Genomic DNA, 141,442 nt, shown 5'->3' on the forward strand with positions numbered 1-141,442 from the left:
AGCATGTTTATCTAGGGACGCAAACCGATGGCGTTCAGGTACGGCGTGATCAAGCATCTACTGCAGCATTCCAACAGGGAATGGGTTCAAGCTTCCGAACAACCAGAGTTTTCTAACCAGCAGCACCTCTGGGTGGCCCCTGAGCCGTCACGAGGCTCTCTCTAAGGGGCACTGCCAGTTCCAGATTCAGAGGGAGCCGCCTCGGGCTCGGCTTCTCCCTCGAGTCCCCTCCTTGCTGTGCCCCCAAGGAACCTGGGCCCCGGCAGGGTCACGAGTGCAAACCCCAGCCGTGAGGAGCGGCTGCCTTCCTGGCTCGGCTCTGAGCGAGGTGGACAGGGAGCGTCCAGAACCTGAACGTGTCCTTGCGTCCTGGATGGAGCCCCAGTCGAGGTGACTGCTCGCCCCCAGGTCTGCCGGCGTCTAGACCGACCAACGAAGCACCACGTGCCGTGGGCTCCCGAGGCTGCTCTACCTTCTCAAGTCCCCACTGCTTTCTTCCTCTCACCACGCGGCGGAACTCTCCACTCCCTTTGCCGCCACGGCACGTCCCCGGGAACGCAGGGACTCAAGACCCACCAGGGGCCGGTGTGGCCTCCAAAGGAGAGTAGGCACCGCTTCTGGGGACGCCGTGCTGCTGCGGCAGGGACATCACACCAGTGACGGCTCCACTTGGCTAAACTCGCTACACTGGGTCTCCAAGGTGGGGTGTGGGGTAACGTCACCAGACGGCCGGTCCTGCCACGGGCTGGAAGCTTGTGACCCGCTGGGCCCCCACCCCTGGGTCCCTGGTGCTGACCGCAACGACCCAGGCTCCATCTGGGGGTCGCTGGAGTGTCTTCCAGGCTGTGAGCACCGTGTACCCCATCCCCTTGCTCCCGCTTTCCCAGGAGGAGCCTGCAGTGTGGACTGCCTGCTTTCCCAGCCGCTTTCCCAGGAGCAGCCTGCAGTGTGGACTGCCTGCTTTCCCAGCCGCTTTCCCAGGAGGAGCCTGCAGTGTGGACTGCCCGCTTTCCCAGGAGGAGCCTGCAGTGTGGACTGCCCGCTTTCCCAGCTGCTTTCCCAGGAGGAGCCTGCAGCGTGGACTGCCCGCTTTCCCAGCCGCTTTCCCAGGGGGAGCCTGCAGTGTGGACTGCCCGCTTTCCCAGGGCGGATGCCCTGCCTCTCAGCTATGGAACTGCTGAGCGAGCCGTGCTGCCGGGAGACTCAGCCACAGCCCTGTGTCTGGTGTCCCAAGGAGCAAACCTCCCCGAGCCGGGGGCCCCGTGCACGTACCTGCCAGGACCCCTCTGTGCGGACGTGCGATTTTGCTTTTGCTTTTTGAACAACGATGGGTCCTAAGTCATCAGAAGACCCACAGGGAAGCGTCTGCACTGGGTGGTTTGCAAATGAGGCCCTGTGGTACCTGGGGTCCCACGGCAGCTAGCGTGGTCTCCCCCATCCCCCCCACCCCCACCCCCATGAGCCCAGGAGCTGCCGCGTCTCCATCAGGACCGATCTGTAAACACATCCGGGATGTTATCTGGAAGCACAGACGTCCGGATGCGGTTCTGCCTTATAACTGATGTTGTTTATCTAGGATTCCGATAAAACCGGTGTGACTTGTCCTGGGATGGACCCGGTGGCCCAGAGCTCTGTCTCTGGGCGTCTGCCCGGGGCTGCGCGTCTGGCGGCGGCCACAGGCGGGCGCGTGAGGGCACCAGGCGAGCGCCCCTAGTCCTGGATGCTTCCCTCGAGGGTCCTGATGAGGTTCTGATAGGTGCATCTCTCCGCCTGCCACGAGTGACACGCTCTCACGTACTCCCTTCCGTTGGCCACGATCTCTCTCTCTAGTGCAGGGTCGCTGACCAGTCTCTTGGCCAGCTGCACAAACTCCTGCCGAGGGACGGGTGGGAGAGAGACAGGCGTAAGCAAACACACACACGTGCTGGGTGACCATCCGGGGAAAGCTCGCGGAGCCACCAACCATGCCTCCCCCCTCTCTTCCCTGGATTGCCGACAGCTGCTGTTTCCTTCCTCTGCAACGACTCTTAGGTCCGCTCTCCGGTCCCTCGCTCATGAGTGTCGGCTGAGAGGTGACCTGGGTCCTGCTCCAGGATCTGAGCCCCACACGCTGTCCGATGCTACCCCTGCCCCATCGGTTTCCCACTGTGCTGGGCCTTCTTTTCTCTCTCCCGGGCACAGAGCCTGTCTTCAGATGCTCTGCCGTGGGGGGAGAGTGCCAGGCTGCAGAGTCAGAGCTGGGCTCAAATGCTTCTGCAGGACCTAAGTGAGCTGTGTGCCTTTGGCCAAGCCAGTTAGCTCTCTGAGTCTCACACTTACCCTCTCTTCAGGGTTAGTCAGCCCAACCCTGCCCCAGACCCCCCCTGGCGAAGGAGGGAGAGGAGACTGAACGTCCTCGGTTTTCTGGGCTTTTCCTCCGTTAACTGACTGCACTATCTATTGACGTTATCTATTGACAGCCTCAGACAGTCGTCACTAACACAAGTGCGGCCCTGCTGACGGGTTTCGAATATCAGAGCCCTTCAAAACTGGAAAGAATCAGAATGATTACTGTTCGGTTGTTCAACAGTATTCAGAGAGAGGAGGGTCACACGCATACGTGTTAATACTGCGTTTCAGCCAAGAGCCAAGTTTGTGAGCCAGGAGGCCTGCGTTTACCCTCACACCCCACCTCCAGATGGGGACGCTTCCTAACCTCTCTGTGCCTGTGTTTCCTCATCTGTAACTGAGGGACAATGACAGCATCTGCTTCGTGACATGCTTATGGGATTAAACGAGTCAGTACAGAGGGCCCCGGGCACAGCCCGGCACACGCTTGGCCATCACTGTCTCCAGGACTCCGGGAAGCCTGTGCAAACGCCAAGAAGACAGCCAGGACTCGGATTAACATACGATGCTTTGCTGTTTGAAAGGAATGTCCACATACTCTCAAAATTATTGTTAATTAAACGTTGAATGCCCTTTATAGCTAGCAATATAAACAGCGATATTTACGATAGAGTGGAATTATATTTTTATGTGTTATGTATATAGTTTTTAGTAAATGGGTGTTCTTTTATAATAAAAACGTAACATATTTATTCTCACCTTATAGTAGAACAACATTCTTATAAAAATTATTCGAGAGGCTTATGGCTTTGGCATATTATTTTACGACTCTGGTCATATCTTGGATTTATCTAACGCACGGACTTTATGATTTCTACAGAATGTGTGACCGTTTGACAGCAAAATCCTGAATGATGGAGCTTGTACGGATGGAATGTGACAAAGTGCACTGTCTCCTCTCAGCACAGAAGACCAAACAGAACGCAGACTTAAATAAATTAGCACGAGAGACTCAGGTGCGGAATCAGAAACACCGTGGCCATCACATAACAAAACCCTGGGTGAGTGGCCGGAGGTAAAGGGAGAGAAGTATCAGGGAAGAGAAAAGGGGAACCTGACTGGTGGGTGGTCAGACTCCCTCCCGGGGGCTCTGGGACTATTTTCCTCTGGACTAAACCAGCTTCTGCATGACCCCCAAGGCCACACGCGGAGCGCACACCCATGGACCCTGAAGAACGCCGGTGGACAGATGGCGGGGCACCTGCCAGGGCTGACTGCACACAAGGGCGTGGCCACAACCCCCGTCCCCACATACACACTGCTCTGTAGTACGACTCAGCCACTCCTCCCGCACACCGGCTGGGGGTGGGTCCCCAGCTCTTGAATCCCTGCTTGACCGGCGGGGATGTGTCACGGGTGACGTGTCTGACCTCCACGCAAAGCCCCCGGGCATCTCCTGCTCGCATTCGGGCCCTGAGGTCACCGCTTGGAGAAACCCGAGCTGGCCTGCCTGAGGACGACAGCACGTGGACAGAGATGCCCGCCAGGGCCGGGGCGGAGGCGTGCCTCACCAAACACGCCGGGCAGCGAGGCGGTGAGAGTTTCAGCAGAGCTCCTCGGAAACCAGCACAGGTCCCAAGGCATCAGCGGGCCGGCCAGAGCGCCCTGGATTCTGCAGAGCTGTTGGCCGTAGAACTTGCCAGAAAACTGATCAGCTAGCTGACTCTCCCCCCATGGGGCAAATACTGGGGGCGGGGACGTTCATCAGGGGCTTCATGCAGAGTAACGGTCTCCTCTTGACGGTCGTTCAGAATAAGTTAAAAGGTGTGAAGGGGACATACGCTGAGATAGTTAAGAGGAAACAGAAATGTGGGGGCCTGGGGGGCTCAGTCGGTTAAGCGCCCGGCTCTTGGTTTCAGCTTAGGTCATGATCTCGCGGCTCATGAGGTCAAGCCCCGCATCGGGCTCTGCATTGTCAGCGGATTCTCTCTTTGCTGATGGGGATTTTCTCTCTCCCTCTCTCTCTGCACTACCCCTCTCCCCACTCTCTCTCTCAAAAATAAATGAGCTTTAAGAAAGAAAAGAAAAGAGAAGAGAAGAGAAGAGAAGAGAAGAGAAAAGAAAGAAAAGAAAAGGAAAGGAAAAAAAGAAAAGAAAAAAGAAAAGAAAGAAAAAAGGAAAAGAAAAGAAAAGAAAAGAAAAGAAAAAAGAAAAGAAAAGAAAAGAAAAGAAAAGGAAAAGAAAAAACAGAAGCCAGGTATGGGCATCCCACATCCCACATCCCACCATAGAGAGCTCAAAGACAGATCCAGATCCAGACAGGGTTCTAGGCCAGCGTTGGAAACCCGAGCGCCCACCTGAGCCACAGAAAATACAGGCCTGGACTGGAGGTCACATTCTCCATGCTCCTCAAGAGAGGCCTAGATTCCGGAAGTTTACGTAAAAGCTCTTCGCGATAAATACCGACAAGCAATGCAAAACGTGGAGCACATGGCAAAGTAAATGAGACGCAGGTGTGGACCCGAGCCACCCCAGGGCCACAGGTGTGCAAACCAGGGCTCAGGTCACACGTTTTTAAGTTAAAAACAAAACTCAACACGAAAGAGCGTGGTTTCGTTTTCCCAACGATTCAGCGAGCAGTTTGCGTTTTCTGAGTCCCCTTCCTCCCCGAGGAGTCTTCCGTGGCTGGTGGGAAACTCGCCACTGAGTCCGTCTGACCCGCCTTCTCTCCCGGTGGCACCCGGCAAGGTCCAGGGCATGGCGAGCCGGGGCAGTTTTACAGAACTGACATTTAAAGCCCTGTTGGGACCCTTGTCACAACAACGTCCCCCTAATGCCACAGGGCAGGGGGGAAGCCTCCCTGGAAAGCAACGCCCTTGCAGCAGCTTCTTAACTAGATGGTTCTCAAGAGTTCTACCCTCCCACCACCTTCTCTGAGACATGTATCCTTATTCCTCCAAGAGAAGCTAGACCCGACCGTATAAAGGCCGAGCTTTGGGCTATTAAACAACCCCCTCGCTCAGGCCATTTTGTAGGACGGCACCTGGCTCGTGCCCAACCCGTCACCCCACAGACGAGGCCCCCAAAGCCAGCCATGCCCCGGGACGAGGGACAGCGTGCCGGAGGCCTGGGCGCGTGTTCTGACCCCCTGGGCTGCGTGGGACAGGCGGGGAAAGGGCAGCCCATGTGATCCATGTGGTGGGAAAGCTGATCCCCCTCCTCCTTCTCTCCGGCTCCAGAGCAAGTCAAGGAGAGAGCCTCGGGGAGGTGCAAGCCTGCTCCCGCTCTCGTCTCCGCGAGGACGGCTGGAGTCCGGCCCAGAGCCTCCAGCGGGGCTGGGACCGGCCGCAGATCAGCAGCAAACGGCAGCCGGCATCTGTCACGTGCTCTCTGCCGGGCAGCGGCTCATGATCAGAATCCGGGATTTGGGGGATTTAACGATGGCGTTTGTGCCCTTTTCCATTTCCGCGCGCCCTGCGGTGGCTTCAGACGGCGCCCCGTACGCGACAAACCACAATTTCCGAATCAGAATGTCCAAACGGTCACCCTAAGCAGGATAAACAAAGCCACAAATAACTTCGCGTCGGCTCAGATACGACTTCGCTGCCAAGTCGGTTTTGGCATGAAGCTCACGGAAAATTAGATTGTTTTCCAAGCGCTTTTCTGGATTTCGGAATTGCAGAAAGGGACGGGGACTCTGCGCTGTTCTCACGACTCCTCGCACAGACAGGGAGGCAGGAGCACAGAGAGGTCCAGGAACTGTGCCCAGGGTCACACAGTAAGAGGCAAAGTGGCCGAAGCGAGAATTACACTCAGACCCTTCAGCCTCCGGTCTCGGGAAGCAAAGAACCAGAATGGGAGAGAAGGCGTTGGGAGGAGAGGTGGCCGGGGGACGGTTCTGGGGGATGCACGGTGACCACAGCAGGGTCAGGAGCCTCACAGAGTGAGCCAGAAAGAGCAAAGCCCTCAAGAAATGCGTAAGGAAAGCGGCCATGAAGGTAGCCCGGCCGCACTTCGGGGACACGAGATACGAGGCTGGCCGCGGCGGGCTGTGGGAGGCAGGCCCGGGGGTCAGGGCAGAGCCCGGCCAAGGCCGCCTCCGGCCCCCACAAAGCCTCCTGATCAGCGCTGTCCTGCTGAGCCCGGGCGTGGCCGCCTCGGCCCACAAACCCATAGGGGAGGGTGACAGCCACTGCCCTCGTCCACACGGATGTCCGCACACAGCCTCATTCGGGGCGGTCACGCTCTCCTTCCCTCGAACCTCAGCCACCAGCCGTGCCTCCCCGGGGACGGTAGCTGAAGGCCACGCTTTCCGGGACCACCAGCTCCGGGAACGGCCCCAACAAAGCAGGAGGAAGTACTTGGCAAGGAACCCAGGCATCGGGTCAGCATGCCCCGCCCCCCACCTGCTGTGCTGGACTCACGCCTGACCTCTGCTGTGCGGCGCCCCGGGGAGAAAAGGCGCCCTGTCTCTACATCCACGGGAGCGAGACTCCGTCCCGTGGCCGTGGACACAACAACAGCTTACGATGTGTCACCAAACCAAGATGCAACAGAATGGCCCGTCCACGCGGGAAGGGGTGGGCCATGTGCGCACGTGTCCTGGAGAAAGAGGAGGCTGTCTCCAAATGGCCAATTGTGGCCACTTCTTAATTTTTATGCTGTCAACTTTCCTATAAAAAATGTACCATGTAAACAATCACAGCCTAACACCAGGACACGGAGACCGCGGGGACCCCACCAGATCTGTGCCCCCCACGTTCCTGAGTCCCAGGCACCCTACTCGTGAGTTCTCGTGAGTTCATGCTGTTCCCTGCGGCACACTGCACTGCCTCCAGCTCTCCCGCGACGCACGCCCTCACGCACCCCAGCTTCCGCGCGCGGGGCCCTGCCGACCCCCAGTGCCCTTCCCTGCAGGGAACCTCCCTCTTTCCACACCGGCCTTGTCCACCGCAGGCAGGACCTGTGAGCGTGACAGGAGTCCATCCCTGTGAAGCACGGGGCCAGCCTCCCATCAGGGGTGGTGCCCCTCGTGCTGAGGGCCATGAAAGGGACACACTGCCCTATCCTGCCACCACCTGCCTAGACCGTGAGCCCCAGGGGGCCTGGACCCTTTCTCTCCCAGCATTTGTCCCCAGGACTGAGCTCAGCGCCTGCCACACAGGAGGCTCAGTAAAAGTCCTCTGCCTTACACGCCTGGTGCGTGAACCGATTCACGTACCTTGTCGCACAGACACGGGAGAACCCGCCACTCTTGTCCTTCCCACCCAAACTCCTCTTTCTGGCTCATGAGACCCTGCGGCCCGGAGGGCAAGACGCAGCCTCGGGCCTAGGAATGCGCCACCTGGGACACGACCTCGCTGGGAATGTCCATCTCTCCTTCCTGCAGAGACGGGTCCGCCCTCGTCCGGAGCAGACATCAAGCCGGTGGCCTTCACGGCCAGTCTTCCCCTGCATGCTGGGACAGGCCCGTGCTGTGTTTAATGACTTTAAAAACCGAAATATCGAGATTTACAAATTGGTAAAAGACAAGTACAATGTGGGATTTCCAGCCTGTCTTCAAACACGACAACGACCGTGAGTCCAGCCGAGGGCCCGGGGTGGCTGGCACTCACTCCCCCCAGGGGGTGTGGTCTCCACCGCGTGCCCCACACATGAGGGCACCAGCCACCTGGCCCCGAGAGAGCCCCATTCACACCCGCTTCTTTTCTCTTCCCTCTCCCTGCTCCCGGCCACGCGCATATGTCACGCACCTCCTCCCCCGACCTCACTTCTGCTGTCCGGGCTGACCAGGTATGACCGTGGCTCCTGCCACCACCCTGATCGTTTACCTTCTGGGGACAGACATGGGCACCACCAGGGGCTCCGGGAGAAGGCCTGCACACAGAGCTGGCTTGGCTCCGAACCCGATGCCGGGAAGACGTGAGCCCTCATGACTCAGCACGCGGTTGGCCCCCCCCGGCCACGGGCAGGCTGGCTGTCACGGAGCGTGAAGACGGGGCGACGGGTGCACAGGGAAGGGGTCAGGGAGTGAGGGCCCTGATGGGGACCGTCGCCGAGTATGGGCTACGCTCTCGGGGGAAAGGCCACGTCTCTGCCCCTGCTGTTGTGTTAGTTTTAATAAAAGGTTCACAAAATGAGCCAGAGGATACGGATGCCCCCCGAGAACCACTGATGCCCTTCAGACAAAACCTATGCGAAGCGTGTCTTCTGCTTCGAAGGGTGGAAGGGCGGGCCAGCGGGGTATGGAGCCCATGAGCCAGGGGCCTCGTCACGTTTCTGCGTCCCGTCCCCGGGGACCGAGGGCTAGCGCTGAACTAGCCAGGCAGCGGCCGGTCCCACTGGAGCCCCTCGGTTGACGTGACTATAACCAGAGGTGCTGGTTTGTTTAAAACGCATGTTGCTTTGGAAGGAAGCTCCCACTCTGGGCTTGGGCGAGTCTGGTCCCAACCGCAAAGAAGACAAACAACGCCGTGCGTGACAGCCGCGTCTAGCGCGCTTTTTCAAGTCTGTTAAAAAACACAGCCGCCACCCCCCCCACACCATGGGCAATCCAAATCATTTTTTAAAAACATCCTTTGTAAAAACCAACGTAGAGGTGTTGGAATCAAAGGAAGTCCTTGACTTAACTCTGTGAGTGCCGTGGCTCCGTGTCTGAGAGTCGGAATGCCAGTCACCGGCAGAAGTGACCTGACCTATGGCGGGGGGGGGGGGGGGGGGGGCGGTTACTTGCTGATGTTAGAAGGCATCCCCCACCGGAGGGACTCTCGCTGGCAAAGTTACAGCGCTCTGAAATTGAGCTATAGAATAAGTAGACGTGGCCTTTGGGGAGATGGAAGTGAAAGCAGTTGCCAGGGTGCAGACGATGCCGTCGGGCCGAAAAGCTCGGCTGCTGCTGATTTTGACAGACCCAGAAACCGTTGCTTGGAGAACCAGCACGTGCCCACTCCAAAGGCTTCACAGGCTCGTACGGCTGTGGCTTGTGTTGCTGCCCAAAGGGAAGGCCCTGGTGCCGAGGGTAAGCCCCCCGCCCCCTTGGCTGGTGCACCTGCCCTCCGGGCGAGCCAACGCGCCAGTCAGCCGTGACGAGAGGTGACCCATCGTCATAGCCAGGGAAAGGGAGGGCCGCCTCGGATTAAACACCTGCCGCAGGGAAGTCTGAAGAACCGCATTCTCAAACAGGTGAATCGACTGCAATTTTTAAGCACAAATCTGTACATTTCTGAATAGAACATGTGCTTCAATAAAGACGCGGGGAAGTAGAACCTGATTTTTAAAGACTTGAAGAACAGAACTCGGGCCTGAGACTCTTCCTTTACGACCGCCTGACACAAGGCGCTGTCAGTGATAGTGCCTCTCCTTCCGTGGTGACAGGTCCAGGGCTCTCCCGTGGGCGTGAACACGCTCACCCTGCGTGTCCCCCCTCACACCTCCAGGCGGCAGGAGGTGCAATGAGCTGCACGTGTCCAGAGGACAAAACAGGGCTTGGAGACCTGGCCACACGCCTCGCACACGGTCCCTGGGGGTTCAGGTGCAGGCAGACACGAGTACCCTGGAAACCTCAGCAGCTTGCAAACGGGAAACCCCTTCACACGCTTCCCGGACGTCCAGGCACACACATACGCGTGCCCCAGCCGTGCCCGCTCTCAGAGGCACCGTCCTGTCTTACTTCCAAAATACACGTGTGTGCGCGTGCATAGACGCAAGTCCCCCGCTTATCCTATACATTGTTGTGAGGCATTACAGGTGGTCGGATATATGGCGACCTTCTGGAAACCAGCAGGTATTCTAGAAATAGAAGGCCGTGCCCGCTTTGGAAGCGAGACAGCCAAGCATCTCACAGGTGACCTGACTTGCTCGAGGCCACGCCACCTGTTGGAGGCAGAATCAGACTGTTCTGGGCGGGGAAACGCGCTGCACACAGGGCTCCCGCCGAGGGGGAGCAGGCGGGAGGGGGGCGCTGGGCGCTGGAGAAAAGATGGGAACCGCAGAACGAAAATCATTCTGATGAGCCGATCCCGGGGACCCCACCTCCCTTACCTGAGGGTCTGAGAACAACAGCCCTGTGACTTCATGCTTCACCACTGCCGCGTTCCCGGGGATGTTCCTGGCCAGCACGGGAACTTCCAGATCCATCGCCTGAGGATGTGAGAGAGAGAGGAGACAGGTAGGCAGTCGCGTTTGGGAGCTTCTCCGGCGGCCTGAGCCAGTTTGTGGGGGGAATAACTTCTATGGCAACCGGACCTCTGGCAGCTCATAGAAACACCGCTTGCCAGAGCGATGAGCCAATCGAAGCACGCCATTGTCAAAGTACGTGCTGAATTTTAGTTCTGGAAAGCTACGTACCGTGAGGCGCTGTCTGACATGGTTGCCACAGTGTCACAGAGAAACGCGCTCTCTCCAAACGCTCCCTGGACGCCTGGGCAGTGCCAGCCTGCGGTACACATCTTTAATTACCCTCATCACTCCCCCGGCGGGTAATCTGCCCACAGCACAAGCAGTGAGAACGGGAGGACTGAGCACGTCTCCTCGGCACGCACACAAGAGAAAGAAGGGGCGTGACTCATCATCCTGATTATTCACCAAGCAGCTTCTCCACCCCCCAGGGAATGGGGCCCGCACATGGCATCTGCAGCCCAGCAGGAGCTGGCATCGAGACCTCGGGCGGTGCCCGCAAGCACAGCGGGAAGACTTGGCCTCGCCCACCCGGCAAGGAAGCACCTCTCTGGTTCTCTTCCTGCAGTTTTGGGGAGCCTGACCTGCAAGGGTATCGGGAGAGGCCAGTTCTTCCGGGTCCATTCTGGCCTCCGACAGTGAGTATCCGGTGGCTACTATCACCTGGGACTTTCGTGCGGGGGGTGCCGTCCGGCGGGTAAGAGGGACGCCCTTGGCAGCCTGGTGCCCACGGGCAGGACTGGCTTGCGCCAACAGCAGACCGATAATCTGGCTCTCATTCCACAAAAGCACATCGTGGGCACGCTGCCTCTGCCTGCGGCGTCTACTTCTGTGGAATCAAAGTTTGCTCACGAAGGGGTGATACTCCATTCTCAGAAACGTAAGTCTACCCAACCACAGCCGCTTCGTGCCCCGCGGTGGGAAGGTCTGTGACACCAGAGCCTTCGTAAGGCAGGGACGCCAGCAACACCCACAGAACACCAGAGCCCGGCGTCACACATAGTAAACGCTCAATAAATATTGTGGGGCCAATGCCCCAGGAGCATCCGCAGAGTGAATTCTCAGTTGCGTTGTTCACCGTGGCCATCTTGACCACCCGCTGTTGTCTCTGTGGGCGTGCCTTGTTTTCTGGCTCTTCATCACCTACCCCTTCCAGGTCTACTTTGAGCTCAGGATCCAGGCCCTAGAGAATGCAGGAGCTGGAGACACCCTTCCTGTCGGCACTCCTCTGGGGCTACTTTGCTTCCACCATCGGGGAAAGCGGTAGAGGTTGACTTGTGGACGAGAGCCCCTGCTGAAGTGCTCCTCCCCAGCCGCCCGGCTGCGTCCCCAACACAGTGATGGGTCCGTCTTTGTCAGTCTCTCTTGTTGGCGTTTCAAGCACACAGAAGGTCTCCGAGTCAGATTTTCCATTTTCCTTTTGTAGGGCCAAGACCAGGATCTTCAATGGTCATCACACTCGGGAACGAGGCACCTCCATGGCACCAGGGAAAAGTAACCTGAAATGGTCACGTCCCAACACTAGGTCGCAAGTGCTTATGGATTCCTGGTTGGGACCCTTGGGTTCTGACACATTGCAGGCATGGTCTGGCATCCTGGATGATGGCACGGGCTGGGGATCAAGAGGCCTTGGTCTTGAATTAAGATCCCGGTCTTATTATCTTTGTTCCAGGTGAACACAGTGGGTGTCCCCATTGGAGTACAGCCCAGTTGCCTGGAGGGCTGGAGGAAAACCGACCAGGCTCCTGCCCCATACCACCCACCCCACAATGAGGCATTTGTGAAAGTTCCTATTGTTCAATCCAAGAACCACCAACAGAGCAAGTATACTGTCGAGGTCCTGGACGTCTCCCTGGGTCTTGATTGCATCATTTGGGAAGAAGGGACTAAATTCTCCTCTCCACAGTGCATGAAAAATTCAGATGTCATTTTGCGCAAACACCATTATGTGGTTTGTGGCATAAACTGACTGGCACATCAACTACATCAGTTACGAGGTCGTAACATAATTATGGTGACTGAAGCTATGAGTCATATGGCTTGTCTCTCTGCTTGTCATACAGGCAGGTCGCTAGCTCGTTAAACTCACGCAACACACTGTGATTTCGTTTCTAGACATTTGTCAACTAACTGCCGAATCCTCCACACGGATGAGACCTTTGAGATTGTCCTGTTTCACCCACTGCCTCGTGTCAGGGCAGAGTTCAGAAAGAAGGTGAGCCACACGTCAGGGTGCATGGCGAGCCCCGTAGCGTGTTCCTCTGTCCCAGGCAGCCCCCACAGCATTTGCAGACTCGAGCGGTACATTCATCCCCCGACTTGGGTTGAGCACCGGAGTATTTGTGAGGAATCTGTGGCAGATACAGAGATTGAGAGGAGATATCTACAGAGGTAGATGTAGCGCTAAAGAGACAAGGGTAGATTTGTAAAACCGGTGATCAGAGAGTCACAGGACCCGCCGATCCTGAGGGATGCCAGAGTTCATATCCCTGTTTCACGCAAAAATGAGCTTATTATCACCCCTCCTGTTGTGCAGACTCATTCGCATATCAACCCAGCCAGCGCTCATCGAGCACCCACCCTACACGTAAGGCTGCACACCGCTGAGAGTTGTCCACTCATTTGATAAACATTTGTTATCGACCTGCAAATGGCAGGATGCAGGAGGCTTAGGTGACGGGACCAGCTGATTGAGGGGAGGTAACGAGGTGGTATTATACAGTAGAGGAGATTTGCTGGACTCAAAAGGCCTGAAAAGAAGACGACAACAACAACAACAACAAAGGAAGTAGGAGACAGGCAATAACAGAAGTGTAATTAATGAAGTAGAAAACAAAAACAAAGGAACTGATGTGGAGATTCATTGGGGGGAAAAAGCCAATGAAACAAAGAAGTCACCAGCACCCTGATCACCAGAAGAAAGGAGAAAGCAAAATAAGACAGACCGAGGGGGGAAGTAACCACTGAAACAAAGAAGTTTAAAGTTATAGGAGGATATCTATAGAAATCTTTGCAAATAAGTCTGAAAATCTAACTGAAATGGGTAGTTTCCAAGAAAAATGCATCTTACTGAATTAAACGTGGTAGAAGTAGAAAAGCTAAAACAGATCAATTTCTATAAAAGACACAGAGAAGTCATCAAGGAAACCGTCTACAACAAAAGGATCATCTCAGACGGTGTCACAAGGGAATTCGACAAACTCATCAAGCTGCATAATCCTAGGGCTCCAGGAACTGTTCCAGATCACAGAGAGGAAAGAAACGTTCCAAATAGTTGTTATGAAACAAGCTCAACAACAATACCGAAGCATGAGACAGATGGCACAGGAAAGAAAGCCACAGGCCAATCTCACATATAAATCTCTCCCTAAAATTCCTAAAGAAAAGAGTAGCAAACAGAATCCAGAAGCACATAAAAAAATGATGGAAACCAACCATTTCAGTCACTACATTAAATGTGAATGGACTAAACACTGAACTAAAAAGGAAGAAATTGTGAGGCTCAGTTAAAAACAGCAAGACGCAACTATATTCACTGCCTACAAGAGATACACTTTGGATTCAAAGACGCAAAAGTTTGAAAGTCAAAGGATGAGAAAATATACCACGCAAACAGTAACCATAAGAACTGCCCTGGCTGTGTGAACACCAGATGAAATGGACTTTAGGGCAAGACCTGTTACTGGAGACAAAGAGGGACATTTCATAATGATAAAAGGATCGATACATCAGGACAACATAAAAATTATACATGTGCACACACCTAAAGACAAGGCCCCACAACATGTGAAGCAAAAACTGACAGAATTGAAAGGAGAAATGGCAATTTAATAATAATAATGGGACATCTCAATACCCCACTCTCAATAACCGATAGAGTAACCAGACAGACAACCATCAAGGAGACAGACGACCTGAACAGGACTAACCAAATTAACCTGACATTCTCAGCACAAGCCTCCAATGACTACGGAAGACACATTCTTCCCAAGCACACATGGTTTTTTCCCCCCGGAACATACCATATGTTAAGTCAAAACGAATAAGACTCCATACATTCAAAATGACTGAAATCATAAAAAGTATGTTCTCTGATCACATTTTTTGGGAACCAGAGTGTGGCTGTGGGAGAAGGGAATGTAAATATGGAGTGGAGGGGGGGTAAGAAAGACCCTGCATAACAGGATTTAAATTTGAGGCTTAAACTTTTAAAGATAAAAAAAAATAATAATAATTTTCTTAAAGTAAAAGCTCTGAAGCGATTCTGACCGGGTCTGAATCCTGGTTCTTTTACGTATAGCTGACCCTTCAACAACAGGGGTTTGAACCATGAGAGCCCACTTACGTGTGGATTTTTTTTTTAATAAATATGCTACAGGACTGTAAACATATTTTCTCTTCCTTATGATTCTTAATTACATTTTCTTTCCTCTAGCTAACTTTATGGTAAGAATACAGCATACGAAATGTGTGTTCATTGGCTGTTTATGTTATTGGTAAGGCTTCCGGTCAACAGTAGGCTGTCAGTAGTTAAGTTCAGGGGCAGTCAATAGGTATACGTGGATTTGTGATGTGTGGGGGTCAGCGCCGCCCCCCAACATGTTGCTCAAGGGTCAACTGTACTAATTGTCTGATCTTGAGCCAATGTCACGCTCTCTCACCTGTTCGCCTATTTCCTCTGATGTAAAATCGGGATGATAATAAAATCTCCTTTGTTAAGGGTGATGGGAGGTTTCAGTGATGGTACTGAAGAGCTTAGACTCATTTCTGGGCATAGTTATCATTACAAGTAAGATTAAGGTTGCTGATCGTTTCTCTACCCGAATCAGTAAGATTCACACAGCAAAACTACATGTCCCAGAGCTCAAGACTGCATTCCAGACCCCCAAATCCCAAATAAATAACAGGTGCCCTTAGGAACTAGGGAGCTGGAAAGAAAGTAAATTAAATTATATTAAAGTTTGGAATAAAAATTATAGTATACACAAGCAAAAGAATAAACTTGGACCCTTTTCTTAGACCATACATGAAAATTAACTCAAAATGAATCATCAACCCGATGGAAGAGCTAAACTCATAAAACTCCTAGGAGAAAATACAAGAGTAAATCTTTGAGACCTTGGATTAGGCAAGCAATCTTAGATATGACACCAAAAACGCAAGCAACAGTAATAACAACAAACATAGATACATTGGACTTGATAAAAATTTTAAGTTTTTGAACTTCAAAGGAAACCATTAAGAAAATGAAAAGACAATCCATAGAATGGGAGAAAACATTTGTAAAGCATGTATCTGGTAAGGGACTCGTATCCATAATATATAAAGAACTCTTACAACTCAATAATGAGCGAAACAACCCAATTTAAAAATGGGCAAGAGAGGGGCGCCTGAGTGGCTCAGTTGGTTAAGCATCCAATTTAGGTTCAGGTCATGATCTCGAGGTTCATGAGTTCAAGCCCCACATCAGGCTCTGTGCTGACAGTTCAGAGCCTGGAGCCTGCTTCAGATTCTGTGCCTCCCTCTCTCCCTCTGCCCCTCCCCCACTCATGCTCTGTCTCTCTCTCTCTCTCTCTCTCTCTCTCTCTCTCTCTCTCTCTCTCTCTCTCTCAAAAATGAACAAATGTTGAAAAAAATTGTTTTAAAACATGGGCAAGAGATTTGAGAAGGGATTTCTTCAAAGAAGATATAAATAGGACAACAAACACCTGAAAAGATGCTCAATGTCATTCATCTATAGAGAATCACGGGTCAAGTGCACAACGTGCGACCACGTCACACAGCGTGGGACGGCTGTCGCCAACAAGACAGTACACGTTGACGAGGGTGTGCAGCACCTGGATCTTCCCCACGGCCTGATGGTGGGATATGAGATGACGCAGCCACTTTGGAAGACAGACTGGCTCCTCCTCGAAGGGCCAGCAGCTCCACTCCTGGATGTAAACCCAAGACAAGTGGAACCACGTGGTCAAGCAGATACTTCTGTACACAGGTGTCCACAGCAGCAGCATTCATAACGGCCAAAAAGTGCAAACCACCCAAACGTCCATCAGCCGGTGCGTGGATCTGTACACGCGGTGTGTTCCTACCATGGTGCGTTTAGCAGTGAAAAGGAAGGAGGTGCCCGCACATCCTAGAACATGACATCATGTCGGTGATGGAAGCAGGTCTCAAAAGCCCACATGTTGTCGGATCCCTTTATAAGAAATGTCCGGAAGAGGCAAATCTGTGACACCAGAGAGCAGACCAGTGCTTGTCTCAGGCTGGGCTTGGTGTGGGGGCAGGGGATGCTGGGGAAATGGCAAGTGACTGATGATGTGTGCAATGTTTGGGTGGGGGGGAGGCGATGAAAATTTTCTAAAGCTGCTAATGGCTCACAACTTGCGAGTAGACTAAGAGCTACTGAATTTGCACACTTGGAATGAACTGATGCTTTAAATGAGTGAACTAATGTACACGCTCATTATGTGGCTTATAGCTCAATAAAATTGTTGTATTAAAGAAGCATTTAAAAAAGACACAGTGCGAAATACCTCTCACTATATTCGGAGTGGGCCCCACAGTCCAGAACAAAAGCCCAGGATAACAATCTATAAAACGCATGCCCAAATATTGTTTGTCAATAAATTTATTTGCACAGTAAGCGACTACTTTGTTGCTAACTTTTTACTGTTACCGTACTAAATCCGATAAAATGCTGTGTGTATGGCTGGTGATGTCACTGAACACAAATTAATGAGTTTTTCTTTATCTCGGAAACTTCTTCGTTTTCAGTCCGGTGATAAATGTTGTGGCTTTATCTTTCTTTAATGCCTTGTCCTGGCCGTACAAAAACAGCGCTTACTGGAGATTGCCTTGGCCGGGAATCGGTGAGGTCACAGGACAGGCGTGTTCCCCGGTGTCGAGCAGCACACGGGATCTAGGTAGGGTGGCAGCTACACGGCCTGGTGGGGACACTTGCTTTCTGTAGAAGCCCCACCATCCCTCCCGGAAGGAAAGCAGCTTAGAATCAGGCAGGAAGCAGGAATGCGTTTGGTTCTCGGTGCCCCGTTAGTCGTCCTGCTGTGTCCCTCTTCCCCTGGGTCCCGACGGGAGCAGCTCCCCACAATGCCTAGCGTCGAGGTCGGGCACCCCTCCCACCGCAGTGGTGTGCGAGGGCTAACACAGCACGGCAGCAGGGCGGCTTAAGCCATGCAGGATGTGCGGTCGCAATTCCGGAGGCGGGGAGTCTGAGATCAAGGTTCAGGGTCGGTTCCTTCCGAGGGCGTGGGAAGGATCTATCTGGTCCAGGCCTCCCTCCTTAGCTCTGAGATGCCATCTTCTCCCTGTCTCCGTGTGCACCTGTCTGTCCAGATGGCCTCTTCTCACGAGGACACCCGGCGTGGTGGCTTGGGCTCCACCCTAACCACTCATCTTAGCGTGACCACCTCTGTAGAGGCCCCATCTCCAGAAGAGACTGCATTCTGGGGGCTAGGACTCCGACACCCGAGCTCGTGCAGGGACACAGCTCAGCCACTAACCCTCACCACTGACCACCACTCCCTCCCCGACCACTGACTGCTGCCTCACCTCCCACCCTGTCCCAATCATGCAGCCGCCTTTCTTGCCAAGCAGTGATTACTTTCCAAAAACCCTACCTTCATTTATGGATTTCCTCCTTCCTATTTCCAGCTCCTTCTTTCTGCCCCAAACAAAGACATAAATTCTCTGTGCCAAGCATGGAGCTTGCTTGATATTCTCTCTCTCTCTCTCTCTCTCTCTCTCTCTCTCTGCCCCTCTCCCCCCTCGTACTCTATCTCTCTCTTAAAAAAAAACAACAAACATTAGAATACAGCCTTCCTTCCCCCCGGGCATCAGAAACTTTGACCCACAGAGTGGTGTGTGTGTGTGTGTGTGTGTGTGTGTGTGTGTGTGTGTGTTCTGGGTTGGGGAGGAGGCCCTAAGTAGGAAGACTGAAGTAAGAGCATACTTTTTTATATTACTTCAGTTTGATTCCAGGAGACTTCAACTCCATAATGAGTCCAAACTTGAAACCACGAATTTGCCGTAGGAATATTCACCCTACCGCCCACACACCCAGCTAGGGCTTGATTTTTGGAGTTTCTTGGTAAGAGATGTGTTTTAGCAAATGAGATTTTTATTTGCTTCCATGAAAAACAAAACAAAACAGAACAAAGCTAATTCTGAGAGGTCGGAAGATCGCTTCCTTCAAAAGTGATAGGCATTCATTCTGTGATTCACCACTTTGCTTCTCTGAATGGCCACTAATGACGAGGACCCGGACCACTCCCCCAAAATCAGTTTCATTCAAAACCCTCAACCCAACGGTCACTTGGGGTTCTCAGGAGGCGCACAACAGCTACACAGGGGGCGGTCGGATCCGCTCCCAGCTGCCTTGTTAGACGCTGCGTGTGCTGGTTATGAAACCATTCCTGGATTTGACTGCGCTGAATCTTAGGGAACTTGAACGAGAAAATGTGTATTTACATACAAAGAAGCCGATCAGCACCAGCTCAAGGACTGGGGCTGTGACAGTTGCGCTTCTGAAGCTGGGACAGGAGTGGAAGGCGTCTCCCCAAGGCCTGCACTGACCCCGGGCACAAGCCTCGTGGAGACAGACGCTCATCATCCTGCTCGGATGGAGGTCCCGGCTGTGCCTGATGACAAGCGGGTTTCGGTCCGCGCTGTGCGCTCTGGGGGCGCCTGGGGCTGGCATCCAGGCACCCGTGTTCAGCTTCTACCCCTGTTCCTGATGCTGTTTGGGTTTAGCTTCTTTAAACGATCCCATGAGAAAATACTAGGCACCCACATCAGTCGTTCCTTAGTTTAGGGAGGATTATTCCTTTTCCTGCTTTAGTTATGAACCGTGTTCTCTGAGACGCCGAATGGTACCTGTTCGGTAAATTCGACTGGTGTCCGAGGGAAGAAATGGACCTTACGGACCACAAACAATGGCATCGCTCCAGGTAGCCGTCGGAAGGAGAAAGCCACGTAGCGAGAAAGAAAACGAGAAACCCGGTCCACGGTCCTGGAGGCCCGATGGCCACTGTTTCCTTCTCCAAGCAGGGCTTATCCTGCCCTAGACCCTGGGCGTGCCTACCGCGTGCAAGGCGCGTGCTCGGGGCCGTGAGAGCCAGGTATGTGCTGCAACTCGTGACGTGCTGTCAGGGCCACAGGCCAACGCAGGCCGCCCCCCGCTCAGCCCCCTCTGGAAAAGGGCTCCAGAGTGAGATGAAGTGACAGCAAAGGGAAGGGAGGGCCTCTGGGCTGGACGCATGCTGGCCGCCCAAGAAACCGCAGGAAACAGCCGAGATACCCTGGTGAGTCAGCCGGCCACTGCAGAGGCTCAAGCCGGAAGGTTCAAGGGCTTGGATGGAGCCCGTTGTCAGAAGCCACAGCCTGCCGCCCACCCCCCACAACATGTTGGGGCGGGGGGACACAGCATGTGCCCACTCCTGTTTCAGGACCCCCAAGTAGACAGGCTCCATTCCCACCCCCCCACCCCTGGAGAACAGGTGAGTCTCTGTACCTAGGAAGCCGGATGCTGGGTGAGGGGATCCGCTCGGCCCGGCCCCTCCCCCTGCACCTGTAACCCCCCCTCCATGTCCCCGCCCCCACCCTGCCACAGGCCAAAGTCCGACCCGTCCTCATCCCGGGAATTCTGGGATTAGAGAACGTACTGAAAAGGGGGAGAAGAAACCAAGAAACAGAAGGCTTCGTGCCACAATAACCGCCCCCCCCATCCCAGTTCCCCGCCCAGCCTCCTACAAGTCAGCGCCTTCCCATCACAGAGATTTAGCGGCTCAGAGAGGCCACCGAGTTTTGTCTTGTTTTGTAGCTGGCAACCACAAACGGCCAAGAGACAGGAAATGGTGTTAAGTCCCGTGTAGAACTTAAAACCGGCTTCCAAAAATCCCAGGGAATTTTTGCTCCCTGCAGCTGTGAGAAGTGCGGACCTCGACTGACCAGGACGCCCCCTCCGCCCAGGAGAGCAGGGAGGAGGGGCCCTCTGCCGGCTCCTGTGCCGGGACTGGGGCTCGTGCTTACCTCCAGGATGGCCGCAGACATGCCCTCGGAGACTGAGCTGTTCACCACCGCGAAGCAGTTCTTGAGTGCTGCGTGTAGGTCTCCCTGGGGCATCTCTCGGATCAGCCGCACGCCCGCAGCCCTGAAACAGGAGTGGGGACGTGCTTCTGTCCCTGCGAATCGTGTGGGGAGGGGGCAGGAAGGGGGAAGGTGACAGTTTCCACCTGCCACCCTCAGGCCGAGGACAGTGGGACAGAGAGACAGGACCCAAGTCATTGGACTCATACTTGGTCCGGGTTGTTTCTTATGTGAGCAATTGTTGAAGCCTGTGTTTCTGTTTCCCCCAGGTCAGCCGCGCTCTGGGCAGTTCAGGTCTTTTCAGCTCTGGCCAGTGTGACCAGTGACGATTCTAAGTGTTCTTCATCCGCGTCTCCCTGAGCGAGCGAGGCTGGGCATCGCCACTACCGCGGGGATTTATTACGCTACCTGCACGGTGTCCTTCCTGTCGAGTGGGGGGAGGGAGAGCAGCTCGGACCTCCCGGGATCATCGGCACATTACAGGGGGTGACGCTCAGAAGGGCCGGGAACAGAGCCTGGGCACCGTGAGTTGGGGGCGGGGGATGTACCAGCCTCCGGGTTTCCTGTCCTGCGAAACGCTTGTTCCGTTCCACACTTACCTCTTTACTCTGGCTCCCACTTCCCTTGTAAACACTGGGTCCACCTGAAAAGACACCAGGATACATTTTAGGAAGAGCCTCGGTCTCAAGAGAATTTCATGTCACGGCAACAGAGTCGGACTCAACAACTCAGGAAGGAGAAAACCAAGTCAAACGGGTTCCGCTCCTAGGTAATAGCGACGAGGGACAGAGTCGCACTGGAGACGAAGTTCAGAGAAACACACGTGACCTCGTGTCTGCTGTTCAGCCTGTCACACAAAGCCTGGGGGGGCCCCGGGGACAGCCACCGAAGGTGTCGAGCAGAAGTCATCCACAGCCAGTGTGGTCTGGCGGCCACACAGCTGTCCCGTGAAGGTCTGGTGGAGTCACTGAGTGGTGGCTCTTGTCCTAAACCTTCCGGGCAGAATGAGTCGGAATCCTTGGCAGAACTAAGACAAAGGATCCAACAGAATTAACATTGTATTTTATTTCTAAAAAATAGTTTTTAATTTTATTTACTTATTTGAGAGAGCGAGAGAGGGAGAGAGAGGATCCCAAGCAGGCCCCACACTGTCAGCACAGAGCTGGATGTGGGGCTCAATCTCATGCCGGGAGATCACGACCTGAGCCGAAATCAAGAGTCAGACGCTTAACGGACTGAGCCACCCAGACGCCCCAAAGTTTTATTTTTGACACGGCGTCTTCGTGGAAACGCAGTTTTAAAGCCAAGGGCATGTCCATCGGCGGATGTGTTCATACACAAATAGGTCCACCCCCACAGTGGAATGTAACTCAGTCACACGAAGGGGAGAATCACGGACGCCTGTCACAACATGCGTGACCCTTAAAACAAGACATTCGGTGAAATCAGTGGTCACAAAGGGCCTCATACCATGTGACCCCATTTACATGGAACGTCAGGAATGCGGCGAATCCAAAGGGAGAGAAACCAGGTAAGCAGCTGCCAGGGACTGGTGGTGGGGGGTGGAGACAACGGGGGGAGGGGTGCAGACAACGGGGAGTGGCCGCTAATAAGCACGGGGTTTCTAGTGCGGTGAGGAAAATGTTCCAGAATCAGGTAAGGGTGATGGTTGCATAACTATGTGAAGATACTAAACACCACTGCATCACATACTTTCAGATGGTGATTTTGATGGCCTATGAATCACATCTCAAGAAAAGGTGGGGCGGCAAGTGAAACCTTAGTCACACCCTCATGTCCTCGAGCCTGGAGTTTGCTCCCACTCCACGTCTGGAGGCGTTCTGTCCCCAGGGGAAGGGCCTGCACTTTGTCTGTTGTAGTCCTGCTGCGGGACGTGCTGAACTGACGTACCCGTCCTGTGTCGTCCCGGAAGAGAGGCCGCGTGGTTTTCAGCAAACGCATTCCCAGACGGGGAAGGGACGGGAAGAGAGGGGGTGCAGGCCAGCGGGGCTCAGATCCCCCCAGGCCCCTCAGAGCCCCCGGCCGCGCCTGCGTTCGTGCGCCTCTCCCGGCCTCAGTTTCCTCGGCCGTCGAGTGAGCGTCGGAGCAGAGCCTCAGGGTTGCAGGGAGGACCAAAGGCGTCAGTGCGGGGCCATGACCGTTAGGAACAGCAGAAGAAAGGGCTGAATGTCCTAGAAAGAGCTGCGGACGGCACCACGGCACCGGCAAGGCCTGTAAACATCGCCTCACACGCACGGTGCCCGCGACGCTGTCTCACTTCTCAACGCGCAGGACTGACAGGTGCAGAGCCAGGTGCCAGGTGCCCGGTGCCCACAGGTTGGCACCCTGCCCGGCCCTCGGAGCCCAGGCCGTGACACCGCGAGCGCACGTGACCTCTTATCTGTCGAGCTTACTCTCTGAGTGACCAGGAGAACATGAGGGGACCCCCTGGGTGGGGGGCACGGCGTGTGTTCACCCACGTGCAGACACAACCAGCAGACCACCGTTTGCCCTTGGCCCTTCCTCCCCTGGTGTCATCAACAACGAATACGCTTTTAAGATAGTTTGGGGAGCCTGGATGGCTCAGTCGGTTAAACGTCCGACTTCGGCTCAGGTCATGATCTCACAGTTCGGTGGGTTCGAGCCCCGCGTCGGGCTCTGTGCTGACAGCTCGGAGCCTGGAGCCTGCTTCAGGCTCCAGTCTCCCTCTCTCTCTGCCCCTCCCCACCGCTCAAAAAATAAACAAACATGAAAAATAACAAATACTAAGTTTCTGCCAGCGTCACATGAAATTCTGAGCACATCACCAAAGATACAGACAGATGAGGGCATAAACACATTTCACTGATATGGTGCCTGCTGGCTTGGCCCGTTACTCCCCGTGAGCCAGCAGCGAGGGCAGATTCAATTTCTAGTGTCATCCACGCTTTGCCAGCAGGTGTTAGGAATTACAAAACAAGCCGGTTTAATGAATATGACAATATCCCTGTCCTTTATCATGCAAACGGAAGGAAAAAAAAAGTGTTGCTTTCCTGAAACTTTTCATTTCTTTTGGCCAGGAAGCACTGTGTGTGTGTGTGTGTGTGTGTGTGTGTGTGTGCATGTGTGTTGGACGTGTGTGTGTGTGTGTGTGCATGTGTGTTGGACCCCAAATCCTTCAAACAACCGGCATGACTTGAGATTATCCCACAAAGCTAACACAGCAAACGTGGATGCATAAGGAACACTGAGATTATTCCCAGAAAAAAAAAAATCTTTTTAGAGTTTAACGTATTTGCATGGCGAACTTACAGGAACAGCACAGAGGACAGATGTACTTGGGTGTAGACACCTCAGTGAGGAGAGAGTATAAACGGGTGGAATCCACCGTGCGAGTACCATTCGGCAACACCTTTTGGTTGCCATCGACAAGCAGTTTGCTGAGAAACCCCAAACGCTTGCATGATCCAGGAAAACTTAACAGGCTTGTGTATAATTGTTACAAAATCCGGTTGCTGAACTTTCTCGCTGGGGCACTTCGACCTGCCTTCATGCTTTAAATCTCCACTTTTAGATGAAAAATTCGCACACAAATGAAAAAGGAGAAGTTGCCAATGCCTGATTTCTGCCCCTGTTTTTCCACTCATGATCACATAGTTGGGTGCCTTTTGGCCCCCTGGGGGGGGGGCCGAAATCTCTAGTATTCGGGACCACCGATAACAAGAGGAGAGCTTTTGTTTTCAGAACGAGCAGTTTCCCATTTTAGAGGATTCTTAAGCATGTCCTCCGTGTGTGCCGCGTGCTGGCCGTGTGTCCCTTGGCAAAGTCCCTACAGACTTTGCGGGGGTGTCACACAGGCCGGTGTCTTCCCCAAGGACAACCAGACAGGCCTCGCTCACCTCTTGGTAACCAGCAACAGCCTCGCCCTGGACGCTCAGATGTGTTCAGGAGTCCCAAGCAATTTCTGCACAGGATGTTGGGAAGCGAAGTCCCTGCATCACTTCCGGGAAGGACAGTTCTCCCTGAGCGCCCCGTGCGGGCGGGCCCGGAAGGGTGAAGCTTCTTCAGCCCCCGGCAGAGGGCACAAGCTTGCAGGTGCCAGTCATTGGCGGGGCCCTCACCACGGGTCGGCTGGTCAACCCGCAGGCAGTAGATTCTGCAGGAACCATGGTCTAGGGGCCTCCTCACCTCCCCGCTTCCTCCCGCGGTGGAGCTCGGCCAGCCATCCGCTGGGCTGGGGGGTTAGAGACAGACGTGCGGAGGCTGCAAACACACCCCTGTTCCTAGATGGATCTTTGAAGAACAAAAACTCATACTTCTGGACGATGTGTTGTTTGCTGCTGTCAGGAGTCAATATTTATTCGCCACGTACTCTGGGCCCAACGTGGCCAAGTTCTAGGCTACGTTCTACTAAGCTGCTCTTGCCGACAATGCTATTGGTACCCCATTTTACACAAGAGGACAGTGACGCTCATAGAGCTTCTGTGATTTAACCAGGACCACTGAGCTGCACAGGTGCTGGGCCAGGAGACTGAATTCTCAAAACTGTCCTCCACTGCCTCTCTGGTATCTACTCATGGATTTGATCAAATAGTTCAGAAAAAGCCAACGTGGATTACCTATTTATTTCCCCACGATTTACCACCTGTAGCTTTCTATTTCTAACCCCCCCACCCCCACCCCCACCCCGGGATTATTGCCATTCTCACTACCAGGAATGCCACCCCTCCATCCCCAACACCTATTCAGCCCCACGGCAAAGGCACAAGCCACTTCCCTGGGAGAACTTCCCCGATCATCTACACCGGAAGCAGTGTCTCCTCCCCAACCTTCCTTCCAGCTGCTACCAAATGCAGGCCTGCCTGGTCTGGTACATGTCCGTCTTGTCCCCATATGCACATCCATTTCCCTCCGAGGCCAGGCCCGGGTTCTTTCATACAGCTCTCTGCTTGATGATATTTGCTAAATGCACGGCTTCCCTACCCTTTCCGTCTCTCTTTTCTGATTCTCTCTGTTGAAGTGATTTTAAATAATTGAATTGCATCACAACCCTAACGTCTCTTCATGAAAAAGGAAACAGCCTAATGAAAACCTTCTTTTGGCTTTACATATTGATTTTCAAATTCGTATTTTACTTACGATAACTTTTAGTTAGAGATCCCCCGTTTTAAATTTTATTAGCATGCTCTGCCCTCATGATTAGCTATTAGAGAAAAGTCATTCATCGGGGAAAATTTTGGAAATCTGCTGGAATACCTAGCGTGTTAACTAAAATGTAGCTGAAGGTGTGAACAATAACTTTCAAGTTGGAAATACAAACTGGATGAAAGTTTTCTGGATTTATCTTCCACATCAGTTCATTTTCAAATCTCCTAGTGAAGCCAAGTGGAACAAAATGCAAGATAAAGAAACAAAGAAGGGTAGATTTTTTTTCCAGGTAATGAAAGCACATGTTATGAAATTTTAAAAAGCAAAAGCATTTCAGGCATCAAAGAAAATTCTCATTTCCTCCTTCTCCGCTTATTTATTTCTGAGCAAAATATATTGTTTCAACTCCCAGGCTTAAGGAAAATAATCTTTGATATAAGAAGTAACCGTGGGAAGTCATTAAACTGCTGTGCTCAAGCCCAGTGTTCATACCACACTCGTTATCAAAGAGCCCAGGAAATGTACCCACTCAAGAGCTTGCCACACGCTTTGCAAAAATGGTTGAACTGAGAGATCAAGGAAGCTTTACTAGAAAACCAAGGCCAGACTCAAACCATCCTGCTGCTAAGGCAGGATCCTAGTGTGTCCACACCGAAAGGAGACACTGGCATGGGGAAGTCTTTTTTCCCTCAACGTCGAACGATGCTGCCTGTGAACCAGGCACCGTACTAGAGCTCGACCGTCTGGTCCCCACAGCAGATGGTGAGGCAGGCAGCACTTTCTGGGTCATACCCACCTCACAGATGGGGAATCTGAGGCACCGAGCGCACCGATCATGAGCTGACTCCGGAGTCTGTGAATGTAGCCGCCGTACTACACGGCCATGCAGAACTTCCCTGTCCGTGACACAGATGATGCCCTTTGGTCCAAGGGCGTTAACTCACCCGCCAGTGGTTAGCAGCAAATGTGTGATTCTGTAGATTCCGTATGGGACTGAGAGCCAGCTTTCTAGAATGTGCTTGCTAACAACTGCCACAAACATAAACATATGCGTGGCATCTACAGGATAAAACGTACACAACATCACTGATTTTTTTTCCAGCGACCTAAGAACACGCACGCCATTTTCTAAACAGATGCTAGAGTCGATAAATGCTAATCGAAAGGCAGAGCCACGATATTCGGAAGAGCGGTGTGGCACCTGCCCTCTGGGCTGGGCCGCGGGAAGCGGCAGGAGCCCGTGTGAATGCCCGGCAGGCCCTGGCTCTCCTTTGCTGACACGCCCCCAGCCCCTAATTATCTGTGGGCTTCTGTCTGCATTGAACTACGTGCTCCATGAGGGCGGGGGGCACGTCTGCGCTATTCACTGGGACACGTCCACATGCCCACAACACGGTGGCCCCTCGGTAAGTATTTCTTGAAGGATTGCCTAGGGGAGTCAGGTTTTATATGTGTAAACATACGTGCACACACACACATACATACACACACATAAACACACACACACATATCGTCCATGAAAATGAGCGATGAAATAAATAAAAATAACCAAGTCTCCTCTTGACGCTTTGCCCACGAGCTCTGTCATACAGTGACACGTCCTAAAGGATGACACAGCAAGGGACACACTGTAGCTTCGCCAATAAGCACAATTGTCACCGCTCAGGGGCATTCTTTCCATTTCCCTGAAGGAAAAGCCCTGAATAAATGCTAGGGACCAAAGGGAGTGGCTGTATTATTCCCATCAATTGACCTATAAAAGTATTCACTTTTGGGGCGCCAGGGCGGCTCAGTCAGTTAAGTGTCCGACTTCGACTCAGGTCACAATCTCATGGTTCGTGAGTTCGAGCCCTGCGTCGGGCTGTGTGTTGACAGCTCGGAGCCTGGAGCCTGCTTCGGATTCTGTGTCTCCCTCTCTCTCTGCCCCTCCCCTGCTTGTGCTGTCTCTCTCTCTCTCTCTCTCTCTCTCTAAGATAAACATTAAAAAAATTTTCAAAATGGGGCACCTGGGTGGCTCAGTTAGGCACTCGACTTCGGCTCAGGTCATGATCTCACGGTCTGTGAGTTCGAGCCCCGCGTCGGGCTCTGTACTGACGGCTCAGAGCCTGAATGAACCCTGCTTCGGACTCTGTGTCCCCCTCTCTCTCTGCCCCTCCCCTGCTCATGCTCTGTCTCTCTCTGTCTCTCAAAAATAAATAAATATTAAAAAAAATTTTTTAAGTATCCACTTGTGTCCAATCGTTAAAACAAACAGGGAAACCACACATGCCGCGAGCATCTGTTTTTTCTGTGACTCTTCAGCGTCCCCTCTTCTGCCAGAGTCTACCTTCCTTTGGGCTTTTCCTCGTCTCCTCCCCATGGACATGGTTGCTCAAAGTAGAATCAACTGGGTGCCTGGTCCTCTTCTTGCAAAAGGGTGGGACGTAACCCAAGCTGGAACTCAGACCTTGAACAGAAGGATCCAGAGACTGAAAAGTGGATAGAGCTCATTTTTTGTCCCCCTCTCCCGTGGGGCGCCTTGCATGGAACGTCCCCGACTAAGACTCCCCTGGCTTCTGGAGCTTCCGGGCTCTTGCAGAAACCCAAGCCCGGTCTCCAGCCTCCCAACACTTCTCTTGGTGACTCTTGTCATCTTCCGGTAAGTTGCATTTGCTGGGGTTGGTCTGACGCTTGCAGCCGAGGGGCACTGGCTGGGCAGCACTTTCTTCTGCCCTGGGGTCTCCCTGTGGCTGAGCTCCGTGCAGACAGGATGAGAGGAGCCACTGCTGCCCACACCTCACTAATTCCCTAATACCAGATGGCGCACTGTTCGAGACAGCTCGACTAACCAAGTCAATGTGCTTTTATGCTGAGAGGCCCTGCATAGGACCTGGAAAAGCCACAGCCCTCCCAAAGTGTGTACTCCGTACCTAAAGAGTTTATTCAGCCTCTGAGGTTGGCGGTTAACAAAGGAGGGGACGGAGTGAGGAGGACCGGACTCACATCAGACGCCAAAAATAACGGTAATGTTCGGGGTGGTCGATCTCACACATGACACAGCCGTTGAAGCGTGGGTTTTGGTGTGTCCCGAGGTTTGACTCTGACCCACTTCTCAACTCCATTAACCCACTGATGTCGCAGCAAGGACTCAAATTCAAGCGCAAAGTTGGAGTCCCCTCCTCGTGCTCCCAAGTGATGTTGGGTTGAATCCTTGGCGGTGAAAGCTGACAGATGTTTGGAAATCTTGTAACGACGAAGGGAGAGCTGGTTTCCACGGAGCCGTCAGGTCCCCACAGAGCCAGGCCTGCATCTGGGGCCTTGGAGGGCGCATACGTTTAGCGGGACTCTCACTCACCCACGCCAGCCAGCGTGGCCAAGTCGGTGATGTTCACACTTCAGATTGGGAAGCAAATCATGAAATTGATTTTGGGGTAAAAACAAGCTTTTTAAAAGTGACATGGAAGAAAGCAGTGAAGAGTGGGGTAGAGCAGTCTTTTAGAAAGGACCGGAGAACAGAGCAGTGAAGAGAACAGAACTGAATGAAGCCGTAGAAGCCTTTGTCTAGTAAAGCTGGTTTCCGGTGCATGTGCCCCCGTGCGTGTGCGTGTTCCTACGTGTGTGTGCGTTTGCACGCATGTGAGCAGGGCACCACGTACCGTGTGCTGGGTTGGTTCCTGCCCACGCCAGCCACATATGCACACACACATCTCAACTCTCTCTAGAATCATCTCCCCTGATAGCTTGAAACTGACCATGCTAGAAGCTTCTATACCGTGGGAATAGGCCAGTCGGGCTTCCAGACTATAGGGCTCCCCTGTCCTGCTCCCCAGGAGAACTAGCTGTTGAGCACTTACCAGCATCCCCGCCCCCCGTTTTGGTCACGAAGCAAACAAACAAGACGCTAGCCACGTGAGTCACTGAAGGAGCTGAGATGTGTGTCTCGATAGATCAGTTTTGTGTCTTTTGTGGGACACAGGGAATCAAGAAGACAGGTTGTCTGCACGAATCTGTGACTCGTTGGGTTCAACGCGGCCTTATTTAGAAGCTCAAGTTATTCTGTCTGCTCGGTGACACATCAGGGTTTTGTCGGTGACTTTCGTTGTCCCTTAGATTTGATAACGACATTTTATGAACAGGGATATGTTGCTGTGGCCTCAGTGTTGTGTCCCCGCCCCCCAAATTCATACACTGAAATCCTGGCTCTCAAAGACAATGGTGTCAGGAGGTGAGGTCTTTGGGAGGTGAGTGGGTCAAGGCGGTGGAGCCCTCGGGAATAGGATCCGTCTTACCCAGAGGGATCAGGTCTCGCAAATGACCCCGGAGATCGTCCTTGTCCCCTTCCCTGACGTGAGGACACAGGGAGAAAGTGGCCGCACCAGAACCTGACCGTGCTGGCACCTTCCTCTCAAGCTTCCAGCCTCCACGACCGTGAGAAATACTTTTCTGTGGCTGGTTCGCCATCGCGCCGGTGGGATTCTGTCGCAGCCGCCCAAAGGGACCAAGACACGTAAAACTGGCGAGACCCCAAGCCTTCGCTTCTGCATGCAGGCCCTCTCCAGGGCGCGGTGCTGCGTTACCCTAAGCGGACTCGGGCCTGGAAGACGTGGTCTCCCTCGGCGGTGCAGGAGGCGGGCGAACCCTAGCGGAGCTCCAGGTTGCCGTGCTGGCTCCTGCTTTTGCTGAGCAGCAAACGTGCACCCAGTGGATGTGCTTCCCCATTTCCTGCCTTGTGGAAACGGTGCTTTAGAATCCTGAGTCATTTATGGTCAGTGACTCTCAGGTCATAACCCTTCACCGAGGGTCCCGGGACCCCTCCTGAAGCGCCCCTTCCCGGGCTCCCCTCTCCCGTCGCCACTTTGGGTTCCGAGCTGCACGCAAGCAGAGGAGTGTGTGGGCTATCAGTGGACCAGATGGTCCTCAGGGCCCCGGTAGGTGGTCCAGTCGGCGGGGCCTCGTCTTGGATCTGCATTCGTTAAGCAAGGGCCTGTCCTCAGGTGTCGTGGGCTTATCAGGCGAGCTTGGAAAGAGCGAGGAGGGGCCCCTGGAGCTTATGGAATCAAGAAGGCTTCTGGCGACATGCTCTCCAGCATCACCTCGGCCCAGCTTCGCCTCACCAGGCTCCACACCACCGCCGGGCCCCTCATCCTGGAACATCGGGTCCAATCAGCTCATCATGAGGCGTTGTCGTCACAGCCTTCGGCAAAGCCACTCGTCACCTCCTTCCAGGAGTTAAAGAAATAAAAAGAAACTACAAGGGGCGAGTTGTAGGGCCTCTGTGCGTGTATGTGTGTGTACACATGGGTGTGTTTAGTTACTTCCCAGCACCTGCTTAAAAATAGACACTTCGCACGCCCATTTCCAGGCGGCCGTGTGGACCCGCGGCTCCTCTGGGGAGTCCAGAGAGGGCCTGCAGGTCTGGGCACAAAAACGTGCAGCTGAACCACTGTCCCCTCGGTCCCCCGCCCTGCTGTCCGACCTCCTGCCCGAGCCCACAAGTTTCCCTGCGCTGAAATTAGGGGGGGGAGAGACACATTTCTGGACGTGCACTGTTCTTTCAGAAGTAGGCAGGCAAAAGTTAGAGGAAAGGGATGTGTTCCGAAGGCAAATGGTAGAAAAGACATCTTTCCTCTGGGAAGTGAGAAATAGCGGTTGACTGTTCAGTACACACAACAAAATAATGGCCGTGTCTCTCCTGAAAGGCTTTGGATTGAGAAGCCTCGAGAACGTAGGGGCACTGCGTCCCTCACCTGGAGGCAATGGGGCTCGAGGGGAGGATCCCGGGGCGGGGGGGGGGGGGGGGTTGGGGGTGCAGGAAAGGACCATGCCCCCCTCCCCCCGCCACACACACAGCAGCTCCTGTGTCTCCTGGTCACTACTTTCCTGGGAAGGGGTCTCTGTCATGCACTGGGTGCTTCACGTGTGATTCCAAGAGGGCCACCTCCCGACAGGTTTCCTTCCAGGAAACACGGCACAGGAAGGGTCTGCTGGAGGAGTCGGGTCGTCTTCTGTTCAGTGCTGGCAAACGTTTCTGCTCACCAAGCCTTCTTCCCCACGTTTCTTCCACCCCGGACGCGAGCACTTTATAACAACTGTTCCCCCAACTTCGGCCACTTGTGTGCATTTTCATAATTTGTCCTATCTGCAAACCATCTGTACTGCTCCTGATTTAATACCTTTTTTGAAGCCAATTCCATTTATTTTTAAAGAAAGTGTTCATAGTTGGAAAGCCAGGATCATGCGCCATAAATAGAATGTAGCCATGAAAATGGAAACAGTGGAAAACAAAAGCCACATCGTTAAATTCTGTCTGAGCCTGAGGCCTTCTCTCTTGGTGAGCAAGGATTTTAGCATCAAACTAAAACTTTCTCTTCCAAATACACTCTTCAAACAGAAGGGTGGAAAGAGAATTAAAATAATCATCATAATAGGGGTGCCTGGGTGGCTCAGTTCGTTAAGCATCTGATTTGGGCTCAGGTCATGATCTTGTGGTTCATGAGTTCGAGCCCTGCATCAGGCTCTGTGCTGACAGCTCAGAGCCTGGAGCTGCTTCAGGTTCTGTGTCTCCCTCTCTCTCTTCCCCACTCCCACTCTGTCTCTCTCTCTCTTTCAAAAATAAATAAACATTAAAAAAATTTTTTTTTAGGGGCGCCTGGGTGGCTCAGTCGGTTGAGCGTCCGACTTCAGCTCAGGTCATGATCTCGCAGCTTGTGGGTTCAGGCCCCGCGTCGGGCTCTGTGCTGACAGCTCGGAGCCTGGAGCCTGCTTTGGATTCTGTGTCTCCCTTTCTCTCTGCCCCTAACCCACTCGCATTCTGTCTCTGCCTCTCTCAAAAATAAATAAACATGAAAAAAATTAAAAAAACATTTTTTAAAATCATAATAAACAACTCTGCCACTAGGGGACTTACCATTAATTAGTCACTGGGTATAATCTTGTTGCCACTGACGGGCTGGCACTGAGCAGCCGTATACGCGCGTGTAACGTGCATATGCAGGTGTACCTATGAGTGTGAGTACATGTCCCAGCAAACACGTGGAGGGATTACGGGGCCATTCATTTTCCATGTTGCAGATTCTAGCCCTTGATACATTTATTAGGTTAAGTAGCCTTTTTCCAGGTAGATGGGTTGTTTTCCCAAAGTCCTCGAGACAAGTGTGTGTCCCCCACCACGTGCCTTGTGGGTCCCCAGGGAGCCAGAAAACCTACAGCAGGGACACTGCAAGACAGATAGGACTCGGAGTCGTGTGGGAATCCACACTCAATGAGGTTCTCAGGGGCGCCCCCGTCATATAAAGTGGGGGAACACGGTGAGGTCACAAGCTCAGCTAAACCCAGGATGGTAGACAGGACAAACGTTGTGGGCGATGCTGTTCCCAAGGCAGGTGCCGTCTGCTGCCCCCCGGAGGACAGGAGCTGCTCCTACAGTGTCACACCCCTGCCGGCTGGAAACACCAAGTGTGCTTCGTTTTCCAAGCTGCTTGGAGGAAATCAAGGTTCGTTCTCAAGACATGTGTCCCCCCAGAGTCTCCGAATCCTGAGCACTCAGACCTGCGTGTGGAACAGAGCAGCACCTGCTTGACCTGCATTCCCGTCCAGAGGACAAGCGGATACCCCAGAGGCCCGTGGAACGAGAGGCAGGGTCCCCCGGGCCTTCCACCTGCCTGCACTCCCTGGACAACGGCCACCAGCATCTCCCAGGGCCGAGTGGCTTTCTCGTGCTTACAGACAGCCGTTTTCCAAGCCACTTGGCTCCTACATGTGAGTCAGCCAATTAATCTGCTGCTCGGCTGAAGAAATAGCTCTGTGTTCGTTTGTCGTGCAGTTTCGGGGGCTTTCAGAGACCATGAGGGCCACACATGAGGCGTGCCTATGCACCGGCTTAGACTTTCTCTTCACGGGACTTTCTCCTTACATGACTCCTCTGTGTTTCTGTACAAACCTAGCCTTTGTAGCAATAAACTAGCCGTAAAGATTTACAAAGCCTCATAATCTTGGTGTGGTTTTCATTTCTAAAAAGGCAGACTCTAGTTATTTAAAAAGGAAGAAATTTGGCTAGAAAAGGAACGTCGGCTACTTTTGGGAAATCCGTAGAAAGAAGCAAGCAGGGATGAGGGCCATGTGTATGGCACATCGACTTACTTCAGGACCCACGATCACCATGTAAACATTAGGCTCTTCTCGATGCCATTCTTGGGAAGAAAAAGAGAAAAAAAATAACGTTAATGGTTTTATGTCACAGCTGAAAACATTATTAAATTTAACATTAAGTTCGTGATAATACGAGTTATTTCATACTATTTGGCTCTCGTTCATACAGTCAAATTATATGTAAAATAAAACCCTGGATTGTGAGTAACTTGTTCTGCACGTGTTCCACAAAACGAGCAAACATTTCTAATAAATTTTAACTTGATCAGTGAGCGATGTCTTGCAATACGAGTCATACATGATGTGCAATGTCACATGATCACAGCTGAGCCAATGGTTCTCTCTCTCTTTCTCTGCAGGATTGTGGGTGATTATCTCCCACACTCGGTCTCAGGCTGTGGTGTCTGGCAGAAATCAGTGATTTTTCAGAATGTTAGAAGGTGCCCACAACTGGCACTGGTGGGTTTTCTGTCACTTCAAAGCACCTGTGGACAGTCCTTTGCTTTTCCAGACAAGAGTGAGCTTAGGAATGCTTTGCTTCATTCCAGGTCAGGCTGCCTGTGGATATAGACCCGTTCCTCTGCCACCTTATTGCCAGTTACATTAAATACAGAATATGACAAGAGTTTATTAATAAAGTCAACATCCGTGTGAGCATATTCAATGGCCCCCATGCAGAAAAAGGTTCCATGGAGCCAGTAGATAGCAGTGGTTCCGTTAGTGATTGTGAAAGTCGTCCTACACAATAACCCTCCACTCTCATGTCCCTCACACCAGCCACGAAGGTTTTCAAAAGTAAGTTCAGGTTAATTTGTTTATTTTTCTCTATGCTTTGTATTTTCTTTATTATTTTGTGTTATATTACAGTACTGTAATCATTTTTATATGAATATGTTTGGGTTGTGTAACGAATCATCTGAGTGTCCATTATTCCTTATGGGGAAATTTGCTTTGATAGACAAGTGCTTCGGATTACAAGCATGTTTCTGGAACGAATTATGCTCTCAAACCAAGGCTTTCCTGTATTTGAAATGTAAATGTTGAATACCTTATGCTTTTACGTAAAATGCTCCCTTTTGGAACGTTATGCACTGTCCAGATCTCCCACTGACTAGACTATCAGGAGTAATCACTGAGCAAACCAGCATGGAATTTGGGATGCACCAAAGCATTTAACTCAAGCTATGCAACAAAAGTCCAAATGCATCGTACAAACTGACGTGTGTAAAATATTTTTGGATTCATGTACATTATTCTTGCAATTATTCACTATTTTTGTTATTTCCTCAGACGCCAAGGGCACCGGAGGTCACTATGCAGCGTGGTTCCTTTTCTGGTTGTTTCAGAGTAACCATCGAGAAGCCGTTCTGCTCGTGTGGAAACACAGAGACAGCAAAACTCAAAACCCTAAAGACGGAAACGCAAAGGCCAGACCCCCAAACAGAGCTCCATAAACCAGATGTACCTGAGAACGCGTCCACCAGATAGAGAGGGTCCTTCACTTGTCTCAGCCCACACACCAGGAGGAAGATGTGTAAATTATCGGCACTTTGGTTAATCCCTGCAACAGAGGAGTTGAGATGTTTTCAGAGAAGAGAGGGCGGCTTGATTCCATGAGGGTAGAGCTCAGAAGCCACGGGGCCCTGACCTCTAACCTTCACACAACACGGCGGGGAATAGTTTGTCCTGGTGGGAAAGCTGAGCGGAGCTCAGCCCAGTAAACACAACTCCTCTGTGCAGTGAGAAGGGGTAATTATTACAGAAATGTGGCCCTGGAAAATATCTGGAGACAATGCCAGTAAGATGCGGTTTTCTATAGTCATATGCTCTCGGGTCCGCACATGTACACATAGGTTCCACACCGAACGCGGATGTGCCCACAGATCCATAATATAAAGGGGTTAGGTCTCAGCGTGGCCCCTCTCCTGGAGAGCCGAAACCCGCTTCTTCACCCCTCTGCTCTGGGCTGGCTTGGTGACAGCATCGACCAGCAGAGCCCAGGGGAAGGACAGGGAGTGACTTCCGAGTCACAGCCGTGGGAGGCGCGTGCATCAGTCTCGCTTGCCCACTGGAGCATCACTACCTTCCGATCTGGCCTCCTCGATAACGAGGCTCTGCGGCCAGACGCCCCACCACCCCCGCTCGGGGAGGCCACACGCAGGACTGGTGGGCCTCAGCCCACTGCAAAGGGAGTGTGAGCCCAGCCGCAGGCAGGTGAAGCCAGCAGGTGCCGCTCCCCGGGCCTGGGCCGAGCTGCCAGCCGCTCCGCCGTGAGAGACCAGCTGGTTTCTGAAGCCCCTTAATGTTGAGGTGTGCTGATATGGGGCCGCAGGTAAGTGACTCACTAGAAATTACCCGTATAATTAGTGCAGGCTGACCTATGACTTCATCATTTCCACACATATGACTGGACGTAAAATCACGAGGTGGGGGGGTTCTCATTCATGCATTTCATTTCCCCCATGACTTAATACAAAAAGTTTCAGTTACTCTGTGCTTTTGCAGACCTTGGACAGTAATATAATCGGGGTGACTGTGAGAAGACACAATGATGCCACCTTCGCACAATCACAAACCCTGGAGAATCACAACACTCATGTGTGACCAAGTCTCAGGAAACTCTCTACTGAGAGGGTAAGGTTGGGGTGTACCTCTGAGAAAACCCTTCAAAATACATCACAGTCTTTAAAGTAACTGTTGACAATTGCATTGACGTATGTTGCATTTGTAAAATATTTCCCCAATATCCTGAGTACCCTGAGACTAAGCTTAGAAATACAAAACTTAGGGGCACCTGGGTGGCTCAGTAGGTTAAGCGTCTGACTTTGGCTCAGATCATGTTCTCATGGTCTGTGAGTTCAAGCCCCACGTTGGGCTCTGCGTTGACAGCTCAGAGCCCGGAGCCTGCTTCAATTCTCCGTCTCCCTCTCTCTCTGCCCCACCCCCACTCATGCTCTGTCTCTGAAAAATGAATAAACCTTAAAAAATTAAAAAAAAAATACAAAGTTTAGTATTTGTTTGACCAAAAGTTGAAGCTAGAAACTATGTGCAGAATCTGAATTCAAGAGTGGAGGGGTTTGAGGCCAGGACACAAGCTCTTCCCTTTAGTAAATAATGAAGTTGACAAATACCTTTAAGGACAGGAAGGTCAGGTGTGAGAAAGATAAATCACATCACTAGGCCAGAACCTCAATGAACACTGAAGCCAGAGAGTGAACGTGCGGTGAGGACAAAAATGACAAGTGCCTTCATGGAAATTATTTATTAATTACAACAGAAAGGTAACAGCTGTACAAGGAGAAACTCAGGGGACACCCACTTAACTAGGGGAGGAAGCCTTAGCCCAGGGCACAAGGTATGTGCGCTCACACACACACACACACACACACACACACAAACATGCACTCAGTTTATATTTTTAAAAAATCCCCAGTGAGGGAGAAACTGACGTGATGTGTCTCCACATGTGGTCCACTGGACAGGGCGCGACATCATGGGCATCATCATCATGATGTACATGGAATATCTATTCAATTACAGGATAAGAAGAAGGAGAAGGAGAAGAAAAGAAGGAGGGGGGAGGAGGAGGAGGGGGAGAGAAGGAGGAGGAGGGGGAGAGAAGGAGGAGGAGGAGGGGGAGAGAAGGAGGAGGAGGAGGGGGAGAGAAGGAGGAGGAGGAGGCGGGAGGAGGGGGAGGAAGAGGAGGAAGAGGAGGAGGAGGAGGAGAGGAGAAGACAGAAGGAGCATGGAGTGCCCACATGGGGGAAATCAGAGAACCCGTGTTACTGAACCGAGGAAAGGAACAATGCCGAAGCGAACACGGCAAGATGGCGTCCAGAGACGGCAGCCAAAGCGGCAGTATTCTAAGGACTTATGTGACGTCTTGGTACAAAGACTCCACTCTCTTCTGTGTTTTTGCGGTGCGGCAAGCACAGATGTGGAAACCTGCTGTGTTCCTCTGTTGGGATGTGACACACGTTAGCTACTGGAACAGCAGGCTCGGGAGATGTGCTCGCCTTCTGCTCAGAGGTCCCACCTGCCCCCAACCCCAGATGCCTGGGGAGCCGACCTTGAGGGAGAGCAACGCACGGTTTACAACACTGATCTTCAAAACGTTCCACGACTTACGGTAAGATATACATACCGTACCGAGACCTCATACACATGATACAGCTTGTATATGCACACGGTTCCAAACAATATTAGCCTTATCACATACAAGGAACTCTGATGGAAGTATTCCTTTCATCTCATTTCAAGTTTTAAACGTGCTGGCCCCCAACTCGCTCACTGATTTTGAGGGCCCCGACCCACCAGACCCTGGAGGGACACGGTGCTAGCCTAATATTCTCTTGCCTCTCTCCTCATCTCCTTCCCGGGTTGAGATTAAATGTCATGAGACTTTAGGAAACGAAGTTAGCCGACGGCAGGACAAAGGACTAAATGCTCTGCTTTATTCTAGGACTTCCAAGATTTTTAAAAATAAAATGCAGACGCAGCTTTTGGGTTTGAACAGCTTCTGTGCACTTCTCACACACAACGGTAGCATTGTCAAAGACATAAAGATAACAGCTGGAAAAGCATGATCAAACAAGCATGTGCCGAAGCAGCACACAGAAGCACAGACTCCCCTTGTGTCCCTGGCCAGGGTTACGGGCACGTACGGTGGCCATTCTTAGATTTCAAAACAGAATTAAAAGAAATTGGCCCGTGCACATCTGGAAGTAATGCAGACGCCTAGGCAACGTTTTAGTGGATTTCATTTCTTCCTTTTAACTCCACACTTAGTTTTCTTCCCTTTGTTTTTCTATGAGCAACCACGTTTACCGTGACTCAAGGTCTGAACTCATCCCTCACAAATGCACGATTTATACGTCCGTCCTTCCGATGTTACCATTTCCTGGAGAGTGGTATTTTTGTCTCCAAAACAGAGTGAGTCGCTCTTGTGGTCTGGCACCGTATGGGCCCCGGCAGGCTAGGTGCCAGTCCCACTGCCCAGCCCCCCGGTGATTCGTCAGATGACTCCACGACACAAACCCAGTCCGCAGTGAGCCACGTTCTCTGCTGTCTTCTGTGTATTTTTCTCATGGGTTATTATAAGGAGAAAAGAATCTAAGAACTTCAGTTGAGTGCATGAGACATGGTGAATGTTAGCTGAAAAATCTGATTTGGAGGCTGTGGATATATCGTGGGATCTGGTAACGTGAATTCTCCGTATGAAACACAGGAAAATAGAAGTATAGTTTACAAAAGGAGAGAGGCAGAAAATGAAATAAACAAATTAGCAATAGAAATTGAGTAAAACGGGAAACAGAACACTGGGAAGGTACGGTCAAATTTAAGGTTTCGTAGTTTTGGGGTTTGATGACCAACAAAGAATCACTAACTTTCGATGTGTCGGTCATTGCCATCGAGAAGCAAGAATCATCCATCACTGAACCATAACAATGTTTAAGTTGTACCTGCAAATGCACAAACTCCAAGGTAACCAACCTGAGGTCTGTGCTTTTATTTCCTGATCAGGATAACTATTGTAAATATGTGAAAAAATTCTACTTTAGTCTTTTTTTTTACATTTATTTATTTTTAATAGAGAGAGACAGAGCACAAGTGGGGGAGGGGCAGAGAGAGAAGGAGACACAGAATCCGAAGCAGGCTCCAGGCTCTGAGCCATCAGCACGGAGCCCGACGCAAGGTTCAAACTCACAAACTAGGAGATCATGACCTGAGCCGAAGTCGGACGCTTAACCGACTGAGCCACCCAGGCGCCCTTCTACTTTAGTCTTTATTTTTTCCTAGTTGATCTGTTGGAAAATGGAATCTGGTTAGCATAAAAGCAATGTTTTGGACTCAAAAGATTCAGTAATTTGAAACTTAGGACTTGGAGAGAGAACTGAGTATTTTTGGCAAAACCTATGTCATACCGTGAGGAAGGATGCGTCATCAAATCGACATCAGATACTGAGGAAATAGACCCTACACTTTGGTGACTAATCGAGTACCCCCCTGTGGGTCTGGGCTGCTAACCAAGGCCCTTCCCCACCCCCTCCCCTTGATCGCAAGGTTACACAGTTCACAAGGATTCTGAGGGTGAGTATTTGATCACTAACAGTCTGTGTCCAATTCACCGTCTCTTCTGTCTTTGATGTCTGAAGCTCAAAGCAGAAGTGACAAATCACCACCACCACCACCTGGGCTGTGGAGGCCAGGGTACAATCGAGGATGGTGGGGAAGACAATCTCTCTCCAGAGTCACCTGCAACAAAGATAAACGGCTCCACAAATGAGATTGGACGCCTGGTCACCAAACCCGGAGACACCGATGAATTCCGCATCCACCCTTGCGCCAAGATCCGACAGAGCCGGCTACCACGACCCCAGCGAGCTCGCCTCTGCCGTGTATCCTGGACACAGTTACAGCGTGTAGTTGTCCACGTCGAGACGGAGCCGCCAAGCGGGTCTCTGTGGGAAGGGCCGTCTTGAGGCGTCTTGAATGTCTCCCGGCTGTTCCGTTAATCACTCGGTAGGAAGACCGGTGAAACGATGAGCCATGAGACTCTGGGCTTGATGAGAAATCTCTCTCCCATTGGGAATTATGACTCTTAGGCACACCACAACGGGCGTCCCGTGAGATATGGACGATGAAGTCACTGCACAAGAGGCGATTTCAAACGGGCGCTCCGGTTCCGAATAATGGCCCACACCTGCTGGTGTGACAGAGCAGCAGGACAGCGAGGGTTCACTCGAGAGGCAGAGGACGGCCCTGCTGCTGGCCCTGAGGCTGATGGATGCACTTCAAAACCATTTCTAATAAAATGCTTGGAAATGTTCTTCTTCCAAGGGAACCTGACTCTGACGTTCGGTGTGTGGGGGGGGGGGGGGGTGGGCTTTTGTCTGTTGTGCTTGGAGCGAAAACCAGCTACGCACATGCGGGCTGCGGACGGGGCCTGGAGTCTTGTCTTTTCAGCCTCTTCTCCGAAGTTACCAGCGGGCTTGCAACGTCAGCTCCCCACCTACAGTCCCCTCGCACCGTTGACTCTCGGGAGAAGCAGTTCAGGTTAAAACAGAGGTATTCCGAAACTTGACATTGCATTTGGTGAGTCCACTCAGCTGTTCCCACATCTTCAGCAGAGCTGCCGGGTTGGTCAGACTACAGGGGAGTGATAGTCCCCAATAGTATACACTTAGGGGCCTCATCTGTGGACAGCAAACTCTCTACATTTAAAGATGTTGTGCGACAAAGTTTTGTTTCAACATTGTGACTGCACTTGGATCGTACCATATACGGAAGATACAAAGGCTAGACTGTTACTTCCACCGCGTGTAGGGAAAATGGCGCCCTCGCAGCATGGCTGACAGACAAGCACATTGATGCTACCTTTCCAGGAGACGTTGCGCACAACGTACGAACGCTCTGATTAAGGGCATAACCTAACCCAGAGCTTCTGTTTTTAGGTGTTCCAAAGACAACAACTTGGCAAATATACGAAGACTGAAATCCTAGCATCTCCGCCACTACATATCCAAAAGTTTAAGAAGGGACGGATCAAATAAGTTTACAGAATTCAAAATAACACTATAAAGGAATTGAAACTCATGATGTAATTAGAATTAATAAGGCAGTGCATAAGATTTCAGAATATAACGTCGAAACTCAATTGTGTTTTTACATATTAGCAACAAACAATTCAAAAGTAAAACTTAAAAAGCCTTTATAATAGCAACAAAGATAATAAAATCCCTAAGAATAATTTTTTTAAAAAAGGCATAAAGACCTGTACAAATCATTATGAAGATAAATGAGACTTAGATAAGAGGACAGATATATCATGTTCATAGATTTTAAGACAAATTATTTTTAAGATGTCAATTCTCCCTAACTTGACCTATAGATTTTATAGAGACTGACAAGGTGTGTTAAGTGTATATGGAAATGCAAAAAACCTAGGTTAGCCGACACAGAGCTGTCGACTCACACTACCTGATTTCTCGACATGCTATATAAACCAACAGCAGGAGACAACGTGATATCAGCATAAGGACAGACGTATATAGATCAACGGACACGGGTAGATGGAAAGCTGATTTTCAGCAAAGCATTTTGATGGAGAAAGAAAAACACTTTCAACGAATGAGACTAGAACCACTTTCAGGAAGAAATGAATTTCCTCCCTATCTCACACCACACATGAAAATGAACTTCAGGGGCACCTGGGTGGCTCCGTCGGTTAAGCGTCCAACTTCGGCTCAGTTCGTGATCTCGCAGTTCATGAGTTCAAGCCCCATGTCAGGCTCTGTGCTGACAGCTCAGAGCCTGGAGCCTGCTTCGGATTCTGTGTCTCCCTCTCTCTCTACCCCTAACCCACTCACAATGTGTCCCTGTCTCTCTCAAAAATAAATAAACATTAAAAAAAATTTAAAACAACAACAACAACAACAACAAAAATTAACTTCAGATGGAAGGGCCTGGGTGGCTCAGTCCATTAAAAATTAATTTCAGATGGATTATGATCCTAATGAAAGAGCCAAAACACTAAAACACTTCCTCCTCTGGAGGAAAAGAAATAGGGGAAATATCTCTGTGAACTGTGAACAGGCAAAGGTTTCTTAGGGCTCAAACAGTGCTAATTAACCATTAAATAAAAATGGGTGAGCTAGGAGAAAATGAAAAGGTAAACCAGAGGAAATAGGAGAAAATATTCACATATACACATGTACCTTTTTTTTTTAGTTTACTTATTTTGAAAGAGAGCACGTGAGCAGAGGAGGGGCAGAGAGAGAGAGAGAGAGAGAGAGAATCCGAAGCAGGCTTCGTGCTGTTGGCATAGTGTTGGATGTGGGACTTGATCTCATGAACGGTGAGATCATGACCTGAGCCAAAATCAAGAGTCGGACACTTAACCCACTGAGCCACCCAGGTGCCCCCGTATATACATGTATCTAATAGAAGATTTGAACCCAGGACAGATTAAAAAAATCCTCCTACAAACCCGTGCTTCCTCCTGCTCTCCCAAGGATGAGACCACTAATGACATCTCCGGAAACGGAGAGAAGCCACGTTTGTCCTAATCCTGTCTGGCTCCCATTCCTGCCACCTCCTTCCCTTGTTCACCTAAAACCGTTGACTTCTTTGACCTGAGGAAGCCCCTTTCTTTGGGCCTCTTTTCCAAAGCCACGTGAGCATACCATGTACCCAACGCCAGTGACAAGATGCACTCCAGTCAAACTCATGTAAGAAGATTCATCTCTCACCTGACTGGTGAAGAAAGGTGTTCCAGTTAAAGGCAGAGTTTGGTCCTGTCACGATTCCTGGGAAAGAGAAAGAAAGTCCATGACGATGAGGAGTAACCAGCTATTTTGTGCTGATGTTTACATAATGGTCTCATGCGTGGTTCTTACAAAGAACTCAACGTTCTGAGTGCTTCGTGAACACCTGTTCATCCCTCCAGCATGGGAGCCCACGGGTTCCCAACTAGAAAAGGTGCACCCCCTCGACCTCACCATCTGTTACTGGGCGGGACAGTCGCCGGGTCATGGAAAACGCGAGTCCCTAAAAAATGCATGCAAGTTACGGGCCTCTAAAACACAGCCCCCCTGTAGCAATTACATCTTAATCTAAAATTCCTGATCTCAACCCTCTCCAAATCACACATCCTGTTATCTGTATCATCGCCTCGGATGGATTTAAGTTTAACATTCTCTGAGTTGCACATCTTAAGATGTAGAAAATTCAGAGGCAACGCTTAACAGCTTATCTTGGTAACGGGGAAAATCTGACATTTTATGAAATGTAAGTTAAGTCATGTAACCCTGTCTGCAATGTACCTGTGAGACTGTCATCTGCCCTGAGCTATGCAGATTTACTCAGTTTTGTCCTACTTAATGAGCATGCATGCAAGCCTGCCCTGGGCACAGGCGCCCACGCACTCCTGGAAACCCTTAAAGCCTCGCCAGGCAGACTGACCCCTCCGGTTTATCCGGCTGGAAACTAAGGTTCACGGAGGTTCAAACGGTGTTCCCAGCGACTCAGGGCGTAGGGGGTGGAGGCTGCGTCCAAACCCATGTGTGCTTCAAAGCCGTGTTTTCGTGGTGCACCCATGTGCTCCCCGGGCTATAAATCAGGCCACGATGGAGGAACAGGGAGGTGTTAACCCCGCACCTGCCCTGACACTCACACGCCTTCTGTACATACTGAGTCACGGCATCTCTTTTTAAAGTGGGAGTTCCAAGAAAGGGTTTATTTGATAAGTAATTCTTCTGCTACAAATGTCACTGAACCCCCTAGCGGGTTTATACCGTGCAGCTGAGGTGGGATTTGGGGGCCCCGGGCCCCTCTGGGGCTCAGCACGTTGGAAAACTCCTCACGAAACTGGAACTCGTGGCCTTGGCCGCAACACCTGTGCTGACCCAGGCTTGCAGCTACACGTTCTTTGGAACCGCTTCTTTCTGTGATTTCTGTTGTTTAAACAATAATACAGCGCTTTCGGGCGCCTGGGTGGCTCTGTGGGTTGAGCGTCTGACTCTTGATTTCGGCTCGCGTCACGATCTCCCGGTATATGAGTTCGAGCCCCGTGTCGGGCTCTGTGCTGACAGTGCCGAGCCTGCTTGGGATCCTCTCCCTCTGCCCCTCCCCTGCTCTCTCTCTCTCTCTCTCTCTCTCTCAAAATAAATAAATAAACATTAGAAAAAAATAAGACAGTGGTTTCCTCACTGTGTTTAGGGGATGCTGAGAGCTTCCTGAAAGGCTGGGATTGGGGGAGGGCAGGAAGCGGGGGGTGCACTTCCCCTCATCTCAACTAAAACAGACACACTCGGGTCTCCTGTTGTAAACACGCCATCGAGAGAGTGCACCGTGCTTCTGCTGGTGGAAAGTGTTAACTGAACTGCATTTTAAATGACCCTTTTATAAATGCTCTCATATCTGTCCTTCATCTTCGTGTAAGGAAATACCAAGCATACCCATTCTACTAATCATTATTAGGTAAGTCTAAGACACTGTATTCATCCACAAACACTTCAGGACAGGTCTCTGAATGGACTCATGTTTTAAAAATACGTACATGTTAAAATTCTTACCTTGACTCTGGACATAGATCTTACCCCTAGCATGCGGCTTTTGAAAAGAGAGGAGAGAGAAAACAGTGTAAATCAGATAGTCCGTTACAAACGTCTTTTAGAAGTGAAAGGAAGGTCATTAAAAAAATCGCCTTGGAAAACACCACAAAGGATCATCCACACAGATGCTCACAGACTAGTTACTTTCTAAAAGCAGACTACCTTCTGCCTTTAATGGGGTTAGCCCATTAAAACACAGCATCTTTAAGGTCAGAAGCACAGAGAAAGAGGTCCCTTAAATTAGGCGCAGTGCGTTATCACAATTTTCCAGTTACGACGTTAGTAGAAAAGTTACTGAAGGTCAGACACAGAACAAGCCAGCGGCAGAGCCCGTGTGGTGTCTGTCTACCTTGTGCCCTAGCTGTTTGGGGACACATATCCTTGAATGGAAACAATACACTCCCCAACCCCCACCTGTGGAGAAGATAAGAGAAGGGGAGGAAAGGGAGAGAAGGGGGGAAGGGAGGGTCGTGAGGGGAGGGGAGAAGCACATCCAGTATGTTGAGAAACAGGAAAACAGGCACGGTGGGGGGGTGGGGGCAGATTCTTCAAGGCGCGGGAAGGACTGGTCTCCAGGACCCTGTAAGGACCCTCCCCGAGTGCCTCTCTGACTTGGACCAGGCGGCACTTTGCGTGACGGAGCACGTTTGTACCAAGATATAAACTCACTACTCCTGGCGGTGTTTTCTGGTGGACCTTCAGAAAACTACTAGAGAGAAAAAGAATCCATTTCTTAAACTCATTTTGGATCGGTGGCTTAAATACTTTTAAAATCGAGTTTCGACACAAAGCGCGGAAGGCTGCGGGTCACGTAGGCGCCAATGGCCGTTTAGAACCTGATGGGAAGGTACGGTCTTTACCGGTTTGTCATGAGACCTACGCATCCCACCGGTGCATGAGGGGACCAGCCCAGCTCAGGAATGGTGTTCCCCCCCGCCTGCATGTGGGTGGGTGGGTGCCATCACCCCCAAGGTGACGTGGAGCCCGTGCTGGTGCGCGTGGGTGCGGACACACTTCCACCCACACCCTCAATCAGTTCTAGGTTTGGAAAACTAGCCGACGCCAAAGCGGTCCCACCAAGGAGGCCAGTGGACAGGGAGAAGGGGGTGACCCTGCCTTCCACCCGGTGGATGGGAAGGGGGTGGGAGGCACAGCATCCCGCCGTCTCCAGGGAGCTGAATGCAACTCGGTACACAGACAGGAGACTTGGTGCTCTTTGCTTTGGTCCTGAGTGTTACGTTTTCTATCGAATCCTTAGAAGCACCCAAGGCCTCAAAAGCCTGGACCATCCTCAATTCTCCATAAAGCAGGGAAGAACCCCCCTTTTAAAAAGCCCCTAAGCAGCGCCTGGGCGGCTCAGTGAGTTGAGTGTCCGGCTTCGGCTCAGGTCTTGATCTCACGGTTGGTGAGTTCGAGCCCCGCATCGGGCTCTGTGCTGACAGCTTGGAGCCTGGAGCCTGCTTCGGATTCTGTGTCTCCCTCTCTCTCTTTCTCCCCCTGCCCCCGACTCACACTCTTGTCTCTCTCTGCCCCCCTCAAAAAATAAACATTAAAAAATTTTTAAAATAAAATAAAATAAAATGCTCTTAAAATAATAAACCATTAAAAAAGTTTAAAAAATTCTCCTCCCTACCAGTTAAAAAAAAAAAAAAAAGTTAACTTTAATGGAAAAAAAATGGCTGCTAGCAACAATTTGAAATTAGAAATAGAAGTTCCAAGCCCTAAAATACTCCTTTTGTGTAATTATAATTTCACCGGAAGGCTGGAGAGACTTTTACTGGAGTATGGAGTTGCCTGTGGGTGCCTTCAATCAGCCCCAAGTCTAAAACCTTAGCTCGGAAAGCGAGGCTAACACACTGGCAAACACAGACCAGCCTGGCATTTGAACATTAATGTGAACACCAGCGTTTGACAAAAACAGATTCAATATAATTCTACATAGATTTGATTAATTGAGGGAAGGCAAAATAGGGTTTTTGCCTTGCCACTGTTTTCATTGGAAATACGCTCCATCTACTGTAGAAATGCATAGGCCCAAAATGCTGCCTTCAAGAAAATTCCATCTGACACAAACAAAACTTAATTAAACTGGTATCCAAACTCCATAAGCAGAATGAATGGACTCTGTGTGGAAACTTCTGGATCTATCTGCTGGTCTTGGCATATATCTGAGCATTATTTCCCCTAAATCTACTAGACCATCAGAAAATAAGTATCAAGTCCTATATAGATGTTTAAACATGTTACGAATGGTATTTTAAGATCTCATCCTAGCAAGTCGAGAAAATGCAGTTACTATATATATATATATATATATATATATATATATATATATAAAATCTGGACCTGGGTTATTTTTAATCTCTGTAATAAAAGAAATCTGGCAAAAGCCAACTGACTTATATTGATTTTGAAAAACATTATCTATATTAAAATGCTCTAAGTACAAATTAGCTTTCTTTTCTCAATATTTATTATTGTTTCTCTTGCCTTGAAGTAACACAAGAGTCAAAATCCTTGTATATCACTTCCCTTGCAAGATTAGCTCATTGATGCAGGAAATGAAAAAGAAGACTGTGTGTGAGCGTGTGTGCATGTAGGGGGTGGGGAAGTGTCTATGAGAAACCCATTACTTAATTTGGCCCATTACCAGGTATAAAAAGCCAGTGTCCTGTCGGATAGACACTTACAAATACACCTGACTTTCTAGCAGGTCCAAACGGTAACTGATGCCTTTTTATAATGGAATAACAGGCAGCGACAACAAACCCCCTGTTTTTTGATTTACATAACCTTCTCAAATCAAGCTCTCTGCAAGTAGAAACCACAGCAAGTATTATTTTTGAAATATACGCACAGTCTCTGGGACGAAATACTGATTTTTACTTTGAAATGACGACGTGACTTTTGACGATGGCTTCGTTAAAAGTGCTTTTCAGAGAGTTGCAAAACTCATGGCTCATAAGTGGAAAGCTTCAAAGTATACTTATGTTAAGAAAAATAAAAACAAAAACGCATAGGACTTGGGCTCTTTTCAGGGAATGTGGTTCTCTTCCTTTCTCCCTACGCTTTCCCTTGGAAATCAGTTTTTAAGCAAGGAAAGAAGATAGATGGGGCACAGCCTTTTCACTGAGCTCTTGCAACTGAACCAGACAAAGAGAGATTTTTCAAGAAAAGAAAGGATTCATGAATGGGGTGAGGAATATCTCTGAATGAAGACTGGATCGGGATCCAGTCCCGTGGGATCCAAAGCTAGCTGGCAGCACAGGAAATAGAAACGCCAACAGGAAAACCTGAAGGAAGGCGTCTTAAAAAACAAAAAACAAAAAAACAACAGTTAAATCTATGGAGTAAATAGATTTACTGGGAATCGTTGATGTGATTCAAAAGCTTCCCGGCCTTTCTGTTCCTTGGTGATTTGAGGAATTCTCAGCACTTCTGATCATTCCAGATGTCTGAGCCCCAGGTCATGATCGTGTAAAAGGTGCCGGGCGGGGCGGTCTACGCTCTGGAACTGATGCGTTTTCCATTCTTTGAGTTACATTAAAACTTTCCAATTCCCAGGGATCTCATTTGGGGAAGAAAGATGCAAAGAACATTTGCATTTCTATCGAGAAATCTCTGAGGAAAGCCAATCTTAATGGAAGTTATTAAAAACGATTAGCTTCCTAGGGTGTGATCAGTCCCTGGAGTTTCTGTTACAGACCCTGTTCTGTTGCAGGGAGGGCCACATACAAGTAGGGAGGGCGTCTAAGGATGAAACTGACGAGGGGAATGACTTTGAGTTTCCATGACAGTAGGAACCATAACAAAAGCTGTGGTCTGCATGGCTCCTGCGGCTGCCGGTGTGATTTTCAGAGATAATCAGGTACAGAGCAGTGGACCACGCGGGAAGAAGGGGAGAAAGCGTTCACAGGACAACATGCATTCAGTACATAGGTCAGCAATTAGTTCACACGCGGCTCATTCAGACGGGTGGGCACGAGGGAGCACCTCCGTTGGCTTAGTGAGCTCACCTGTCCTGCCAGCTGCACAGGTGACAGCCCACGAAATCTGTCTTGCTTTCTGCATTGCAATTTCCAAAAGAATTTTGATGAGTATACGCACACACTGAAAGGAAAAGTACACTTTACGTATTGCCTATACCTAAACTGCTTCGAGACAGTTATTTTTCTCTGAGTGCCGAGGCGAGCCACAGAACGGTAAGCCCCAGCAGGCAGTGACGCACGGTCTCCAAACGAAAAAAAACAAAAAACTCCAAAATGTCAAGACACCAGAAGGCTTAGCTCAGTGCTAACCTCGGCAGAGAATCACATGGGCCATTTTGGTTATCATTGTGGTTTTTCGAATTCAATAAACACTTCAAGCAATATTTATTCAAACTCAAGATGTTTACAAAACAGCTTATAAATATTAGAATTTGGAGAAAGTCCTTTCAGCAGAGAACTTCTTAGAGAAAGTGGGTCAAGAGTGCAGTTTAATTTTCTGTAAGCCTGTGGGGTTTTGGACCCAACAGAGACATATTAAACCCACGATCACTGCTTCCGTGGAGAGAAAAAACTTCCATTAAGATGTATACCTAATTTTCCTTCCTTCCTTCCTTCCTTCCTTCCTTCCTTCCTTCCTTCCTTCCTCCCTCCCTCCCTCCCTCCCTCCCTTCCTTCCTTCTTTCCTTCCTTCCTTCCTTCCTTCCTTCCTTCCTTCCTTCCTTCCTTCTTTCCTTCCTTCCTTCCTTCCTTCCATCCTTCCTTTTTCTTTCTTTCTTTCTTTCTTTCTTTCTTTCTTTCTTTCTTTCTTTCTTTCTTTCTTTCTTTCTTCCTGTGAAATAGTCACACTTTCTGGTGAAAGTCTGGTGAATTTAGAGAAAGCATCCTTCACTTTTAACCCAAATTTGCATGCTGAAATGTGTATTACATACAGTAATAAGAAACCAACATTCTGTATAGATTAGCTTTACGTTTCCATAAGTCACACATCAAAGTTAGAGATGGGTAGTGAACCAAATTCCTAAAAACGCCACATCAAGGTTATAATTTCACAAACCAACAGAGCAGCGTTTTCCCAAAACACAACTGGCGTTGAATTCGTGTGATAAATATTAACGACACAGCGTGCAGACCCGGTAAAGAGCCCGCTGGGAGTGTGCCCTTCACAAAGTAGGCACGTTGTCACATTAAGGGTGATTTAAACAACACTAAAAAATAATAACGATGAGCCCAAACAAAGGCATTTCCAATTAAAAGAGATAAAATAAAACCATCTTTATTGAAATCCAATCCAACTAATCTGTGTAGTCAGCCAGAGATAGATAAGGGACCATAAACAGCCTCCAAAGTAGTACCCTGGCTTTCCCAGAGGGCAGGAAGGGACCCGGGGCTGGCAAAATACACCGTTCTGGATACATCTCCGTTAAGATATCTCCCACTCCCCAAGGCTGTGCGAGAGTGTGTCTTCGCAATCTTGAAAAAGCTCATCCCCCACTTGTATGTACGGGGCTGGGCTGACCAACCAGCCACCAGACACAGGAGACCAGGGCACCCTTGAACAAGGGCTGCTCTGAACGGAGATGTGCCCTAAGTGCATAAGGCGCAATGAGGTTTGAAGACAGTACAAAAACAAACCAGGAAAAAAGTGAACTATCTCATTTGTCATTTTTATATTGATGACATGTTGAAATAATAAGATTTTGGAGCTAGATGATGTACAATAAAGAACTTGGCCTTTGCACGTGACCTCTGGGAGATAATCTACATGATACATGATAGGAGTGTCTTTGTTTAGGGCAGGGCCAGTCACAACCAATGGGCTTAGGGTGGGGGCCGGCCCTGCCACAAAGACCAACCGGGCCATTTAGGGTGGGAACTTGGAGTCAAGTGGCATCTGTCCACTTTGAACACTGGATTCCTGCACATGAGCTGTCAACCACCCAAACCTACAGAATGAAGCTCCAATAAAAATGTTGGACCCTCAACTTGGGTAGCTCCCTGGGTGGCTAATGCTCCATGCACATTGTCTCAGGTCAATGACCAGGGGGTGGAATGATTTGACTCCACGGGGAAGAAGGCAATGGCACCTTGGCCCTACACGGCTCTTTGTTTGGGCTGATTTGAGCCTGATAAAGACCAACCACAAGAATAAACCACAACCACGAGTAGAATAACGGTCAGTGAGTTCTGTGCAATCAGACGCAAATGCCACACATCTTTCTAATCTGAGATTATCGGAATTTGATTCCGGTTTGATAATAATTAGGTAGGATGCAGTAAACAACAACCCGAGTCAAGCCTGCTCCTGAAACGAAGGGACACAAAATTAAAAACAAAAGCCGTCAATTCAATAATGAAGAGTCAAACATAATTACTCAAAAACCATATCTCTGTTCAGAAGACCTAAGTAAAAAATCACCTGTACAAAAATCCATCTAAAATAATTATACAAACGCAGCTGAATAATGAAGCTTTACATTATTTATAGGTCGTTTTTTTTTATCTGTAGAAACTGATCAGATGAAGTATTGAGCAGAACTTTACTGAAAAATCATCCACCAAAAATAGCACAAAACACTGTATTAAAAACACAGGTTCATGTTCGAATTTAATAACTAACCCCCACCACTTTAAACTCTAAAACGAGATGCCTCCTTTCTTTAGTATCAGCTTTTATTATACGGTCTCTTATATCATCACCCCAGACTGAACATTTGCTTCCTGTTTGGTTTAAAAACAAAACAAAACAAAACAAAAAAACAAAACAAGCTTTTTGGTTATGCTACTTGCAAGAGACTCTTCTGAAAACAAAGACCACTGACCTGGGATTACAGTCCCTCTGGTGTGGCCATCTCCGTTTGAGAACGTGAGTGGTCTCAGGTCAGCTCCCAGACATAAGCTGTCCCTTCTACGGGCACGTCTGGGGCATCATCACCCCTACTGCCACACCCACCCAGACCGTGGCGGCTCTGTGCATTCGGTGCGGTCCTCACCACGTAGGAAATTGGACTCACGTAAGAATAACTGTCCCACTTGTCAGTTATCAGTGTGACACCAGTGACTCCCGGCTCTGTATCTCCAGCTGCGCCCTCTTCCCCGGGACAGCCTCACACCGCGGCGACGCTCTGGATATTTACGACTGAGTCCCATATCTGTCTCAGATTCAGCGTGCCTGGGGCTCCCATTTCATTCTCCTTCCTTTCCCCATCCAAACTCCTTCAGTCGAGCTCGTCCAGAATTTGTTGATAAAAATCTTAAATCACGTTAATATTCTTGAGTCCCGCTTTACTCCTTCCTTTCATGCTTCCCACGGTCTTCCCACACAAAAATTTGTCCAGAACGTGGTACGTAGGTTTAAAAAAAAATCATTATCAAAGTGCATTTGTAGGTAAAATGGCATACATTTGCAGGTGAAATGGCGTGATTTTTTTTAATATTCCAGAAAATAAGTGTGTGCGTGTGTGTGCATGCACGTGTGTGAGAGCGTGTGCGTGTGTGAGAGTGTGTGTGACTGTGCATGTGTGCGTGTGTGTATGTATGTGTGCAGGAGCATGCATGTGTGTGTGAGTGTGCGTGCGAGCGGGAAGAATGACGGTGCATTAAGTAAGCACTGAAGGGTGTAAGCAGGTGGCAGGTAATGGGAGTTCACTCTTCTATTCCTGCTGCTTTTGCTTGTGTGGAAATTTCTACATTAAGAAGTTCTCAAGAAGGGTCCTTCCTTGGTAAATCCAATTCAACAAGCGTGTACTGAACACGAGGAGGTGTGACCCCTCTGGGGACGCACTAGCGATCCATACTTTGTCCCCGTCCTCAGGGAGCTCACAACCACACAGGGCGAAGGAGAGGACCGGCGCTAAGTGCATCCTTCCTTGTGTCCATGCCCTTGAAGCCCCTCCCATTATGAGGCAGACTCTATCTCCACTCCTTGACTTGCTTTGGCCAAACATTAGGCAAGCATCAGGTTGAAAGCTTTCACACCGGTGCCTGCTCTCTCCTGCTGCGGAGCCTCATGGGGGACAGCAGACCAGCGGGGGGAGAAGCCTCAGTTGTCCTCACCATCCTAGCGAAGGCCCCAGCCGTGTTAGCAAGGTGGCCACCCCAGACTACCCAGCCTGGCTGAGCTGACCCAGGCGACGCAAAGAATAAATAACGAGTGTTTGATCTAAGGCGCTATGTTTGGTGTGGCTTGTTATGTAACAAAAATTAACACGTATCGTAAAGTGAACACATCTCTACTTAGGGTCAACGGACAGAGGTGACATTGGAGATGGAGAAGCTCGGGTGGGGGGGGGGGGGGAGGGCTACATACAGATTCACAGACCCAGAACATACGCTTCAACAGGTAGAAGCTTCCTTTCCTGTCTGGCTTAACAGAAGACAGGCGGGGTCCCAGATCTGCTGCTCCATTGGACCTGTTTGAGGATGCTGTTTGGACTCAGGTATGTGAAGAAATGTGAAGAAATTCAGCATCTCCCTGAGAGGTCGCTGGAAAGGGGGGGGGGGGGGCTTTCAGATCACTGCAAGCATTATTCTCAGATGCTTGCACCAAAACTCAACCAATGGGAATGTCCTAAAGGAACCCAAAATCGTATCATGCTCTGTTCCAGTAAAGTCCGTGGGTCCATCTTGCACTCTGGACGGCTACTTCACCTGTGCACGACTATGTCACATGCCACACCTCCGTCATCCGAAAAAGACCAGATTCCCTGAGCGGTGCAGATCTTCTGAATGTTGAGGCATTTCGTGACACAACATCGAAACAAAAATCTCATGTGTTAACATGACCAGGAGAGTCTTGTGTTAACATGACCAGGGAAGCTGTGGACCGCGTGGTGGCTTTCCGAAATTTTGATTTTTTTTTTTTGCTCGACAGGGCAAATGTTATTGTGGGCAACAGATAATGCCAGCCGTCTTGCTTACCGTGACTGGCTCGAGCCACTCGTTTGGAAGAAAAATGTCTGACAAATGCCCAAGCCTGTCTGCCAATCATTCAAGTATCTGGTTCCATTTGCGACTCAACCACACAAGCGCCTTTATCTCCAGATAAACACCATGCGTCACTCAGAAGGCAGCAGACAGCCTTAGGTATACTCCCTGTGTCATTACACAGGACATGAAGAAAACTTACATTCAAAGGTTGAGAGTCGATGAAATTAAACAATATTATTGGCTCAGCAAGGAAATCTTAAAGGGATTTCTTTTTTAAACTACAAGTGGGTGGTGTGAATAATCAGCTATTACTGGCTCCCACTGGTGGCCTTCATCGGGACTAAAGCGATCCGCGGGTTTTCTCAACACTGACTTCGCAATGGTGAGAAGGGTACACAGCGGCTTCCTGTTCTTACGCAAATAGGCTCCGCTTTGTGGAGACCCTGAAAGAGTCCCGGGATCCCCCAGGGGGACAAGCATCACTTCAGAGGACCAGCACGCCATGAGGACGCAGGTGGCCAAACTGGTACAACATGGAACTCAGGGCCAGGAAGCTCGTCGATCTTCCTTCTGAGATGTTCAATGTATTAAATTGCGCTGAAAAAGGCCACCTCCAGTTCCTGCCCGGGAAGCGTTTGACGTGAAGAAAGGAGGTGTCGCGCCCCGGCCGTGGGGGTGAGCGCACCCACGTGCCCACAGAATCCAGAGCTTTCGGTGAGGGACCTGCATCTGCCCTTGTCCCAACGCGGCAGCATACGAGCACCAAATCTTGCAGAAATCCCATAAAGAAAGTGCCTAGCCTGTAAAATACTCCCAACAGGAATAATGCGGACAAATGCTAAGGGCTTAAGTGCTGGGCGCAGCGGGTGAGCTGGTGACCGAGGCTCCCTGCAGGTCCCCCCACCCCGAGAGCAGAGCCTGGTGCTTGTGGCTGGGGAGGCAAAGTGGCCTCTGGGTTGGCTGCTTCCATTTCCAGCCTGCTCTGCCAGGCCTTTCTGTGACTCCCCACTGAGAACTCAGACTGCCACCAGCTCATTCCCCTGCCCCCCCGCCCCCCAGCCGTCCGAATAAAGAAGTCAATAAGGGAATTAACTTGCAGAGCTACGAAAAGTCCTCTACGCTTTAAAGCTCTCTGGATAAATGGTCCAACCTTGGAAATTACATCCACCGCCTAAAAGACTGTTGCTCTGCGTGCACCTGAGTTGGCTGCAACATTTGCAGCACAGCCTGTAAATCACCCAATCTGAGCACACAAAAGGAAAACAGAAATGTAAAAAGAAAAAAATCAGTGACGTCTTAAGGGTATCTACACAGGGGCGTCTGGGTGGCTCAGTGGGTTGAGCGTCCGACTTCGGCCCAGGTCACGATCTCGTAGTTTGTGAGTTTGAGCCCGCGTCGGGCTCTGTGCTGACAGCTCGGAGCCTGGAGCCCGCTTCGGATTCTGTGTCTCCCTCTCTCTCTGCCCCTAACCCACTCACGTTCTATCTCTGTCTCTCTCAAAAATAAATAAACAAACAAAAAAAAGAGCATCTACACCAATAAAAAACATCGATATACGGGAAACATAATACACTATCGTGGCCACAGTAAGCATTGTCCATGGGAACATCGTCAGTTCGAATCAAAGTGCCTTCAGCGCCCCCCCTCCCCCAACCTCACCAGCACGGCCCAAATAACATCACAAAATAAACACATACCCACTGTGCTTGTGCCATTTCCTTCATTGACTCTGTGAAGGCGACGGCAAATCTAGTAAAAGTGAACAAAAATGAGGAAAACAATTAGGGCAGAATTCAATTAGCATGACCATGGAACAGCTCTTTGGGACCACTTGTCAGAGACAGCAAGGCGCTGAGTTTCAGGTGCTATCAATCTCTATCACGTGTGGTCAGAGGCCATCAGGTTTAATCTCCACACACATCGAAACAAGTTGGGTGTGCAAGGAATAAACAAATGAAGCTCAGAATTTCAATTTGTTGTTGTTGTTGTTGTTCCTGCCATGCAAGGTCAGGGAAGCCGGGAAAAAGCCGGAAAGCCAGAAGCGGGAGACAAGCAAAAGATCCAAGGACAGGCCATCTAGCCCTGACTGCAGCACAGGAGGACGGTGCTAACGTATTCAAAGTTTACTGAAGGCACGTGGTCACGGAATGTTCATGTCCACATTCGCTGAGCAATGGTGTTTCCAGAACTAGGGCTGGGTACACACGGGATGAGCCAGGGGCATCTCAGGGGGGCCCCTGCCGGGAGAAATGGCTTAGGACTGGTGGGGCGTGTTGAAAGCATCCTCCCGGTGCTTTGCGCAAAGTGAATCCCCTCATTTGGCAAGCAGGACCGCCCCCCCCAACCCCCCCATGAGAGTATCGCTCTGCGCTGGACGCCCCCAGCCCTGCACTCGTGCCTGGCACCCGCACACCAGCAAAAACACCCGCGGACTGAACAAACCAACCAGCCAACGGAGGTGAGTCCTGCCGTCCATCCCAACAGGAAGAGCAGGTGCGTGGGGCCGAGAGCAGAAGAGGGGGGTCGGGCACCCTCGCCCAGGGGCTGTCCCCCCCCCCACCCCGCCCCGTTACCCCTTCTGCCGGGGCGCCCCATTCGCTCTGGACCTAGGCGTCAAGGGGGTCAAGGCGTCAAGGGGGCAACGACAGCCTTGGGAAGGTTTGCATCAGACAGAGGACACGTGCTGGGGCGCCCGGGTGGCTCAACCAGTTAAACATCCGACTTTGGCTCAGGTCATGGTCTCACAGCTCATGGGTCTGAGCCCCGTGTCGGGCTCTGTGCTGACAGGTGGGAGCCTGGAGCCTGCTGCGGATTCTGTGTCTCCTTCTCTCTCTGCCCCTCCCCTGCTCATGCTCTGTCTCTCTCTCTGTCTAAAATAAACAAACATGAAAACAGAAAGAAAGAAAGAGGGCACGTGTAAACGTCTCCGGAGCCAGCAGGACCACCGACTGAGCTCCATCGTTTCTGCTTCTTCTGGAGCGGCAGGTGACCCTTTCCTTCTCGGGGCCCCTCACTCACCACACAGACCCCTGCCCTGGGTTCACACCCACCCACCCAGCAGATAACCACTAAGAGAGCTTCTGACCCCACGATCCTAAGAAAATAAATTTAAAATAACATTAATAAATACATATTTATTTATTTTATTCATTTATTTATTTTGAGGGGGGCAGACAGAGGGGGCAGAGAGAGAGGAGAGAGAGGGAGAGAGAGAGGGAGAGAATCCGAGAGAGAGAGAGAGAGAGAGAGAGAGAGAGAGTCCCAAACAGGCTCTATGCTCAGCATTGCAGCCTGGCGTGGGGCTTGATCCCGTGACCCTGGGATCATGACCTGAGCCAAAATCAAGAGTCGGATGCTCAACCGACTGAGCCACCAGGTGACCCTAAAATAATGCACTTCTTACGAAAACGAGAAAACTACCGCTTTCCCACTTTCGGACGAATATCGCCATTTCAAAACATACGTTGACTCGTGATTTTGCTCGTGGAAAACATCTTTAGTAACACTGTAGCTCAAAGACCCTCTGAAATTATTGATGCTGAACCCTCTGACCCACCATCCCATGGGCTTTACCCATCACGTGCTACGTATTTCCTAGTGGCGAAACTATCTCTGAGGCAGTGTATCTCACATAAGCTCTTTTGCTCATTTGCTTGGCAACATTAGGTTTCTCTAAGGTGAGCCTGCACAATCCTTCACAAAACAATTTCCACAGGCCTCAAACCCCTTACTTAATTTAGTATTTACAAGTCCCAGATACTTACCACATTATAATACGACCCAAATAGCCGATGCTGAAGTAATTTCAATATTATACCAGAGAGGAAAAAGGTTCCAAACATTGGAAAAGTTCAAAAATAGACTTTATAAGAAAAATATAACTACTTTAAAAGTATTTGATTAAAAACAAAACTCATTATAAAGCTACACAAGTTCAATATTTTACAGAGAAGTACGCCGTGTGCTGTCCGACGGGGAATCTATGATTCATCCGACTTCCCACGCACGGGCTTCAATCAATACCCCCCCAGATGAAAATCAATGTGTTTTAATAACAACACAATGAATAATGCTAATGATAATACCACGAGATGAATTCATTCAATAATGTTTCTACCAAGCAGAATTATTTTCCTTCTGTAAGACCGTGCATAGCAAACTGCATGAATCAAAGGGTAATAGATTTTTAGGGCGTAAGAACAACATCAAGAAAACCTATAATGATAGATCACCTTTCAAGATAAACCCAAACTCTGTATACCTTTGTTTACCGTAACCCTCCTCTCTCTCTCCCTCCCTTTCTCTTCCTCTCTTTCCCTCCTTTCTCTCCCTCTCTTTCCCTCTTCCTCTCTCTCTCACTCTCCCTCTCTCTCTCCCTCCCTCTCTCTCCCTCTCTTTCCCTCCTTTCTCTCCCTCTCTTTCCCTCTTCCTCTCTCTCTCACTCTCCCTCTCTCTCTCCCTCTCTCTTTCCCTCCCTCTCTCTCCCTCTCTTTCCCTCCTTTCTCTCCCTCTCTTTCCCTCTTCCTCTCTCTCACTCTCCCTCTCTCTCTCCCTCTCTCTTTCCCTCCCTCTCTCTCCCTCTCTTTCCCTCCTTTCTCTCCCTCTCTTTCCCTCTTCCTCTCTCTCTCACTCTCCCTCTCTCCCTTTCTCTCCCTCTCTCTTTCCCTCCCTCTCTCTCCCCCTGTTTCCCTCCTTCTTTCTCTCCCCCTCTCTCCCTTTCCCTCACACACACAGGTGCACACACACACACACACACACACACACACACACACACACACACGCACACAGTAAACTGTCTATTTGGACTTGGTTGTGTCCCCACATTCACGTCCAGGACGTTGTCAGGAGGAACTGGGTCTGAAATGGACGAATACACCGCTGTAACCCCAGCTTTCAGGGGCAAGACTGACTCCCACCTTATAAAGAGGGGAGGGGGCTGCCTTAGGCTGCACCGTGGACCCTGGAGCGCTGTCTTTAAAGGGATTGGGAATGCTCCGGTGACATAAAGCTTCAGAGAGTTCTGGATTCCCTGACCGCGACTTCCCAGCTGGGAGAGGGGTAGAGACGGACCAGACATTTTGTGGTTGGCCATTTATTGGGGGCATGAGAGCAAACTAAATGTCCGTCGACAGACAAGTGGGTAAAGAAACTGTAGGGGCGCCTGGGTGACTCAGTCGGTTGGGCATCTGACTCTTGGTTTGGCTCAGGTCATGATCTCACGGTTCATGAGTTTGAGCCTCACGTCAGACTCTGTGCTGAAAGTGCAGAGCCTGCTTGGGATCCTCTCTCTCTCCTCTCTGTCTGCCCTCCCTGCCTCTCTCTCTCTCAAAATAAACAAATTAACTGAAAAATTTTAAGTAGTATATGTTTCACCAAAAAAAAAAAAAAAAATGTAGAGAGCACATACAGTGACCTAATATTCAGCCTTGAAAAAAGAGGAAATCCTGCCATCTTGTAACAACACGGATGAAGGACATTGTGCTCTGCGAAGCAAGCCAGGCACGAAGGACACACACTGTATGGTCCCACTGACATGAGAGTCTAAAGGAGTCAAATGCAGACAAGCAGAGAGCAGGACAGTGGATGCCAGGGGCCGGGGGAGGGGGACACAGGAAGGTGTTCGTCAAAGGGCACCTCGCTGACAATCCCGCCGGTGACCCCTGTCCCTGACGGCTTCACATAGCTCAGAAACCCACGCGGCTCAGAGCCCTGCTCAGAACACTCCAGACACCCGCTTCGTGTGCCCAAGATCTGGGACCTGCCTGTGTTGTGCTACAGGACAGCAGGGCCCCGCCTTCCAGCCTGTTCTACGAAGCTTGGCCCAATACTAACCGTAGTTTATCCTCATGCCATGACTTGTTTACAGTGACTCTTCCTGGCAGAATTCAAACGTGCCGAGTGAAAGAAAGAAAAGAAATGAAACGCAGACACTGGCTTTATTATGTGAAGATGGAAACTTCTCAAACTACTGCCTCCTGAGTCTTTGGGTTTCGATGCACCAGGCCCCAAAGGGTTAACTCCCTCTCCCCCCCACCCCCTCCCCGGCCGTGAAGTTCTCATAGGCATTACCTGGCTTCTTCCAGGACTTTCCCCATCACTTTCTTCTTCTCTCCATGGTTAACATCTTCATTTAAATCGGTTCCACCGAAGATGATTCCAAAGGGAATCCCGTGACCTGCAAAATTATGACGGTTAGTGAGGCAGAGCGTGGCTTTGCCAACAGCCCTCGCCAGCCCACCCCCAAGCAATGGAAACCCGGGGACCATGTTTTGTTGTTTGTTTCATTTTATCCAGCTCGCCTGAGGAACAGAATAGGTATCCCTGTTATAAACATGACACGGGGATTGGTCATGTCAGACCACGGGTGCCAGGACTATTTTAAATCAATTAGCGTTAAATTTTAACAGGTGAAAGCCAGTGCCGTGGCCACCATCCATCAGAGCCAAGCTCATTGGAGACGGGCTCATCCGGCATCTGTGACGGAGAAGGAGCAGTCCACGTGCAGCCAGGCTGGGGATAAGAGTAGCAGGTGCCGTGCTAGCGAGGGCCCAGGGGAGACGTAGGGCGCCCCGGGGCCACCATGGCTTCAGGGAGCATGATGCAGGGCTGTTGTAGGAACCCGAGCCATCCGAGACCCTGCACATGTAAAGGAAGAGGGGATCTGCCAGGGAGCGAGTCTGTTCTGAGTGAAGCACTCTGGGCTGGTGACAGGCTGAGTCAGGGGACATTGGATGAGCTCAGACGTGTGAGGCATCGGGTGTGCGCAGATCAAGCCACATGACGTGCTTAGCAGAAGCGACTCCCCAGAGGGACTTGCAGAGTCAGCCAAAAATTGCAGGAGACACTGGCCGGCAAACCACCAAACAGACCAGCTCTAACTGGAGTGTTCCTACTGGGATTTCTCAAACCAGCCATCCCGCCCGAGATTCAGTGTGTCGGTCACAGGGGACTCGCCTTCCCTCTTATTCGCCCGAGAATTCTTTCTGTCAGTGCAAATTAGCACATTCCGTCTTTTTTCCTCTCTGGCAAGGTGGCCCTTTCCCTGCAATCTGACGGCTAAGGATTCAGCCTCTAGATACTCAGCCCAAGAATCGCGCCCACGGGCACCACGAGGTGGCTGGGGAAAGCAAAGATGGGAAGCAACTCAGATACATCAGTGAAGACCAGCCTTTAGCAAAAAAGAAAAAGAAGAAGAAGAAAAAAAGAGGGGCACCTGGGTGGCTCAGTCAGGTAAGTGTCCGACTTCGGCTCAGGCCATGATCTCACGGTTTGTGAGTTCGAGCCCCGCGTCGGGCTCTGTGCTGACAGCTCGGAGCCTGGAGCCTGCTTCAGATTCTGTGTCTCCCTCTCTCTCTGCCCCTCCCCCACTCTGTTTCTCTCTCAAAAGTAAATAAACATTAAAAAAATTAAAAAGAAAAAGAAACAAGAGATGCATATGTTTTGTGTGTGTGTGTTTACACTGACACAAAAAGACTCAAAACAATCTACTGTCACATGAGAAAAATCAAGTGCAGACTGGCATATATATATATATGTGTATGTATATACATATATACATACACATATACATATACATATATAAATACACATTTGTATATATGTATAAGTTCTGTGAAAGAATACACAAAATACTGGTTGTCATTGCCTCTGGACAAGGGACCCACAAGGCCACAGATCTGGGATGGGAGGGAAACTTACTTTTCACTCTAACATTTTATGTGGTCGGTGCTGTTTACCATGGACAGGTATGCCCTTTTCCAAAACCACAGATGGTTGTAGAAAACCACTCCCGGTAGAGATAAGTCACGGCATGTCATGGGTGTGGACTTCTGGGGATGCTGAGACAGGGGGAATGGGTTTAGCATGTGGGACGGACACCGATCTTTGGGGACGGGAGGGAGGTATGAGGTGGGAAGAATAATGGGCCCCAAAGATGTCCATTCCTAATTCCTGGATCCTAAGAATGTTTCAGGGGAGAGGCAGGTTAAGCTATTTAGAATCGAGGGGGCCAGTCAGCTAACCCTAAAATGCGAGAGATCATCCTGGATTACCGAGGCAGGCCAGTGTAATCACGGGGGCCTTACAGGTGGAAGAGGCGGGCCAATGAGCTCCCAGGGCCGCCATGTGAGGAGGACCAGACTGGCCCTCACCGGCTCTCGGGATGGGAGTGCGTGTCCCTCCAGAAGGTGGAAAATAAGGAAACAGATTTGCCACCAAAGCCTCCGGAGAGAAACACAGCCCCCACCAACATCTTGGTTTTAGCCCCATGAGATCCCTTTCAGCTCTGTGACCTGGCGAGCTGGAGAACCATACATGTGTGCTGTATTGTGCCCCTGGGCTTGTGGCGAATTGTGACAGTGCCGACAGGGGGCGGATATGGATGGCATCCCCCTGACAAAAACTGCCACTTTAGGAGGGGAAAGAAAATCGCAGAGGAAGTCTCGTTCCTTGAAATCTCCACAGACCGAACAGTGGACACCTGAAAGATATTACACCGAGTAATCACAGAAGCTGCTCGAAAGTTGTGAGAACGTTCCGGAATGAAAATGATCAGCCCCGCTAGTTAATTAAGCCAACTGGCAAGCGCTCCCATATATCAAACCTAATTTAGTAGGAAAAACATCAGACTTTAACACCAGACCACCCTGGCTCAGAATCCAGGTTCTTTGCTTGGAAAACGCGTAACTGAGTGAGTCGCTGAGTTTTTCTGAACCTCAGCCATCTCGTCTGTGAAATGGAGGCCACAACTGGCTGATGTACTCGGGAGATTAAATGGCTCCCTGCATAAGCCATACGGGTACAGCATGGACTCCACGTGATACAGTATCAGCGTGCTTCACGCCGAACAAGTTTCGAAATACATAAATCCGGGAGCCGTCTGAATTAAGTCAGCACCTGGGAGAATGGAATGTGGGATATTTCATTTACTTCTCTATCTTTTTCTCAACACTTGTTCTATGGTTAAGAAAACAAAGCAACGCTCCCAACATTCTAGAAGTCCTCTGCTATGGCATGATGTGTATAAATGTCTGCAAACTCCTACTGACCCTTCAAAACCTCCCTCAGCCATGCCCTTCTCGCTAAAGTCTTCTCCAAGTTCCTCAGAAGTCACCCACCCCACTTGGATGCCAGGCCATGTATCGTAAGGCTTTGGGATTGATCTGTAGGTTGGAAAATCCTGGAGAACAGGAATTGTGGCTTATTAGTTTTGTACCCCTTGCTCCTAATACGATACCTGCTAAAAGTTCAATCTTCCAACAGCACTTGTGGAAATGAGCTGAGCCTGACAACTGGGATACAAACTATTTCCAAGTGCATTTACTCAGAGCCACCCAAGTGGCTGGTCATATTCACAGATCAGTGGCTCTGCTAGAAATGTCTCATTCCCAATAGTCTGCTGGGAAGAAACACCACAGGTTCCTGAACCCGGCTCCTTTATCAGCCACACAGCACCACCTGCTTCCTCACCAGGTTCAAGCCCGAGCAGATTCTCAATGAGAAACGGAGAAAGGGCGTCATCAAAACGCTTCTCATGCAGCTTCCTGCCAACGTCAGGTCACCTGGGAAACTTGCTTGGTGCGCCATTTAGGGCATACGAAGGAGACCCCAGGGGGCGTCCTGCACAAGAGCAGGCTTCTATTATATTTTAGACAAGGGTAGCTGTGAAGTTCTGTTCCCATATACTTGAACGACTGGTGGGTATACACGTCAAAAGTCTTTCACAGACGTGTCCAGGAGGGAAGAACAAATACAATGTGTTACTTCGAAAGCTAATCTGGTCATTGGTCCGTCGCTTAAATAAAGCATTAAAATTCATATGGTTTTTTTTAATAACTGCATTGCACCTGGAATATAGCTACAGTAAATATTCATACTGTTAATGTGCTTTTTCCCTTGACCATTGGTCTTAGCAACTGCGATTACCTAATTATCCGCTCAGCAAATACTGGTTTTAAAGCGAAAAGTGAACTTCCATTTGTCCATGCTGTGAAGGTTTTATTTAGATATATTTACTGCGCCCAGACATACACAAGTGACGAGTGACGAGCGACTGTTGGGCAGTACGCATCGGCGGCAGCTGTAAAAATGCACACGCCTGGGAGGCTGCTGTGCCACTCTGAGAAAATCCTAGAGACGGGTTCCCAAGGTTCCTGCAGAAACTGGCTCATCACAACATCGCTCACAGTTGAGGGGCAAAATGGAAGTAAGACGTGGCCGTTCATAATCACGCCGTCGAAGACCATTCAGTGACGGGGAAATGTCCCTGATGTGTTGGTAGGTAAACCAGACTGTGGAACTGTCATAGGATCAGCTTTTATTATTTATTTGTTTATTTTATTTAAATTCAAGTTCGTTAACATACGATTTAGTCTTGGCTTCAGGAGCAGAAACCACTGATTCATCTCTTACCTACAACACCCAGTGCCCATCCCGAAAGTGCCCTCCTAATGCCCATCCCCCATCTAGCCCATCCCCCCCACCTCCCCTCCATAAACCCTCAGTTTGTTCTCTGTATTTGTCTCTTAGGGTTTGTCTCCCTCTCTGTTTTCATCTTATTTTTCCTTCCCTTCCCGTATGTTCATCTGTTGAGTTTCTCAAATTCCACGGATGAGTGAAGTCATGTGATATCTTTCTCTGACTAATTTCGCTTCGCATAATACCCTCTAGTTCCATCCACGTTGTTGCAAATGGCAAGATTGCATTCTTTTTCATTGCCGAGTAGTATTCCATTGTGTATAAACCACATCTTCTTTATCCATTTATCAGTCAATGGACATTTCAGCTCTTTCCATGATTTGGCTATTGTCGAAAGCGCTGCTATAAACATTGATCGTGGTTTTTAAAATACACACACAAATTGCAGAGAGAGGGAGACTGGACATTACCAGACATTTATAGCAACTACCACAGTGCTTGGCACAGGCAACAATTCATGTTTTTTTTTTTAAGAAGTTGCAAGTTTATATTGAAGAGTGTATCTTGTTTTATAAACTTAATTTTGAAAAAAAAACAAAATAAATAAAAACAAACACATAGAACAGTGGTTATGTCTGGGTAGTGAAACCTGGAGTGCTGTATTTCCTTCTTTGTGTTTTTATGAAGTTTCCAAATCCTGCTTATATGTAATTTTAAAAAACCAATAATTGCCATATATTTTTTTATTCAAAAATTTTTTTATGTTTTATTTATTTTTGGGAGAGAGAGAGAGAGAGAGAGAGAGAGAGAGACATCGTGAGCAGGGGAGGGACAGAGAGAGAGGGAGACACAGAATGGGAAGCAGGCTCCAGGCTCTGAGCTGTCAGCACAGAGCCCGACGTGGGGCTCGAACTCACGGACTGAGTGAAGTCGGACACTTAACCGACTGAGCCACCCTGGGGCCCCTAAATGCTATATATTTTAAAAGATAGTTTAATCTAATGAAGACTGTTTCAGAAACATAGCACAGAATGGAATCCTACACAGCCAGCTACCAGCACTGGGCGGCGTCCGTGGTCCGGGGCACAGAGACAGCACGGGGTGGCCACACGGTCCCGGGCATGGAAACCCCCAGACACGGTAAGTGAAAGTCACCAGGTGCGTGGCGCCGTCTCGACTTGCCGACTGCGGTTCTAATGCTTTCTGTGGTTTGCTGCTCAGAGGAGGGGCTGACTTTCAAAGAGATGACCCTCGGGAATAAATGAATAAATGGCGTGTAGCTTCCATAAAGACAGCAGCTGGGAATAAACGCATGAAAGTCTAACTAAATCTACCAAGGGGGGCGCTGTTTCACTTCTCCACATTTGGGACCGCCAGCAGTAAGATCCTTTCCCTTGTGCAACAGGCTTCGGGAGGGTTTCCTTCCTCCTACCAATCGTGAGAGTAAAGCACAGCCTTGGGCAACATTGTGCATTTCCTCCATTTATCTGAAAGAAAGGCCAAGCATGGTAAAATTGAGAAAAACTGAAGTTTGCAGGGAAAAACCCGGGGCCGTGACCAGAGTGAGGGCGAATCGGTCCTCCCATCTGCTGGTTAAGCACGGACGGGAGTAGCCTTTCTAGAGGGCGACTTGTTGGTGTCCATCCAAGCGAAGAATACACAGTCCTCTGGCCGCTGGTTTATTCAGAGAATTCACTCCACCAGTGTCCCCACAGAGTGAAGTGAAAAATGTGGTCAGAGCTGCCGTGGCGTTACTTGTGAGAGCGAGACCTGGAGAGACTTTTAATAAACACGACGCGTCCTTCCGGAGGTATACCACACAGCCGGGAAAAAGAGCGAGGCAGAAGTAGCCCTACTGATCTGGAAAGGTCTCTGAGGTGTGTCGTGCAGATGCTGAGTCACCCACTTGTGGGCACAAAACACGCTCCACGCGTGCGTGTGCAAGACATTTAAAAAACAGACATAATTTTATAGACAAAAATACAGCTGAAGGCCAACAGAATCACCAGCCTCGGGGCCTGAAGCCTTGTGAGTGCACAGCACCTACAACAGCCAGTGACAACCTCGTGAAGGTTCCCAAGGAGCTTGAAGAGCCGTGAACTTTATCTTGGCCTCCATGACACAAGTCACACTGTTCCTTCTCCTATTTTGAGATCAACCTCAGACTCTGTGTCCCGGGACACTTGCGACAGAATCCGCCGTCACAAGCTTGTTCAGCAGAAAAGAGCCCTCTGGGACGCTCTCGGGAACATCTTCCCTGCTGGCAGAAAACAATTCATGCTGATGGTTCCAGGCAGGGTGGCAAAAATGCGGAAGCACAGGTGTATTCTCATAGGGTTAGAAGCTGAGACGTCCGTGTAGAGATATTTGCTGCAATGACGGTGGGAGAAAATAACTGACGACAACTTGCGCGCCCGCTGATTGAAGCCTGGTTAGATGATGGCTGTCCCGTGCACGGGATGCTAGGCAAGTGCTGACACAAGGTGGTCTATACCTGTGCTGCTGTGGGAAAGCCTCCCAGAGGCACTGTTAGATGGTGAAAAGCAAGATGCTCAGAATTTGTAGATGCTCAGAATTTGCTTCAGCAAGAAGCTCCCATTCATGCTTTTGTGGAGGAGATCGTACAAATACGCGCACGGGCTCCCGTGGCGGCCAGCCTCCAAGGTGGCCAGCGCCTGGCGGTCATGCTCGGCGGGGCCCCTGCCCACCTTGAAGATGGCTGACCCGTGTACCCGTGTAACCGGCAGAGGCTATAGACCTCACGCCGTATGGCTTCGAAGACTGGCTCATAACAGACAAACCAGCTTCCCGTGTGCCCTCTCTTGGAGAAGCTGACCGCCATGTCTTGAGGACACCCCAGAAACCTCGGCAGAGGCCCGCGTGGCGAGGGACTGCGGGCTTTTGTCAAAAGCCGTGCGACGGCGCCACCTTGCAAATGAAACGGCTCACGCGGGACTGGTCAGGCCTCCAGATGACGCGGCCCCGGCCTTGGCATGTGGTAAGGAGTCTCGACTGCAGCCTTGCCAGACCCCTGAGACAGAATCCCCCGGCACAGCTGATTCTGATTCCAGACCCACAGAAGCGATTCGGATGGTACGTGTATCGCTACATGCTGCTCACCTTTGGGGGTAATTTGCCAGGTACTGACAGAGAACTAGTCCAGGACTTCTAACACAGTTCCCGGAAAGCACACCAGAAAATGATAAGTAGTTGCCTCGGGGGATAAGAAATTCGACAGGTGGAATAAGAATTGGGAGAAAGGTTTGCTTTTCGTGCTGTATCATCCCGTTACGTTCGCGCTACACTGAAGGGAGGTTTTAACACGTGCGTGCGGCAGCTTCAATTGTACAGAGTATACTGGGGTTTTTTTTTAATGTTTATTTATTTATTCTGAGAGAGAGAGGGAGGGAGAGAGAGGGAGAGAATCCCAAGCAGGCTCTGCACCATCAGGGCAGAGCTCGACGTGGGGCCCGATCTCGCGAACCGTGAGATCAGGACCTGAGCTGAAATCGAGTTGGACACTTAACTGAGCCGCCAGGAGCCCCTACAAAGAGTACATGGCAGAATGCGCCCAGATAGGACACGAGCATCCAGACAGGACGCCGCTCCCTGCGGTGGGCGCGGGAGGCAGCGGGGAGAGCCCGAGAACAGGAAGTGACTTGGACGCTGTGTTCAGAAGCAGGCCGTCACCGTTGGCCACGACGCTTCCGAAACTTTCAGAAGCTTGGCGCGGTTTTCCGACTAGAGCTGCACTCCCGTGGATAACTGGGGCCCTCAAGTGACACACAAGCTCCCGAAATGTGTCACCGGTGCCATGTCAGTTAATTCACGTGTGGAAAAAGGCGCGCGTTGTGCAGCTAAGACGAAATGATCTGTTCTGCCTTCACTTGGCGGTCTCTGTGCTCTCGCTGACGTCAAGCTGGCCTCGTGAGTGTTAACAAGAAATATCCCGAACTTGGGGCGCCTGGGTGGCGCATTCGGTTAAGCGTCCGACTTCAGCCAGGTCCCGATCTCGCGGTCCGTGAGTTCGAGCCCCGCGTCAGGCTCTGGGCTGATGGCTCGGAGCCTGGAGCCTGTTTCCGATTCTGTGTCTCCCTCTCTCTCTGCCCCTCCCCCGTTCATGCTCTGTCTCTCTCTGTCCCAAAAATAAATAAAAAACGTTGAAAAACAAATTAAAAAAAAAAAAAAGAGAAATATCCCAAACTGTAGCTACACCCAAAAGAGGGACTGTGTGCACGTGCTTTCAATGACCCTGGGAAGCAGCGTCGGAAGGTCCCGCGTGCAATGATCGGTTAATTTCTCAGAGAGGGTACTGTTGTTCACCTTCACTATTTACCAGTCAAGAGCTCGTACTCTGTGAAGCTACACTAAATACTACGCGGCTCTGGGCCAAGGAGAGAGAAGTACATCATTTCTGTGCAGCGGTGAAGGTTTGTGCCCTGTCGGTGCCCGGACAGCTGGTAAGCTTTATTTCTGGGTGTGTCTGTGAGGGAGTTTCTGGGCAGGATGAATCAGCATTCCAGTGTGATGCAAGCGGGTCCTACCCAATCTGCCGGAAGCCCAGATAGAACAAGGAGGCGGAGGAAGAGCAAATTCACTCTCTCTGTTGAGCTGAGACAGCCCTCTTCCTTCCCCTGTGCCCGGACATCCCAGTGCCTGGTTCTCGGGCTTTCAGGCTCAACCAGCCACTCACGCCAGCCGCCCCTCCGATTCTCAGACCTCCAGACTCAGACTGAAATGCAGCACGGGCTGTTCTGGTGTTTCCAGCCTGCCGACGGCAGACCATGAGACCTCGGGGCCTCTGCACTCACACAAGCCACTCGCCATAAATCTCGTCTTAAATGTGTCTCTCCACGTCCCCTGGGTCTTGTCTCTCTGGAGAGCCCTGCCTAACGCACCAGTAGAAAAGATAGCCCCAAAGCTTTGTTCGCTGCCCACTGGACATGAATAGCAAACTAATTCTGATGTTCTGCGTTACATCACCTATTTAACACCCAGTTCCTCGAATGGAATGGTATTTAAGCGGGCTTTGGGATCTCAGTGTTGGGTGCAGTTTTTCATGCGTGCCTGTTCTGTGTTTGCAAAAGACGCGTATGTTTAACTCCTGAAAGTTATACTTTGAGTTACAAGATGTACGTCGAAGGCGTTGAGGATAGGAGCTGTCAGTACAGCAGAAGACCTTCAACACCCATCGGTCCCCAACTGGCACGGTTATGTCATTTTAGAAGGTTACTCACAAAGAAGGCCAGAGCAGAAAGACGATTGTGTCCCCCCCAGTTTCGAACCGGATGAACAGGATAAACCGTTTCAGCTGTTTTGTCTGGGGTTGTGCGTGCGTCTGGTTCTCATGACTTTTGGTGTGTCAACTTTGACGAGAAAGACGGTTACCTTGCAGGAGTCTGCCTCCTCTGTACAGATGAAGGGCCACTGCTGCCTCCAGGCTCTCGGCCTCGATGAGCTTGGCGATTTCAGACGAGCTTTCCAAGTCGGAGGCATCTTTCAGAATACACACGTGGCCTGCAGCCTCCAGGTGGTCCCTTTATCGACAAGTACAAACAGAGGGAGGAAGAAAAAGGAGGTAAAAGGTAAATATACCACAGGCAGCCGCTACGACTGAGATCTTGAATCCAAAGGTTATTTAAGTCAAAAAGTTAAGAAACGTATTTTCTGAATTGTCCTGTAAGGGGCAATCCTCCCAAAATACAGGACAAGGCTCATAGCCACTGACAACAACCATTCACCCACCCAGGGTCCGGTCCCTGGGACTGTGGTCAGGACCAAGGCCAGCGGGTTGAAGGGCTAATTCAGGAAGTCTCTGCAGCCCTGAGACAAAGGACACGCATTTTTCAGTGGCATTTGCTGTGCCAGAAAGCTCCGTGTTTTATGTCCTTGATTCCACTTTTTTCTCCTGTCCCTTAATTATGGATGATACCCAAAGTTTGCTTTTAGGCATCTAAAATTCAGCTATTTTTTTAAAGTTTATTTATTTATTTATTTTGAGACACAGAGAGAGAGAGAGAGAGCACAAGCAGGAGGTGGGTAGAGAGAGAGAGAGAGACAATCCCAAGCAGGCTCTGCACTGTCAGCACAGAGTCTGACGTGAGGCTCAAACTCATGAACCGTGAGATCATGACCTGAGCCAAACCAAGAGTCAGATGCCCAACTGACTGAACCACCCAGGAGCCCCTAAAATTCAGTTCTTAATAGAGACTTCAAAAGACATTTCATGGCCTTTCCATTCTACCTCAAAAATATCTTTCACACGTGTCTTTCTTCTCATCCTAGTTCAGTTCCTTGTAACATAAATCTAGAATATAAATCTGATTAAAAAAAACCTTTCTGAATGACAACAGCATGAGCAAAATCAAAAGACAAACAGAAAACTGGGGAAAAAAACTACTTATAACACTTACAAAAGGAAAGAAGCGAATCTGCTTCATAAATAAAGAGCTCTCATAGATCAATAAGAAGAAAAAAACAGGTAACAACTCGATACCAAAATAGGCATGGACCTAAGTCGCAGTGCATAGAAACAGAAATTCAACTGGGGTTCTTAGATACAGGAAATGGTGGCCAACTTTAGTCGTCTTTTTAACAAAGAATGTCTGTAAAGATCAAAAGTCTGCCTAAGGCTTTGTGAAATAAACACCCCTCTGCATCATTTCTGAGCAGGTAAACTGGTACAACCTCTTTGGTGGGCAACGAAGCAACAGCTAGCACACTTAAAATGCACAAACTCGGTGACCAAACACCTCCACTTCCAGGAATTAATTCCAAAACACACTTGGATGTGAGTGCAAACACGTGCATCCATGAAGAGGCTCCTCGGCTGTGTTTCACCTACCGAAAAGCCTGGAAGTGACCTCAGTGTGCGGCAGAGGGGACCGGTTACATGATGGCACGTACAAGACAAGCTCTCCGGCCATTAAAGCTCCGCTGCCCTCATGCAGTAGACCTCTGCAAAGCACAGTGGAACCCTTGAGCAACATGGGACTTTGGGGTGTCACTCCCGCTCCACGCAGTTGAAAATCCACGTATAACGTTGATTCCTCCAAAACTTCCCTGACAGCCTGTTGCTGGCTGGAAGTCTTACTAACAACACACACACGTCCATTAACCCAGAACTTGTATGGTACGCGTAGGATATACCGTATTCTTAACAATAAACTAGGGAAAAGAAGATGTTATTCAGAAAATCATAAAGAGGAGGAAACACAGTTACAGTCCTGTACTGTATTTGGAAAAAAAACAAAAACAAAAACAACTCTGGATGTAAGTGGACCCGTGCAGTGCAAACCCCATGTTGTTCCAGAGTCAGCTGTACTTTGGAATCAACTGGCCGTATACATGGGATATGGGATATGTGGTTAATGAAAAGAGCCAGGGGAAGAATACTTTGTATGTATGTAGTGTGCCTGCCCAGAATATCTGTAGGGTGAGTGAGAAATCGGAGGATTGTGTCTCCAGAGGAGACACTGGATACTTTTACCACGGGTAGATACTATGTTTTACTATTGTCGCAGGCACGTGTGCATGAGTACTTAGAATGAACCGACCCAGGTCTCCCTTGACTGAAACCCTCAAAGGGCTCGGGGTCACCAGCTCAGCTGTGAGAAGGGGGCCCACATCTGTCTCGCCACCTGAATGAAACAACGGCTGAATGGGTCTCCGGGATGAAGTCCAAATGCCTTGGCCTAGCACACAGCGCCGTCAACAGCCTGTATGCCCTGCCAGTGCCTGCCAGCCGCACCCCCACCCCCCACCCCCCCCCACCCGAGCTCCAGACCTGCCTTCCACCCGCAGGGCACCCGACGCGGCATGCATTCTGCGTCCCCATGGCCACGACAGGCCATTTCCTGATGCCAGCTCTTCTCAGTGACATCCAACAGCCCCTGATCGCATTACACATCTGTCTCTCCATCACGCTGAGCCTCTCTCTCTCTTTCTCTCTCTCTCTCATGATCCTTCTGAGCCGCAGATAAGGGAGTCACGTTGCACGTCAGCTTTGATTACAAAGCCAGCCCGTAGGTGACGACCAAACACACTTAAAATTACACTCGAGCATCTTAGATCACCCAGAAGTCGCTGTAGTACAAAGTTCAAGTCCAACAAAGCCTTTTTTCTGCTTGTTTTTACTGCAACAATAAAATGGCTTGTTATTTCTTCAGCTAAACACCGGGTGAATTAGTTGGCTGGCGTTTAGGAGCAATAGTGTAAGGAAAAGAACAAGGAAAAGAATAAAAGAACGAGGGAAGTAGAATCTTTAAGCAAAGTGGTCATCAAATGGCCAAGCTGTTTGCAACGTGGGAGCCACATGCAAACTAAGGAATTCTGCACAAACAGCGGGTTCGCGCGCCTTGCTCCCGCCCACTCCGGGGAGTAGGGCGAGAAGCATCCACCTGCACTACTCTGGGAATGATAATGGCTCTCTCTGTGTTCTCTTCTTGTGCTGTGATTAAATGCACAATGTTGCAGCTGTCACTGAGCAAATAAAGACAAACTGAGATCCTGACACGTAAGTTTGCTTAAGCTGTTGAAGTGCAATGAGTACCTTGATCTTATCGTTTCCGCCCTTAACGCTGATCAATCATCGTCGGCCAGTAGCACCGCCCCTCCTCCCCTCACCCCACCTCGACTCCTCTGGCAGGGCTGAGGGCGACCTACAAGCAGAATCAGCTCACGTCAGCCTAAACATGGGTATGACACAAAAATAAGAATTCGGTGTGCTTCTGAGCATGGGCGAATAACTGTCATTCCATTTCCTTAAAGCTCTAAGAAAGAAGAAACCAAAAACAAATGTGTTGATGAGTGGAAAAGAAACAGTTTGAATTCCACTTGGAAGGACCCATTGCTGAGCCATTTCTGGCTTATGTGGAATTGATAAGATAGGACATATGGAATGGAGGTGGTGAGGTACAGATAATGGGTTGTTCTTGATCTATTAAACATATTTTTAAATGGCATTTTAACGCCAACTTCATGATCTTATAAATATTCCTACATATATATATATAATCTCCCTAATTCTCTATGACTAAGAGTTTGCCCTTGTTTCTGCTTGGCTTTTGATGCCTTTAAATTGCTCTGTCCCGATTCCTTCTGTAAGTGATCATTTGGTTCAACTAAACTTGAACCCGAACTTGACTGAAGGCTGTTTGGAGAAAGAAAGCATCGCCAACAAATTAAGAGGTTTTAAGCATTTACTCGGCAGTTCTAGGAAGAGACGGAACTATGCGCACACACCTGACTCCAGATTCGATGGGATCCTACCTGCTTCGACCTGCCTGAAAGCCATCCTCTTTAACTCAGTGGGTAGAGAAGCTTGATCATTTGTGTGTTGAACTTATGCAAATAAGGAGTGGGGGCACCTGGCCAGGCCCAGTGCTTCTCACAGGACACAGCACCACCTGGCCGGCCGGCCGCCTCAGTGGCAGCTCGGGGAGACACGGGGATGTGCTGTTTCTTGCGGGGGAAAGTTGGCTGGCTTGGGGCAGAACGGTGCTCTCTGCACAGCATTTCAAGAATTTGTGATGTGTCAAAGAAATCGTGCTGGTCTTGGGATGAGGGCGCTCGTGGAGATGTGCGAAGGCCTTGCACAAGGGCTCAGGCCCTAGTCTGGGATGGCAAACCAGAGGAGACATTGCCCCAGGGAAACTTCGGTGGATTATGTGAGCTGATAATACATTTGCAGGACAGGATATTACTTGGAATAATATGCTGTCAGTGTGTTTTGTAAACTGTAGAGTTTATCTCCTTTTTGACTGGGATTCTAATGGGAATCTGGTAGTCAAGAGGTTACTGTTGTGAAGCCAGTCGTTTTCAAAAGGGTGCAAAGTCCCATGAGAAAACAGGCAAAATGACCAGGTCAGGAAGGGCCTGCTGAGATTGAGGTAAGTAAGTAAGTAAATAAATAAATGGGGTGGAAAACCACGAGATGTGATGAGCTAGCCTGAATAGAGATGTGCTAAGTGCCTGAATGGAGATATGCTAAGTGTCTGAATAGAGATGTGCTAAGTGCCTGAATGGAGATATGCTAAGTGTCTGAATAGAGATGTGCTAAGTGCCTGAATGGAGATATGCTAAGTGTCTGAATAGAGATGTGCTAAGTGCCTGAATAGAGATATGCTAAGTGCCCAAACAGATGCACTAAGTGCCTGAATAAGGATGATGAGGGAGCCTAAGGCAAGTTGAGGGCCAAGCAGGAGCTAACAACACCTTCCCCTCCCCCACACCCCCCCTCCCCGCCCACACAAGTGGGATGTGTGTGACATTCCTCAGGCACTGCTGGCTGCCCAAGAACACAGGAAAGGACAGAAAACAAATGGTTAAACTGACAGAGATCACAGGACCAGAGTCTCCATCAGTTTACAAATATCTTAGTAAATTACAAGAAAAGGGCCATCTTATCAATAGCTTCACGTCTAGGAACTCCCTACTGTCTTCAGGCTAATGCTTTGCTAGGGGGAAAACAGCCTTAGCTTGACAACAGCCAGGCCTCCAGTGATCTGTGGGTCTTTAGCAGATGGAAATCCCTTTAAGAAACTTCCTCTTGACTTCACCTCCCCCCCCACTCCACAGTATATAAACTGTCACACTTACAGAGGCAGCTCTTTCTGCCCACGGGACCTGTCCCTGAGCTTTAATAAAATCATATTTTTGCACCAAGATGTCAAGAGTTCTTTCTTGGCCTTTGGCTCTGAACCCCCCCCCCCACCCTCCCAAAGGCTCCAAAACCCCCTCAGAGATGTGTTAAGTGCCTGAATAGACATGTGCTAAATGCCCAAAGTGATGTGCTAAGTGCCTGAAGAGGTGTGTTAAGCACCTGAATAGAGATGAGCTAAGTGTAAAATACGTACACAGCTCATTAAAAATTTCTGGAGTGATGAAACGTTGACATGATCTTTTCACATGCTGAGTTCAAAAGAATACATTACAATTAATTTTATGCATTTCTTTTTGCTTTGTTTAATGTGGCCACTGGAATATGTAAAATGACGCACTCATTCGCACGGTTTCAGGGACCAGGTAGGCAGGTGTCCCAGTACTGCCCGTTCTGCCAATTTACCAGAAGAAAAAAAGGTGTTTTAGTACCTATGGAAAACTTTCTGATTTTGTATTTTTTTAGAGAGAAAGAGAGACAGAGTGTGAGCAGGGGAGGGGCAGAGTGAGAGAGGGAGACACAGCATCCCAAGCAGGCTCCAGGCTCCGAGCTGTCAGCACGGAGCCCGACGTGGGGCTCGAACTCACGAACTGCGAAATCATGACCTGAGTGGAAGTTGGCCGCTTAACCGACTGGGCCACCCAGGTGCCCCCGAATTTTCTGATTTTTAATGTTCCCAAAGGTATTTCTTGCTCCTTCAATGTGTTCAAAAGTTCCTGGGGGTCTGCTTTCCACTTTCCTTGATAAAAATTAGTGAAGCTTTCACACCCATACTGGTGGCCTCCACAGCAGAGGCATCCCATGTTCCCCCTCCTACAACCCCGAATGTCCCTGTCACCCACCCGAGTAGGGGGCACCCCACCCCAGGCCCAGGCGTGTTCCTGCTGGCTTGTGCCCATCGGAACATCCAGCTGCCCAAGCCCCTGCCCTGGACATGTAGCCCTGGGACCTGGGGGTGGACTTGTGGAGACTCAGACTCTCCTTCTTGCTGGGCAGGAAGTGGAGGGACCAGCAAGGAAAATCCAGCAGGAATGGGAAGTGGACCAAGGCAAGAAGTGGACTCCTGTCCTTACCGTCTGAGCTGCAAAACCCAGCCTGAAGCCTGCCCCACCTCCAGACCCTTGACAGGAGGAGCCGCTCAGTCCCCTGCCTTCTCCAGGCAGTTTGCACTGGCTTTCAGTTACTTAAAGCTGAAAATCTCTGATGCCGCTACTGACAAGGAGCATAGAGCCTTTACCGTTCACGTTCACCTGCTTGCCACATCAAGCCCTGTGTGAAGCCATCCAGTCTCTGACCACAATCTTATCTTTCCCCCAGGCTCCTCAATCACGAAAACCACAAAGACCTCTGACCTCACAGCCCCTCACCTCCAAGCCGCCCCGCCTCCCACTCCCGGCAAAGATTCCTTTTCCCATCATTTCAGCGATTTTCTTGTCAATACCTTGGCCTCTCCTCTCCCCTGGCCTTTTGTACCACACTCGGTGTATCCAGCAAGGCTCCAGCCACCCGCTTAGGCTTGGCCAGGGCTGCAGGGTGAGATGGGGTGGGAGGGCGGTGGCCCCGGGCGCCAGCTCCCAGCCCCCTTGCTCGTCATTTCAGGGACCCTTCGCAGCGCAGGGCGCAGCTCCCCCCCATCCTCACCGGAGCGTGCCTCTCCCTTGGCTCCCCTGCGCTTTCCGCCCCGGAAGCCAGGGCCGCCTGGGTCCCAGCCTGGGTGTCTGCCTCTCGCGGCCTGGCTGGGACGCGTGTGTTCCGCCCTGGGCCAGGGGTGTCTCTGTGGTCTCGCAGCCCCTGGCGGGACGGCACACAGGATGTGCTCGCAGTGTGTACCCCCCGCAGTGCCTGGCCCCACTCTGCCATACACACAGGTCCGCGGAACCAGCCCTGTCCTCTCCCAGGCCCTTCCCATCGCTCTCAGACCCCCGCTCTCCCTCGTCCCCCCCGACCCCCACCCCGGTGGCCTCCGCAGCAGCCTGCGGTCCTGTGAGCGCTCCGTTCTCACTTTTCCTTCCTCCCAAACGCTGGGCGGCCGCCGTGGAACCCAGGACTACCACAGCGGGGAGGAGTCCGGATTGGGTCCACGCCACCCTGGGGACACTCCCTTCCTGCCAGTGCATCTCCATACAGGCTTCTGTTTGCCTCTGTTATCTACATCGGTGCCCAGTCTTGCACACCCTGTTCGGGAAGGAGAAAGAGGACAAGCCGGCAACAGCCTCCGTGCAAAGTCCAGCGCCCTGTGGGTGACTCTCGTGCTCGTTGGGATGCCAGCACGATCATCCGTGGCCGTCGCTGAGCCTCAGAACGCCCTTCTCGGGCTGGAACAGCCTCAGCCTTGCCCTTCCCTGTGCCCGTGGGAGCCCTGCAGTCAAAGCTCCAGGCACGGCCCCCAGTGCCCCAACAAGAGCTTGGTTCACAGCAGGGGTCAGAAGTCCTTTCCTGGAAATGACCCGAGAGTACACACCTTGGGGCTTGCGGGCAGCTGGTCGCGGTCCAGCTGCTCGGACAGCCACCGCCATTGGCAAGCAGCGGCCAGCACCACCCCTGGGAGCTGCCACGCCCTCCAGATTGTACTCATAGGACAGGCCCTGCCTTGCTTGGCCCTCGGCCATAACTTTGTCTGGCCTTGATGGAGAAGATTATTTCAAGGGTTCTGAGGACCAGCCTCCCACTTTTGAGACTATGGATCCCCCATGATTTCACGAAAACAACTGTGTGGAAAATATATATATATATATATACACACATATATCTTACATCCATTACTCATGCAATTTATTTCTCCACCACCAGTGAAATGAACTTTGTTCCCTAGGTTTCTGACCCTGTTTTTAACTTACCAGAGCACCTCCTAATTGTGACCTTTTTTGTTAAGGGCTGATCTGAACCCGTCCGCCTGATTTAGAGGCTTGTCAAGATTGTTGTCAGGTTCTTCCGGGAAATGTTTACAGCTTCAGGGGATTAGAGGTGGGTGGGGAAACCACAGGTCCCCTCTGCCCACCGCTCGGACAGCCAGACCCGCCAACCTGGCGGTTGAATCTGTGCCACAGTGGGGCCAGGGGCTGACTCCCTGACTACGTGTTCACACAGGGGCCCCCAGAACCCCTCCAGTAAACCACAGACCCTCGACACTGGTAATTATTTCTGAGATGCTTTACGCTAATGAACAAATCTAACACTTGCAGTGCTTAGGAAACAACTCCAGATTAGGGTATTTAAAATGCTAATTAACAGCCAGCCCCGGAGTTAGAACACAGAATGAACTGGGGCGCCTCGGTGGCTGTGCTGGTTAAGCATCTGACTCTTGTTTTCAGCTCAGTTCATGATCCCAGCATTGTGGGATCGAGCCCCAATGGGCTCCGCACTGAGCGTGAAGCCTGCTTGAGACTCTCTCTCTCTCTCTCTCTCTGTCTCTCTCTCTCCCGCCCCCCTCTTTCCCACTTGTTCTGTCTCTAAAAATAAATGACATTTTTTGGGGTGCCTGGGTGGCTCAGTCGGTTAAGCGTCCGACTTCAGCTCAGGTCACAATCTCACGGTCCGTGGGTTCGAGCCCCGCGTCGGGCTCTGTGCTGACAGCACGGAGCCTGGAGCCTGCTTCGGGTTCTGTGTCTCCCTCTCTCTCTGCCCCTCCCCTGCTCGTGCTCTCTCAATAAATAAATAAATGTTAAAAATTTTTTTCTTTAAAGAACACAAGGTGAGCTCACATGCACAGCACATGGAGGGGTACCTGAAGGGCCACACAGACAGTACGAGTGTCCCTGTCTAGTGACTGATCCCCAGACAAACTATTCCCCCCAAACAGCGTCTTCCAAGCTTGCACCTTCGAAAACTCTTCATCTGTCGGGACCCATAAAATGGAGACCTCCCGTTGGCCTGGCCCACGTCCCAAACCTGAACCTCAGTAGCCAGGAAATGCATCACTTTCGAGGAGACCTAGCACACACCAGTCGGGCCCCTCCGACTGGGTTCAGCTGGCTCACGGGACCCAGGAGCCCCGACCTCCCAGCCAGCCAGGCCTGTCTCCGCCCTGCGGTTCTAAGGCTCCACGAAACCCGCTCTTGTCCCCGATCCCTCGGGAAGTTCTCCCCTGCTTGTGAGATGGGGTGGCCCTGCTCCGTGCCTCGTTTTCCCCTGGATAAAGGGCACCAGACCTCTCACTCGATTATTCTAGCTTTGTCATTGACACGCTCCACATTCCACAGCCAAGCCCTGTTTATTTTACTCCTGAAATGTGGCAAACCCACACTTAGCCTCCTCTGCCCATCCTCATCCACCCTCCAGAATGCAGCCCAAAGGACCTTCTACAACACAGAAGTCAGATAGCTTTTGGTGGCTTAATTCTGTTGGTGGCCCAAAACCGTAGGTCCGGTGTGACGGGGCCCCCCCTACCTCTCCAGCCTTATCTGCCCACCTCAGCCAGAGTGGGTTTTCTCTCAGCACTACTGACATTTGGGGCTGGATCATTCTCCACTGTGGGGACAACCCCGGGCATCGTAGGCTGTTCAGCAGCACCCTGGCCTCTACCCACTGGATGTCAGTGGTCTCTCACACCCAGTGTAACAACCAAAAATGTCTCCAGACAATGCCCAGTGTCCCCCGGGGGACAAAACTGCTCCTTCCTCCTCTGCACATCCTTCTGGCCCCTGATCCCACTAAGAATCACTCATCTAGCATATCGGGCATTGCTAAGGCCACACAACTCGGATCCGAAAGGGATGTGCTCTCCCCCATGGTCCCACCCGCTGCCCCTTTGCCTAGGACACCATCCTCCCTGTACGTCCAGCCTTCCCCACCTGGCCAGTTAGGGCCCATGGTATCATGAATCGCTCACATTTATTAAATGCATATTGAGCACCAGGCCCTGTTGTAAATGCTGAAAATGTTCGAACTCGCATTTAAACCTCATAAGGAACCTATGAGGCAGGTCATATCAGTATCCCCTCTTTGTGGATAAGAACTCTGAGCAGCAGAGCTCAGGTGACCGGACCTACGTCGCACGTGCTGGGGAGCCCGCAAGTGAAGGCAGGAAGCCCTGCCCCAGAGTTTTTGTCTTCCACCGGTCTGTGTGTTTCCCCTAGCCTGGGATGGGTCACCCACCTCCCTGCTCTCGGGACACCTCACCTCTACCTGCCTATGGATGTACTCATGACGATTCAGCGTCCCTACTTACGGACAGGGGGTTAACTTACAACTACAAACAGATGCACCAGAAGGGGCCCCGTTTTTCTCTGTAAAGCTCCCATCTTATCTAACTCAGACACCCTCCTCTGCTAGACTGAAGGGAACCCCAATCTTACGCATTTGGGGGTCTCCCTCCCCCACTGTCCACGGTCACTTGAGGGTCAGAGGGGTCTTTGGCTCTGGCTCCACAAGAACCTCTGTCTTCATAGGGACCTCCGTCCCCTCCCCTTCCAGGACACCTGGCATTCTCCTCGAGGAACCTCCGTTTTTACACGACACCAGACGCCTTTGGCAACCTCTGATTTTTCTTTTTCTGCAATCCCTCCAGGGCGAAGGGCAGACAAAGCTGGCCCTGAACAGACCGAAGCACAAAGAACAATTGTTGTCATGCTTCATGAAGCACAGCTGGGAAGAGAGCAGAGTCACTCAGGGGCCCCGCGCCCCAGCTGAAGGCCAGCAGTCTCGCTGGACATGCCTGCCTCCTTCTGCTTACGGCCCCCTGGCTGGGAGCGCCTGGGGGCCTGAGGTTCACATGGACAGTTCACATCCAGAGCCAAACGGTAAAGAAAGACATGCTTTCTCTGGCTCCCTGTGGGACCTGGCCTCTCTCTCTGACACCCTTTCCTGGCACTCGCCCCCTGACTCGTGTCTCCCAGAGAGCCTGGCCTTCTTTCCGTCTCTCAGGCATGTCAAGCTGGCCTCGGGACCCGTGCTCGTGCTATTACCCTCCTCCCCAGCTGTCCTCCCAGATCTCAGGGACTGCCTCGCTCGGTCACAGAGGTCTCAGCTTAAATGTCACCATCTCAGAGAGCCTCCCCTGAGCCCACGGCCCTAATCACCGTCTGGAGCTGCCTCCTTTACTTCTCTTCACTCCCGCAGAATCTTTCCCCTGCTGGCACGTGCTCCACGAGAGCAGAGGCCACCCTGCCCTCCTCACTGTGGGTGCCCATGAGTGAAGCAGGGTCACTGCCGTCCGACGGCAGATAAACCCGAATGATGCCCATCCTCACGGTGAAATCCTAATCGCCAAGCTCAGAAAACTGATGTACCCTCCACCCGTCATGAGAGAGGATCCTGCTGCTCTCCGTCTTTAGAAGACCCGTAACATGTTTCAGTGGAAAGGGACGTTAAAGGGTGGGCTTTGCCCCGATGGCTCATTTTAATGATGGGGAAGCTGACCCGCAGAGGGGAAGTAAATTAAGAAATTTCATGAAGCAAGCCGGTTCAAAAAAAGAAGTTGTTTCCATTAAGCCCAGGCAGCAATCTGCTCCCGTCCCCCCCCCCCCCCCCCCCGGGGAGGCTCACAGGCCAGTGAGGAGGAGAGAACAAGTCCCCAGGGAAACAAAGGACAAGATAATTGCAGAAGTGAGTGTGGAGAAGGTAAGCACCCTGTAAGAGGAAGATGCGCCCAGACAGCGCGGGGGCGGGGTGGGGGGGCGCCGGGAGGCCCCCGCGGGCGGCAGGGCCCCGAGCAATGACGTCCCCGCCCCCCCCCCCCCCCCCGGGCGCCCACCCCAAGGAGGAGGGCAGGCCCGCAAATGTGCCGCGCCCTGGGCTGGAAACCCTCCCGAAGCCCGGGCTTCAGCGGACCCTCCTGCACCCAGGACTCCGCGCCAACGCCACTCCGGCCGCGAGGCCTCCCGGAGCATCCTGCCCAAAGGGCTCCCGTGCACAGAGCGGTCCCTGCCCCATCAGATAACGCTGCGCGTGTCACCGCGTGCGGCCCTGCGCTTCCGCGCTGTCTTCTGCCCACCGCAATGTAGGCGCCGCGCAGTCCCCAGACCTGGGCGCTCCGGGGACGCGGAAGCCAGGCACGCCGGGACCCGCGTGGGGGACCCCCCCCCCCACCCCGGACCCCCTCCCCAGCGGCCCGTGGGGGCGGCGCGTGCGGCGGGCCCGGGAGCCGGGAGCCGCGGTCCAGGCCCCGCGCGCGCACAGGCCCCACGCGCGCCGAGCCCGTCCGTTTGTGCGCGCGGTCTGGGGGGGGCCGGGGGCCCAGGAGCGCCCCGCGCCGGCACCTACCGGACGCGCTCGGCCGTGACGGCGTTGCCCGTGTGCCGCCGCAGCACGGCCAGGAACAGGAGCCGCATGCCGCCGCCGCCCGGCCATCGACCGCCCGCCGCCGCCGACCAGGCCCAGGGCGGGGGCGGGGCCGGGGACGCGGACCCGGACCCCGGCGGCGGGCGGTGGCGCTCGCTCGGTCGGTTCCGCCCGCCGCTCCCGAGGCCTCGCCCGCGCTCGCCGGTTCGGCGCTGGGGTCCCAGGCGCGCGCGGGGTGGGGGGTCGGGGGGGCGGGAGGGAGGGAGCGCGACACCGCTCCCGCGGGACCGGCACCCCGGGTTCCTCGGGGCCCCTCCCAGGGGAACCAGAAGAGACCAAGGCTGGACTCTCAGGGGTCCAGGGGCAACCGTGGGTCCGCTCTTACAGGGACCAGGTGTGGCTGTGGGGCTGCTCCCAAGGGGGCCAGGCTGTAGGTCTGCTCCCTTGGGGACCAGCAGCAGAGGGGATCTGGGGTCCCCTCCCACAGGGACCAGGGCTGGTCACGCCCCCCCCCCCGCCCCCCACTTCCAGCCCCATGGGACCCAGGGGTAGTTGCCGGTTGCTCCCATGGGATGTATGAGGCGCTGGGTCTCTTCCCACAGGGGCCAACAGCAGGGGTGACTGTAGATCCCCTCCCTCAGGAGCCAGAGGAGGCCACGGAAGGACTGCCATCCGCGCCGGGGTGGCCAGCGTCTGCCCGATGGGTATCAGCACCAGGGATCTACGATGATGCTTGAGAAATCAGATAGGAAGCCATCATTTCCACAACTGACCAGATCTAAGAGGCAACCGACCCCTTTAGATGTGTTAAAGATAAACTGGGCTATATTGAGCTTTTCTAAGTTCATTTGAGCACAAGTTGATTCCAGGGGAGAAGTGCTAAACTGGAAGAGGTTGGGGCAGGACAGGAGCTCCGGGAGAGACCTGTACACAGAAAATGCTGACGCAAAGCCAGATGGTTAATTGGCTACAGCCTGAAGCCTAGTTGGCTGTCTCCGATTGGTTGTTCTTACATTTCGATTCGGGTAACCTTAACCTTGAGGCCTTTACAGGCTCCCTCCGGGCTTATTCACATCAGCACCAAGGCATCAGAGCCCGGTGGGTCTAGGGGCCTTTGTTTAATTTAACACAACGGGGCTGGGCCGGGGCTCTTCAGTTCACCATGGTGGCTGATGACTCACTTCAATTCCTTCATGATCTCCATTTCAATTCCTGTTTTAAGAAGAATCTGAAGCTTATTTCTTGGCTCCACAGTCACCAGGGACGCAGGTTTATTTCTAACTCCGGCATCCCAGTGTTTGGCCTCTGTTCCCAGCAGGGCCACAAGGTGAAGCTTGAGTGCTGAAGCCCCACCCATCACACTCACGTTCCAGGCAGCAGGGAGCAGGGGCAAAAGGGCACACCAAAATGACACTTTTACTTTTAAGAGCTCCTCCTGGAGTGTCACCCAGCCCTGAGGCCTTTATCTTACCGTGTACCTGGCCACGTCTTCCATCCAGGGCAGCTGGGAAACGTAGCGTGACTGCTGGGCACATTATCACCCTGAATCAAATGGCAGTCACTTAGCAATAACAGGTTCCAGGGGCTTGTCTGTGGACAGATCTTTTCCAGGGCAAAGCACTCCACCCACTAACAGGCCCACATCAAAGATGATGGCTTGTGTGAACGCCCTGACCGCCGTGCTGGGACCCTTCCCAATCCTCCTACCCCTGAGTCTGAGCTTAGTCATGGCTCCAACCTCCCCCTTGCTTGGGAAGATGTCATCGGTAGGGTAGGCACCGGGTAGATGCTTGTTGAATTAAGTGAAATCGTTGAATTTGCACTGCTGTGAAATTTTGTTCCCACGATGATGCATTACTGATTAAAAAAAAATTTTTTTTTAATGTTTATTTATTTTTGAGACAGAGAGACAGAGCATGAGCAGGGGAGGGGCAGAGAGAGAGGGAGACACAGAATCCGAAGCAGGCTCCAGGCTCTGAGCTGTCAGCACAGAGCCCGACGCGGGGCTCGAACTCACGGGCCGCAAGATCATGACCCGAGCTGAAGTCGGACGCTTAACCGACTGAGCCACCCAGGCGCCCCTCCTGATTTTTTAATGGAAGTCAGTGCTGCTATAGGATTTGCTGGGCTGAAATTCACTGTCGTTGGATTTTTCTGGCATACACCTGTTCTGTAGGGTAGGAGATTCTGACAGATCTTTGGGGGCCCATTTCTTTGTTCATTCATTGCTTCCGTGTGCCCATTTAGGAGACAAAAGAAGGACCGTAAACAGTATCATAGCTAATTAGTTCATTTTGGTGAAGTCTTTTGTGATTCTCCCAAGTAGGCAGTGAAAAGGGTTCACAGACAAATGTGATATCACGGGATGACATAGAAATAATTAGTGGGGGGGGGGCACGACTAGAACAGAAAAGGTCGTAAGCATCTCTTACGTTTCTCCAGATGCTTCTAACACAAGGGCCTTAAAATATATGTAAAGCAAAATCTATTTTTTCTTTCATCATAGTGTTTGCTTAGACTACTTCTCCAGTTCACGGCACCAGGAACAATGAAACTATGTTATTTGCCCCGTGTAAAAGTGATCGCATTTTCAGGGCAAGATACTGACTTTAGAAATGGCTCATGATAAAAATCAACACTTGACGTCTTTTTTCCTCTCTCTCTCTCTTTTTGCTTCATGACACTAACAAACGAGGTACGCTCCTTCTCTTTTTCTATCAGGTTCCAGTCTCTGCACCACCTTTGTCCCCCCACCACAGTACTGAGAACTAGAAACGTGGCGTGCGGGGTGGGGGGCGGGGATCTTCCTGAAATCAGAAGACACACAGACAACTGTGGTTTAAGTGCCCTGGTTAGCTTTCCTTTCTCTGGCTTTCCGGACAGCACTTGACATGATCAAATGCAAAAGAAAGCCACAGGTCTAAAGGAACTGGTTTCTTCTAGTGTTGCTTGGCGAACGGGGGGTGGGGGGGGTGGGGAGTCAACCAGAACCGGACGATCTTCCCTTCGAGCTTTCAGCAAAAGGCAAGCAGCCCTTTCTTCCCACTGCTGTTCTGAAGGTGGGGCGTGGTGGGTTCTTAACTCTTCAGCACAAGGAAGCTCATCCCCAAGATTCTCATCGTTGCCACACGAGACGGTCCGCGTGAACGCACCGTTGCTGCTCTGTGGCCCCATGGGTCTCGTAACACAAGAGACAAAGGTCCAATTCTGTGCACGTCAGAGGCTGATGAAAGGGAAGATATTTTACCTGCTGCTAGTAACAACCTGTCGTATGCTGAGAGCCGTATTTATTCTTTAAATTTTTTCATTTATTTGTATTAAACGCCCACGTATGTTTAGCACATACAGATACACAAAACAGAATTTAAAAATCACACCGAATCCCACTGCCCTGAGGTAAACACCTTGAGCACTTGGGTCTCAGGTTTCTCCAGACTCTGTGAATCTAATCGCGAAAACAGTCGCACCCCCCCACCCCCCTGCGGCCACCAGGGTTGCAGGCACTGGGCAGTTTACTCCCCCACCAGGCCTCCCCCCACCCTGGACGGTAGGCACTACTGTTCTCAGCCCTTTACAGATGAAGGAACGGAGACTCGAGAAGGTAGGATGTCTCCGAGAGTAGCAGACAGAACGGATGCCGCTGTCCCTTTGACTCGGCTATACGGACACGGTATTTTGTTGTCGACTTTCATCGCTTTGGTTTGTGCTTGTCGTTGCGTTACAAAAAGTAAAAATGCTTTACACGGGTTGGGTTTTTGTTGTTGTTCTGTTATTTGCTCTTTTTTACTTTTACTTAATAATCGTGGTAGGCATAGTGCTAACGTGGCCCCAAGATTTCCAGCCTCCTGATGCCTGTCATCTTCCAGTTATTCAATCAAACGCCCAACCAGGTGGTGGGGTGAGGAGAATTTGTAGGCTAAGTTCCCAATCAGTCGCCCTTAAAATGGGGAGATTATGCGGGGCGAGTCTCATCCAGTAACTGTCCCTTTAAAGGTGCTGGGCATTTCCTGATGTCAACAAGGCTCTGGTGTGAGAGGGACGCGAGGTCGGGGAGGTTCTCTGCCGCTGCCCTTGGGGCCCACGGTGGCCACGAGCACGGAGCAGAGGCAGGCCCTTGGGGCGGAGGCCACCCCCACGCCCCCACCTGACAGCTGGCAGGAAACTGGCACCTTTACCGCCCGCCTCAACGCACTAGATCCTGCCACGGCCACGGGAACCAGAAAGAGCTCCAGATGAGACCTCACTTCTGCTGTGTGAGACCCTGAGCTGAGAACCAGTCAGCCACGCCCAGACTCCTGACTCACACAAGCGTGGGCTGGTGGTGTTGGTTGCTACAGTTGTGATTTGTTTAGTAACAAGAGAAATCAAATACAGTGTGTCCTAAATGGTTTCCACCTCAGAACCCTGTATCCTTTGAGGAAGAACACAGCATCCCAGTGTCCCCATGCGCTACAATCAATGCCTTCCTCCTGTACCTCTTTGCTGCTCCCAATCCTGCTACTCTAGGCAACATTGCAACGAACGTTTTAGAGCTAAGTCTCTGTGCATTCTAAATTCCTGGAAATGGCACTACGCACGGAGTGTCGACGAGTGCGGTTTTGAAATGAACACCCACTGCCCTCTAGAAACATTGCACCAAACGTATCTCCCCGTTGGCCATTTATGGGCACACACACTTCACTTCCCCCAAATTGCCTTTCAGTTCAAGTGACGTGTCCCGTCTTTCTGCGTTTTTAAATTATTAGTGTTAACTTTTTTTTCCCCTTTGAAGGGCATTTTTTTAAAAAATGTGTGTGCATGTGTGTAATGTGTATGCGTGTGTAATGTGTGCGTGTGCAATGCTTGTGTAGGCCTGTGTAATGCATATGTGCGTAAGGTGCATGCATGCATGTGTAATATGTGTGTGCGTGTAATGTGTGTGCACGTGGGTGTAAATTGTGTGCATGCATGTGTGCCTATTGCCTGTATTATTAGCTGGAAATTTTCCATTGCAAGGGACAAAAGTCACACTTGCTTAATCAGAAAGAGAAATTATGGGCTCACAACTGAATGTCCAGGAAAAAACCTATTTTAAGCGATGGGCAGAACCTAGACCCAGAAATGTCTTTCACGGCTTAGCCCGGATTAGACCAACTTGGGTCACCATCCCATCTTTGAGCCAATCACGTAGCTCAACAGAGCGGACAGGCTTAGGTCACATGACCACACCCCGCCCAGGGGAGGCCAGTCCTGCCTGCACCACAGGGGGCACAGGTTACCCCAAGAAAGAAGGTGCTGTCCTCAGAATAGATGCTGAGCAGGGCCACGGGGCAGCCCGTCCTCCAGGACGCCGGGACACTCACTTTGTGCGTTTTATTTACTGGATGTTTACCCAATACATCCCATAAGACTCCCAAGAACTGGTAAAATGAAGACACTAAGTTTGTCATACGTGTTTCAAGTACTTTTTAAGTTTGTTTGCTGTCAACAGCAATTACCCTCTTTTACGCAAGGAAGTTTTAAGTCTTTATGTAGTCAGATACTTAACCGTCTTCTGTTATGGCCTGTGGCTTTACTGTTAGGCTTAGGAAAACATTCTCTGCCCTAAGAGTTTCCGTTTGCCAACGTTTTTAATTAATGCTTTTTCTTTTATTTCTCCATGACAATATTTTAGCCATCTGGAATTGATGCTGGTTCGGAGTGTGAAAACTGTTTTTCCCACATGTAATAGTTGCTTATTCTGACAGAATTCATTGAGTACTCCGTGCTTTTCTCCATGGGTTGGAAATGTCTTTATTACCATTTGCTGAATTATTTTATGCATGTGTTTTGATGGTCTTTCCCGCGGGTTCCTCTTCACTGACCTTTTCTGTGAGGCCTAATCTAAAAACCAAATACATACACTTGGAGCTACCGATTACCTATTTTATGACTGCAATAGGCATTAAGACACTCGTGAGGAGTTACAGGGTGGTGGTTATGACAGGATGGTTAGGTGTGGTCCCACAGCTGGCACGTCTTCAAAAGGGAGGAAGGGGAAGTTCCTGATCTTTCACTTTCCCCCTCTCTCCTACCTTCCCTCTCTGCTGGTGAATGCCTGGCTGTTGCAGATGGCCCGGGGTTTTTTAAAGCACATGAGAACATAACCCCAAGAAGCAGAGGTCGTTACGCACAAGGGCCAGGTAAAATGAGTGCTTAAAAAAAGGCAAAGCCAACAAACCCGACTTCCTGGCCATGCACTCTCACCTCCCCGGTAAAAAGAAAACACACGTCATTCCGAGAGCTGAATTAATTCATGCAGCGCAGGCAGGTGAGTTTGGCTTTGTTGTGGGCCAAAGAATGGAAGGCCTGACTCCACCCCGTGGGTTGACTGTGCCTCTACTGCTTATCTTTTCTGCTTCTGCCTAGATTCTCTGCAGCCAGACCGAACCGTTACAACAGGGACTCCCTGAAATAAACAGAACTTCTGACAAGTCTGTCCCCGAGGAGAGTCCAAAGATTGACAGGATGGCCTGACTGTAACGTTGCTAACGCCTCCCACCACGGTCTGGTGCACAGAGACCAGCAGGGCCTGTCGTGGTCCCCAGGATGGAACCGGGGAGCAGAAAAGCAGAAGCACGGGCCGCAAGCCCTGACACCGAGCCGTCGCACCTTGCGGACTATGGTTGACTGGTGACGACAGACGGCACAGAACATCCGTGATGGCTAGCTGTGACCCGGCGTTTTGAGGAAGCCGAAACTGTGAGTAAACAGGTACGACTGTCTGGAAGCAAGGGGCGAGCCACGCAGAGATGAAATGAGCCGCGGAAATATTATGAAAAGGTCAGAGAGGTTCGACCGCCCCTGAAATGTGCTCAGTCTCTGATGGCTTCTGAATTCACTCCATCAGACCGCACCTCCTCCCAGGGGACAGGGCAGTGCTGGAGCAGGGAAGGGTCCCGTGTCTGACAGCCAGTGGTGCACCCCAGTCCACACCCCTGCGCCCTTGCAGTTAAGGCTCGCTTTCCCACAGGGCCCTTGAGGCGAAGAGGCTGTGACAAAGCTGTACTCTGTAAAATGACGGACGCCATACTTATCCCCCAGACGCCAGCTGTGTAACTCAGGTCATTTACTCATTTATTTTAGGTTCAAAGGAGAGACTCACACAGTCACTTCCAGGAACAGGCACGTATTACGAGTCTACTCCACACAGTGGTGAGCCGTCAACTTGTATCAATTATTTAGTGTTACAATGACTGGGGCTTAGCACAGGGGCTCAGAACGCATGGGCTGCAGGGTCCAGGCAGGAGCTCAAAGCACAAACTGGCCCAATGTGAGACAACAATCAGGCTGCCCTCTCCTCTTATGTTCTTTTTTTTTTTAATTTTTTTTTAACGTTTATTTATTTTTGAGACAGAGAGAGAGCATGAACAGGGGAGAGTCAGAGAGAGGGAGACACAGAATCCGAAGCAGGCTCCAGGCTCTGAGCTGTCAGCACAGAGCCCGATGCGGGGCTCAAACTCACGGACGTGAGATCATGACCTGGGCCGAAGTCGGATGCTCAACCGACTGAGCCACCCAGGCACCCCCTCTCCTTTTATGTTCTTACTTTTTAACAGAATCATGACGGGTGAGTCTTGGCTACAAGTAACGGAACACCCAGCACGCGGCCTAAACAGTGTACGATTTGTGATCTTTCACTACCTAACTTCTCCCTGATTCTCTACCGTGCTGTCCACATCCCCAGCCGGTTCGTCTTGGGAGTGTGAGACAGCTGCCAGCAGCAATGAGGGCCTCAGGCTTCCTAATCCATATCCCCCTTGGAAGAGTGTCTCTCTCGCAGGCTGGTACAAGAGTCCTTTCTTTCAGCCTGACCGGGCCAATTTATGTCATTTGTCCTCTGCCGGGCCCTGGGGGAACGTCGCGTCTCGACTGGGTAGAGTCTGGGTTTCAGAAGAGGCATGACAGACTAGCATTGGTTTTGACTAGTCGGATCCAGAAACAAAGATGAAGTTAGCTTCTCCTGAGCGACACGGTTAGCTGGTGGGGAGCGGGCTGGGGGAGGACAAATGGAGAACAGACAGCCAAGCGGAATCAGGATTCTGTTTGCAGGACAGGCGGGGGGGGGGTGTTGGACAGGCAGTAACCGGTCGTGCCCACTGCACATCCGTATAGGGCGGCACTGACCGACAGAACTTTCTGCAGTGGTGGGGTAATCCACACCATTGTGCTCACCACGGAAGCATCACACACACGAGGCCATTGGGTGCTTGAAGTGTGGCGGCTGTGATCGGAGAAGCTGCCAGAACTTCCTAAGGTTTAGGCCCAGACCCGGCCCAGGGACGCTCCGCCATTCTCTTCACCGAAGCAAGTCACGGGGCCGGGGCTGCGCATGAAAAATCATTGCAGACAAACCGGAACGCTTCTTCCAGTTGGACTGTTTTGCAACCTCAAGATGTCAGAGACTGCAGTGCAGACCAGACCTCCCAGCACCAGGAAGTGCCACACTTCCTCAGTGTACATCCTGAACTCCAACTCCTGCCCCCACTTTGTTCACTTAGCTTTACACTTCTCAGTGGAGATCATCCAGTTGGGTTAGTCTGCTGTCATCCAAAATGGCACATCTGTATGGGGCGGAGTTTCACAAGAACTCATCTCATGAACCGCGTCGAGTGGCTTAATTTTTATCCCATGTTTACCCTGCACTTTGCCCGAGAGTGGTGATTGTATCAGTCTCTTGAACAAATACTTGAAGGTTCTGTCTCACGTACCAGCCAGAGGACGGAAGAAGCATTGCACTGTACTAGGAATTAGGTAAAAGCCTCATATGTAAGACTGAGCTCCACCGGGGCGTCTGGAGGGCTCAGCTGGTTGGGCGCTCGACTCTTGATTTCAGCTCAGGTCATGATCTCATAGTTTGTGGGCTCAAGCCCCGTGTCTGGCTCCACACTCTCAGTGCTTGGGATTCTCTCCCTCCCTTTCTCTTGCCCCTCCCGTGCTCTCTCTCTCAAAACAAATGAATAAACTTAAAAAAAAATAAATAAGACTGAGCTCTACTGCCTACTACGTGTGTGATCCTGGAGAGGAACCTTAAGTGGTTTGCCTTTTAGTTAAATTTGGATACTAACATGCTGTAGAAATCACAGGGATCTCAAAAAAGCAAACAAAAAACACCAAGAAAACAATGAATATAAAATATTATTTGGGCACCATTTAAACTTCAAACATCCATTCAATCATCCAATTCCATACATAGTTTCGTGGTGGGGGTTGTGGTAGATTCTAGAAACACAGTAACGGACAAACAAAATCACAGCCCTCCCTGGTTTGAAGACTGACATTAAATCATTTTGCAAAATATGTAATCGTAAATGAAAAGAGTATTGTGAAAACAACACGCAGCGAGTACTCTAAAGACATATGAAAAGGGATGCGACCTATTCTGGGAGGACCAGGAATGTGACATTGATTGAGGACAATTAGCATTAATGGATTGGATGGGAAGGTCCTATACTGCCATTCAATGATTCTCTCTTTAAAGGGTAGTAAGTATTTATCTCCTGCCTGCTGTGCCAGCACCAGCACTGTGTGAGGCATTTCTCAGCCAGATGACCTACCGGAAAGCCCACTCCCCAGGTAACGGCTCCATCCTTCTCTTGGCTGGCCTCAAAGAGGGAGGAAGGAATAGGCAACGGTCTCACACGAACGGCCATCATCCAGCTGTGGGTCCCAATATCTCAAGCCATGCCTGGGCCGTTTCTGGAGGACGCTCTTCCCCTCCACCATATGCCAGTGGTCACTATTGCAGGTGCTGTGGGCGTGGTGAAGAATAAGACACATGAGATCCCTGCCACCATGGAACTTATACTTGTGGGGACCAGTACAAGCCAGGGAGGACAAAGGAATACAGAAAAAAAACATGACAGGCGCTATGCAGAAACTAAAACAAGGCAATGGGATGGGGTGGGATGCACTTCAGATGGGATGGTGGAGAAATGCTTGCAAGGATGGACGCTTGAGCTGAGTGTTGAGGGAAAACGGGATGCCAGACAACAGACAAGGAAGCAAACTCGGCGCCTGACTTGTCCTGGTGCAGCGGCTCTTCATGGGGAGATGTTTCCTGGGGACCGTCTGCACACAGGGTGCTTGCCACTCTGGGGGACGGGGGTGGAACCGGCCCCCGAAGGACAGCAGAGGCTAGGGGTGCCGCTCACCGACCTACCGTGCAGAGGCGGCCCCAATCGTCAGCGCTGCACCTGCACGGGAACCCCGTGCCGGGGGCAGGAAAGAGCCCGCAGGCAGGCGCCAGCTTTGCAAATCAGCCTGGAAGACCGGCAGAGCCCGAAGCCGCCATATGGGGGTCTGTCTACGCTTTCGTAGGCGGAGGTCGGCGACCTCGGAGTGACAGGAACAATTCCGTTTTTAAAACCCCGTAGATGGCAACGCCCTGCGCCCGGGGCTCCACTCCCGGCAGAAGCTGACCCACTGCCCGGCCGGGCTTCCGGGCGGAACCGGAAGTCGCCAGCGGCGGCCAATGGGGGCGCCGAGGGGCGGGTCTCGCGAGAAGCCAGGTGGCGGCAGCGACCAATGGGGGCTCCGGGGGGGCGGGCCGAGGTGCGGCTGGGTGGGTCTCGCGAGAAGGGCGGCGGCGGCGGCTGCACGGCGGCTGCTGCGCGTTGGCCGGGGCGCGGGGCGGCGAGCGCATGGAGGGCTCGGGCGGCGAGCGGGCGCCGCTGCTGGGCGCGCGGCGGGAGGCGTTCGAGGGCCGGCGCGCGGCGTGCGCGGCCGTGCTGCTGACGGAGCTGCTGGAGCGCGCCGCCTTCTACGGCGTCACGGCCAACCTGGTGCTGTTCCTGAACGGCGAGCCGTTCGGCTGGGAGGGCGCGCAGGCCAGCCAGGCGCTGCTGCTCTTCATGGGCCTCGCCTACCTGGTGTCGCCGTTCGGCGGCTGGCTGGCCGACGCGCAGCTCGGCCGCGCGCGCGCCATCCTGCTCAGCCTGGCGCTCTACCTGCTGGGCATGCTGGCCTTCCCGCTGCTGGCGGCGCCCGCCACGCGCCCCGCCTTCTGCGGGGCCCCGCGCCCCACGCGCGTCCGCAACTGCTCGGCGCCGCCCTGCCCGGACGCTCCCGCCCGCTACTGCGCGCCCGCCGCGCTGACAGCGCTGGCGCTCGTCGGCCTGGGCGTGGGCGCCGTCAAGGCCAACGTCACGCCCTTCGGCGCCGACCAGGTGAGCGCCGCGCGGGCGCGCCAGGTGCGCCCAGATGTGCGCCGGGGCTGGGCCGCGGGCAGCCTGGGCCCGAGGGACTGGCCGCGATGCGCCCTGGGGAGGGGTGAGCACTCCTAGGGGATGGCCAGGGGGCCCGCACATGGAGCGGCCTTCCCTTTTGGGAAGGGGCCTCTTGGGAGTGATGGCCAGGTGGCTGTAGGTGGAAGTCACTTCTTTTCTGGGAGTGGAGTCTTGAAGGCTATCAAAGGTAGCAGCTGTCAGAAGAGCTTTAGGGGACAAGCCAACAACAGGTGCAAAGGGCCTGGGGCCAGCAAGAGCGGGGATGCCCTTGTTGCCCTAGCTGTTAAAGTGACAGGCATGCTGCAACACTTAAATGAGATGTATTAAGTCAGGACATATTGTACACACTCAGAATTAGGTAAGGTTGTATTGCACATACGTTAAAAAAAACAAAACAGAAGTGAGGAGAGAGGTGGTAAGAAGAGGCCAGGTCTTGGGAAGTTTTTAAAAGACTTTGAGGGGTGCTTTGCTGGCTCAGTTGGAGGAGTGTGACTCTTGATCTTGGGGTTGTGAGTTCAAGCCCCACGTTGGGTGCAGAGATTATTTAAATAAATAAAACTAAAAGAAATAGAACACAGTAGGAAGCCATTGTGGGGTTTGAGTGAGGAAATGACATGATCGGATGTGTGTTTCTGAAAGGGGGGCCTCTAGAGCAGGTGTGCCTGGCAGCTGTGACCTGACAGCCAAAACTGGTCTATTTCCTTTTTTGGGAGGGCCCACAAGCTAAGAATAAGAACGGTTCTTAAGTTTTTAAGTGGTAGGGGAGAAAAAAAAAAGAGTTTTGCGACAAGTGAAAATTCTGTGAAACTTAACATTTCAGTCTCTGTACAGAAAGCTTTATTGGAACAGCCCTACCTGTCGGCTGGTCACACAGTAGCTGTGGTGTGGCTGCTTTCACGATGCAGTCGCAAGATTGTGGAGTCGTAACAGAGACGGGCGGTCTCACAAAACCTAAGATATTTACGCTCTGCCCCTTCCCAGAAGAAGTTTGTGACGTCTGGAGTGCAGACTAGTGAGGGAAGTGGTGCCCACACGTGGACCAGGTAGAGACAGGTGACGCTGGCCAGATTAGAGACGGGGATGTGGACTTAGGTGGGCAGAGTGGATTCAGGATAAGTCGAGGTGGAGTGGGCAGGAATTGCTGGCGGGTCATCTGTGAGCAACAGGAAAGACGATGCGTAGGTTTTTGTGCTGAATAACCATGTGATTTTTACCGAGGGCTTGCTCGCCCCTGTTGTCCTGCTCGTTTCACAGACGAGGGAGCTGAGGCTGGGGAGGTTAAAAACCGTGTGCCCAGAGTCACACAGCCAGCACGCGACTGAGCCAGGATGGGAGAGCCTGTCCTTTGAACCCGAGCTGTAAGCGTACCTGTGTCAGGCCACCCATTACAGGAAGGTGGCACCTTCTAATGATGTTGGGAATGATGGATGCCTGACGTCCTGAATGCTTCCTTCTCTGCCCCGTGAAACGTGCTTTGCGTACGTGAAGTCATTGAATCTCCTGTGAACCTCCTACCGTTTTCCAGTAAGGAGGTGGACATACAAAGGTGCTTTCTTTCCGTTGTGGCAAGTGGTCAAGCCAGGGTCGTGGGCATTCTGCGGCAGAAACACAAAGCGTGCAGGGTTGGGTCTCGAGGCCCGGGCTTGTGGCTTTGGGGCTTGGGGGCCGTCAGTGAAGGGACAGCATGGGCCGCACAGCCACGTGATCACCTGCCATGGCCCTCACTGTTCTTGTTACGCTGCCTGATCTGAGCCTCTTGACGATCTATGTACTGGAGTTACCTGTCTTCCTAGAAACAGGCTGAGAACGTTTGGCCTGCACAGAACATTCAAGGGAGTGGGAGCTGGGTTTGGGCCCAGGCTGTCTGACTTAAAAGTCAGTTCTTTCCAGTGGATAATAGACCAGCAATTAACATTCATAAGGAGTGAATGGTCTTGTGAAGGTTATTTAGAATGCATGACAAAGAAGGAACCCTCCATGGTTAATCACATGGACATTTAAAAAAAAAAGTGCTCTCCGACCAGATGACCGGCCTAATCTCTTCAAATATGACCCTATGCTGAAGAGAATAGGACTGACCACTCTAGATTCAAGGACGTTACACCTGAGAACCAAATGCAATGTGTGTGTCATGATGGGATCCTCGGTGTTTTTTAAGCCATTTTGGGGGGCAGTTGGGGTAATTGGATGATAGACCACATATTAGATAAAATCGCATTGACATTAAGTTTCTTTTTAATTTTTTTAATGTTTATTTTTGAGAGAGAGACAGTGCAAGTGGGGGAGGGAGGGGAGACACAGAATCCGATCAGGGCTCTGAGCTGTCAGCATGGAGCCCGCGGTGGGGGTCGAACTCGCAAACCATGAGATCACGACCTGAGCCGAAGTCGGACATTTAACCAACTGAGCCACGCAGGTGCCCCGACGTTAAGTTTCTTAGTGCGATAATGGTCTGTGGTCATGTAGAAGAATGGCTTTATTTCTGGATTCACGTGGGGTGAACTGCCATCCTGCTGCAACTTATTTTTAAATCATTCAGCCTGGAGAGTATGTCATTTACAGGTGCAGAAAAAGAGAACCAAGGATCTAAGTGAAGGGTACACAAAGTGTATGTTTTACTGTTCCTTCAACTTTTCTGGAAGATTAAAACATTTCAGTAAAATGGTGAGGTGTCCTTGAACCAGTGCACAGATAAGGTGGATGTGGTCCCTCCGCACAATGGAATATCACCCAGCTGTGGAAACGATGCGCTGATGGGTGCTATGACGTTATGGATGTCGACAACACCGTGTCAAGTGAAAGATCCACACGTGAGACGCGACGTGTCCTTTTTGTTCCATTTCTACGCAGATGCCCACAAAGGACAGACCAAGAAGACTGCCAGAACAGCGGTAGCTGGGGGCCAGTGGCGACAGGGTGGGAGGTGCCTGAAAAGGAACAGTGTCTTGGTGGCGTGATGGAATGTGGAATTGGATGGTGGCTGTGGTTGCTCAAGTGCGGGTAGGCCACCAACCACCGAGATGGACGTTTCCAAATGGGGAATTGTTTCCTATGCGGACTCTATCAGGAGAAAAGCATTCAGAAGGAAGGCGTTGCTGCTGTTCTGCCACAGGCTCGCTCGGTGCCGGGTGCTGCCTGCCGGGTGGAGGGAGGTCTGGGCGTGAAGCCGGTCGGTCGGGCAGCTCTCCAGGGTGGGTTACTCGTCACCTCCTGGCTCTTCTTGTGTCCAGGACGTCTGCTTGTGTTCTTAAGGTAATGTAAGCTTCTCGATCACTGTCCCCTTCCCCTCCCACCCCCCAGCAGGGTCTCGAGGGAGCATTCTGAGTGAGAGATGAGTGGGGTCCGGCAGTGTAGCTTTGAGGGGCCTCTGTGGCCCTGAGATAGCAGATGGGCCACTGAGGACTCCAAGGCGATCCGTTTCGATGGAAGTCCTGCCAGCCCCTTATTTCTCCCCAGTGTTTAACCTTTTTCAGAGGTCGCGACCGTCCTTTCAAATAGTGAACTGAAAGAAGAAAAACTTACTTTACAGATAAAGAGAGGAAATGATACTTTTTTTTTTTTCCTGGAGGGGGGAAAAAGTTGCAGTCTTGTGCATTTTAAGGAATTTTTCCAAATCTGCCAGCTGTTTGACTTACTGTACATGGTTCTGTTCTTTTCGCTGGACTTTTGTGAATTGACTGCCGTAGCTCCTTTGGACCGGTCACATGAGAAACTTGTTTACCCGCGGTGGGGAAGGGCATGAGCCCCGGAGCAGATGACGATGTGATGTGACTAGTGAGAAGTGGCTGGCTGTAGGCTTGCCAGCTCAGAGCACAGAAGCATGTGATTTGCAGCTTACAGGAGCCAGCTTCCCATTTGTGGAAAAAAAAAAAACCAAAACACTGGTATGTGGTTATTTAGGGCCTTAGTAACAGGCTTAGATTTCTAAAGTAACGTTGGCTGGGGCGCCTGAGTGGCTCGGTTGGTTGGGCGTCCGACTTCAGCTCAGGTCACTTCGGCTCAGGTCCTGATCTCTCGGTTTGTGAGCTCGAGCCCCGCGTCGGGCTCTGTGCTGACAGCTCAGAGCCTGGAGCCTGCTTCGGATTCTGTGTCTCCCTCTCTCTCTGCCCCTCCCCTGCTCAAGCTCTGTCTCAGTCTCTCCAAAAATAAATAAATGTAAAAAAAATTTTTTTTAAAGTAACATTTAAAAATGAAGTACACTTGGAAGTTCGAACAGGTTCACTGCCAGGTTCACGCAGGACGATGTGTGCGGTGCTGCCGTACGTGACGAAAAGGGCCCGACGTGCTTGAACTGATACGAACGCTGTCTGCATTAATTGCGTGGTTCTCTTCCCCCGCTAGGCTGGCCGCCCCCCACCCCTGCCACCTCTCATGCTGTTTCTATCCTTCGTTGTGTTTTCTCTGTAACCATTTCTCTGCTTACAGTTGGTGTTTCCTCCGGTCTGTGTCTGGGATAGGGTGGACACTCGTGTCCAGTTTACTGATACAGAAGAACTGTCTTAGAATACGAGAAATTCCCAGGACACATCCTTCAGCCTGCGTTCACGCCGGCCTTTGGTCTAGGACCTCTGTCCGCTTCTGACGGGGGTGGGGGACAAGTTGAAGCTCCTGACAACGTGCGGGGTATTTAAAACTCAGATTTTCAGTTTGGGGTGGTGGTTCCCATGTAATTACTTGAGGCAGGTTTCTTGCCAGGACAGCAGGCGTCCTTAATCATTTCGGATTAGAATATGTTTTTTCTTTGGAGTCACAGATTTGGCTATTTCCTATCTGTACTTTAATCTTAAAGCATAGAGGTGAAACTATCACATGAGGTTATATGACTGCTACCAAGGTGCTTTTTTGTATCTGGTGCTTGGTGGTCTGGGCCCCCATTGAGAACCTTCTGTGTTCTTGGGTAGTGTGGCCTGCCCTGTGGAACACACCAGGTCTGTTACTGGAACAGAAATTAGTCTTTTCATAACTTAAGGAGTTATGAAGCCTTAAAGGAGCCTTTCATAACGCTTCATAACTTAAGGAGGAGACAACAGAGGTTCCTAGGGCAGTCCTTGTATGCAGTCCAGCATGAACCACAGCTAGGAAGCTTATTTAAAAATTGTGTGAGAGGGGCGCCTGGGTGGCTCAGTCGGTTGAGCGTCCGACTTCAGCTCAGGTCACGATCTCGCGGTCCGTCAGTTTGAGCCCCGCGTCGGGCTCTGGGCTGATGGCTCAGAGCCTGGAGGCTGCTTCCGATTCTGTGTCTCCCTCTCTCTCTGCCCCTCCCCCATTCATGCTCTGTCTCTCTGTCTCAAAAATAAATAAACGTTAAAAAAAAAATTAAAAAAAAAATTGTGTGAGATGGGGCGCCTGGGTGGCTCAGTCGGTTAAGCGTCCGACTTTGGCTCAGGTCATAATCTCACGGCTTGTGAGTTCAGGCCCTGTGTTGGGCTCTGTGCTGACAGGTGGGAGCCTGGAGCCTGCTTCAGATTCTGTGTCTCCCTCTCTCTCTAACCCACCCCTGCTTGCACTCTGTCTTTCTCGGCCTCTCAAAAATGAATTAATGTTAAAAAATATTTAGGAAAGGTAATAAAAACTGTGTGAGATCACTGGCTGGTGTAGAGAAGGTGTCCGTGTGGATGTGGAAATCAAGGGAAGGTGGGAAGGTGTGAGGGGCCTGTCCCCATGTGGAACATCACCAGCACTGTGGGGCCCATTATGTGGTCTTCTCAGAGTGCGACCTGGGGCTCATGTCCGAGTTCAGGAGATGAGGGGTTCGTGAGCCCCCCAGGAGTCTCTCCCTTATCAGAATCTCCCGATTCCCTGGATTGCCTTCCTAATCTGAAAACAGCATGTGGTTTTAGGTTCAGTCTGGGATTTCCTTTTTGCCCCAGATTTACCAACGTGTGGAGTTGTACAACGGTGGTTCTAAAACTTACCGTGAATACAGGTCGCCTGGAAAAATGTTTAAAATGCCGATTCCTGGGCCCCAACCCCCGAGATGGTGACTGGGCGGGTCTGGAATGCGAGTCTTGTGAATGGGCACTTGTAGGGAGCATTCCAGTGTTTGCAGAGCAGGTGGTCCCAGCCAGTACTTTGAGAAACTCTCTTGGGTTTCTTGGATTTCAGCATGATTAAGAGAAGCACCCCCAGAAAGTGCAGTGATTAAAGTTACGGGGTGCTCCTTTGTCAGGCGCCCCAAATGGATCTGTAGGCACCGTTTGGTGGGGCTGCGTTTCTTATGAGCTGCCACAGTGACAGTGACCGTAGTCACTTATACGGGTTTCTCTTCCTTGAGGATGATCACGTTTTAAAGTCTGTTTCCTCCCCGTTGTTTTAGGTTAAAGACCGAGGTCCAGAAGCCACAAGAAGATTTTTTAATTGGTTTTATTGGAGCATTAATCTGGGAGCAATCATTTCCCTGGGAGGCGTTGCCTACATTCAGCAGAACGTGGGCTTTGTGACCGGCTACCTCATCCCAGCGGTCTGCATCGGGGTGGCTTTCCTGGTCTTCCTCTGTGGCCAGAGTGTCTTCATCACCAAGCCGCCCGATGGCAGTGCCTTCACGCATGTGTTCAGGATACTGGTGTATTCGTGCCGTCCCCAGAAGCGGATCGGAGAGCACGGTCACAGTGGGTGAGTGCCGGCTGAGACACGACGCTCCCAGCGCTGTGGATACAATACTGGTTTGTGTCTGACGCACATTACCGTGTGCAGGGCTCTGGTTGGTGGCTTCAGTGTCTCACGCGCACACGGGGACGTTGTAAGGCGCTGCCGTCTCCATTTTTTTTTTTACGTTTATTCTCTTATTTTTATTTTTGTAACATTAATTCATTTTTGAGAGTCAGAGACAGAGTACAAGCAGGGGAGGGGCAGAGAGAGAGGGAGACAGAATCTGAAGCAGGCTCCAGGCTCCGAGCTGTCAGCACAGAGCCCGACGCGGACCTCGAACTCACGGACCGCGAGATCATGACCTGAGCCTAAGTCGGACGCTTAACGGACTGAGCCACCCAGGCGCCCCTGCCGTCTCCATCTTACAGGCAGACCGGCAGCCTGATTCCGGGACTCATGCTTTTAGTGTTTAACTTCCACCCTGAGTGTCCTGTCACCACTGGCTCGGATGGACCTCTTCTGTAAAAGTGACAGAGATAGACATTGGCAGAGAGTAGAGAAGAGACGTTATACATACTCCCTGTGTTTCCCTTTTGGCTTTAAAAAGCTTTGAAAGTCATTTGAATGAAACATCCAGCAATCGCTAACTTGTATTGTACTTCCGAAACAGTAAGCTGTTGTGTCTGTCTTCTGAATCGGCTGCTGAGTGGGTCAGTGTGGGCCCCGTCATCCACTGGTCCCTGCGGCCGCTCTGGGACAGGACGACACACGAGCAGAATTTTGAGAGGCAGGAGGGGAACTGCATCGTCCCCTCTGCATGGGACTTCCCAATTTTAGTGCTGAAAGTCCCACGTCCTGCAGTTTTTTAGCTCTGGAAGTCCCACGTCCTGGGGAAGTCCCGGGCAAGCTGGGACAGATGATAGGTCACCCTCGATGCATATTAATACAGAAAAGTCCGGAACTTAGCCCAAGAAGAGAGCTCAGCAGTTTCGGGCTTTATCATTGAAGCGTGATCTACCCGTAGTACAGTGCACCCCTCATACTGTGTGGTTCTGGAGTTAGGACGGCCTCATTCGACATAGGGTCTAGAGTATTTGTCACCCCTAAAAGTCTCCGGGACCCTTGGTAGTGGACCCCCTCAAGGAGAATTCTGATAGGCACTCCTGATGGGTGGGCGGGCGGTCCCTGAGCCAGAGGCCGACCCCTCAGCCACACAGGGCTTTGTGCAGCACACTCCTCGCTGGGTGGCACTGAACTCTGGAAGGTTCCGTGCGCCAACCCCCACACCCACCTTCTCGTGGCTGGTGCCCTGAGCCATACGAACGTGTGGTATTTCATCGCATGCGGTGGGTTTGAAGCTGTTCCAAAATAGCTCTTGTGGCCCTGCCCCTCCGCCTGGGGCTGCCGTGGCCCCTCAGCTCTCCCCGCCCGTCCTGGGATTCTGACAGGTCCGTGCGGCGCCCAGACCCCTAATTCCTGACCGCGGATGGTGGCAGTGCCGTCTTCCTGGTGCTGTGCCTCGGCCTTGCCTTCATCAGGCCCAAGCAGGGGCTCTCATCCCACACGTTCGGTCCTTGGGTTGAGTACTCGTGAGCAGACCCATCCTCTTGAAGGCTTGGGGTGTCGGTGCGTGTGGTACCTGGTAGACATTCCTGCAGGAGGACGTCACGGCCTCATGGACGTTTTGGGGTGTCCTGCACAAATGGCATGATGAAAAAGGTGTGGACTCTTACTTCAGAATCTGATTTCCCTGTGGGTTCGGTTTTGGGCGACTGGCACAGTTAAGATCGAAAGGACTGTCTGGCAGAGAAGCTGGTGGACCCGACAGTTCTCGAGTTATGTTCTCCTTACGCACGGGTCCGGGCTCTGTGACCTTGGGCAGGCTAATGACCTTGCCACGCCCGCATTCCCTCTTCGTACAGGGGACAGGGGCTCATCTTGCAGGGTCATCGTGGAGCCTGAGAAGCTGGCGTGTGCATGGCTGTTAGCGTGGCCCGGCCCGTGCTGAGAGCCCGGTTACCGTGAACTGCGTGGCCGGGAGGGGGATGAGCAGCCTCACCTGGGGTTCTGCCGAGGTGTTGATCTGCTCTGGTGGCTCCAGGTTCTTTTTGGTCTGGGCTGGTCTGTGTTTTGGAGATGACTCCATGTCGATTTCACGTGAGAAAATCGATGTGTATGTGCTCGTCAGGCTGAGTGGGGATAGTTCTAATCCTTTTCTGAGATGCACACCTTGAGTTGAGAATCTGAGAGTCACTAGACCCTCTTCCTGGGAGAACGCACCTGTGCACACACAGCAGCCTCTGCAGACAGTTCCGGGGGAGCACCGGCCTCGTGACGCTGGGGCCCTTTCTGGGTTCTGTCTGTGTTCCAGGGCATTCGTGTCTGTGGCTTCCTGTTGGACCCTTGTGTGTTGCACAGTAACATGCTAACAACACGCGTGAGTTAGGGAAAGCGTTAGGTGCATTTGACTTAGCGGTATTCAGAACAGTTGAGGAATGCAAGTTGTGTGACCAGTAACATGGGAATGATTTGATGTATGAAAATGGGTTTGTCCTTTGACACTGACAGGATTTTAGAGAAACACATGGGTAGATGATGTGGTAAATCACCGACCGTGTCTGTAATAGGTACGTAGGACTGGACATCTTCTGGCCAAAAAATAAAATTGGAGAAGCTTAGTGAATATTTTCAAAAGAGAGTCTGAATACTATCTTTGGAATTTAGCATTTCTCCCTGAGCGTGGTTTTCCTGATTCTGTTCCCTACTAGATAAGCTGCGTGTGGCTCGGGTGCCACCTCTGTGTCCCTGGCTCCCAGCTAGAATGGACCCAGACATGCAGGCACTCGGTAAATGTTTGTTGAACGGAACTTACCTTTCCTGTCCAAAACGTAGCTGCAATATTAAGTTAGTTTTCAGTTTTTTGCCCCCCCTCGAACGTTCAGGTTAAGAAATGTCAGTGTTATAAAAAAAAAAAAATCGAGACAAAAATGATTTAAAATAGTGGTAACTTAAGTTGGATAGTTTAAGCTACAAAGCAGACAACTAGAAAGCCGTTTATAGCCGAGTTGCAGAATTGGAAGATAATTATGTCCTGGTGGTTCTGGCTTAAAAAGTAGTTGGTCGACAAAACAAATTTTTCTGTTTCACCCCTAACGACCTAGGAGCATCCATATCCGCTGGAGAGTTTAGAGCTGTCCGCTGGGACCTGCCTATCTTCTGACTAGTGACAGTGGCCTAGAGTAAGCGGGCGAGCTCTGTTGCTAGTGCCCAAGCCGGGACCCAAAGGCCTGAGCGTGAGGGTGATGCCTGTGGCCAGAGAGTGGACGGGTGGCGTCCTGGCCCCCGGCTTTGTCACCGCAGCAGGGGGTCCTTACCCTTCCGGCCCGGCTGCCTCCTCTGCAGTGGGGCCAACAGGAGCGTCTTGGTGGTCATGGCTCGTGGTCAAGGTTATCGGGCAGGCTCTCAGTGCCCCCTGCTGCCAGGTGACCTCGTCGTGTTACCGTCACGCCCCCAGCCTCCCCCCTCCCAACCCCGGAACAGATCCCTTCCTCACGGCCGCGTCGGTGGCTGCGTTTAAGTAAACGGCTTTGTTAACAACCTCAGTGTTATGGTCGCAAGGTCTTCGCGTTTGAAAAGCAGCGTGACTCAGAATCCACACCGTCCCGCGCAGCTTTTTTTCCTAAACGCTGGTGCAGCGACGTAGCTGGGGTGGCAGCCGGAGCGGAGCTGGAGGCCAGACGAGACCCGGTGCCCGCCGCGGCCGCCCCCGTGCGGTGCGGCCGCTGGTGTAGGAACCGCGTCGGGCGTGAGTCAGTGAGCGAGGGGCTGAAGGAAGGCACATCAGCGCAGCCAGCTGCCTCCCTGCCTCCAGACTGAAATTGTTGCCAGACAGCCCGTTTCCGGGGGTGGAAGAAAACTAACTCCTTCATTTTGTCTCCCAAAGTGAAGGCGTTGGAGCCCTTCAGCACCCTTCTAAACACAGTCTGTTTGATTCATGTAAGAGGTCTCGCGGAGGGCCGTTTACGGAAGACACGGTGGACGACGTGAAGGCCCTTGTGAAGATCGTCCCCGTCTTCTTGGCTTTGATACCCTACTGGACCGTGTACTTCCAAGTGAGTGCCGCCAGGGGCCCCCTCCCCCGGCCCGGCCCGGCCCTGAAGCTCCCGGGTGCCTCGGTGGCCCTCCTGCGAGTCTCCGGGGTCTTGGCGTCCCACTGTCGGTGCCCGAGTCCCTTCTGCCTGGTTCGGGGTTGTGAAAACCCTTCGACAAGAGGAGCCAGGAGCGGCTGCGCTCCCGGTTTCCCAGGCCCCCCTTTGAGTCTCATTTCTCTGTTCCTTCTTTCTCGAAGTTCTCTTCAGACGACGCGTGTGGGGACCAAATAACCGGGCTGTTCGCAAACTGAGTGTTGCGCGTCTGCTCCCAGAGCGGGGTGGGGGGGCGCGTGCTCGAGCCTTCGCACACCAACCGTACCGCTTTCTCACCCAGATGCAGACAACGTATGTTCTGCAGAGTCTCCACCTGAAGATTCCGGCAATTTCCAGCCTCACGGCCACTCCTCACACGGTGAGAACAACCGGGGCGATGTGCAAATTGTCCCCCTGGAGCTTGTGTGACACACGGGGTCCCCCCGCAGGCCCTTGCGGGAACCAGGAGCATTCTCGCTGGAAGCGGCTTCTGCTCATTTTAGAGACGGGTCTCGGTCGGCTGAGTCGCTCACCGATTGGTGACTAACGTCACTAAACCCCAGCATCCTCACCGCGCTTGGCCCCCTTAAAGCACAGAAGCGCAGACACAGAGGCATTTAGAAAGAGGTCTTTTTCAGTTCTAGTGTGTTGAACCTGGACTTTTTCCTTAGGCGGTTCCACTTGGTAGGAGTGGGTTGTTCTGGAAAGACACTTGTCCCCGTTGGACATTAGTTACGTGGTTGCGTGTTCCTCCCAAGAACTAACCTTGTCTGTGTGTTTCCAGTTCCCGGCGGCCTGGCTGACCATGTTCGACGCGGTTCTCATCCTGCTGTTAATTCCCTTGAAGGATAAACTGGTTGATCCCATTCTGCGAAGAAACGGCCTACTCCCATCATCCCTAAAAAGGATTGCCGTTGGAATGTTCTTTGTGATGTGCTCTGCTTTCGCTGCAGGTGAGGTGGTGTCTGTGTCTCGTTCGGAGAGCCCGAAACCGGCTTCGGCAGCCGTGGGTGACTCCAAGCATGGTGACTGGCCCCCGGTCCTGCCGTGTGTGCACCAGAAAACAGAACATCGTGAACGTGGGTGGTGTTTGTTTTCTAGTTTCCGTTATGTGACGTGTAAGATGTTCTTCCCGCGGCTCCGCCATTTTCCTTCTAGAGCCAAAACCACGTACTCTGGAAGGTGACTTTTGGCTTGGATCAAAGGAGGCTTGTTGTCTCCCTCCTGATTGAGATTTTGGACAACTGTCGATTGCCGAATGGATGAATGTTGATGTAATTCTCAAAGATGGGGATTCTCAACCCTTAGTTCTTAACGTTAGGTCCACTAGTCGGCTTCAGTCTGCCCTGGACCGTTTGCGTTTTTATGTAAAACTGTGCATTTCGTGACAAGAAAGGTTTTATCAAACACAGGTTTGCGACCAGCCTGCACCCCCTAGAAAGAAACGGTTGAGAGCTGATGCCTCAAGTATCCCAGCCCTAAGGGGGGAGTTTTCCGTTGGGGCCTCCCTCGTGTTTTCGTGATTCTTCTCTTCTGAACCGTAGATTGGAATATCTTCTTCTGATGAAACTGAGGTATCACTGACTTCCTCAAGTTGCTCTGGAGTTCTTCCTTCATCAATATTTGAAAATTATGGAATCGTAGGATAGCGTAGTTACATAACGAGAACAGAAAAGCTGATGTTCTTGAACCAACTGTATATCACCCGGTGTTATGAGGAATTGAACGTGAAGCCCTGCCGAGACGGAATTTAATATTCTCCGGCAGTGTTTTCTAGCAGCCTCCCTGCACTGTCCCCAGAGTGAACATATTGATACAGTACTTAATAGATTTAAAGAAATGAGTCCCTAGGCTTAAGAGATCTATATTGCAGCGACCGGGACATTTTAGAAGACAATTACGTTTTCTCTTGATCAAATAGATAATTAAAGTGAGGTTGTGTCTGAATGAAGTTTTTACTGTGTGCTTTCTTTATAATTCTGTTTCCCTTCCAGTCCTGGGGCACATAGGGAAATAAGCAAAAGCAAATAAGAACTAAATTACAGGGGGCAGGTCTCACTGAGCAGGATCGGAGATCATCGGGGCCGTCTGGAGTAACAGAGCGGCCTGGGGTTGGTGTCTGTGTCCCGCCTCCCCTGAGCACCTGCCGTGGGCTCGGCTTTGGCCTGGGCAGCTCCCCTCCGTCCCTGCATCGGGGAGCCCTGTCTGGACCGTGGCCACGCTGGTCACGTGCTGGGGAAGGCAGCTTGTTCTGTCCCTCTGGGCAGGGCGGTGTCCTCGGTTTTCAGGCATTTCCTAGCAGATTCTAAGTTCGGGCTCCTTTAACACCATCTTACGTTTTGGTTTGATTTCCGGCTGGACAGCTTCTGGGGGGCACCCTGAGAGCCGGGGAGGGCATTCTGGGGGTCTCTATGTGTCCGTGTGGGAGGCAGCAGGCAGACGGTGACCGCTGAGGGTGCCCGGTCGGCCTGGCGGTTCCGCCCGTCACCGGCGCCAGTGGGGCGGACGGGCCGTGCCCTGAGTGGCTGCTCGCGCCCTGCGGGGCGCGCGTGTGGCCAAACGGCCCTGAGACTCCGCGTAGGAATTGATTTCTCAGGAATGGAACACACCCGCTATGCTTGTTCTTAAGAGGCTTGAAAAGGCTGTCTGTGCTTGGTGGCCGGATATTGGGGAGGGGCCTCGATGTCACCGGTTCGGAGATTTTAAATGTCTTGTGCTTGAACCCAGCAGTTTATTAACTGCATCGTAAACAGGGGCCCGAGCTTCTCACAGCGTGACTTCCAGCTCTGGCGAGTGTTACTTAATTGGAACATTAATACGTTTTGAGTAGAGACCTGAAACTTTCATAGCAAACCAAAATTTTAATCGAAAGGAAACTGTTTTGCCTTTGAACTTACTACCTCCTCCCGTAACCAATCAATAGCTTCCATTTAGTACCATGCCTGCTGGTGATAGTGTTTTCTTTAGCGTCCCTGAGATGAGAAGAATCAGGCAGGCCCGAGGGGTTTTCTCAAGTGTGCATAAGAAAAAAGGAAGTGTGTTCGTTGGTTAGATTTCCTTTTCTTCTTAAAAATTGTGTGTGTGTTCTTAAATTACTGAAGCGATATGTGCTCACGGGAGGAGAGGAAATCTTGGAAGCATAGAGAAGAAAATAAAAACGAGCTGTAATTTCCCTAGAGAGCCTCTCTCCTGGGATGGTGTGAACTGGCCTGATCTCCTTTGTGTGTCTGTGCACATGCACCTCCTTTGTGTTTTTGCAAACATGAAATCCTGTTGTGGAAGCTGATTTGAGCCTGATGAGAAAACAGAAGCGTCAGAAAAACCACAGAGTGTAATAAAAGCTATGCATGTTACATGTAAGGAGAAAACCCCCAAAATACAGATGAGCTGTTGCACACGCACGTGCGCGCGCGCGCACACACACACACACACACACACACACACACACTCTTAAGGACACATCATTCCACCGCCTAAGGAAATCTGCAGTTACCACTTTGCAGGTGCCCGGGCAAAATTATCTGTGTGGTGTGTGGTAGGCGTGTTTCGTTTCCTTTGTCACGCGCTTTACAAAGCCCTGAAGTATCATGAAGATCCTCCCGTGTCCGACGCTCACGTACAGCTCTCCAGTGTTGGGTGTCAGGGCTCTTGTTTTCACTGCCATGGTCGCCGCCACGGCAGAATTTCTTTCCTTTCCAAATACTTAGAAGCGTAATCATGGCACCCTTTGAAGGCTTTCGATAACCTGACGGAATTCTCTTCCGGGAAGGTGGTGAGGGGCTCTGCCATTGTCCCGGGCTGGTGGTGCCCTCCATCCGCCTGCCGGCCCCTCTGTGCCTCGTGACTGTGTCGTGGGACTCTGTCCCGCGGGTGTGGGCAGGGGTCCGTGCGCAGACTTCAGGGCCCGAGAGCATCCTGAAATTGGGGCAGAACCAGCTGAGAGCCTTTTTTGGGCTATAGCTTTCATTAGTTAAGAACCCCTGGTCCACAGCGGGTCTTTAGAAATTAGTGTCACATGGTCAATCCGTGGTCATTACAGACACACAGAGGAAGCAGGGGCGACCTCAGTGCATCCAGAACCTCACCATCCAGTGACCACCACGTCATGTCTTCCTAGAACTTTTTCTGTTACAGGTACATTGTTTGGTTGGGTTTTTTTTAATAAATAGAAACGAAACGAACCAGCCACATTTATAATCTACTCTCCTTGTTTACATATACCGTTTTTCTGTGGCGGCTACACAGTTAAGTTACGGCTTTTAACAACTACATGATATTCTGCTGTTGAATGTCCTGTCGTTTTTTAAGCCAGCCTCTCTCGCTGCACACGCTGGCGGATTCCAGTCTGTGCGCACACGCCTGTCCGTGCACGTGCCTGCTCTTGGCTCGCTGCCCGCCCCGTTCCATCAGCACCCCTGTCCGTACTGAGCACCTGTTCTGTGAGTCTCTTACCTGAAGGGCTTAAACACGCTATGTCTTCACTTCAGTGTGTATGGTGGTGGTGGTGGTGGTGATTTCCCCCCAAATAACCCGCCCCGATATTTGTGTACCGTGTATGCTCTGTGGCGTTTTCTACTGGGCTCTTCCTGTTCATCCTGATGTGGAAATCCAGACTTTCATCTTAGGAATATTCTTTCCAATTGAATCATTTTCCGTTAACTTTATTTATGGTGTCTTGCAGGTTTTTTGTTTTTTTTTTAATGTTTATTTTTGAGAGAGACAGAGACAGAGAGCAAGCAGGGCCTCGAGGAGCAGAGAGAGAGGGAGACCCAGGCTCCAGGCTCCCAGCTGTGAGCAGGGAGCCCGACGCGGGGCCCGAACTCACGAACCGCGAGATCACGGCCTGAGTAAAGTCGGACACTCAACCGACCGAGCCCCCCAGGCACCCCGGTGTCTTGCAGTTTTATACACATCTTCACTTTAGGTCCTGCCCATTTTCCGTTGGGCTTGTTCCTCGCTGCACGAGGTGTTTCCGCTTGCTCACATGGAGGTTTTTTAAATCCTGAGTTGCAGTGAATTCTTCTCAAATGGTCTCTTGTTGCCTTCAGATCACACGGTTTCTTCTCCTGCCTTCGCGGTGACCCTCCCTCCCTGTGTCTGTTGGGCGGTGTTGGCTGGGCTTCCCGCCAGGCTGGTAGGGGGCGTCCACTGGGCGGCTCAGCGGGCAGCTTAGAACTTGAGTTTGAGATACACACTCACGACGATGCCAAATTTGTCAGCTGTGTTTCACGTTTACTGAGTGTCGTTGGCAGGAATGAAAGTTGGCTTTTCCTCAGGTACCACGTTTTGGTTTCCAAGAGGGTCACGTGTGTGCCCCCCGCCCCCACGCCCTGGGATGTTCACGTTTTTGATTTCCGTTAACTTCCTGATGTTCGCTCCTGCATTTCGGAAACACCTGTGTGTTGAGAGGGTGGGAGGGTGCTGGCCTTGACTGCTGGGACTCTGCTGTCCTGTTGACGCCCGCTCGCCCCCACCGCGCTTGACCTTGCCTGGCCTCCCGGAAGCACCCCTAGGCCCTGTGCGCAGGAGAATATTTCCACAGGGGACGGTGATCGTCTCCTCCCTGGGAGTCCAGGTCTTCGCCTGGAGAATCCTGTGAGCCCCTCACTCTGAGGAGACGTGCGGTGACTTTTTCACCTCTTCTCAGTTTTGTGCAGATCGTGTTTTCTTCGCAATCCCTTAAGCTTTTTTTTTTCTAATGTCCCGAGTAAGCCGTTCATTTTACTGAGTTCTAGGCTGGAGATAAATATAGTCTTCTAAATAAGCCTGTGGGGCCTCCTTCCTCATTTACAGTTTCGTGTATTCTGTGCTCTTTCTTCTTCAAATTAGGTTGGCCAGAACTGTATGTGTTTTATATTGTTCCGTAGACACAGCTCTTGACTTTATCAATTTTGCTTTCTCTGTGTTTTCTAATAACAGAGAACAATTAAGGGACGCATTTCTATTACCTCGGGTTGGTTCTGTGTCTCTCTCTTGTGCGTTACATCCTTCACTTACTTTTACTCACTCTTTCCTGTTTAACAGTGGAAACCGCGGAATGGTATGAATTTGCCTGTCGCTGCTGCTTTGTCAGGTTTCCTGTGCTTGGATTTGTTGTAATGTCTGTTGTTTTCTAAGGGCGCGTAAATGGGATTGTATTTCCTGTATGACCCAAGAGTAATTTCAGAGAATTGTTCCCATGGTATTGATGTTTAGCTGTAGGTTAAGGATGCCTACTTTTATTGTGGATTTGGGAGAGATCATGGCTTTATGACTCCCGCACTGGGGACTTTGGGCCCTCCTCTCTTGTCCTGGTAGCACTTCCTAAGACGTCTGTAGGGTGCTGAATACGATGGTTCCTCTGCTGTGCCATCAGCTGTGTTCATCAGATGCTTTAGAGCAGGGGCCCTAAACTCAGTGCCTTCAAGGGGCCTGGGGCCACACGGGTGAGCACACGGTCCAGGAATGTGGTAGTCTGTGCATCCTGCCCACACCCTCCCTGAAACTCTGTGTGGGCCTCCCGCACTGCCGCCCGAGCACTGACCTTTGTGGCCCCTCCGTTCAGTGAGTCCTGAGCCGTGTGCCATGTCGATGGTGCCCAGGCCTTGCCTGCAGGTCTCCAGATTGCAGCCCTTGCCCCACACGAAGCCTTACTTTTTGTCTACTTGTTGTGTCAAGGGCTGGGAGGGGTGTGTGTCTGGTCGTCCCTGTGTTTCGAGCTGATGAGGCTGTTCTCGCTCTTCTCCAGGGGTTCACTGCGTCACCAAGGGAGGATGGCCCTTTGGTAGCGAGGCAGAGCACGCGGGGCCCCTGAGACCCGGGCACGGGGTGGGGGGCAGACTTAGCGCTGCTCGTGGTTAAAGAGCTTGGAGGGGATTCTGTCCAGTTCTGTGAATCACACATGCCATTGTGTCTGTGAAGCCGCGAGCACAGGGCTGCCCGTTGGCTCAAGGAACACGCCGTAAATGGCGCCCATTTGTTACTCCAGGTGTGTGTTTCTCAAATCTTTCTTCTGCCGTGTTGTTGGGCGTCCCCTCTCCCCTCACTCCTGCCTGCCGGCTGTGTCGTGGCTGGTCCTTCCCCTCACCTTGGCCAGTGGCCCTCATCCGGCCCCCGCCGCGGGTGCTCGTCTGGACCTGTGCAGAGTCACGTCCTTCACTGAAGAGTTTGCCGCGCTGGCTGTTCCAGCACGTTCCTTCCCGTTACGTCTGTGCTTCCTCGTTATTTCCCACTGTTAACACTGATGACGGCCTGTGCCCAGGCCTCTGTCGTTGGTGGAGCCCCCCAGCCTCCACTGGCAGCGTCCTCTTGTCTGCTGTGGGGTTGGCCCCACGGCCCCCACAGGAGCTCCCTCATCTGTTTTCTCATGTCCCCTCCCGGGCCTGTCACCTGGGTCCCCCTGGCCACTGCCCCTTGTCCCGGCCTCCTCTCCCGCAGTCTGTGTCGTGTCCGTGTTGTCTTGCTGAGACCACAGAGGTCTTGTCCCACGGCGCGTCACATCTCTCCTCTGATGTCCCCGCTGGTGTCCCTGCCCCCCGATACTCACTTACACACATCCCCTTAACTGTGCAGCCTTCCCTGTGAAGAAGAGAGTTTTTTCCCGCTTCAGTTTTCACCCCCAGGACTGGTTGGAAGGGTGCTTCCCTACAGACCCAGCTGCACGCTGGTGGCTGGTGCCGTGACCTTGCAGTCTGAGGGGAACCTCGGCCGACCCACAGGAAGCGGGTCACACTCTGTCCCGTGGTTGGAAGATGCTCCAGCCGGGCTAACACTGCTGCCCACAGCCCTGCTGTAGGACAGCTGTCACTCGTGGATAAGGCACCACACGCCTCAGACGCCCTGTCCCCAGCAGGCGGGAGCACTAGCCAGACGGCTCCGCACCTGCATGTCCTGTGAGAGGACGTGGTGTGGGGGCTGGGGTCCCCTGGACACGCGGCCAGGGAAGGGACGCAGGTGTCTCTGATGGCAGTGAGCCGGAGGCGTCCCCTTCCCTTGCTCCTTCCACGCGTTCTCTCTCTGGACGTTTCACTGGACACGTAGCTTGGGGACAGCTTCCAGAATGTGTCTTCCACCCCTCACTGGTAGCCTGGACCCTCCCCACTCTCTGGTTTTAAATACGTACGCGTTGGCGTGCTTTTCAAAGCCTGGGGTCCATGATTTTATTCACAGAGTTCTTTAGAAACAAAAGTGGTGGCCTCTTCCACCTAAGAACTTGGTGCTACGGCTGTTTTTTGTCAGCCTCACTCCGTGTGTGTGTGTGTGTGTGTGTGTGTGTGTGTGTGTGCGCGTGTGTGCGTGTGCACGCGTGCATGCGTGTTACAGGGAGTGGCTGTCTGTACTCCTGCTTGTTTCCAGTGTCTCTTTGTTGCACTTGACGAAAGACCAGTAGCTGAGCGGGGTCACAGGGCCGCTGAAGGCGGTCTGCTCGCTGGGGTCACAAGGAACCTGGCGTCACTGTCAGTAGCAGGTTGCAGGAGTAACGATAAGTCAGCACGGCAGCCCGAGTCGGGTACCAGGACGAGAAAACGTCTCCAGCCTCACTGCCTTCTGACAAGCCGACGCATTCTTACTCTGCCACAGCGCTATTTAGCGTGGCCCGGCTCCTCCTGTTAGAAACAGAAGGGGTACAGGTGAGCCATCCGGACGTTTGAGGATTAAACCCCACGTGTTGAGTCTCCTGTGTGAGGCGCCGTGAAAAGCCCACATGAGTCGTGTATGGTTCGATCAGTGTTTGAGTAACTAGGAAGCTGGGAGCCGGGAGGTTCTCTAGATTGGGGACCTCCGGGGAAAGCTGTGTCCCTGGGCCTTGTCCCTTCATGTGATTTTTTTTTTTTTTTTTTTTTTAACGTTTATTTATTTTTGAGACAGAGAGAGACAGAGCATGAACGGGGGAGGGGCAGAGAGAGAGGGAGATACAGAATCTGAAACAGGCTCCAAGCTGTCAGCACAGAGCCCGACGCGGGGCTTGAACTCACGGACCGCGAGATCATGACCTGAGCCGAAGTCGGAAGCCCAACCGACTGAGCCACTCAGGCGCCCCCCTTCATGTGATTTTCAAAATAATAATCGTAACAGACCTGTAGTTTTTTAGTTTAATTGCAAATGTTAACGAACAGAGGTTCTATTAACCTACTTATTTCCTACTTAATTCCAGGAATTTTGGAAAGCAAAAGGCTGGACCTTGTTAAAGAGAAAACCATTAACCAGACCATCGGAAGGGTCGTGTATTACGCTGCCGACCTGCCCATATGGTGGCAGGTCCCACAGTACGTGCTGATTGGCGTCAGTGAGATCTTTGCAAGTATAGCAGGTGAGGCTCCTCTGAGGTCAGGGTTGGGGTCTGGTTTGAAGGCAGGAGGGCGTGTCCCTGTGTTGGGGGGGTGACGCAGGGACAACAGATTGCCTCTGTATCTCCTGGCAACAGCTACGGTTCAGAATGTGAGTTGGTAAGTACAGTAATCCTGTAGAAGTGAGGTTCTCCTTCCTTCCTGGGTATAAAACCAGGTTTCCCAAAGACATTCCCATGCATTTGTCCCCTGCTGTGGGGAAGGAGGAAGTCCCGGGTCGGGCACTTCCTGGGCACAGCTCTGCGGTTACCCTGCAGCCCCCAGGCCCCCGGCCGTGGGCCGCTGCCAGAGCTCTGGGTGTCTGGGTGTGCTGGGTCGGCTTCGTGAAGGAGGCAAACCTGATTGCTAAACGTGTCTGCACCAGCCTCTCTTGTCCTGGGAGTGAGGTTCTGTGGGGTGTGGACAGGTGTGTTGTGTGCAGGCCTGTGTCCGGCTTCTGGGAGGGAGGGGAAGGGCGAGAAAATTATCGACAGAGCTGGGTGTGTTGTGGGGGGATGTGGGTGATGGTTCCCCCTCCTCACCTCTCAGCGACTCCCGCAGAATTGGCTCACGATCTGTGAAAGATATAAATCAAACTGTTGTCTACACTGCGCATCTCCACATCTAGTTATTATAAAAACTGGAATTTATAGGTGTCTCTGTTGAAATTATTTTAAGATATATTGCCGTTAAGATAGAAGTCTTAACACAGAATCCCATTTTAGTGTACATACATTGTTTTCAGACCCCTCTCGGTTGAAAATAAAGAAGTTTGATTCTTTAACCTCTTTCTTTCCATACGGATCCATCCCGAAATCCAAGCACTGAGAAGTCAGATGTTACCTTCAGTTTGAAAGCAAGGACTTGACATTTTGCCCCGTGACTGGAAGGACTGTCATGGTGAAGAGAAGGGGCCCCTGACCTCTTGACCTTGTGTTAACTACGGTCCTCAGAGTAGGGCAGGGAGCTGAGTCCCCACGTGGGGCCCGTGCTCACCCTGCCGTTTGAGGCAGGGCACCGTCAGCCCGCGCCTCTCACAGAAGCAACCCCCTTGTTTTTACAGGTCTAGAGTTTGCCTACTCGGCGGCCCCCAAGTCCATGCAGAGCGCCATCATGGGCTTCTTCTTCTTCTTCTCTGGCGTCGGCTCGTTCGTGGGCTCTGGACTGTTGGAGCTGGTGTCCATCAAAGCCATCGGCTGGATGAGCAACCACACAGACTTCGGTAAGGGCCCCGCCGGCAGTTTGAAAACGGCCACTGGCAGAACCCGGTGCTTACGCGACGGCAGGCCAGGCGTCTGAGCGCCAAGGTCACGTTAGGGGAGGTGGGCTGCCCGGGGGCGGCCGTGTGCAGTTCCTGGATTGGCGTGAGCCGCCCCCCCCCCCCCCAAAACACCTGATCTCCTTCATCCTGACCAGTTTCCCGAGGCCCCTGTGAGCCTCTGTCTGCCCCAGGGGCCAGTCTCTGGGGCTGCTGCTTTCCGGAGACATCTTGGACCCCCTTGTGGACCACAATCTTCGTGAGGCAGATAAATGCTCTAGCACATAATTCCCTTTATTGAATCTTGGTTTGTATTTTCCTTTCTTTTCCTGACGGTAGTTTTACATTTTCTGGTATTAAAAAAACAGGTAGGTAAATAGTTGTTTTTCTTTCCTTGTGACCTGTCACAATGGGATTTTACAGCTCACACCAGTAGGTGGCATCTTGGGTGCTAAACAGAGTCACTCAAAAAAGACCAGAGTTTTGCTGTTTCCAGATTTATGGTGGCTTTTAAATGGACGCAGGAGATGAAGGAAGTTTCTTTCTTTTTATGTTACCGTTTTGCTTCTGAAAGCAACTTTATTACTTCATTACATCCTTATGTAACCTTGCAGCATTAACTCCGGTCAGCACTCTTAGCCACCTTCAGGTCTTAAATCCCCTTGAAACTCTGAGGAAAGCGTGGGGACTTTGCCAGAAATTACAGAATTCCAAAAGCCCTGCGCTGAGTTAAGTTCCCATCCTAAGGGGTGAGTGTAAGCCTGTGGGTCCCAATGTGATGCCCAGAAACCTAGGCCGTCAGTGTGGGCCCTGGGGCGTGGGCTGCAGTGCATTCCAGCTGCTGGAGTGTCTCCGTGGCAGGCGCAGACCTGGTCGTCCTGAAGAGAGCGGGCAGGTCCAGGGCTTGGTTTCTGCACGTGGGGCCCCTGGAGGGGACAGCAGGTGCACACGGCATCCGAGAAATCTCACGGGTTCTGGTGACCGTGATCTGTTCTTGTGCACGCAGGACAGCCCTCCTTCAGAGAGAGCCTTGCTGCAGACACCAGGTCTCTGTGATTCCTCAATGTGGATTCTATGTCTTTGTCTTAGTTTTCAGCATATCCTGAAGGATTGATTGGTTTTGGTCAATCTCATTGCTTCCCAGAGATTTGATCCCTTCTGGGCTAATTTAGTATTTAGTCACTAATTGAGTATCTGAGACTTTACCCTGGTTTACCCCTTATTTCTGACAGGGTTGCTTCCAGCCCTGCCCTGTGAGGCTCATCTCCAGTCCTTGCACATGGCACACGCACAGGCTTGGACCCGGGTCTTGTGTGTTGGTGTTGTTTTCAGAGCGTGTAGCCTGGGACGGCCCCACGCCGCTCCCCGCTCCTTACTGCCATGCCAGTGAGGAGAGTTTTGGTGAGCTGTGCTTGCGGCCCCTGCAGCCTGAGTGGCGAGGCGAGGCGAGGCCGCGGATGTAGGAACCGTGCAGTAGTCCAGGCAGCTCCCTCTCTGCTCCCTCCCACCTGGGGATTTGGGCAGAGAATGGGACACGGTAGCCCCCCTCCAAAATCAAACCTGGTTTTAACAGCCCAGGTGTAATCCTGGGCTCCGTCCGTGCTGTTCCTGACTCTCTGCTGTTCCACTCCTTCCCTTCAGCTTCTGTGTTCAGGCTGCTGCTGAAGCAGGTGGCGTTAGAGCTGGCTTAGTGTGTCATGATCGGCCCACGAAGTGGCTTCCCGTGCAGTCATAGGACTGCGGTGTGAAGGGAGAGCCCCCACCCTTCCCCCTCCTTCCTTCCCTACCTGTTCTGCGGGCGTGCTTGGTTTCCATCCTCATCGGGCCCAGAGTGATTCATACGGTGAGGGGCACCGGTCTGAAGTGCACAGTTTGAGATGTTTTCCATCCAGATCAGAATGCAGGACGTTTCGGGAGGCTTCCCTGCGGCCAGCCCACTCCCCACCCCGCTAGGTGTGGAGCGCTGTGATGTCCGGCACCGCGGACCCCCTTTGTCCTGTGCTCTGCTGTGGCCGCTCCCTTCCACGCTCTCGTAGGTGGATCCTCCGTGGCTGGTTCTTTATTATTTGAGGAGTAGCCGGGGGAGGAGTCTGTCCAGTTCACTTACCTGTTCTCTCCTGCTGGGTGCTAGCGAGGTTTCCAGTTGGAGGCTGTCATGAGTCAAATGCTGGTTCTCGCACGTGTGTCTGGGGCACGTGTAAGGTCAGTTCTCTGTGGCCCAGGCGTCTGTCCTCCCAAGTACAACCTCCCAGAGTTTGTCTGTATGTGCATCGTCCTGCAGTCGGTAAAGAGGCCCCAGAAAGCACGGGGCGATTGCTTCTACGGGGTGACGCCATCTCTGAATGCCCTCTGTCACCCCCACAGGCCGACCTGCCAGGGAACGCAGCGTATAGTCCCTGGGCGTGCCGCTCTAAGCTTCGGAAGTTGTAAATGGCTCTTCACTTTGGGCAGATTCGCATTTCAAAGTCGGCCTGCAGAGTGACATCACCGGTGTTCCGACAACGACCTCGTCTCTTAGCGTTGAATGCCTAGCGTTGAATGCCGACAGCACGGTGGTGGCCACAGACCCTGGGCTCCACCAAGGGCGTGCGGCTCTCTCCCAGTGCCCGAATGGAGCCTGGCCCGCCGTGAGGGCTCAGGCGCCGCTCTTGCCTGTCTGCTGAGAGGTGGCCTGCCGAAGCTCAGGTGTCCCCACATCCCTTCCCAAACCAGCCCGCGTGCCAGATCATGGTCTCCCGCAGCCCGTGTGCACGAGAGTTCTCTAGAAGTGTGTGAGCACACGTACAAATGTACATTCGATGTATTGTTAGCTGCGTTTATCAATACGGGCTTCCGGAAACGTTGGTGCAGATGAGTATATGTTCAGATGGAGGGATGTACCAGGATAAGCCAGCTTCACAAAGCCCTTCAGAGGAACAAAGCCTCCGTTTCGTAAGAAGTCAGAGCTGCTGTGAGACCAAGTACAGTGTTTGTTCATCTGTCGAGAGATGTGTCAGGGAGCCTTTTCAGTAGGTGACAGATGGCGGAAGGGGTGGGACGCCTTTGGGCCGTGGTGACAGGGTCAGTCCATGTAGGGAGCCCAGGGCAACGTGTTGTGCGTGGATGTTTGTGTAGAAACATCGCTGTATGTTGTCCACGCGTCCTTCCTGCTTCTCCGTGGTGAGCGGTTGGGTCAGCGGTGCTTTAAAGACTCGCTTCTCCCGTGGAGAGACCGCTAGTCCGTGGGGTGGATGGTCCTGGACCCACCTGGAGACTGAGACAGGACGGTGGCAGACGGGCGGGCTGGGCACTGTGTCAGGGTCGTTACCTGCTCGCTTCCTCCAAATGATGACGCTGCCCGCGAGGTCTCGTGGGCCCCCTTCTGCAGGTGAGGAAACAGCCCAGACCGTCAGGCCATTTGGATTTGACCTTTGTTGGTTGATCTCCACGGTCTGCGGCTGGAACCTCTTCCGCCTCCTCGGGATTTATTGGGAACTAAAGGGAATATTGCATGGGAAATGCCGCGCTGAGTGCTTGGGGCCGAGTTGAGCATTTGGTATGTTAGCTACTGGGGTCAAGTTCGCTCCTGTATCACCTTGAGGATGCTGAGACCTGCGCATTTGCGGGAAAACATCTAAAGACACGCTTCTGTCTTCCTGTGGTACGTAGAGTGTATGTCACCGTGCACTCTGGCTTGTGAAGGGCACGCGCGCTCTGGAGTGAGTTCGGTGTCCCCGAGCTCCCGGACCATGCGGTAAATCCTGAGCCCTAAGTGGCCGCGGCGTCCAGGCTGCCTTCTGGTGTCGCGTGCGGTGTTGAGAAACGTCCAGATCCGAGACCCGAGTTGCAGGGAACAGCACCCGCAGGACTCCGCATGGAGATGGGCTCTCTTTAGTCGCCTTCCTGCTGTTCCGCCGGACGGCGGCTCCGCGCGAGGCCAGCCGTTTGCGGGGGGCACGACCACGGACCTTGAGGGGCAAGCGCTGCAGGAAAAGACTGGAAGGCAACACCGTGTGACCACGTATCTGCTTCCGGGGGCAGGGACGCAGCGGGGTGCGGCCTCGTATCTGCTCCGGGTCGGGGGAGGGGTGTGGGCAGGGGCGCAGGGGGTCCCTTGTTCACTTCCCTGCTCTTTCCGGGCGGGAGCAACTTCAAGTAAAAAAAGACTTTCTCTGCTGCGTCCAGTCGGCACTCCCGTCACTCGCCTTGTCGCACGCTTCTCTTCGGCCCACCGCCCGGATTCCCCTGGGGGTGTGGGCAGAAACAGGTCGCGTCGCTGCAGCCCCCTGGTCCTCCTCCTTTGTCTTCTGGGGGGGGACGTTTGAGGGGCAGGGGTCACGCCAGGGACCCCCCCACCCCGCCTGTGGTGGAGACACACAGCCAGCTTCAGCGCGCTGTGTATCTTGCGTTTCGGAGACACGGGTCTTCGACTTTTAGGCGCTTATTTCCTAATAGCTGCAGGTGAAGAGCACCCTGACCTTGCTCGGGACCGAAGGTGGTAGGTGAGACCTTCGGAGGTCCACAAGCGCAGCTCACGCCTCTCTCGTCCTCCCCAGGGAACATCAACGGCTGCCGTCTGGACTATTACTTCTTCCTCCTGGCCGCCATCCAGGGAGCCACCCTCCTGCTGTTCCTCGTCGTGTCTGTGAGGTACGACCGTCCGCGGTCCCGGGCCATCGGTGCGCCCGCCGGCCGGAGGACCTGACGGCCCCGAGGCCGCGTCCACAGGACGGAAGGGGGCCGTGCGCCGCGCCGGCCGGGCCGGGGGACTCGTGGTCGCCGTGCAGGGGCGGCCCCTTCTTCCCTTGCCTTCTCCCAGATGAGCTGGGTAAGTGCCTTTCCGTGGTTTCCTTCCGGGGGCAGAAGCCGAGCCCCGCGGACGGGGACCCGCGGCGGAGCCGACCAGGGCCCGAGACCGCGCGTCTGGTCTGCGTCCTGGCACTGGTAGCAGATGCTGTGGCCTCCTGCCCGCAGAGACCGTATCCTCTCGCTTTGTTTCCTTGTGCTTGAGAAGCGTCCACTCAACCTTGAACGGGAGGGCTTTTCAGGAGACAAGAACGTGGGCAGGTGCCGCAAGGACTTGGTGCGAAGGTCACGTCCGCGGTTTCGCTCGTAAGCCGCCGAGCTCGCCAGTGCCGGGTTTTTCCGTGGCGAATGTGTTTTATCCGCGTCTTCAGAAACTTACTTTTAAACCATCGACGACTGTTTTCTCACGAAAGAACGTGCGTTGAGAAACATTGAAGGCCGTGTGACCTGTCTCAGGCGAGCAGGAGCCCTGAGGGGGTGTGAGCCTTGCGTTGTCTGTCCTGACATGTCATCCCATCCTGGGCGCCGTCGAGGGCGAAGACTGGTCACCTAGGCGGTCGGGGAGCCTCACTCCGAGCGGAACTCGAGATTCAAGGCCACTGGCAGTGTTAAATGTCCCGAGCGCGCTTGAACCGTTGGGCGGTCTGTGTCGTTGTTTCACGTGGCTGTGAGGGTTCTGATTTGTTAAATAAACTACTCTTTCCTTGTTGCTGTATCTCTGGCGTAACCTTATTATAAAAAGCCCCTCAAATGTGGGACCCAGTAACTACTTCTTTGCGTGGTTTGTGCACGGCCTTCGCTTACTTGCATCGGAGGCCACGGGGATTCATACGCTGTCGTCTCCTGAGTCCCGAGGTGATAAAAGTCACAGTAAAATACCTGTTCCCGTCACAGCTCTTTGATTCTTCCAAGATAGCGTTTCCTAATCCTGCTCTGCATATTCGGAGAAATATGCAGATTGCAGATTCAGGGAAAACAAAACATGAACACAAAACCCCCTCACTGTTTTAATGGGTTTTGTGGGTTTTTCTTTTTGTTTTGCTTTGTTTTTTTAATACAAAGTATAGAAAAACTACAGAAAAATAGAAAATTCTCTGACTGATGGGAGTTCAGGCAGGTTGGAGACAGGTGACTGTTTCTCAGTGGACTGATGTTGTCAGTTTGGGTTGAAAACCACTGTTCTCGGAAATCGTTTCCACTAGGGGCGCCTAGGGGTTAAGTCTGACTTCAGCTCAGGTCATGATCTCACGAACCTCATGATCCCACAGTTCAGGAGATCGAGCCCTACATCAGGCTCCACGCTAACAGCACCCAGCCTGCTTGGGATCCCCTCTCTGCCCCTCCCCAGCTCGCACTGCTTGTTCTCTCTCAAAATAAACACGAATAAAAAAAGAAACCGTTTCCACCAGAGATGTATATCTTCAGGGTACACGGAGAACCACTAACCCCTGCTGTCAACAGCACGTGTTCTCCATAAGGACTTGGCGAGGAAAGGGAGAAGGGGAGTCAGGCGATGGGGACTTGCCATCCCCCGACTTAAGTGTGCTGCAGAGCTCTCGCCCGGGGCGTTTGGAGGCAGAAACGAAGGACCGGGGCCTCCCGTCCCCCTCATCTGTCCAGGCATCATCCAGGAAGGTCTCCCAAGTTCCTGAGCGGACTGACGGAGGAATCTTCTAGTCTTTCAGCTGAATATAGGAAGACGATGAGCGGGTTGGGTTCACCCTGTGGCGCTAAGCAGTAATCAAGTAAATATACAAAACCCGTGTGCTGTCGTGGGAGGTTTATAGAACCCTGTCCACCCTGAAGACTCTTACGTGGCTTTAGCTTGTGTGTTGGTCTCGGAGAGCAAACATTCGTGTTCCCTTTGGGGACGCTCCTCCGGCGTAGGTGGACAGGACGAGGCCCTTCTGTACGGCATCCCGGGCAGATTCATGACACACAGCTTTCCCACACGAGCTTGCGGGAACAGAACCTCGTTCTGGTTTCATACGGACCTGCCGGGCTTGTCTGTGGTGTCCATCCGTCTGGCTGTTTCTCTGGGGGCTGGGGGGCTCCCGCTGGGGCGTCCTGGCCAGGACCTCCCTTGTCGGTAGGTGGGGAAAGTGTTCCACTCTGTATGTGACACCACACGGGCCTGCAGGAAGCCGCCATGGCTCCCGGGTTCTCGGTGAGACAGCGTGGATGCTCCTCGGAGCTACCAGATCATTCCACGTGGCACGGGACGAGCCCATCACATTAAAGAGGAACGGACTCCTGTCATGATCCGGAATCGCCGTGTGCCCCTGAGTGATTCACTGTTATTAAAACAGGCCGAGTGTGTTAGGGGCACTTTGAGTCGAATGACGTCATGTGAGTAGACGCTTAAAAACGTGCATCGTATCAGCTCGCTCTTTCGGAAACCGGGCCTACTTGGGAGGAAATGATGTATAAATAGTGTCTGGTTGAAACAGAGCATATAACAAATGGAAAGCACAAAACAGAAGGCAAAGGAGGAAAGCAGTCACGTGACACAAGGCCGCACAACTGGAGAGTCAGCATTTACTCATCTCCGAATTGGCCGCAAGACCAGCTCCGTGGTGCTGGGGGGTTTACGTGTGTCTGCCTCGAGCTAACTAGCTCCACACGGAGGTGCGACCCGGGTCACAGGCTCGGGGGGTGGGGGGGGCCTGGCAGGACCCCATTTTTTCTCCTCTGCCATGTGGGTTTTCCAGAGGCCTTGGGACCCAGCAAAACGCATCAGGTAAGGAGCAGAGGAGGCCGCGGACCGTGTGGGGTTTGTGAGGAAGGCACGATCGGCCCCTCGACCTGCAGGACCCCTGCGGTCAGGGCTGAGTGGGGACGGGTGTCTGGGACCCGTTGCTGGAACAGCCTCCCCCTCCCTGCCTGCCCCCCAGGCCCAGTCCAAGCTGAGCCTGGCACTCGTTCTTGAAAATAGGTCAGTATCTCAGTCCTTAGTAACTTCGGCGGAGCACAAGCCTGGAGACGTCCCTAGACGCTTCTGAAAGGGCTTTCTGCCTGACTGATGGCCCCATGTGGGGGCTGGAGATTGGTGTTTGGAGTCATCCAGGGGTAGGTGAGGCTTGACGCCTGAGTTTGTGAGTGTCCTGGTGAAGGTATCTGACCCCACCACTCCCAAGCCCCAAGGTCAGGGGGGTGCAGGTGGAGGTGTGCTTCCCAGAGGGAGAGACTGTGTGTGCCACGGGCCCCTGCCTAGTGACGTGACCGCCTTCTGGAGAGCGGTGAGCTCGGCCACGGAGCACTGGGCATGCAGGTGCACGAGGTGCCCACTTGCCTGGAAGGGACCCAGAGGAGAGGGCTGGTATCAAGGGCTGTGGGGCCAGGTTGGCCCTCAGTTCTGTCCTTCCTCCCTCCCTCCCTTTTGTCCCTTTCCTCCTCCTTCCCTCCCTTCCCTCCTCCCTTCCCTCCCTCCCCTCCCTTCCCTCCCTTCCCTCCTCCCTTCCCTCCTCCCTTCCCTCCCTTCCTTCCTCCCTCCCTTTTGTCCCTTTCCTCCTCCTTCCCTCCCTTCCCTCCCTTCCCTCCCTTCCCTCCTCCCTTCCCTCCTCCCTTCCCTCCTCCCTTCCCTCCCTTCCCTCCTCCCTTCTCTCCTCCCTTCCCTCCTCCCTTCCCTTCCTTCCCTCCCTTCCCTCCTCCCTTCCCTCCTCCCTTCCCTCCTCCCTTCCCTCCTCCCTTCCCTCCTCCCTTCCCTCCTCCCTTCCCTCCCTTCCCTCCCTTCCCTCCTCCCTTCCTTCCCTTCCCTCCTCCCTTCCCTCCCTTCCCTCCTCCCTTCCCTCCCTTCCCTTCTCCCTTCCCTCCTCTCCCTCCTCCCTTCCCTCCCTTCCTTCCTCCCTCCCTCCCTTCCCTCCTCCCTCCCTCCCTTCCTGAAGGGTCAAGGTGGGAATGTTTTGAGCACCTCCCATGTGGTGGGGTGCAAGCCTGCCCAGAGGGGTCCCGGTATGTGGGGGGCACCTCCTGTGTGTCCCCACTCTGAGCGAAAGCCTAAGGCAGAAAGGCGTGATGTGCCCCACGCGTGTGCATGACAGAGCCAGACCCTCGTGGTAGATCCGCCTCTTGGGACCTGTCCTGGTGGAGAAAGAAACAGCCACAGCCTCGGGTGAATGGTGTCCCCCCAGAAGTCAGGTCCACCCAGAACCTGTGAACGTGACCTTTTTGCAAATCGGGTCTTTGCAGGTGGTCTCAAGTGAAGAAGCCACTGTGGAGGAGGGTGGGCCTCCCACCCCGTGCAGCTGGACGCTGGGCTCGGGCTCGCAGGAGGGGGCTGTGCCACGACAGGCAGAGAGGGGACTCACGCGTGCATGGGCCCCCGAGGGGCTCGCTCTCGCTCCCGGACTGAGAGAGGAGGCGTTTCTGTTGTTGCCGACGCGGCCCCAGAAAATGGGTGCAGCCGGTCCCGGAGCTGCGCTCACACAGCAGAGTCGTGTTGTCTGACGGTCCCACAGCCTGGACATCCCGACAGGTCCCCAGGGGCTGCGTTTCCTTCTGGAGGCTCTGGGGACGGTTCTCTTGCCTTCTCCAGCTCCACGTGGCCGGCCGTCTGTCCGCGCCCTTGGCTGGGCCCTCCGTCCGTCTGCCCGGCGGGCCATGGAGCATCCCCTGGCTGCCGTGTCTGCCCCCTCCTCCCGCTTGTAAGGGTTCTCGGGATCACAGCGGCCCATGACGTCCCCTCTAGAGGCGGCTGGTTCGTGGCCGTGTGGCCGTGTTCACAGGCTGCAGCTGCTCGCACGTGGGCATCTTGGGGGGCCATGGTGGCCGGCCGGCAAGCCACATTCCAGAAGGTCAAAGCCTCGAGGCTCTGGCGTGTTGTCACAGGCAAAGTTCGCAAGGCGTCAGAGTCCCTTGCACGCGCACTCCCATGCTAGAGGCAATTCCCCCACATCCAGTGGTGCTAATAGCCAACAAAATCAGAGATTTCTCGACAGATCCAGGCATGAATTTTTATTCTTCACATTACTGCATGAATTCCCTTGGAGCAAACGTGGACACGAGCAAACTCGCGGTGGTTTTTAGAAACCGAATTAGGAAGAGGGCAGTTGCTCCCGTATCAACCCCACCCCGTCAGGTGGTCTGGAGGCCGCGCGCAGCTCACGGGCCGGAAAACGAGTCTGCTCACGCCCACCTGTTTCCTTCTCGGTTTCGGTCCAGGACTCTCAATGTTTCTACGTCCTCAACACGAAGGTGGTCTGTTCCCGAAGTGAAGAAGATTACAGCCGCCATTTGTATCAGCTGAAGGTGAACCAGTTGCTCTGCCATTACGGCGTCTTCAACAGACCTTTGTTACCCGCGCGGCTCCGACTGGAATGCCATCCCTGCCCGGCAGGAGGCCCATCCTCGCGGCTGCTCATCGTGCGCGCGCCGCGAGTGAAAGTCCACCGGGGGAATCGGGCAGAGGAGCCGTGGGGCCGTCACTGAGCGACACGGCGGAAGCAGAAACGTGCTGGTGGCAGAGGCTGTGCCTCCACGCCGCCTCCCCGGGGGGCTGAACCCACAGCCGGAGCCAGGCTCGCCCAGAGGACAAGGAAGCGCGGCAGGCGCGAGAGGCTGCTTGTGAATAGTAAGGTGCACTCCCCAGTGTTAGATTTATTTGGGGGGAGGGGGTGGAGGGGCTTCACATTTTCACAGTTCGTATTTTCACGTTTTTATTAGCATGCAAGCAGGGGGGAAGGGCAGAGAGAGAATCCCAAGCAGGCTCCGCACTGTCGGCGTGGAGCCCGACGTGGGGCTCGATCTCGTGACCCTGGGGTCACCACCTGAGCCTAAGAGTCGGAAGCTCAACCAACTGAGCCCCCCGGGCGCCCCAGATGTTTTTTGTTTTGTTTTTGGTTTTATTGAGCTGTCTCATCATCACGACGTACCTGTTAGATGTCCGGCCATTGTATTTGCCACGTAGACCCTTGAGTGTTGACAAGGCCCCTTCTGCCTGAAACTATAAACTGCTGAGCTCCTTGGACCCGGTGGGCCCCCATCCTGGGCTGCCAGGACCTTCCAGCCCCCCGTACGCTTCCTTGAATTACGGGGTCGGCAGGGCCGCATCTGCCGACTTGCATCTTTGACGCCAGTCTCACTGTTTGCAGGTGTGGTTACTGCTGGTGTGGCTGGGAACCGTGGTGAAATAACCACGTCATGGGAGCCATTGTCGTCTCCAGTCAAACTGGGGCCAGCCTGCGTGGGCTCCCCTCGTTGCCTCCCTTGCTCACAGTCCCCTGGATTCCCCGATGGTGCCATCGGTGTCCAGTCTGGCAGAATGTCACCCCATAGGCTAACATTCAGATCGGCACCGCTGTAGACAAATAATGTCCACCCACCACCCCCAAAGACGTCCACCTCCCAGTCCCCGGGACCTGTGAGCATGTTCCCTTACCTGGCAAAGCAGACTTTGCAGGTGTGGTTAAGTTGAGGATTTTGAGACTGAGAGATTATCTTGGGTTACCTGGGGAGACTTGGAATCGCAAGGGTCCTTCCGAGTGAAGGAAGGAGGCAGGACATTCAGAGTCAGTAGAGAGGACAGAAGTGGAGGGCAGAATCATGTCATTGCTGGCTTGGAAGATGGGGCGGGGGGCCATGAGCCCCACGCTCTGCAAGAATCCCGGCCCTGCCGTTCGTATCTGCCTGCTCTCTCGGTCCACGGGTTAGAACCTGCACGGCTCTCCAGCAAAATCTTTTGACTGCTTCGACTCCTTGCAAATGGGTGTTTTATCTAAAGAAACCTTAATTCACCAGAATGCACAGCCCTACTGCTTGCTGCGTGAGTCATTTGTGGATCCTGGAGTGGGAGGGGACAGACACCCTTCAGGCATGATCACAGAAGCCTCCAAGTGGATTTACCCTTGCCGGTTTTAATTTTGGACTCAAGCCAAGCCAGTAGGACTCCAAGGACTTCTTGCTGACTGCTCTTCAGAGCTCAGATGTTTCAAAGACATAAAGCCAACCGCGGAGTTCAGCAGTTCGCCAACATCCTGGACACCATGTTACGCGCAGGTTGTCTTTCACCGTGAGTTGTGATGCCTTTGGAAACAGGAGAGGCAGAGGAGACTTGGCCCATGCTGTGGACCACACGTCACATGCGTCTGTCAGTCCTGTCATTCATCCGTTCAACAAATGCCCCCGAGCCACCTGGATGCATTTGGGGGGTGCAGCTGCGAGCAGAACAAAGTCCCGGCTCTTCTGGAGCTGATGTTTTATTGAGGGAGACGCACAGCGAATGTGTAAGCAAGCGATCACGTTTCCGAAGTGTAAGGACTGTGGTGAAGACAGTGTAAGGTGGCAGCGTAGCGTGATCCCCTGCGGTGAAGCAGTTAATGCAGGGAAAGCCACTTACCCACCGTGTAGACCAGAGGGACCCCTGCCCCTTCCAGTCAAGCCAGTAAGCCCATTAGTATCTGCCAGTTCTTGTTTGTCCTGCCATCTAGTGGCTGAAAGCGGAACTACAGTTTATTTTCAGAAACTACTAAGGAAATTTTTTGAAAGCCTCCGCTAGAAAAAAAAACATGTTTTTTAAGGCTACAAACTGGGAACTAGCGGATAAACAGATCCTGGAGAGATGGTGAACAGCGTAGGGATTATAGTCAACCATGCTGTATTACAAACTTCAAAGTTGGTGAGGGACCGGACCCTCATTGTTCCCTCCACAGAAAAGAACTGATCCTTAGGTGAGGTGATGGAGGTGTCAGCTGATCCTGCAGGGCGATCATGCCGCTGTCTGTACCTGTGTCGAATCCACACGTTGTGCTCCTTAAACTCGCAACCTTACCTGCCAGTCGTAGCTCAGTTTTTAAAAAGTAAAGGAATCTGTACAGTGATGAAAAATACAGTTGGAATCCATCAAAGTGTTTGTATGGGATGCAGTCATTGGAGTCGTTTTTCCCAAACCTCGTAGGTTCAGAGTCGACAGAATTATCTCGAGCTACTTACAGTGTAGTAGGGCTCAGATAAGGCGCATTTGTTTTCGGCTTCATCGCACTAGATGCACACGGGATCCTTTCCTGTAACCTGGGCTGCTACGTTCTCCCATTGCCAGTGAGATCTGGGACAAGTGTGTAGTTTTTTTTTGCTTTTGTTCTTGTTCTTTTAGCACAATTGACAGATTGTGGATTTTTTACAAGTTTATTTGTTTTGAAAGAGTGTGTGAGCAGGGGAGGGGCAGAGAGAGGAGAGGCAGAATCCCAAGCAGGTTCCACGCCGCCCGCACAGAGCCCCACAGGGGACTCGAACTCATGAACCCGTGAGATCATGGCCTGAGCCAAAACCAAGAGCTGGACGCTTCACTGACCGAGCCACCCAGGCGCTCCCCCCTGCCCCCCTCCCACCCCACACACACTTTTTAAAGTTGATTGTGTGTTTTCTTTTGTGACACATCAAGGATCCAGTGCTGGTCCTGGGCCACTGCTGGAGGAGAACCCATGGTGGAGGAGAGCCCATGGTGCGATCTGAGAGCAGGAGTGGGGCGGGCGTGAGAGGGGGAAGAGCAGGTGAGAGAGAAGGTTCTGAGTCAGTGGCTGCCAGCACAGGCAGCTGGCACTGGATTCTGCGGGGCCTTCGGAGGAATCTTGTGAAATGCATCTCAGAACTGTCTGCTTGGGCGAAGGGGGACAGTCCATCCATCTGTCCTGTCCCCCACTGCCAAGTGTGGTGTCACTCCCTGACTGCTCCTGGGCTGCCCACGGGTGAGTGCTGAACGGGTCCCCAGGCGTCCCACCCACCCTGGGGAGTCAGCAAACACCCGGGGCAGAAGCCAGGGGCTCCCTGGCCTGCCTGGTGTGCCAAGTGGGTTGAAGGGAGAAGCGTCCGGTCCACTGAGCCCATACCACCCAGCCTGGGGGGTTCACAGAAAGACCTCAGAGCGGGGAGCTTCCCACATCGACAAGCAAAGACCCGTCCGCTCACAGGCCCCTGAGTAGATGAACCCCTCTCATCCGTGCCTTAACTCCTCCCGAGATGGAAAATGCCCGGCAACGAGGGGGCGTTTCCTGGGGCATCACGTCTAGGCGTCCTCCTCTCTGTCAACTACAAAACATCTCCTTTAAGGGCAGAGGTTCTTGAAGGACGCTGTTTACTCCTGCAGGTCTGGGAGCCGGCACATCCGATCATGGAGGTGGCCATCTCTGAGGGTTGCAGTGGGTCCAGGTCCTGAGCCTACGTGAGGCTCAGCTGGAGTATTTTAAAACATTCACCCAGTAGATCGGTTTTTGGGTGCTTTGCAACAAATGATTGCAGACTTTGTGGCTTAAAACATGGAATTCGTGGGGCGCCTGGGTGGCTCAGTGGGTTAAGCCTCCGACTTCAGCTCAGGTCACGATCTCACAGTTCGTGAGTTCGAGCCCCGCGTCGGGCTCTGTGCTGACAGCTCAGAACCTGGAGCCTGCTGTGGATTCTGTGTCTCCCTCTCTCTCTGCCCCTCCCCTCCTTGGGCTCACTCTCTGAAAAACTGAATAAATGTTAAAAAAAAAAAAAAATTAAAAACAGGTGGAACTCATTTTCTCACTGTTCTGAAGGCCAGAGGTGTGGGCAGGGTCATGTCCCCTCTGAACACTGTAGGGGAAGATGCTCCCTGCCTTCTCCAGCACCTGGGGGCTCTGGCGTTCTTGGCTTGTGAGCAAATCACTCCCATCTCTGCCACTGTCTTCCTATGCCCCCCTCTCCCCCCGCCACCTCGTGTGTCTCTGTGTGTTCTTTTCAGTCTGCGATAAGGACACTTTCGCTGCGCTTAGGGCCCGCCCCAGTCCCGTATGAGCTCAACCCCATCCTCACCCCAATTACATCTGCAGTGGCCCTGCTTCCAAACGAGGTCATGTTCTGAGGTTCTAGGTGGTGTGAATTTGGGGGCTACCCCTGTCAAACCACTGCACCCAACGTTGGAAAGTCAGGAGACTCTACATTAAAAAAACCTAAACTCTGAGGACATCATCAGAAAATAGGTCAAGACGGGATTCAGGTCCCTGGGGCATAAGCGGGAGCTGCCTCCCTTGGAAGGGTGTCTTTCTGATTTGTCACGGTTCCTGCCTCTCCGCGGAGACATGTGGGCGCCTTCTGCCAGGCTGGGTAAATGCATTTATGTCACCTGCCTGGGCCAGGCACGGTCTGAGTTTCTGGCCCTTGATGTGAGAGAATCAATACCAGAAAGTGCTGAATAAGCAGCTGGTCCATTACGGCCATTCCGAGTGAAACAAAAGCACCTTTTCTGGAAAAGTCCATCAGCATGAAAAATAGACCGTCTGTGCCACTGTCTTCAGAACCTTCAAACAGAGGGTCACAGGGTAGAACGTAACACCTGGACGAGTTTCTCTGTCTCGGGCCGGGAATTCACATTACAGCGATTTTTATCACTCCAATGAGGTACAGCCATTGTGTCTCACACTCATTAGCCCAAATTGGCTCTTCCTTTCTGGAGGGACGCTCACCCAAGAGGCAGACTCCTCAGTCTTCCTTTCTTGTCCTCGGTGAGAAGGAATCTGACATGCTACAAAGGTACCAACTGGAGAATTATGTTGCTGTCATAAAGCTGTGAGCGACAGACTTCATTGGTTTAAAGAAGCAAAAAGCCCAGACACGGGTTTCAGGTACGGCTGAATCCAGCAACTGACATGTTGTCACAATTCAGACTCTCTCCGTCTTTCAGATACGGTTTTATCTGTGTTGGCCGCACTCTCAGACCATCTTCTCCCACAGGGTTGCAGGAGCCCTTGGTCCCCATTCGCTTTACCAGCTTTGTGTCCTGTGAAAATAGGGTTTCTCTTTTGCAAAAGGTCTGTCGAAAGTCTTAGAGTCAATCTCACAGGCCAATCAGCAGGATTACAGACACATGCTCGTTACCAAAGCACCCGTTGCCCAGGACTGGTCACATGCCACCACGGAGAGGGGTGGGAATCCACTCTCCCGAACCACACGGATAAAGCCCGGGGGAGTGTGGCTTCCCGAAGGAAAGCCCAGGAGACTTCCTACAGGAAAGGGAAACGCATCTACGTAAACGAGCAGATGCATGTTACGGATTCTCTGCCCGTTTTACTTTCTGAGCCGTCGTCCTCCCTGCAGTCTGGAATCGGTTTTTGCTCACAGATAAGCCTGCCTGGGTTGCTGTCTCTTACTTCCCAAATAAGGTCTCCAAAACTTGGAGCTGCCCTCCAACTCACGAGTTGTCAGAACTAAGCGAGACCTTTTTATTAAAATGCCAGGCAGGGTGCTGGGCTCCACACGGGGATTCTGCCCTGGGAGCCGTCGGCTGTCAGCTGGGTGCACCTCCGTGTGGGTTTTGGGGGCCTTTCCTTGGCCAGGGGACTGGCTTGGTGTGGCCTCAGAACTGAGAGCTTCGTCCTACAGAAATGGTGACAAAGTCCACGGGTCAAGCCTGCAAACCACAGCAGTGGGGTCACCCAGCGGTGGGGGCTACACGCTAGGGTGTGTGCCTGGCCCAGTGGGGGACAACTGCATCGCGGCCCTGGAGATGGTGAGGCGGTCCTGGAAGGGGACCCCAAGCCAAGCTGTGCCCCACGGGGCTCCCGAGTCACATTCGGTCGGGCACTGTGGCAAGGTTGCTGTTCCCAGCGTGGCTCCCCAGGGCTGTTCTTCTTAAAATTTTTTTTTAATGTTTTATTTATTTTTGAGAGAGAGAGAGCATGAGCAGGGGAGGGGCAGAGAGCGAGGGAGACACAGAATCCGAAGCAGGCTCCAGGCTCCCAGGTGTCAGCACAGAGCCCGACACGGGGCTTGAACCCACGAACCATGAGATCATGACCTGAGCCGAAGTCCGACGTCCCCAGGGCTGTTTCTGACAGAGTGTCGTAAACCGGGGGCTTGAGACAGCAGAAACTCGTCGTCTCACAGTTCCAGGGACCAGAAGTCTAGGATCAAGTGTGGGCGGGGCTCTGCACCCCCTGAAGCGACCACGGGAGGGTCCTTCCTTGCCTCTTCCTGCTTCGGCTGCGGTCCCTTGATGTGGAGACGTGTCACTGTGGCCTCTGCCCCCGTGGTCGTGTGGCTGTTGCCCCTCTGTGTCTGCGTCGTCCTTTCTGTCGTCGGGCCCCGGGGCCCCCCTGCCCCAGCGGCACTTCTCCATCTGCGTGATCCCACCTGCAAAGGCCCCGTTTCCACACCAGTTGACACTCACACGTCCTGGGGGCTTGGCTCCGGGTCTCCGGACGTATCTTTTTGGTGCACACAGCTCGTCTCACCACACCAAGTGTTACGTGCCCGCTCTTTTTCTTGAACCGGTCTCTCTTTTCCCACGTCCACGAGCGCGAGCACCGAGTGCTGCTTGGGAGGAACCGAGGGCAGACCCCCCAGGGACCCATCCCGCCGAGGAAGGAGGCGCGTCGCTTTGCTCAGGGTGCCCGTGGCCTGTGCCTCTGCCTCGTGGGCCAGTCGGGGAAATTAAGCAAGAGGGCGTGTGCGCACGACCTGGAACACAGGGCAGGGCAGCCGTCCGTGTCCTCACATCATTCATTTGAAAAGAGAATGGTGTCGTTGCCTCAAGCAGACAACCACAGTCGGGCGCTAACGAGGAAAGATAATTGGCAAGTTAAGTGCCACAGAAACAGCCACACACAGTCACCCCCCCACCCCCGGTGGCCGGGGCCTTCGAACATGGCAGCTGGCCAGAGTTGGAGTGGTGTTAACGCCATGCCGACACCTGCTCACGCTTTCCCCTTGACCTCCAGGGAGAGCGGAAGGGGACGACGTTCTCGTCTGGATTGTCCGGGTCAGTGCTGGCTGCCTCGTGCCATCGCGTGCGGCCTCAGTCACGCCCCCCCACCCCCGCACCCCGAGCACCGGATTCCCGCCTCGTCCAGCCTCCAGCACCTGGAGGAGTTGTGAGGAGGAGAGGGGTGCTGTTTGTGGAGCTCATCCTGGGGGGGAGCGAGGACGCCTGGCCCCAGCCAAGCCAGGCCGGCAGGCCCACATGCCAGGCCCCACTCAGCCGTCTCCCCGGAGACCAGAGACCCTTGAGCCGCTGCAGGAAGAAACAGTCCTCACTCTCCGTGCAGCGGGCGGCTGTGTGTGGTCCCCAGTCCCCAGCAGCAGCCCTTCTTGCCATGTCAGCTGTCGGGGTCCGTAAAATAAAGCCCCCCTTTGTCTTCAGATTCTGCATCGAGAGTGGGACCTGCCAAGGGAAAGCTTCGGGACTGTCTCTTTTCTGTCTCTCTCTCTCTCTCTCTCTCTCTCTCTCACACACACACACACACACACACACACACACACACATGCACAAATGGAGATGTCAGTGCACGCACAAAAATGCAGACACATGCACACACACTCATGCACACCACCCTCCCCAAGGGGCAGCTCTATCCTCTGGCTCCTGCCCACCTCTGCACACGCCACACCTGGAGCCCGGGTGGGAGAGGACGTGAAGCTCACTCTTTAATCGGATCGGAGGGATTAAAGACGAGAGGGGCCAGGTGCCCGTTTCATGCACAATTCTCTCTCTCTTAGCTCCTAAGCATTGCATGCACATTCCATTCTCCGTGGAAGGCCCCTCCTTTTTAAGTGAAATGATACAAAATTCCATGTTAAAAAGTAAAGAGGGTGGCCTGGGTGGCCCCATCAGTTGAGCATCTGACTCTCGATTTTGGCTCAGGTCATGATCCCACGGTGGTGGGATCGAGCCCCACATCAGGCTCTGCACCAAGCATGGAGCCTGCTTGGGACTCTCTCTCTCCCTCTGCCCCTCTCCCCTGCTGGTGCTCTCTCTCTCTCTCTCTCTCTCTCTGTGTGTGTCAAAAAAACCCCCAAGAACAACAACAACAAACAACAAACCAGCAGTGCACAAAGCATAGCTATCGTATAAAGAATTGGACCGGCCCCCACGTGCTACCGTAGTTTTCCTTCTTCCTTTTCTTCGTTATTTCACTACATGTGCACGTGGCCCTAAACACTACTTTTTGCTCTTGTATGGCCCGACACGTGGCCTGGGGGGGACTGGACGCAGGTGGTTGGTCCCGGACGACGGCTTCAGGGTTTCAGAGTGAGCTTCTGCCGTGCTGATGCCCTCGGCTGCCGTCCGTTCATTACCCCCTCCGCGTAGCAGCGATCTCTTACGTGGCTGGAGCAGAGATGTTTTCTCCGGTTTCTGACTGGCGGCACATGAGTCAGCCCAGCAGTTTTTGCGGTAGCGAACGGGGCTGCATGTGGACAGGCTGGGACACGTCCCCCACACGTGTGTCTCCCAGGATGGGGCCCGTGGGCTTTCCTCTCTGGTTCACCTGACGGGCACCTGCTCAGCCTCTAGGCCTGCACCCACAGCGGCCTGTCCCAAGAGGTGTTCAGATTGCGTCTCTCCCTGCGCCCCCCTTGCCCCCCCCCACCGTGGGCTGCAGCAAAGACATCAACGGGGGCATTAAGACCCCCAGATTTACATGCACGAGAGCACAAAACTTGAGCATGAAGTGTGGACCACACTACTGAAGTTCAAGGCCCACGCTGCCTCTGTAGACTGCGTCGTGAACAAGGGATGGGGTGCCTGTTGGCTCAGCCTGTCTCTCCCCTGGGGCTCAGAATAAGGACCGACAGCTCCCCGGGGGGTGTACTTCCGGGGTCAGGCAGGGGCACAGCCAGCGTCGTGTGGAGACAATACGTTCCCCTCGAAAGGACGCCTTAGCAAGGGTGGGGATGTGAGAGAGGAGAAGGAGTCCCCAGACCACCTCATTTCTGCTCCCAGGGGTGGCCGGCCGGCCCCCTGGAGCCGTCGGTTATTCAAGACCCAGAGGAGCCCGGATGGGCAGAGGCCGCGGGGAGGGACGAGCCCAGGAGGTGGGGGTGTGTTTGCATCCTGCAGCATCTGGAACGTTCCTCGCAGGGAGGGAGGAGTGGGGAGCTGGGTGGCTTTGAGCAGGGCAGCGATGTGATCTGAGGTTTTCAAGGATCGCTGTGTTTGCTGGATACAGAAGAGACACAGGGTGAGGCGTGGGGCCCTTGGAGAGACAGGAGCACGAGGCTTCCCGCCCTGCTGCTCCCCCCAGGGCACCTAACACCCAGCGCTCAGGGCACCCACTCTGCATTTGGGCCTCGAAGGACGACAGCATTTCAATCACAGGATGTCTGGGGGGAAAAGACAGAAATAGCGCGTCACTGGCTGAGGCAACACCACTAGCCAAAAATCCCAGAAGGTGGAAAGAGCGGAAGAAACTCGTCCCATGAACCAGGGAAGCGTGCCCACGAGGAGGGACCCTTCTGCCCAGGCCTCCTCCTTCTGAGCCGGGAATGTCCATCCCTTTGCTCAAGAAGGATGGCCCATCTCGTAGCATCTAAGCCAAGACATCCTTCGAGAGTGAGAGTTTTAAAAACGATTAACACTCTGCACTTTAAATAATCCCTTTATGGACTGACAAATTGGTGTAATTATGTCGGCAGATCTGTGAGATGTATTCAGAAACTATTTTCAAACGATAGCGTTTTCTAAAACATGAACATCATCCTGTGCAGGGAAAAAAGTTCAATTCTTCATATTAATTAAAAAGTTTGTTACTACATTTTATATACATATTTTATGTTAACTCAGAAATAACATAAAGCAGGCTAATTGCTTTTGGTGGGTGTATTAGGGTTCTCTAGAGAAACAGAACCATTAGCATATGTAGGATTAAAAGGGTTGCCTGGGTGGCTCAGTCAGTTGAGCATCTGACTGCTGATTTCAGCTCAGGTCATGATCCCAGGGTTGTGGGATCGAGCCCCATGTCGGGCCCTGTGCTGGGTGAGGCAAGGAGCCTCCTTGGGATTCTCTGTCTCTCTCTGCCTCCCTCTCTGCCCCTCCCCTGCTCACACTATCTCTTTAAAATAATAATTTAAAGAATAACATAAAACAGGGGCGCCTGGGTGGCTTAATCAGTTAAGCGTCCGACTTGGGCTCAGGATTCTGTGTCTCCCTCTCTCTCTGCCCCTCCCCTGTTCGTGCTCTGTCTTTCTCTCTCTCTCTCAAAAAATAAACATTAAAACAGTTTTTTAGAAATTTTTAGAAATTATTTAGAAATTTAGAAATTATTTAGAAATAATTTAGAAATTTTTTAGAAATAATGTAAAACAGGGTAATTATTCCTGGTAGATAGATTAGAGTTCTCCAGAGAAACAGAATCAATAGTGTATTTGTAGTATATATAACATATATGTAAACAAAATACAGATGTATATATATATGTATGTATGTACATAAGTATGTGTTTTCACTTATGTATGTGTGTAATATATACATATTTATGTATATACGTATATGTAATATATATACATATTTATACATAAACATACATGTAATATATGTGAAACATATATAAAGAAACATATTGTGAGGAATTGTCCCACATAATTAAAGGCACTGAGAAGTCCCACAATCTTCCACCTTGTCACCCGCAAGGTGGGGGCACAGGAAAGCCAGGGGTATGGTTTCAGTGCATGTCAGGAGGCCCGGTGGTGTATATAAACCCCGATCTGGGGGCAGGAGAGGACAGGCGGGTCTAGCTCCGCAGTCAGGCAGAGAGAGAGAGGCAGACAGAGAGGGAGAAAACTCTCCCTTCCTCTACCTTTCTGGTCTCTTCAAGGCCCTCAGTGGATTGGGTGAGGCCCACCCACATTGGGGAAGGCCGTCTGCGTGCCTCAGCCTACCAATTCAAAGGTCAGTCCCTTGCAGAAACACCCAGCAGTCACGTTGAGCCAGGTGTCTGGGAAGTTAGGTTGACCGTGAGATGACATCGTGGTGCATAGGTGCTCTGGCGTATCTGTCTCGAATACTATGCCACAGTTATTATTCTGAAGAATATGTTTTTGTTTTTTTTCCCCAGTAAAATCTATCTAAGTTTAGAACCAGTGTGGCCACATAAAACACATTTTTATTAGGTCTTAAAATATTGAAATTAATAACAGAATATTCAGCCCAGGTATTTTCACACGCAGTGTCCTTTTGGCCTCCATTCAAGACCTTTCTTTGACATATTTTTCCAACACAAAGCCTATCAAATAATTGACCCCTACTTCAGGTTCCTTTTAATATTTTACCGAATCCAGATCCTATGAAATTTCAGGCTCTCTCAATTTTGGTCCATTCTGACACAGAATATAAATTCGTCTAATTAAATAGATGAGCTCTGTCAAGACCTCTCCCAGGTCAGGGTGTCTCAGAGCACCAGCCTTTGCCTGTTGGTTTGCACCCTCACTATTTAGGTTTTTCTGTTCCTCCCCTACTTCTGTAGGGCAGACTTCAACGGCTTCCTGCTCTCCAGCCTTTTCCCCCCCGCAATGATTATAACTTGCTAAAAGTTTTAAAAGCTGAGGTTTGTGGTCCGTTATTTGAATGCTCTGATTGAAGAGTTCTGTGTGATGTTGGACAGAAGGCAACCTGAGTCTCAAGTTTTCAGCAAATTGTTCAGCAGGATTGCAGGACACGTGGGGGGGTTGACAAAGCTGGCCTCCAGAGACTCAGACATTGTTTGTTTTCTATTTAATGTTTATTATTGAGAGAGAGACAGACAGACAGAGCACGAGCACAGGAGGGTCAGAGAGAGAGGGAGACAGAATCCGAAGCAGGCTCCAGGCTCCGAGCTGTCAGCACAGAGCCCGACGTGGGCTCGAACTCACAAACCATGAGATCACGAGCTGAGCCGAAGTCGGACGCTTAACCGACTGAGCCACCCAGGCGCCCCATAGAAATAGATCTAGATTTTTACAACTAGAGTTTTATATGAGTTATCTAGCACTGCATTAACAAATTACCCCAAACTCATTCATTTAAAACCACAAACATTTATTACATCCTGGTTTCCATGGGTCAGGAATCCAGTTAGAGCTTTGCTGGGTCCTTCCCCAAGGTTGCTGTTGACCGGGATGGCCGTCGTGTCAAGGTTTGTGGGGGTCCGGGGGTGTGCGCTCCTACGCCGACTCGTGTGGCTCTTGGCAGCTTCGGGCTGTCACCGGCTGTTGACTGGAAACTTGGGTTTCTTGCCACATGGCTTCTCCGTAGGGTGCTCACAACATGGCGGCTTGCCCCTCCCAGACGGAGCAACCGGGAAGAGAGGGAGCGGGAGCCTGTGCAAAGCAGAAGGCAAAGGTGGTGACATCTCTTCACTTCTGCTACATTCTGTTAGATTCCCCAAGGGCACAAGGACGAGGTGGAGACGACCCCCGGGGTCCACCCTAAAAGACCAGCTGCCTCAGCCTCTGTGTAGGAGATTGTACCGCGATTGGGCAAATTATGCATGGTGTGGGGTCCCCCGGGGGCTCAGTCGGTTGAGTATCCAACTTCTGCTCAGGGCATGATCTCACGGTTCGTGGGTTCGAGCCCCGCTTCGGGCTCTGTGCTGACAGCTCGCAGCCTGGAGCCTGCTTCGGATTCTGTGTCTCCCTCTCTCTGCCCCTCCCCCGCTTGTGTGCTCCCCGAAATAAAAATAAATATCAAAAAAATATGCATGTGTATGCACCGAAATCCAAGAAAGTAAGTTCTGCCCAGGAGGCTTCCTGACTTCATAAACACTGTGGCTCCTCTGTCCTGATTTTGTACCACCCAGTGTTTACATTCCTGTCACTACTACGAAAACAACCCTATCGTCTCCAGTGTTGAACTTCTCACCGAATTTTCAGTAACACTCCCGATTGTATCAGACCGACCCTCATCTTGCGCTGAACCAGCTTTCAAAACCTTTGCTCTCATTCCAGTCACCGGATGAAAACAAGTGAGCCGTTATGGTAATCACCGATGTTTCATTGGAAGCCTTGAGTAGACACTCATCATTTATCTGGTTGAGAAGTCCCTCCTCTGCTACCAGAGCCGACACCTTTCCCGTCACCATTTGGGCACGTGCCAGAAAGTAAGGAATCAGCAATGAGCAGATTAATAGAACAGCAACTGCTTGATCGAACAGAAAAGCCATGCTTCTCGGGGAAACGTAAATGCACCTACTTCAGCTGTGTGCGTGAAACCCTCATCTTGGGAAGAGAGCACTGAAATACTTGTTAACTGTTCAGACTCCTTTATCGTGCGAATGTTTTCAAAAAAAATTTTTTTAATGTTCATTCTTGAGAGAGAGAGAGAGAGAGACAGAGCATGAGCAGGGGAGGGACAGAGAGAGGGAGACACAGAATCGGAAGCAGGCTCCAGGCTCCGAGCCGTCAGCACAGAGCCCGACGCGGGGCTCGAACCCACAAACTGTGAGATCATGACCTGAGCCGAAGTCGGCCGCTCCGCTGACCAACTGAGCCACCAGGCACCCCAAATATACATGTTTTCAAATCAAACCCCCATGTGTTCCAAACCCAGCTGCAATAGTTAATTATTTCATGGTTACTCTCATGTCCCTCCCTCGCACCCCCACCTACTTCCTTCCTACATGTGTTGTTTTTTTTTTTTTTGTAGCAAATCCTAGGCAATATATATATCATGTTACTCATAATAGATAATACGTAATATTATCTATTACGTATCTCTAAACGATCAGTGCTGTACAAACCCCGGAAGACTATTACACACCTAAAATAACTCACCGTAGTGCCATCATATCACCAGGGGCCTGGGAGCTCTTCAGATTTTCAGTGGATTCCTAAGTGTTTTATGAACTTACTCGTCTTTACACTTTGTTTCAGTCAGGCTGCAAATCAGGTTTGCGTCGCAACTCAGCGATCCGCCGCCCCTCGCGGACCCTCCAGATCCCGCCTCTGGGGCTCCTTCCCTTCAGGTGCCACAGAACCTGGACTCGCCCGAGCTGCGCTAATTCGGGGCTCCATGGCGCATTTGGAGGCTGCGGACCCTGACCCTTTCCACCCTTGCAGCTCTGCCTCTAAGGGCTCCTTCCTCCGAGGGTCGGCCGGGGGCCTCCCAGCTCCCCGCACCCTCCCAGCGCCGCGTGTTAGAGCAAGAGCCATCATCTTTCCATCGGGGGGCTTGTGTCAGAGTCCTGAGGCTCACAGGGATGTGGTCCACTCAGACCACATGCTTATCCTTGAATCAAGCGCTGCTTACGGTTGGCTTACGTGTGGATGCCCTGCCCTGCGAAGCACCGGCCCGAGCCCGAGAGGTGGGTTCCCACATGAGACAGCACCTTTTCCTGGAAGATGGAGACAGAGTTCATAGAGAGCAAGGCAGAAATATCCACCGTCCTTGGGGACCAGACTTTTGTCTTCACGCTCTTGTCAGACGAGAAACACAGAGCATCCAGCGAGGGCCGGGTCCAGGGGGCCCCCCTCTGCTCCCGCCCCTGCCCCGCCCCAGGGCAGTGGGGTCCTTGTTGCTGGTGTATGTTTGTTCTGTGTAGGTGTTTAAATAGACTCTGTCTGGAAGCAGCCGACTCTGGAGCAGCCTTCGGAATTATTTTCAGTCCCTTCAGATGAAGGCGGCCCCTGCACAGAGAGAGGGCAGAGGTGCTCTGGCTGATGGGCCTCTGTCAGGTAGACTCCGGGGCCGGAACAGCGAGGCTGGGGTGCAGGGAGTTGCCAGGGCCCCTTCCCTTCCCTTCCCTTCCCTTCCCTTCCCTTCCCTTCCCTTCCCTCCCCTCCCCTCCCCTCCCCTCCCCTCCCCTCCCCTCCCCTCCCCTTCCCCCTCCTCCCCTTCGGCAGGGTTCTCCCTTCACTTCTCCCCTTTTATGAGATGAACTCAGCCCCGTGGCCACGCTTGGTGGCAGGGGGGCAGAAGGCACAGCCTCTCTCCGTGTCCGCATAGCAAATTTGAGATGGCGGCAAATACTTTGGGACCTGCGTCGAGAGGCGGGCTCTGCTCCCCTCACCGTGAATCCGGGCTGGGCCGTGTTTGCTTTGGCCAAAGGTGTACAGAACATCCGTTCTGAAGTAAAGAATGGAGCAGGCAGCTTCCGTTGGTCTCATCGGAGCCCCAGGCCACCGTGTACAGAAGGCCAACCGCTTTGGGGTCCCCGTGTTGTAAGGAAGACTAGTCTGTCTGAGCTGTGCCTTGAAATACTGATCCCCCCTCAACACACACACACGAGGCGCAATAGTAACACGTTGTCTGGAGCCACTGAGATTAGGGGTCATTTGTTACGCAGCCACAGGTGACTGAGACACCGAGGAGGAGAGAATACGGGCAGCGGTGAGCGTCGCTACCCTCTTCCCACGTCACCCGTCTTCCGCCTTGGATGGAGCACCCACGTAAGAGCCATGGCAAGAAGTGGCACCCACAGTCAGCAGCCCCGGGAAGAGACAGGGAGGCTGAGTGGTTCCCTTCCCCAGTTACAAGCTGTAAATCCTCCCACCATGCCTGACTTCGAGCTGCCAACGTGGCATCGGTGGATCTGAGAAGAAAGGTGCACGTTAGGCTCTCACGAGCCCACGAGCCAGCTCCGTACCGCCTTCCTCTGAATCAGAAGCTTCCAGAAAATAGGGGTCACGTTGTGTTCAAAACTCAGGGGTTCAGACGTTTTGGTTTGGTAAAATGTTTGTCGATCTGAGGAGCTCCCAGTTTCCAGTGGACACTCCTGGGATACAACAGGGAAATGGCGCAAACAGGAAGTTCTCTGCTTAGAGAACTATCTTCCTGTCACCCTGTGAGTCACAGACAAAATGCTCTTAGTGGCCTGTACGATGTGCCCCCGTTACCTCTCTGGCTCCATCCGAGCCCTGACTTGGCTTTCTCCAGCCAGCCTGGCCTCCTGGCAATCCCTGTAACATCCAGGCACGATCCCGCCTCAGGGCCTTTGCACTCGCTGCTTGCTGCAGCTCCTTCTCGGCAGAATGCTCCACCTCCAGATGTACACGACTTTCTCCCTTTCTTCAAGGTTTTGCTAAAGGGGTACCTTCTCAGGAAGACTTTCCCTATGACGCTATATTTAAAATCGCCACCTCTCCATCCTTGACCTAGGAGCTTCTGCTGTCCTCCTCCCCTGATTTATTTTTCTCCATATCACCTACCACCTTTGAACACGCTGCCTGATACAAGTTACATGATTTTCTATTTTGT

The 141,442-nt window shown here is 52.1% G+C and overlaps 2 protein-coding genes and 1 long non-coding RNA gene across 8 annotated transcripts; 2 read left to right on the forward strand and 1 right to left on the reverse strand.

Moving 5' to 3' along the window:
• Window positions 1-1,545: 1,545 nt before the first annotated feature.
• On the reverse strand, window positions 1,546-92,728 carry GLT1D1 (glycosyltransferase 1 domain containing 1). 5 transcript variants are annotated; one of them, XM_019433791.2, is made up of 13 exons: window positions 92,365-92,728; window positions 91,760-91,953; window positions 69,695-69,843; window positions 59,960-60,065; window positions 55,588-55,639; window positions 44,937-44,973; window positions 43,113-43,169; window positions 35,327-35,422; window positions 33,853-33,902; window positions 21,207-21,250; window positions 20,551-20,671; window positions 10,369-10,467; window positions 1,546-1,872 (listed from the first exon to the last, which is right to left on the reverse strand). In XM_019433791.2, exons 2-13 carry the CDS (start codon window positions 91,789-91,791, stop codon window positions 1,711-1,713), a joined length of 1,005 nt encoding a protein of 334 aa, XP_019289336.1. In that variant the 5' UTR covers window positions 91,792-91,953; window positions 92,365-92,728; the 3' UTR covers window positions 1,546-1,710. The 5 variants fall into 5 exon arrangements, with proteins under 5 accessions (XP_019289336.1, XP_053757864.1, XP_019289335.2 ...); XM_053901889.1 differs by lacking the exons at window positions 91,760-91,953; window positions 92,365-92,728 and adding an exon at window positions 82,167-82,320; XM_019433790.2 differs by lacking the exons at window positions 91,760-91,953; window positions 92,365-92,728 and adding an exon at window positions 81,155-81,324.
• On the forward strand, window positions 81,427-83,021 carry LOC128776911 (uncharacterized). The gene is made up of 2 exons (XR_008422040.1): window positions 81,427-81,524; window positions 82,787-83,021. It is a non-coding gene; the product is annotated as an uncharacterized LOC128776911 (long non-coding RNA).
• A 37-nt stretch (window positions 92,729-92,765) lies between the features above and the next one.
• SLC15A4 (solute carrier family 15 member 4) lies at window positions 92,766-120,265 on the forward strand. 2 transcript variants are annotated; one of them, XM_019433805.2, is made up of 8 exons: window positions 92,766-93,370; window positions 99,747-100,042; window positions 103,962-104,130; window positions 104,504-104,581; window positions 104,987-105,155; window positions 113,336-113,491; window positions 114,571-114,729; window positions 119,301-120,265. In XM_019433805.2, the coding sequence occupies exons 1-8, from the start codon at window positions 92,846-92,848 to the stop codon at window positions 119,447-119,449; spliced, it is 1,701 nt and encodes a 566-aa protein (XP_019289350.2). In that variant the 5' UTR covers window positions 92,766-92,845; the 3' UTR covers window positions 119,450-120,265. The 2 variants fall into 2 exon arrangements, with proteins under 2 accessions (XP_019289350.2, XP_019289351.2); XM_019433806.2 differs by lacking the exon at window positions 92,766-93,370 and adding an exon at window positions 95,865-96,682.
• The last annotated feature ends 21,177 nt before the right edge of the window (window positions 120,266-141,442 follow it).

The sequence above is a fragment of the Panthera pardus genome, unplaced genomic scaffold, assembly GCF_024362965.1.
Source record: "Panthera pardus isolate Hobbes unplaced genomic scaffold, ASM2436296v1 HiC_scaffold_14, whole genome shotgun sequence".
Lineage (NCBI taxonomy): Eukaryota > Metazoa > Chordata > Mammalia > Carnivora > Felidae > Panthera > Panthera pardus.

Excerpts from the sequence above, each read along its gene's own strand:
- SLC15A4 (XM_019433805.2), top strand. The coding sequence starts at position 92,846 with ATGGAGGGCTCGGGCGGCGAGCGGGCGCCGCTGCTGGGCGCGCGGCGG. Across the intron at positions 93,371-99,746 it reads CGCCCTTCGGCGCCGACCAG|GTTAAAGACCGAGGTCCAGA; the intron begins GTGAGCGCCGCG and ends CCGTTGTTTTAG. Across the intron at positions 104,131-104,503 it reads ACTGGACCGTGTACTTCCAA|ATGCAGACAACGTATGTTCT; the intron begins GTGAGTGCCGCC and ends TTTCTCACCCAG.
- GLT1D1 (XM_053901889.1), bottom strand. The coding sequence starts at position 82,234 with ATGCGGCTCCTGTTCCTGGCCGTGCTGCGGCGGCACACGGGCAACGCC. Across the intron at positions 33,903-35,326 it reads TCTGGTGGACGCGTTCTCAG|AATGGCATCGAGAAGAGCCT; the intron begins GTACATCTGGTT and ends TTTCTTCCCAAG. Across the intron at positions 1,873-10,368 it reads TGTTGTTCTCAGACCCTCAG|GAGTTTGTGCAGCTGGCCAA; the intron begins GTAAGGGAGGTG and ends GTCCCTCGGCAG.